This window comes from Pan troglodytes, chromosome 4 (assembly GCF_028858775.2).
Source record: "Pan troglodytes isolate AG18354 chromosome 4, NHGRI_mPanTro3-v2.0_pri, whole genome shotgun sequence".
Taxonomy (NCBI): domain Eukaryota; kingdom Metazoa; phylum Chordata; class Mammalia; order Primates; family Hominidae; genus Pan; species Pan troglodytes.
The window spans coordinates 76,072,276-76,216,454 of NC_072402.2; the positions used below are offsets into that span (position 1 = coordinate 76,072,276).

The 144,179-nt window shown below is 40.9% G+C and overlaps 1 protein-coding gene, 1 long non-coding RNA gene and 1 pseudogene across 4 annotated transcripts; all 3 read right to left on the reverse strand.

The window, feature by feature from the left end:
• Positions 1-29,768: 29,768 nt before the first annotated feature.
• On the reverse strand, positions 29,769-111,538 carry SLC1A3 (solute carrier family 1 member 3). 3 transcript variants are annotated; one of them, XM_009449274.4, is made up of 11 exons: positions 111,387-111,535; positions 110,812-110,899; positions 109,518-109,793; positions 88,479-88,616; positions 46,846-47,050; positions 43,975-44,017; positions 40,893-41,185; positions 38,243-38,476; positions 37,514-37,708; positions 34,103-34,237; positions 29,769-32,036 (listed from the first exon to the last, which is right to left on the reverse strand). In XM_009449274.4, exons 3-11 carry the CDS (start codon positions 109,696-109,698, stop codon positions 31,832-31,834), a joined length of 1,629 nt encoding a protein of 542 aa, XP_009447549.1. In that variant the 5' UTR covers positions 109,699-109,793; positions 110,812-110,899; positions 111,387-111,535; the 3' UTR covers positions 29,769-31,831. The 3 variants fall into 3 exon arrangements, with proteins under 3 accessions (XP_009447549.1, XP_001146398.1, XP_009447550.1); XM_001146398.8 differs by lacking the exon at positions 110,812-110,899 and having other exon boundaries at positions 111,387-111,536; XM_009449275.5 differs by lacking the exons at positions 34,103-34,237; positions 110,812-110,899 and having other exon boundaries at positions 111,387-111,538.
• On the reverse strand, positions 87,281-88,472 carry LOC107974770 (uncharacterized). Its single transcript, XR_001717765.2, has 2 exons — positions 88,021-88,472; positions 87,281-87,650 (listed from the first exon to the last, which is right to left on the reverse strand). It is a non-coding gene; the product is annotated as an uncharacterized LOC107974770 (long non-coding RNA).
• A 17,425-nt stretch (positions 111,539-128,963) lies between the features above and the next one.
• On the reverse strand, positions 128,964-141,025 carry LOC107974562 (large ribosomal subunit protein eL39-like; annotated as a pseudogene).
• Positions 141,026-144,179: the final 3,154 nt, after the last annotated feature.

The following is a 144,179-nucleotide window of genomic DNA, read 5'->3' on the forward strand; positions in this document are numbered from 1 at the left end:
TCCCAGGCCAGGCGTCTGAGAAGCCCCTGGCAATCATGCAGCAGAAGTGAGGTGTACTCAGGAAAACTGGAGTAAAATGTGAGGTCCAGAGAACATGAAATGGACATAAGCCACATCCAGCACAGGGCTCTGTCAGCAGAAAAGTGAGCAAGTCTGCTTCTCCTTTCAAACCTTTTACAAAAGTAGCCACTGGAATATTCTTCAATTGCTTCCATGTGGCTTTGGGAAGCCTCACTGTTCTCTTGGTTTTCTGAACTCTAATTGCATGTACAGGCTCAGTAACTTGGCACTTCGTGACATATCTCTTCCTTGTCCTTCAATGTGTTTCTATGTTTTAATTGTGTCCCGCTTCCCCATGAAAGACATCAGTTTCTTTGGGTAGCTGGGGATGGAGTCTTTAAATTCCGTTTTATCCTATCAACCCCTAACAGTGCTCTGCAAAAACCTGTTGACTTGAGCTCACTTGGTAGATGATAAATCCTTTCTCTCTATGCACAATTATCTTTTCAAAGGCCTGTGGAGTCTTCCTACTCCCTAACTATATTGAGACCCTCCCAATTAATGGGGCTTGGAAAGCAGTATTTTTAATGAGGAGCAGGGAGCAGGGAGCACAATGCCAGTGCCTCAGGGTGTTGTAAGATTTTCAGCAGCGATTCATTCTGCACTCTTTGTATTTGGTTTCATTCCGATTGCTTCACAGCCAGTAGCACTCAGAAGGGACATATATTTAGACTAAACTCTAAGCCTCTTACTGAAACTTTCTGTATATAATGAAACACAAATGTGCTGGTCCTTTTTCTGCCTAACCTTTTCCCTTTCTACTGAAGTCCTTGCCAGCTGTAAATACTGTATGGTTATGAGTGGTGACTAGGGCCTGCAATGGGTCAGCAGGGGACTAGCACCAAATTCTTTTATTATTTATTTATTTATTTATTTATTTATTTATTTTTGAGACAAGGTCTCACTCTGTCGCCCAGGCTGGAATGCAATGACATGATCTTGGCTCACTGCAACCTCCGCCTCCAGGATTCAAGCGATTCTTGTGCCTCAGCCTCCCAAGCAGCTGGGACTACAGGAGCCTGCCACCACGCCCAGCTAAATTTTTGTATTTTTAGTAGAGACGAGGTTTCACCGTGTTGGCTAGGCTGGTCTCGAATTCCTGACCTCAAATGATCTGCCTGCCTCGGCCTCTCAAAGTGCTGGGATTACAGGCATGAGCCACCATGCCCGACCCCGAATTCTTTTAGGTGACAAGGTATCCAGGTTACCTTCACTCTTTCTTACTGTGAACCTGGAGCCACTTATATGAGTTACTTCTGGCTGCCACATTCAGTGGGGCAGCTTGTGTACCGCACGACTCCCAGGAGGCATTCACATCACAGTCAGTATGAATGTGCTTCCTGGAGGAGCGCAGTGAGTAAGTTGTGTAGCCACAAATAGTGACCCTATCTGAGGCCCCATCCCAGTTCTCCTGAATCAGAATCTCTAGCGGGAGCACCCAGGAATCTACATCTTCACAAATCTCACAGGTTCCTATTAACACTAAAGTTTGAAAATCACTGCTCAGGGATAGGTTTTGAGAAAAAGATACATCAGAAGAAAAGAAATGTGGGAAATTATCTCAGCATCTATGCTGTCCCTGGATCCTTTGCTTTCCAGGCATAAATGTACACAATGGGTTTCATGGATAACTCAGTGAATCATTGCCGTTCAGAGTATGATGGCCCTGCTAGTGATCTGGTCATCTTTTCATCTCTTTCCAAGCAGGCCTCTCTTGTTTTATTTTCTGAGAGCTTTTATATTCAAAAATTTTAAGAGAGAAGTTCTATCACGGCACTCCATATTGAATGGTGGCCCCCACTGGGTAGCATCTAAAGCAGAGTTATCTCCTTGGCAACTGGCCTTACTCATTTTCTGTTTACTTGTATGTGGCTCCCTTTGGCTTGGGTCCTCACCTTTAATTCAGTGAACATTAGCTATGGCATCTTAAGAAAGGACTACCTATGATCGCTTTTCTCTGAAGGGAGCTATGGGCATGGTCAGCACACACCATCGCAGATACCATGTCCCATAATAATAAGAGCTAGTATGTGTTGCACCAGGCATTTTTTCTAAGTACCTCAAAAACAACTCTTTGTAATAGATGTTTTGTTATCCTCATTTTAGAGATTAAAAAATTGAGGCATGGCCGGGCGCGGTGGCTCATGCCTGTAATCCCAGAACTTTGCGAGGCTGAGATGGGCAGATCATGAGGTCAGGAGATCGAGACCATCCTGGCTAATATGGTGAAACCCCATCTCTACTAAAAATACAAAAAAATTAGCTGGGCGTGGTGGCGGGTGCCTGTAGTCCCAGCTACTCAGGAGGCTGAGGCAGGAGAATGGTGTGAACCTGGGAGGTGGAGGTTGCAGTGAGCTGAGATAGCGCCACTGCACTCCAGCCTGGGCGACAGAGCGAGACTCTGTCTCAAAAAAAAAAAAAAAAAAAAAATTGAGGCATAGAGCTTGACCAATAGTTCAGAAATGGTCCCACAACTGGAACCCATATAAGCTCCAAGCTGCTGTTATTTATGACCACTGGGGTCATGGCAAAAGATCAGTGTGTGGGGTGTGTGCGTGGGGGTGGGGGCAAAAGATTGTGTGCGTATGCATGCATGTGTGTGCATGTATGTATGTGTGCTGGGGTAGGACAGGGATAAGAGGGAGAGTGCAAGGCACAACTTAGGTCAGAAAGGCAAGAACATGCGGAAGCCTTCATTGGTGCATGTTGGGGGAAGGAGTTGGGAGACAATGACGGGTGCCACAAAGCCTCAAGACAGAGCTGAGGTTGCCTTGAGGGCCAGACAGGATTCTAGCAAGAGACTCTGGGGAGTTGTTCTTACTCCTTTGCTGACTTCTTATAAAGGATTAAAAATGGCATCTGACTGTCCATGGTTCCATTGAAAAATAATGCCACATTAAACACCTTCCTATGGAGCCATAACCTCTGTTCTAGCCAATACCCTCCATGGCCTGGTTCTACTTGATGGACAAGCCCTGAGAATTTAGGGTTAAACAGGAGTGGATATGAGTGTGTTTAAGGAAAGAAAATGAGGAGGGTTGTACTCACGTTGCCAAGGAGCATAAAGTTTGCAGTAGCAGTGGAAGACTGGAAGACTACCCTACCCTGAAGACCACGGTTAGGATCCAGGCCTAGAGCTGCTACTAAGCATACAATCCAATCTCCACTAAAGATGGGGCAATTATTCCAGTAATTCAGGAGGGGAGCTATTGAATTACTAAAATAATTACCTCCACTTTATTTCTTTTCTTTTTTGTATTTAGAGAGAGATTTTGTCGCTTCCTTCAATGTGTGCCACATCACTAGCCTTGTGCTGCCTCCTAAGTCCTTAGATTTTTTTGAGCAAGACACAATAGTCGGTGAAATATCCTTTACCTGGGCCTGTGTGGGCCTTGGCAAGATCTCCTTGGGGATTCTGAAACTAAACTTTTTCACCTTCCTTAGCTAGTTTTCTTCAATCAATGGTTTAGAAACTAACAAGGGGCCAGGTGTGGTGGCTCACGTATTTAATCCCAGCACTTTGGTAGGCCAAGGCAGGCAGATCACCTGAGGTCAGAAATTCAAGACCAGCCTGGGCAACATGGTGGAACCCCATCTCTACTAAAAATACAAAAATTAGCCAGGCGTGGTGGCACATACCTGTAATCCCAGCTCCTGGGGAGGCCGAGGCAGGAGAACTGCTTGAACCTCAGGGGGTGGAGGTTGCAGTGAGCCAAGATTGCACCACTGCACTCCAGCCTGGGCAACAGAGTGAGACTCTGTCTCACAAAGAAAAAAAAAAAAAAAGAAAGAAAAGAAAAAGGAAAGAGAAGAAAAGAAAAGAAAAGAAAGAAACTAACAAGGGATACTTGGTTTAAGGAGAAGAAAATGGCTATTTAGTGTCTCATGTTATTCCCAAGTCACAACTGGTTTCTTGTTGACTAGAAATGATTTGGCATAGTCCTGACTGAAGGCAGGGGGATGAACAGGATGACCTTTGATCTCCCAAATTCTGAGCAGGCAGCCGGGCTGTGCAAGGTGTAGATTCTGCCCAATACTTGGCACACTGTGTGAATTGGATACTTAAATAATCCAAATAGATTTTGGTGCTCAGAGCAGACTTTGAAGGAGGGGGCCATAGTTCTCTGGGTCAGTTGTTCCCCTGGGAAATACTCACAAAGATGTTCTCTGTCTTAGGCAGAATGATTACTCCAGAGACCTTAGGAGTTTCAAGACAGCCGAATGCAAGATAAGAAAGGGTATCTTGGAGAAGATAGACTGTTCATCCCCACTGGGACTCTTGGGTATAGCACATTATTGACTTCGAGGCAAGAGGCCATGAAAGTGCCTTTCCTTAAGACAGCAAACTCTCTGTTTTCTGAAGTGAATGGAAAAAAGGGATGTTTTTGTTCCCTATATCAGTTTCCAGAAATGAGTATAATGCACAGTGTACTTCAAACTGTGATGCTACCAAATATAATTTACTGTTACTTAGATGATTCGGAAGCCCCTCTGGGATCCTGTCAATAGTCAGAAAAAAAAGGCTTTCTTGTTATAACATATTCTAAACCAATCATGCAATCAATTGGAACTTACAATTTACATGTAACTGTCAAGGGATTATACCAGTTATGTGGGGAATATAAAGAGATAAAAGCTGTGGACACATTGATTGCAAACAGAGTTACATCTACGTGGGTTCTTTGTCGGAGCTTAAGACTAGAACTCAGTATTTGGCGCTTGTGATGGGTTTAGTAGATCTGCCCCCAGTGTCCACTTCACTTGCCTTCTAATATGCCTTCCTGCACTGCCGAGGCTGGAGAACCAAACACCACATTTCCTGCACACCCCCGCCCTCAGGATTCTGGATGTGATTTAAATCCAGCCATTATGTTGCACTGGTGCAAGGTGAGGAAGGCAAAAATGAGGCAGAGGCCATGCTTTTGCTGTGTCTGCTTTTTCTTTTGGAATTGCTTGTGGAGGCATTTGCATTTTCTATGGCAGTGTTAGCAGAAGTTTGTTCGTGTCAAGAGGTGAGTCACAGAGATCTCCTTCTGCAGGTGAGGATTAAAGCATGTCTGCTATGACGTGGAGACAGTGTCTGTCCATGAAAGCTTCCACACTATGGTGGCTTCCTGACTTTGGCAGTCTATGGTTTAGGACGTGGTGGTTTCCTAATCTTGGGTGACCCAAGAGCTTCCTTGTGACCCAATTCTACAACATGACATTGGGAGCCATTTCTGAAATCTCAAACTTAGTCTGTTTTCTTGGCTCTCCCAATAATTCAGTGAGCTTTTTAATGCTCTGTAATCCCTTCATGCTTAAACTTGCTAGAATGGCTTAAGTTCTCTGCAATAGGACCCTGACTATGACTGTTACTGGTGCCAGGAGGGTTACAGACAACATATTCTAAAGAAACTGGAAACCTGGATTTGTGTTTTCTGACCTGATTGGGTTTGAAAGGAACAATGATGAGGTTAGCATTAGAATATGGAATGCTTGCAGTGCTTGACATGCAGTGGCAAAATAGTTACTTAAAATATCACCCACTGGTCACTTGGAATGAAGTGCCCAGTGAAGACAAGGCTTTAGTGGACTGAGTGCCTGCTAATCATTATGGAGAAAATGAGGAAAACAAGGACTGTGGATTTGGATGGCTGTCTCTGCCTGCACTGGAGAGCTTTAAGAAAGAAAACTATATGCTAAGAATTTTAAAGTTTTTAGTATGAGGCATGATCTGAGGACCAAGGAGCTTCTATGACTTTCTAGAAGAATCATTTATTTCATGTAGTCACAGGGCTGATGCATTCTATCGTCACATGCAGTTTGATCCTGTGGGCTGATGATAAAAGATGGTCTGAACTCACAGCATCACTAGGTCACTTACATGAAAGTTTGGGTATTGATTGGGAAGGGGTGAGACCCTAAGAAGTGAAATGGAGCCATTTGGGCGAGTTCAACTGAACCTGAGTATACAAGTCCTCTGAATTCCATCAAACTTCCCTTGTCAGTAGACACATCTTCTCCTCCTGTGTGTGATGAGGCTGGTCTATCCTTCCTTAGAGACTCTGGAATGGTCTTGCTGAAGTGGTTTCCACGCAAGGGGCTGCAAGATTTCTTCCTGTTCTCATCTCCCACCATTCATTGCTCTAGACCTATAATTAGAGTCAAACCCCAGCACACTCCAAAAGGACAATGGCTATCTTAAGAAGCAAAAGTTTACACACTCAAAGAGCTGCAAGATTTTGCCCATTTTATATCAGCAAAAACCTGGGGAATAGGTGTGGGAGTGGATTAGAAGAATCTAGGCCACAGAGGAAGACGCAAACTTTCAAATCTGGCTTGATTTATTGGTATAAGTTCATTGTTCTCGTTGATAAAGATGGGAATGGTTGTAACTTGGTCTGTCTGATTGACTGGAAACAGGACCCCAAGGTGTCATACTTGCAAGGAAATTGAGGTGTCAGAAATTCATGATATAGCATAGGGGAAGAGATCCAAACATTTAGGAGGAAGAACTATTGGAATGGATATTTTGTGTATGACCCAGTCACTTGCCAAGGATGCTCTTTTCACCAAGGCATTGAGAACACAATTGTGAGAAACAAATTCTTGAAAAGTATTGCAGTGAAGTCATCTGTAGGCCAGGAGTGAAGGTAGAAAATGCTGCTATTGAAATGGGCATTTTGATATTAAAGGGTGTGTTGAGATGCTGGAGTGGCAGAGGCCAAGTAGAAATTCTTGAATGCCAGAAGCAGGGTGGAAACAGCTACTGGCAACAGGATGGGAGTGGCAAGCTGACCTTTGTTGTAAGTTAATTGGTCATTGAGTTTCTAGGAATGAGTAGATGGCCAGTCTATCAGGATCAATTTAATAAAAAATACTGTAGATCTGGAAAACATAGGCCCAACTTCACCCAATTTCTAGACTAAGAAGTTTATAAACCTAGGGCCATTGAATGAAGAGGAAGCCAGGATCCTGAGATCCTACTAAGAGAATGTACTGTAAATCTTCCTCCTAACCTTTCTCAAAGAAACTTGTAGCAATTTAACAACTCAACTGTGCATTGGGAAAAGGGAAAAACCGAGACTTTTGAGGGCTTATTGAATTCTAATTTTTAGTAACATTAATCCCCTGAGACCAAACATATCATTGTGGTTCTCTAGAGGTTACGAGTAGAATTCTTGTCTGATTTTATCTCTCAGTGATGTGATCCTAGAGGGTTTGTGAAGTCATCTTGTGATTATTTTCTCAACTCCTGAATGCACAGTTGGAGTACACATTTCAGCACCTGGAGAATGGTTTTGGGGAGTAAAGGTTACTAACTGTCAAGGGTCCAGTGGAAGCTGCAACTACCTCATCTATCAAAATGGTAACACCACCCCTTCCTAGAAAAAATACAACAACCTCAAGGAAATAACAGAAAGGCAGGGATGACGATTCTTCTTGTATCTGCATTAAACTCACGTATTTGGTCCTTACAGAAAAACTATGGGTCTTGGAGATTGACAGTAGATTACTGTAAACTTTCTCAGACAGTGACTCCAATTTTGCTGTTTCACATGTCAGATTAATATATAGTTTCTGGAACCTGGTATGGAGCCATAAATTTGGCAAATACTATTTTTCCTGTTCAAGTTAGTACAGATACGAGAATCAGTTGTCTTTTACTTCACAGAGATGTAGTGCATTATCCCTATCTTATCTCTGAGCTGTGTCAGCTGTCAGGTTCTCAGTCACATTTTTAGTTTGCAGGGACATTGATCATCACACCATGCTATAGAACATCATGCTGGTTCACTACATTAATGACATCATTCTATTGGGCCTGGTGAAAGAAGCAGCATGTGCTCTTGGTAAGATGCATACATGACAGAGGATATTTAAAAAATCATAGGAACATAAGGACCCATCACCTCAGTAAAGTTGATAGAGGACCAGTGGCCTGGAGCATTTTGGGATACCCCATCCAAAGTGAAAGACTAGGGTGAAACCCCGTCTCTACTAAAAATACAAAAATTAGCTGGGCATGGTGGTGCGCACGTGTAGTCCCAGCTACTTGGGAGTCTGAGGCAGAAGAATTGCAGTAAACCGAGATTGCACCACTGCACTCCAGCCTGGTGACAGAGCGAGACTCCCCCCACCCGCCAAAAAAAAAAAAACTAGTTCCTGCACCTTCCACTGTGAAAGAGGCACAAGCTTGGCAGATCTCTTTTGGCTTTTGGAGACATACCACATTTGGATGTGCTGCTTGGACCCATTTACTGAGCTACCTGTATGGCTACCAACTTGAAATAGGGCCCAGAGTATTAAAAGGCTTTTCAGATGGTCCATACTGCAGAGCAAGCAGTGCTACCACTTGGCCCTAATAACCCAGCTGATCTAATAGTGGCTGAAGTGTCTGTGTCAGATGAGGATGGTGCATGGAACCTGTAGCAAGCCCCTCTAGGAGAATTACAGTGTGGTTCCTTGGGGTTGTGGAGCAAAGCTATGCCCTATTTGTCAGTTGACTATTCTCCCTTTGAGAAACAGTCCTGGTTTCCTTTTCATGAGCTGGGTGTTAGTTGATTAACTATGCTATAAGAATAGGTCTTCTCATTCTTCATTTTTCACTGTTACATGGTCTTGAAGACACAGTGTATTGTCTGAGCCGGGAGGGGAGGCTCACGCTGTTAGGGCATCACCTGCTGCATCACCCTCTCCCTCAATCAACAACTATAGATTCCTCGGAGGGCCCAATGAATAAGTTATCTGAAAAAGAAAAAAAAATCGATCCTGGTTTGTGGATGCACCTGCGTGACATTCTTGTGTCAGTTGGAAGTCAACTGATGTAGCATTATAGCACCACTCAGTGGTGATCTTGAAGTGGGGGAAAGAAAACCTCTCAATGGGCAGAACTTGTCAATGTTGCTTGAACATAAAGATGTTCAGAGGTCCAGGTCAACACAGATTCACTGGTAATGGCTAATGGGCAGTGGATTAGCTGGTAATCAGAAATTTGGAAGGCAAAAGATTGGAATATTGGTGTCAAGAAAGAGTGCAGAAGTCGTATGTGACTAGAACTTACAGGATGGGCACAGAATATAAGGATATGCATGACCTATATGTTTGTTCACAATAACCATGTATTGATGAGAAATTGCTGAAAAGTAAATTGGACACATTGACCTGTTTTGTGAATGTCTGTAAGCCTCTTTCCCCAGTCTGATGGGTTGTTTCCTCACAATTAGATTCAGGGGATGCACTTTTGGCAGGAATACCACCCAACCAATGTTGTGTTTTTCTCAATGGAAAACATCAGGATGCACATGATGCCAGTTTGTCTCATTGGATTGGAATTTGAGATTGCCATTGAACATTTTGGAGAAATTGTGTTGATGAACCAACAGGCAAAAGAGGGGTCACTACTCTGTCAGCAGGGTGATTAATCCCAATTATCAAGGGGAAATAGGATTGCTGTTATATAACAGGACTAAGAAAGAGTATTTTTGGAACCCAAGGGATCTTGTGGGGCACCTCAAAGTAATGTCATGCCCACTGGTAAAAGTTACCTTATATTAGTATTATATATTTAATTTACATATTTAATATTAACTTTTAATGGAAGACTACTGAAATCTGGTATAATCAGGATTACCAGGGGCTCAGAGCCACTAGGAATCAAGATTTGGGTGACTCCACCAGATAAGTAGCCTGGCCCAGCTATGGGGCTGACTGAGACAAAAGTAACTTATAACGGGTTGTGGAGGAAAAAAATTATAAGTGCCGACTACAGCCTTGTGACAGTAACTAGAACTATCATAAACATCAACATTTTCTTCCTTTCTCTGTTATGTATATTTTTAATATATTGACCATTTTCCTCTTCTCCTTTCCCTCATCCTCACAATTTTGTAAATGGCCTACTGATGTTGGTTAACTTTATGAGGTAATTTATATCTTACAGAATGTCATATAAATGGGATTTATGGTGGGGTTGTGACTGAGCTAGAGAAGAAATGAGTATCATCCAAAGATAGATGCAGAGACTTAGAGGACTTTGGGTCTCTCCTTTTGAAGGGAAGTGAGTGCTTTTTTTTTTTTTTTTTGGTACAAGGGACAGTTAGGAACTTTGAATACAGGCAGAAAGTAAGCATGTATGTTGAAAAGCCAGAGGAACAGTCTATGGAATTTATTGTGGATTGGTGATCAATATCCACTCAAGCTTTCTTCTAGAGAATTTTCTTCAACTACAAAAGTTAGAGAGTAAAAAAAATTATTTTTCCCAGACTCTCTTGCAGCTAAGGTTTTGAATGCCATTTAAGTTGAGCCAGTTAAACATATTTTTACAAGATCTGGACAGCAGAAGTGAGGTGGAAGCTGTACTTTTGCTGCTCTGGCTTTTTTTTTCTGGAAAGCACAGTCATGGAGGGATTTTTTTTTTCAGCATTAACATAGATACCAGCGTCTGATAGCTGAGTTGATGAGCGCTAAGAAGCTCGCCATGGGCATTCCTTCTGCTAGTGTGTGTCACGGCAGGCAGGTGTGACTTTCTGATATGGCAGCTTTTGCATTGTTGCAGCTTCCCCATCGTAGTGGGGGTAGTATGATTCCAGAGCCAGCTGCTTCCTGATCACACCACACAAGAGGTAGAAGCTCCAAGGTAACCATTTGTACCTTGTGGCTTTTGTTCCTGAAAGCATGGCTTGGAGGCTATTTCTTTAACTCTCTCAATGATTCAGTAAGCCATTTAATATCCTATAATAAATATTTTTCCTGCTTAAACTAGCTACAGTGGATTCAGTTCTTTGCAAGTCAACTCTGATCAATGTAGAGCTTTAGGGACCCAATGTCCTGTGCCAACATTTTATATGAGAAACAAACAAGATTCAAGTACGGTTTCTCCACAGTCGATCATGGTTATGCCCTCATTGTTATGGAGAGAAATCTGTCAACAACTATATGTCAGTTTATATCTTTTACTGTTCTTTCATCAGTCTTTGATAGGAAACAGTTATGGCCTGAAGAGCATGAGACTAAAAACTGTCGAGACACTGAGGAGTTAATGACAGTGCTCAAACTCACCTGCACGTTACAATTGTCAGGGGAGCTTTTAAAATTCCTAATTTTGGGGCAGTCTCCAGAACAATTAAGCCAGACTTTCTGGATCTGGGTCCCAGGATTCAGTGTTTTGAAAGATTCCCAAGGAATTCCAATGTGCAGCCAAAGTTGGAGAACCACTGCCATCTGGGAAGAGAGAGGTGAACTCTCCGGTTATGTATGAGTTGCAGTTCGGGAGAAATAGCATACTAGTAAGGTAGTAATTTACTATTTTACAGTGAGAAATTAGAAATTGGGCTAAAATCAGCACTGTGTTGGCAGAGCTGAGTTCCTTTCTGGAGACTCTACGGGAGAATCTGTTTTCTTGCCTTTTCTGATTTCTAGAGGCTCCCTGCCATCATCAAAGCCAGCAAAGGCTAGTTGAGTCTTTCTGGCAATGCCATCTCTCTGGTTCTGACTTTCCTGCCTCCTTCTTCCACTTTTAAGGACCCTGTCATTACCTTGGGCCCACTGAGAAAACCCCAGATAATGTCCCATTTCAAAATCAGTTGATTAACAACTTAATTTCACTTGCACCTTGAATTCCCTCTGGCCATGTAACCTAACATATGCATATGTTCCAGGGGTTAGGATGTGGATATGTTTGGGGGGCCATTATTCTACTTATCCTGAGATAATGAAAGACAAGGACACTGGGGAAGAGGTACCCTAGTGGATTCCTCCCACACAGTTTTGTAATCAGAAGAGGCAATTGGAAGGTTCATTGCACTCAAAAATCATTATGCTATTAATTCAGATGTGATAGGAAGCCTGGTAAATTCATAGTTCTGTAAGAAGTAGGGTTAGCCAAGCCAGAATAGATTGCTAAGAAATTGGGTAAATTTGTGATTTGTGCCTTGCCACGGTCACCTATTTGCAAAGTCATATTTTAATGATTAGAAACTTCTTTGCAGTCACCCGGATGCCTGGTTACAGATGATGGGAGAATGCAAACATGCAAATCTTCCAGTTTGCTGATCTGTAGCCTCATGGCAGGGACCAGGAGGGGCCTACAGCACATAGGTGGTCCTGCTAGCTAATTGTTTTTCTTTTTTAAAGAGTGATTCAATATTAACCATCCTAAATTGAAAATTATTCTTTTGGCAGATGTCCTCCAAAATGGATTGCCTCATATCTAGTACCCGCCTGCTGCAGGCTTCTTCATCTAGTTCCTCTGGGGGCACATTGTGCAGCTAATTCATCCAGGCAGATTCACTGGGAAGCTGTTGCTCATGAGGGTATTTCTGAGACTTTTTTTTGTGACCTTGCTGTATGACTGGTAAGACGTGACTTAGTATTTTCCATGCCAAGAATATCAGAGCCATGACCCATGGTATAGAATGCCGCAAGCTTAGCCTTCATTTGTTGCCATGCTAGAGCAGACTCTGTTTCTCCAGGAAATTCCTGGTTTTGCTCATGGGAGACCCTGCAGATGCTCACTTTGCCACTTGCTGATCTGATCTCAAGAGCATCTGGATCTGCCTTAACCAGCATCTCAGGCTCCCTACGCACTGAGTTCTTGACTGGAAACTAGTAATCTGTATTTCCCTGGGGCCACACTAAAGGGGGATGAAGGGCGGAGTTAAGTTGCAATAACAAGACCAAAGTTGGGTATCTCTGGCTCACTGGCTGTCTCTGTCTAGACTCTCAGGCTTTTCAACCTCCCCTCTGTGTGCTCCACCCTGCAGTCCTCCTGATGATTCCAGAGGCTACTGCTGTTTCCTTCTCTCCAATCCCCAGGTTGGCCTCCTGGGCCCTGGCTCCCAGGTTGCTGCTCAGGCTGCCTGGATACTTCTCTCTCCTGCTAAATTTCAGTCACAGTGGGCTTTTCTCAGTCTCAACTTTCTATTTTTATTTATTTTGCCCCTGTTGCTGCTGATTCTTTATTCTAACTTACAATAGTATTGTATGTGTTCTTGTTGAAAAGCTCTTCAAATTCTCCGTGGACCAATACAGGACACAAATAAGCAAACAAGAATATTAATGTTGGTGTCCCTCTCTCCAGCAAAAGATTGGTGATGAGCATCATCAATTTATTTTAATACAGCACATTGAAAGGGCAGGCGTGGTGGTGCAGATTTCACTCATTTCACTATGGCAATCAAGGGAGGTCTTGGTTGCTGACCAGGAAAGGAAAGCTATACCCAATCAGGCACACTTTCCAGATATTCCAGATAGGTAAATGGTCCATGAAACCATAAAACCATAAAACCAGAAATGAATCTCAGGGATGAAGAGTGGAAAAAAATCATCACCTGGGTCTTTCATTTTTGTAAAGGAAAGAAAATAAATAGAGCTAACTGCATTTCCACAGTTGGAAAATGTTTTCTGACATAGATAAAAAGTATAACAATTTTAGGTCAATTGGAGGCATTAACAATCAGATAAAATGGTCATTTTGGATTATGCATCCAGGGTAGAAGTGATCCTGCTGGAAACTTGTGACACTTGTCTGTCTGATTGTTGGTCTCTCTTTTTCTTCTTCTCTTTCTCTCCCTCCTCACCTCTTACTGTGCATTCTTTCTCATATCTTTTCCTCCCTTTGCCTACTACTGGGTGGAGTTTCCATGTGGGCCCCACTGTTGTGCTAAGAATAGCACTAGCTGCTATTTATCAAGCCTTTACCACTTGCCAGGCACTGTGCAGAGCACCCTAGATACATTACCTCACTTATTCCGCCCAACAGCCCTCCAGGAGGATGGGCATATTTGTGTAATGAACCCGGTCTGACATGGTGTTTAATTGCTTTATTATGTTCTTTGTCAGCACTCCAAATAATAAAGTTTATTGGTATTCTCAACTTTTTCATGCTTGACTTAAAATATATTGTAAATATTATGTTGGCCACTTGAACTAGCAGGCAGATTATGGGGAATTGGAGTTATGCTTTATTATTATTATTATTATTATTATTATTTATCCTTTCCCTGAGCAGTAATTACTGGCGGTAATGAAAGTTCTGGGAGCTGTTGTTTCATATTGAAATTTAACTGCTTCCTTCCCCAAAGTAAAATAGATACTGGTGAGATGGAGCCAGGATGAGTAAGGGCATAAGATGTAGGAAGGTGTTAAGTTTTGAACTCAACTTCTCCTTATCGGCTCAATATTAAGCTTCGTTTTCAATGCATAATTACATGAGAAAACGAAAGTGCCAAATCTCTACACTGTACATTCCCCAGGCAAGAACTTCCAGGTTGTCTCTGGAAAATCCAGCCTTTTCAGTGGGAAATCAGGAGAGGAAGGTTGGTCAGTGGAGGCTGGGGTTTCTGTTTTGGTTTTTTCTTCCTCCTGGAGTGTACATTACCTCTACTTTGCTCACCGTCCTAGTGAACTCACCTGTGTACAGAGTTCTCCAGAGTTCTTCTGCTTCCCAGGTAAAGCTCTGAAGATTGCTTTCAAAGTCAAAATCTTTGGGGCTCCTGGGACTGGCACATGGTCCACCACCAGGCAGCCCAGTTTCCACATGGGGGCATGGAGCCAACTGGAGCGCACTGAGGGAGCACAGCCTTGCATCAGATGCTAATGATCTTTCATCACATGCTCTGACAATGAGGCTAGAACAACCATAGTTGAAACTGGTGCAACAGGATGGAAGAGGCTGGGAGCACTGGGAGTTAAGTTACCCTTGTGAAAGAGAAGACAGAAAGGAAGGTTAAAAACAATATCTTGAGGCACTGAATTTAAATTACCAGCTGCATATTTACCTGAGAACATCCCACTTTTTTCAGATGACCTTAAAGGGAGTATAATTAAGTAGAGGAAAGTGGTGAGGGATGTTAGAGATTCATCAGAATATTAACTTTTCCCAGTTGTAGTAACATGAACATGATCTCGACAGCAGTTTTGTTATTATTATTGTCATTAATTTTTGAAGGAAGGCTTCACTGTTTTTTCAAAAAACAAAACAAATTACTGCAGTGGGCTGAATAATAGCCCCTGAAGATACCAGATTCAAATCTCTGGAGCCTGTAAATGTTATGACATACTGAAAAAGTGTCATTGCAGGTGTAATGGAGAATCTCCAGGTGGAGAAATGATCCTGAATTATCCAGTGGGCCCTACATGTCACCACATTGCGATCCTTCTAAGTAGGAAGCAGAAGATCTGACACATGCAGGAGAGGGGAAGGCAATGTGACCATGGAGGCAGAGAGGAGAGTGATGTGGCCACAAGCCAAGGATTGTCGGCAGCTGCCAGTGGCTGAAGGGGCAATGAACGGATTCTCCTTTGGAGCCTCTGGAGGGAGAATGGCCCTGCTAACACCTGATTTTGGCCCAGTGATACTGATTTTGGACTTCTGCCCTCTAGAACTGTGAGGGAATACTTTTCTGTTGCTTTAAGCCATTTAATTTATGATGATTTGTTACAGCACCCACAGGAAACTAATGCATGGGTCTAACTTGAACCTAGTGAGTTAGATTACTTCAGGGAAACACAGTAAATTGTTAACAGGGCTTGTCAGGGGGGTGGGAGTGAGATGAAAGTGTGAAGGCAACTTCTATGGTTTACTTTTATATTTCCCTATTTTTCAAATCTTTTGCAAGAAAATGAATTCATATACTATTTTAAAAAACATATAAAATATGAGCAAAAAGATTTATTGTATCTCTTTAAAATAATTTAGAACAAGTAATGGCTGCAGAACCTTAAAGGGTTTTTCTAGCATGTTTCCAAGATACAGTCTTGATTATTTGAGATTGACATGAAGATGGCCCAGACTGTGCCACAACATAGCACTTGACACCAAATGTTAGACTCTAATGGACCGTGTGAGTCTTACCCAGTATGGCCATTTTATTATCAAATATCTATTTCAGATTTCAAACATGAATACAAGCTTCTCCTTTCTTTCCTTCCTTTCTCTTTTTCTCCTTTCTACAGCAAGTTCGGGACTGTGCTAGGTATGACCTGGGATAGAAAGAGCATATACTCAGCTTTTGCCTTCAAGAAAATTGGATATTGGCTTGGGAGATAAGATAAATGAAAAGGAAGCAGATGATCTGTTATAGAAGAGATAACACTGTAAGCCCAAATGTATGTGATTAAGTTCTAAAAGTGTAAACCAATAGGGAGTGCTGTGAGGTGTCACCACGGGCGCAGATTGCAGCAGATCTGACCATACAAGTGTAAATAAAACCCTATTGAATGCCCCCTCTCCCTCCCCAATTGTTCTGAGTGGTTGCTTCAAGATTTCTTCTCATCGTTCTCAAATTGTTACTGTGAGATTAACTGGCAAACATTTCTCCTTAACATAAGAAGTGTGAATGGAATCCTACCAAGTGATTTTGCCAATAGTTCCTATTCCTGCTGCAAACAGTGGTGTGCTCAGGCTTAAGCTGTAACATGTCCACACTCACCTGTCACTTGGGAATGCCTCTGTTGGAATGCAACATGCCCACTTATCACACAGCCGGCATGAGAGGCAGAGTGGAGTTTAACCAAGCATTCTGCCCCCAAAGTCTGCAGATGTAGCCAGTGCCTTCAGAAAAGGGAAGGGAAACTAACCCTGTTGAGTATCTACTATGTGCTAGGCATTCTGTTAAGCACTTTTACACACATCATTTAATCCTTGTGACAGTATTTAGAAATAGCTATCATTTCCCAGTTCTGTAGATGAGGAAGAAAAGGTAGGCTCAGAGAGGGTAGGTAAGTTGTCTAAGGTCACATAGCTGGTACATAGTAGTAGAGCTAGGGTGCAAACCCAACATTTTCTGAGTCCAAAGCACATGCCTATTCCATCATTTCGGTAATAAGAATAAATGTCTTTCAAATGTAGTGGTGAGAGATGAATAAAAAGCCGTCCTTGGTGATCCTGGGGAGTCTACACCCTCTGCCTGCCTGGCTCCACATCAAGCTTGTGTTTGCCAGCACTTACACCCCTGCATTTCCCTCCAATCCCTGTCATCTCCCTTGTGGAGTCCTCTCCTCCTCTCCTACCCCTTGGTCCCCTTTTTAACCCATCCTTCAGCCATTTAATGATCTCATCTTTAATTCCTGTTTATAACTCCATGAGCTCCTCGATCACTGTCTCCTGAGATGTCCTTTTTGTCACTGGAACTTGTATTAAAGTGGTTTTGTAATGGGTATTTCTGTTTCTTTTGTCCTACTCTGAATTTCCTGAGGGGAGGGACTACATCTCTTTTATTCTTCTATGTTTCCCTCAGGTTCTGTGGTTATGCATTGGCAATTAGCAATTCTTTCTTTTTTTTTTTTATATGGGATCTCGCTGTATTGCCCAGGCTGGTGTGCCTTGGCACAATCTTGGCTCACTGCAGCCTCCACCTCTTGGGCTCAAGTGATCCTCACCACTCAGTCTCTTGAGTAGCTGCTGGGACTACAGGCACGTGCTACCATGCCTGGCTAATTTTTTGTATTTTTTGGTAGAGACAGGGTTTCATCATGTTGGCCAGGCTATTCAAACTCCTGGGCTCCAGTGATCGGCCTGCCTCGGCTCCCAAAATGCTGGGATTACAGGCATGAACCACCATGCCTGGGCTAGCAATTATTTCTTGACTTGAATTGCTTTCTGGTTGCTCACAGAAGTCTGCTGCAACCTCTTCTCCCCAGCTTATTCCTTTTGTGCCACTTCACTCCCAATTCCCACCCTTCACTATCCATGACTCTGTCCTGAGCTCAGAGATAACTCAGTGAATAAAACCTTCCACCATGATGGCAATGTTCTGTATCCACGCTGTCCAACGTGGTAGCCACTAGCCACATGTGGATTTTGAGCCCTTGAAACATGGCTAGTGTGACTGAAGAACCGACTTTTTAGTTGCATGTTAAATATAATCAACCAATTAATTTAAGTAATTTATTTAAATAATATAGGTAAATTAATTTACATTTTAATAGCTCCTGCCATATTGGATCACATAGCTGTCCAAACATGGAAAAAACAAGCTCCTCCATCTGAAGCCCAAATTTGAGTACAGGCTTTTGCAAAATTCTGCAGAAGTATATTCTTAAGTTTACAGAAATGAAGTCTGATGGAAAGCTGTACAATTCATTTCCAAGCGTGTCGTGGCTCCCGTTTGTTCTCAAGTTCTCTTGAGCAAGTCATCATGCAGTCAGTCTGTGGACTCACGTGTAGATACCACCTGTTGTCTATAGGGTGGCAGCTCCATTAAAATAACATTCACATCTATAGGGGAACATGGGGGAGATGCCTAAGTGGTCTGTTATGGAATTGCCCTAAAATCCCTCCAAAGACATTGAGATGCTAACTAGAAAAAGTTCCTTCTTTTTTCCCCCTCTTCATTTCTGTCAAATTTAATTTTCTTGTTTTCTTTTCCTGAAACTCTAGTAGCTGTCAAGAATGTATTGCTGGAAGCCAAATCTGTCATTTTGTCTTCGGCAGTTGAAGAACTTTCATTTTTCTTTCTAGGAGTAATGCATTTCTACTTAGAGAACAGCTAAGTGAAAATGTACTCCTGAAACAAGATTTGTTCTGCAGGCTTCCTTGAATTTGTCAAAAAGACAAAAATCTTACCAGCTTCACTTTGTAATAATGCCCCAAAATTACTTGGAATCATCTTCCACCTACTTTTGTTGTCTCTATTATTTAATATGTGTAGTAGGGAAGAAGAAAATGAACACATTTACAATTTAAGGTTCTGCTTATACATGTGTTGTCAAAGCTAATTGTTTTAAACAAGGTGTTTATCTTTGATTAAACTGATCAATGCCTATAAGTATAAAAGAAATGATAGTAGAGTTTCATGGTCTTTTTCATAACACTGTCCCATACTTAACACTTTGATGTGCTGACACTGATAATGAAGATACAAGGCCTGACTTAAGCAATAGTTAGCCTTCAAAATAGAAAGGTGAATGGTACATTCATTTCTGAAATTCCTGAGGTTTTTCCTTGCTCTACTCAGTTAGACAGAGAAGCATTAAAAAAAAAAAAAATCCCCATTGCAGAGAAGGAAACTGAGACCACCAATCAATCAAAGGAAGGATTTTTACTTTCCCAAAACAACTGGGTATCAGCAATGTCAAATATTCAACATAACTTGTAAGCCCTCCTAGCACTACCTTCAAAGCATATAAGGCATCTCTTCAGGTCAGCCATTTGCTCCTGACACAGACCTGATGTCTACTGCTTGTGTAATTGATGTTAACAATGGATACTGAGAATTCCCCAAGAGAATTTTACTGTTTTCATTAAGTTGGTCAAGTAGAAAAGGTGACTACTATTGTCATCCCTGCCCTAACAATGTGATTAACATTTTATCTCTCTGGGTTCCTCTCCCCTCCTTACCCTTTATCCCTATCATGGGCAGACTCATATCATGATAATGTCATTGCTACACAGCTCAAGTTCACTGTCACCCAAGAGGGTCTCCTGGAGCTTACACATGACAGGCAATGGTATTAGAGGCGAAATATACAGAAGCAATGGCATTAGAAATATACAGAATGTATAAATAAATACACAGAAGCATTGGCATTAGAGATGAAATGTAAACTTTCCATAAACATTGTGAATGCCCGATTCAAGGAAAGTATGTTCTGTCCAAATCGGAAACACCTTTTAGCTACAGTGGTTCTGAGGAAGGTACCTCTGCGAGGATGTTAAAAAATATGTAAAGGTGTATTTTTCATTGTCACAGCAACAAGGATGAAAAGGTGGAAAATTGGAAAGGGTGATGGGGATGGTAGAGGGGTGGGGACCTACCAGCATCTGGTGTCCAGGACTCGGGGATGTCAAATGCCTGCAATTCTCAGGGCATTCCCACCTTATGAATTGTCTCACCAAAAATGTCAGTAACACCTGTGCTGGGAAAGAATGGAAGGGGAAGTGCGCAGCACTCAAATAGTTGCTAACAATGGTCATTTGAAATTCACCATTTTACATACATATATATACAATTTAAATTTATATATATATATACTTAAATTTATTTTTTTACTCTGTGCCAGGCACTGGGGTACAATGGTTTTTTTAAAAACCCACTTTTTGCCCTAAAGAAGCATATAGTTGGTGGGAGACAGACCACATTCTGCCATAATATCAGTAACCTGGGAGGCCAAGGGGAACAAAGAGGGGTCTGGAAAGCCTTCCTGAAACACCTGCTGCCTCCACTGAAGTAGGAGTTGGAGTCAACAAGGAGGTGGGCTGAGTGGTTTGGGGTGCGAGGGGACAGTTGGGGTAGGGAGGTGATGTTTCCAGATGAGGACCAGCATGTGTAACTAAGGCCTGGAGTTATGAGAGCACAGTGCCATGGGGGGCAAGTTTGTTCTGTGGCTATTTCCTTCCAACAGAGGCGAGGACTGCAAATCAGGATGGAGAGGGAAGCAGGGGTTCAGTAATCAGAGACCCTGACACTCCGTGCAGGAATTTATACTTTATCCTGGAGCCATGAGAAGCCACTGCAGAGTTTAAATTAAGGGAATGACAACCCATGTCAGGGATGGCACATTGAATTGATAGCTCTCTTAGTGTCAGTATTATTGTCCCTTGCCTTTAGACACTGGACAGGAAATCTGCTGAGAGTCACCTGAGAGTGATTGAGGCCTTTCTATTGACCTCTCCTTGAAGCTGCGCTACTGTGCAGCCACAAAGGCAGGACTGGCCTCACCAGCGTAGCCAGATCACTATCACTGTCATCAACCATCTGGCAAGGAAGTGCCTTCTACCAGCAGAGACTGCTCTGCCTTCGAGATCACAGGCTCATTGGGAGGCTGGAACTACATAACTCCAGCATCCCCTCCAGGAGAAGGATGGTTAAGGCCAAAGACTACAGAATCCAACTATCCAAGTTGGAATTCCAATTTCACCATTTGTTGACTTCGTGACCTCGGGCGGATCACTTAACCTCAGTTTTTTTCATCTGTAGAATGAAGATAATGATAATAATGATCTCATAGGTTTTTGTAAAGATTAGATGAGATAATATATATAAGAACCCAGCACTTAATAATCACTCAATAAGCATTAGCTATTATTACAACAGAAGGCAAAGAGTCAAATTCAGCTCAAAAGTTAAGAGTGTGCCTTCTGGAGCTACAGTGTTGGGTTTAAAAATTTAGTCCCAAGACTTGTGGCCTTGGGCAACCTGCTTAAACTCACCCCACCTCATTTTCTTCATCAGTGAAACAGAGGGAAGATGATAGTCTTGACTTCAGAGGGCTGACATAGCTCGATTTTAACAGTGTACATCTCAGAACAACACCTGGCTCATAGTAGGCACTCCATAAATATTAGCTATTATTTCAATGGAGTAAGCCAGACAAAAAATGATAGAAAGGAAGTGGGACTCAAGACTTTGAAGGAATAGAGCGTGTCTTAAATAAAATGACAGAAGGAAGAAGGGAATCAACATTTGGATGCTTAATAGGTATGCGGAACTTAACATCAAAGAAGTTGTTTTGAGAGTTAAATAAGATACCCCAATGCCCAGTGTAGATTGTTTTCTTATCCCAATTTTGCAGCTGAGTCTTACAGAGTTTAGATAGTTTACCCGGGATCACGTGTTAGGCTGTGGACCCTGGCTGCATCCGACTCTAAATCCTTGATCTTTCCCTCCAGCTTGCTGAGTCCAGCTGCATGGAGAAGGTAGGTGGTCCAGGAGAGGAGGGGGACGAGGAATCAATTCTGCTGGAGTCGTCGGGGTTGGTGCCTGGTTCCCAGGTGCATACTTTTAAGTTCAAGATGCTGGGGTGCTGGCCTCTCAGTGACCACCAGATGTCAGTGCTAACAAGAGATTCCTCTACTTGGTTGTTTCCAGAGCTAGGTGCCAGGGCACGCTTATTCATTTGGCAAGCAGCACCAGCAGGTACTGTCTAAGAGAAGCTTAACTTGGTCTTGGTGCCCATCTTCACATTCATCAGTGTGGGGTGATTTTGGAAGGCTAGGTCAGAAGAACATATATTACAGAACCCAGAACTGAATTTGGAAATGTGTGGTGGTAGAACACTTGGCTCTTTAATATGAAAGTCCACAGCATCACTTCCTAAGAAACAGTTTGTATTTGGAAGATAAAAGCTCCTTGAAGGTGATCAGTTCTGGAAACAGCAAGGCAGTCAAACTCTTGAATTCAAGGGGTGGAAAAATTATTGATTGGTGATGGATTATTGATCAGAAAAAGCTTGGAACTCTGGCTTTACACTTATTAATCATGAAATGGAAGTTACTCAAGTTACAAGCCTATACACACATGCGCACAATTATAATAAAAATTTCCTGAAACAATACTTTAATACATGTGATATTTTCTGTTCTATTCTGCTCTATTCTTTCACTAAAAAATACTAATTGGGACCCTCTAAACTGACAACCTACAGTTTGAAAAACACTGGCCTAGGCCGGGTGCAGTGGCTCACGCCTCTAATCCTAGCACTCTGGGAGGCCGAGGCGGGTGGATCACGAGGTCAGGAGATGGAGACCATCCTGGCTAACACGGTGAAACCCCGTCTCTACTAAAAATACAAAAAAATTAGCCGGGCGTGGTGGCGGGCGCCTGTAGTCCCAGCTACTCGGGAGGCTGAGGCAGGAGAATGGTGTGAACCCAGGAGGCAGAGGTTGCAGTGAGCCAAGATAGTGCCACTGCACTCCAGCCTGGGCGACAGAGCAGTACTCCGTCTCAAAGAAAAAAAAAAAAAAAAAAAAAGAGAAACACTGGCCTAGGAGATATTACCACAGTATGTTTCAGATGAAGTTCTTGGTTTGCAGTGCTTGACCAGACATAATTTCCATGGTTAAAACAGTCTGAGGGGAAAAACACCTGCTTTGGATTTGGAGAGAGACTCAAATTGCGATTTTTACCTGGAGTAAGCTACTTATTTTCTGAACCTCAACATTTTCATGTGTAAAATGAAGAGAATTATGTCTATTCACAGGATCATTGTGAGGTACCTGCTACACAACAGCCTTCCTTCCTCCCTCCTTCCCTCCCTCCCTTTTTTCATTCCTTCCTTCCTGTCTCTCACTCTCTTTTTTAGAGACAAGGTCTCGCTTTGTGGCCCAGGTTGGAGTACAATGTCACGATCATAGCTCACTGTGGCTTCAAACTCCTTGGCTCAGGCAGTCCTCCTGCCTTGGCCTCCCGAGTTGCTGGGATTATAGGTGTGAGCCACCGTGCCCAGCCCAGGCTATATATGCCTTTCCCTTCTGTACTTGAAGGTTTTTATATTATATGTGGTAAGGGAACTTTACAATTTCACTAAAGGAGGGCATTTCTAATGTGGAAGGGGGATTAAGTTCTAAAACCAGCAACTGGGAATCTTTAAGAATAGAGTAATCCTGCTTGTGTAGTTCAGCCACATCGATGCTCAAAAGCAGCGTGCTGGATGAACTGCCTCGCAGAGGTGTGGGGAGAGGAAGATACATCAGTTTACGGTGTTGCTTTCACTGGGATGCCTCTGTCTGACCCTCTGACCCTCTAAGCATGACTTATTTCTTGTAGGGCCCTCTTCTTGGCTTGCAGACAGCTGCCTTCTCACTGTGTCCTCACATGGCCTTTGCTTGGTGTGTGCTTGTGGAAAGAGATCTCTCTCTCTCTCCTTGTACTTGGAAAGCCACCAATCCTATTGGATTTGGACCCCATCTTTGTGACCTCATTTAACCCTAATTACCTCCTATAAGCCCCATCTCCAAATATAGTCACATTGGGGGTTAGGGCTTTGACATATGAATGTTGGTGAAGGGTGGGAGAACACAATTCAGTCCATAGCACCCTATATTACACAGATATTAAAATGTACCTCCCTGGAGGGAGGGGCTTTATCAACATTGCCCATTACAGTAGGCATCCCATAAATACCTGCTAAATAAATGAAAAGAGGAATTGTGTTTTCTCTGTACATTCTAGTGTTAATGCGGGCACATTTATGACCCCATTATAATAACACCCGAAGCAAGCACCTTTTATCAAGCACGAATATATGTCAGTGACTTCACCTTTCTTTCTGATCTAATCCTCAACAATCCTGGAAATTAGGAATGATTTTCATCATGATAGGAATCAGAGGAGGCAAGGAGAGGTTAAGAAACTTGCCCAAGGTCACACAGCTCATAGGCAAAGCCAGAATTAGCATCCTGCTCTGTCACCTCTGAGGTCCGTTTCTTTTTAGAGTCTAGACCAGTGGTTCTCAAACTTGGGTGTGCATCAGAATCCCCTGATCGGCTTGTTAAGACAGATGGCTGGGCAGGGCAAGGTGGCATGCACCTGTAGTCCCAGCTACTTGGGAGGCTTTAGCAGGACGATCACTTGAGCCCCAGGACTTCCAGGCTGTAGTGCGCTATGATTGTGCCGGCGAATAACTACTGCACTTCAGCCAGGGCAGCACAGCAAGATCCATCTCTAAAATCTCCCCCAAACCAAAAAACATATTGCTGGGGTCTACCCTCTGAGTTTATGATTCATTAGGTCTAGGGTGGTGTCTGAGAATTTGTATTTCTAAGTTCCCAGGGAATGCTGATACTGGTTGTGGGACCACACTTTGAGAATCAGTGCTGTGGCCACAGAGCATGAGTTCCTTTTTCCTTCAGTCATCGGAACTGTTTCCTGGCTCTCCAGCCTTCCTTGAGCCCCTCAGGGAGGAGTTTGCTGTAAGCGCTCCTGTTTGCACGTTGTCTGGTCTGGGCTGCTCTGGGCCATCGGGGCCTAGAGAAAGGTCTTGGCCGCAGGGTGGCAGCAGCGGCCCAGGCACAGAAAGTTTGTCCCCGCGCTCAGGACAGCTAATAAGCGCACTATCAACTGGGTTCCCACCGGGCCAGGGCCGGCTGGCTCTCCGTCCCCGCTTGGCAGGGCAGGGAGGAGGCCAGTGGGAGGGGGTCTGGCAGAAGGGGAGGTCGCTGGCACACGAAGGGGCGGTTTTGTTCTCTGGTAGACTCTGGGAGAGGAAGCTGGGTGGTCTCCTCAGAACATCGGATTGTGCCCTTCACAAAACGGCCACGCAGCGCGGGGCCGCTGGGAGAGCCCGCGGGACAAAAGGCCTCTGCGGAGGCGAGCAGGGGTTGCTGGGCCGCCCCGGGCGCAGAGGCCCGGGCCCCTCCGTGAAGAGGCCTGGCAGTGTCTCATGATGCCGGTTTCCAGGGGTGACGACCTCCGCAAAGCGTCCCCCCCGGGTAATGTAGGTCTGTGGCCTCCTCGGGGAGTTCCTTCCAGCTCACAGCAGGTCCAGATGGCACCGGGAGCCACTCTCCCTTCCTCCAGCGTCACCCCGTGCCTCTTCCTCCCTACTGAGCCAGTGTTGTTCTGAACATCTTAAGAATCTCCCTGAGTGCCAGGAACTGTGCTGAGAATTTTATATCTAGTTATTATCTATTTAATTCTCATTACACCACAATAAAGAAGGTATTATGATGCCCATTTACGATAGGGAAGTTGAAGTTTAACCTATCATATGCTAAGGGCAGTTGACCATTTAACTAAGCGTTTTAACTCTAGCATCCCCTCCAATACACAGACACTTGATATGAAAGTTGGTTTGGAGACGGTAGGTTTCATGCAATCCCCACATCTACAGATGAGGATGCTGAGGTGCAGGGAATGGACCAGCCAGGGTCTCTGAACTGCTTAAGAATTCAGGTGTAACAAGTGTGGATTCAACCCATCCCCGTGTAGAAGTTTGAGTTCAACCACCACTCTGAAGCGGAAGGCCTTTAAGTTTTAGGAAGCATAAAGCTATTTTTAGTCTAGCCATGTGAGTTTTCTAACATGCCTGCTGACTTTCTCATGTTTGTTTTCCACTTCTTTAGCTAACAGCTCCTCATGGGCTTAAATGAAAGAAGGCCTCACTGAGGCACTGGAGTGCCAAGGGCAGGGGAATTTGGTTATAGCATTCAGAGGTTTGTGTTGCCGACAAAAATCTTCGCGTGCTGAGTTCTCCCCAGGGCAGGCCAGTCATCAGTTCATTGTGCAGGGCTGAGCTGACTTCCAAATGGTCTTTATTTTCCCCTGTGACAGCTATGTCTGGAAGCTCCTGGCTGGCTGCTTCCAGGACTTATGATCCTCTGAAGCTAAAGAGTTGGAAAAGAAATAAAAAAGTTGTCATCTGACACCATCTTCTAGGACACTCACTACCATCTTTACATGATTTTGCATATGTCATTCTTGGAAAGAGTTTATGATTTGATTTTGTTCCCCTTGTGCGGTGTCAGTTGGGTCCTGTTTTTTCATATCCTTCAGACTTGGCTTAAAAAGGGGTTTTTTTTGGGAATGATTCCCATTCATGGAGGCTGGAGTTCCCTGAAGAGACTGAAAAATGCCTCATTCTCAACTTTACAGAGACTGGAAAATAATCAACTTTGAATAGCACAATATGAAAAAAAATGGGTGCTTTTCTAATAGGTGCCCCCCAAATGAAAAAAATGTGTCCGTCTTTGGAGAACAATATGTGAATGCCAAAATTTTCAGCCCTGTAATGGATTACAGAAAATATTTTATGTTGGGGCAGTGGGGAGGGTAGAAGTAAGGAGTGAGAGAAGGAAAGAAGAAAATAGGAGAGGGAAGAAAACAAAAGCAGATGTCAGTCTTAAATATCTCAACTATGGATAACTGAGGTATTGCTTAATTTATTCAAGACAGTTTTGTGAAATCCTAAAGGTGATTCATCAAGCTTTTTAACTATGGCCACAAGATTTACAAGCACATAATAAGTGATAATGTCACCAGAACAATTAATAGTAGGAGATGTTAGATCTAAATTGCTTTTTAAAGCATGTTTTTGCTTTCAGAGAAAAATTCAAAATGGGGGTGATTATTTTATAATGAAGATCCCCCCACTCCAAGCAATCTCTTTCACCTATAATATCAGCTTCATTGAAGCAAATACAAATTGTTCTGAGTTCCACATTTCAAGTGTCTAGAGGGTTGCCAGATTAACACATAAAATTACAGGATGCCCCATGCAGTATTTTGCATACTTATACCACCACATTATTTGTTATTTAATACTCATACTAAAACATTGTTATTTACCCGAAATTCAAATTTAACTGTGTGTCTTGTATTTTATCTGACAACCCTACTTATATGTGGAATTCAGCATGCTGTGAATGTTTCAAAATTGAAGGTTGAGACAGCAGTTTTGTGGGCACGATGAGGCATGACCTGCAGGAAAACGTTACCATGCCACCTTCTGAGTACCTGTCTGTAGCTGCAAAACATGTAAGTGACAGAAGAGGGAGATGAGAATCCGGAAGAGGAGATGGGAGAGAAGAGAGATGAGGCACAAGGGAGACAAAACAGGATACCCAGAAAGGAAGGGGGTTCTCTAGGCAGGCTATTGAAGAAGCAGGGTGAACAGAGGGAAAAGTGACATGGGGGCACTGAGGAATTTTAAACCTGACTTGATGGCTTTCACAGATTGCTCCCTCTCGGCACTGCAGACTTGGAATTCGATGTTACCCAAGTGAGATCTCTAAGAGGAAGTGCCCCAGCTCCCTTTAGAGCTCCCCGCGGAAGCGGCCCAAGGTGAGCTCCGCATTCCCCGTGGTGGCCACTACGAGGCTCGCTCCCCGGACGCCGCCTCGCGGATCTCGTAGATTTCTCATCTCCCGCTTTCCCTCTAGGACGCTGCTCATCACCTCCCTCGCTCTCCCTTCCTTCTTATTGTCAGCGTATTCATTCGGAGCCCTCCCTCGGCGTGACACGTCCCGACTGCTTTGGCCCCAGGACGCGGCCACACAGAGCCGGCCATTGTTGCTCCAGTTCTGGGACCACCCGGGTGGGAGAAGGGGAAGCGCGGCCGCTGCGGAGGCCGCTCGACTGACGGCAGCCTGGGGTCGGGGCCCGCGGCCACCCGGAAGGAGGGCGTGCGCCCGGCCCTGCCCGGCCCGCAGGCAGCCACAGCCCCGCAGCCCCTGCGGCGGGGATCCAGCCTTCCCGCCACGCTTCCTCCAGGCCCGTTCAGCTAACAGAACTCACACTTCTGTTTTCAACACTGTGTAGATGAGTCAAGGATTTTACTTTTTTTTCTATGCCTTTACTTATAGGTATAGTGAGGTAAAGTGAGATTTTTTCTCTTGAAAAGGAGAATTTTGCTTGGGTGGGACAGTGGTGGTACCAGGATGAATGTGGATACAGGAGGACATAGACCCCTAACTTCTGAGGGTAGGATTTAAATATTTTGTTAAATGTAATAACTTATAAGAAACATTTTTTAAAATGTCAGCCAGAGGCTGGGTGCAGCGGCTCACTCCTGTAATCCCAGCACTTTGGGAGGCTGAGGCAGAAGGATGGCTTGAGGCCAGGAGTTTGAGACCAGCCTGAGCAACATAGCGAGATCCTGTCTCTACAAAAAATAAAAATAAAAATTAGCCTGGGCGTGGTGGTGTGAGCCTATGGTCCTAGATACTCGGGAGGCTGAGGATCGCTTGAGCCCAGGAGTTCGAGGCTGCAGTGAGCCATAATCACAGAGTGAGACCCTGTATCTTAAAAAAAAAAAAAAAAAAAAAAAAAAAAAAGCTGTGAACCTGCATATTTTTCATAGTTCCATTTGTGAGCACATGTGTGACTACCACATGTAGGGATCTAAGGCCTGCTTCTCCACCCTCTTTGTCATACTCTGGCTGAGAGGCACTTCCCTTAACCATAAGGGCCTTTCCACAGACCTCCCACAGGCGGATGACCTGCTTCTTATGTCTGCATTGTGGAGGTGGCCAAAACCCAGCGTGGGCTGCAGAAGGGAAGAAAATGGTCCCGGCAGAAGGGAGCACTTCCTAGCAGTGGATTGATTTTATGCGGCACTTCCCAGAACGTCTCACAGGGGGCAAATATTGATCTGCTCAGGGTGGCCAGGCTTGGTTCCCTCAGTTTGTGAGCAGCCTTTCTTTTCCCAAACTGGTCATGTAAATACCATATATGCCTTCACAAAATTAGGGTGTATGGTTCAAACATAGCGATTTGTAAATTTTTTTTTTTTTAGTCGTAAGATCTGTTAGAGAAACCGATTGAAATTAAGAATTTTACTCCCAGAAAAAGGCAAATGCACAAAACTTTCCCCACAACTTCAAGGGCGATGAACCTATTGAACTCTCATGTGGATGACCTAGGGGCCATGGATCCAACTTAAGAGCCTTTCCTCTAGGTGGCTGCCACCTGCTGGTAGAGAGGGTCAGATTATAGGCTCCAGACACTACTTCAATCTGGAGATTTCATGATATTGCCTGCCAATTCTTTACTAAAAAGCATGATGAAAAGTTGTCATCCGTAAGCTGTTCTTAATGAATAGAGCACTAGCACAATGGCTGTTTCTGGAAATCCCTTGAGATCTTAGTTAGCTCTTTTCACAAATGGTGGTAATAATCACAGAGATAAATCTACCTAATTTGGAGGTCAGACAGGAAGTTACTTTTTCGGAAGGGCCCATGGTGGTATCACACTTTTCTAATCCCGACATGGAAATGATTCAATTCATCTGAGAAATTTGAATCTGACATGGACAAGGAAATATGGCCTGGTACAGCAAAGTGCTCTGCTCACCTCCTCCTGTTTCCAGCTCCAGTTCTTGGAGTTGAGCAGGAGAGCATGTCCTTACTTATTTTCTTGTGGCTGGCTCCCCCAGCTGGCTCTGCCAAGATTTTACCTTGCTGCACGGGATCCTTCCAGAGACTGCCCTGAGCTTATTGTAATATTTCCATGAATGGAAAATGTATTTTTCTTTGAGGAGAAGAATAACAACAACGTGCAAAGATGTTAATGTAAAACTAATTTTTTCTTTATTGAAAATACATCTACAAAGTAATGCTTCCCAGTCCACACTGAGTGCATGTGTATGCAGAGCCTGTGATGGCTTGGCGAGAGGATGGGCTCCCCACAGGACCTTTCCATAAGAAATGGTTAGTATATTAAAAAACACATATTGTGTAACAGAATTAAGTTGATATGATTAAGTCTTTGCTCTACTAGTGTCTTAAGAGGACAGCCACGTACTTTAACATTTGTAGTGTATTTCCAAAATAGAGCCTCGACATTAAATGGTTACTGCACCACGGCCTAATGTTAACTTTTATACACAGAATGCTTGGGGTCTATATAAAAATATCTCTAATTGTATATCAGAGGATCTATGTCTAGATTTTTCAGTTTGTTAGCATAATTAAGTCCATTCTTCACCATTTTCAGCCAGAAACTCAAACACAGCTGCTACTGCCTGACAGCTCCCACTCAGCGTCTTTGACTGGATATTCCTTAGGGGGTAAAAATTAATCTCTAAACCTGGGAGCTGCCTTGCCTGAAACTAATGCCCCTGCTGTTTTTTCTCATAACCTCATTGACAGTGTCTTCATACTGATTCATCTTCTACCATTTCTCTTATGGACACAAACAAAACAAAAGCAAACCCCACTCCAGCTGAAAGTTTTGAATGATTTGATAAGTGGGATTCCAAAACAAATAAATATTTTGTTTCCCTCATTCTAAGGACTTTTGATTAAAGAAAAACACTTTCAAATAAGAAATACCCACTCAACTCATGGACTTCTATTAGAGAGCTCATTCATTTGACTTCTTTCAAATATATAAGTCGTCTTATGTTTTGGTAAGCAGACTTCACGGGGGCATGATTTTGGACTCGAGAAAAAGTGTTTCAGGTGAAAAAAAAAAGCCAGAAAAATGAACCTCTTCTTTGTTATTCTTCCTTAAAGAAGACCTGTACTCTTGGTGTTTTCAAATCCTTTGTTTGTAATGTTGCCTGTGCTCAACTCTTTCCTAGCTCTTTAGTGTTCCACAGTGTGACCACAAGCACCCTTGCTAGCTGCTAGTCTTCTCATCTGTTTTCGAAGTCTATCATCAGTTGAGGAGTGGCAGGAGACATTCTTCCCAGAGTAGGAAAGAAGGGAATACTTCCCCCATTGGGATGAACTGGGCAAAGAGTTTGATGAATAATCCCACTCCTGGAATGGCCTCCTGCCTGGCGACTTGCATAACCTGCACTTTGCTCACAGGACCTGGTGACCACTACACACAGCCATCCTGTCCTTAGTTAGAAATGTTCACTCCCATTGAAGTGTCTTTTCTGAAGGCCTCGTGCTCCATGGATGGTACAGGGTGTTCTGAGGGGAAACAGAGGGCAGGTGCTTTCATGACATCACAGGATGTCTGGGCTGGAAGAGACCATGAAGACTTCTAGGGAAGTCCCTCATTTTATAGATGAGGACACTGAGGCCTAGAGGTGAGATGGGACTTGCTCAAGGCCACATGGAAACTTTGCCTTCTGTCTGTCCTCACAGCTGTGCTAGATGTATATGTGCACCTAGCTACTAATGAAATAGGTATACCAGTCAGAAGAGAAAGGGATAAAATCTTACTGTCCAACTGATAACTGGTTGTAATTCAAGTTGTTAACATTTTGAAACTAAAACTGAATTGTATTCTGAAAGATTTTTAAATTTCAAAAGTTGATTTTAAAATGTTTGTAGCCTACTATTTGTCTCTTTAACTTATATAAAAAATCACATTTATAGGATTGTGTGCCACATAAACTTGTAAGATCTGATCAACACTATTTGTGATCTTGGTACCTTATTAGGTAAGACTAACATGAAATGATTTAAAAATTTCAATTGTGGGATGAAAATTGTACACTTTGGCCACCCAAAATCCTCCCTTGTGTTTTGGAGGACTACTTTCCAGTCTTATCAGAAGGGAGGAAAGGGAAGATAACGGGCTTGCTGGAGCGAATGAGCTGTAATGAGATGGAAAGATTTTATAATGGTTTTTAACACCTGGTGCTCAAGAAAGTGTTTCTTCATGTTAGTCTACATCTTGGTTTCACTGTCGATGGGTTTCTCAGTTTCATTGTCCTGTGCAATCAGTTGATATGGTTTCTTCATTTCATTCTCTTCAATCACTGAGTTACCCATTTCAACATCTCTGTTCTTCAGTTCATGTCGTGACAAGTGCTCCACAATCCCAGCTCCCAGGGAGTCTCCCAGTACGTTGGTGGTGGTCCGGAGGCGATCCCTGCAGGCAGGGTGGGGAGGAGGGAAAAACGAGGCTCCCGTGAGCATCACAAGTTTTCAACTTACATTAGGAACTGGCCAGCGAAGCACCTCTTAACATTCAGTTCGCCGTATCTACCAACTGCAAGATTACGTAATAGACACATAATATTCATAATAGTGGCTATTAAAGGTTATAAGGCCATATAGATGATGAATGTTCAGTTATTAGTTTGACTGAAGTGAGAGTCCCAACAGTGGGGAATGAGCCTTCTCTTTAAGCCATTCTCATAATAATACTAAGATGTCATTTGTCCCTCTCAGTCTCATTTTCTCATGAATGTATAGTGGAGTTTTGCAAAGACTACATGATGTGTGATGTCACAACTCACTGAAGCAGTTGTGAAACTGCAGAAACAGGAAACTCCAACTGTCTTGTATTAAGCCAGACATTAAGAAAACTTGCAAAACATAAAATAGTACCATTCTTTTCACTAAATATTGGGGTCAAGGCCGGGCACCGTGGCTCACACCTGTAATCTCAGCACTTTGGGAGGCCAAGGCAGGTGGATCACCTGAGGTCAGGAGTTCGAGACCAGCCTGGCCAACATGGTGAAACCCGTCTCTACTAAAAATACAAAAATTAGCCAGGCGTGGTGGCGGGCGCCTCTAATCCCAGCTACTCAGGGGGCTGAGGCAGGAGAATCACTTGAACCCAGGAGGCGGAGGTTGCAGTGAGCCAAGACTGTGCCATTGCACTCTAGCCTGGGCAACAGGAATGGAACTCCATCTCAAAACAAGTAAATAAATAAAATAAATTTTGGGGTCGAAATGGTTATTTTTTGCAAAAAAATGCTATTTATGTTAGCATATATAACCTTTTTGTTTAAAGATGATAATAAATTCATTCCATTAATTTATTTTATGAATTATTATCACCTTTAAATAAAACATGTAATAAATTAACAAGTGGAAATTTATAAGTGTGTCTAATATGATAAATATGAATAGATACAACCCATATAGATCAAATGCTGTTTCAGTTCTCAATAATTTTGAAGTGTAAAGATCAAAGACTGTGGAGAACTGTAGCTTTATATGAGAGTGCTCATGTTAACTGATGCTGACTGTGGGCCAGACAGTAGGCTGCATGCTTTCTAGGCATCATTGCACTGAATCTTGCAGTACCCCTAGGAGGTAGAGGACACGGGCACCCTCATTTTACAGAGGTAGAAACTAGGGTGGTTGGGTAATCTGCCCGGTCTCACACAAGGTCAGGACACAAACACAGGTCCAAGTAACTGGGGAGTGAATCCTCTCGCCCAATCTGGGGTTTCACGCACACTGTCAAGCTCTTTTCATGTTGCAGTTCTAGTGAACATATGTTGTGTTGACTCCAGCACGTACTCTGTTTTAGGCTTTGCTTTGGGCATCCTGGGGAAAGATTTTCAAAAGTGGAAGGAAATTTTTAAGAGAAAAGGCACAGAGAATGCCAGCTGGAAGAGCGAGGGAAGGGGGCGAAGGGATGGGCCTGTAGAGGTTAGAGTTTGAGAATGTGGAGGGCACATTTCTTGTAACTTTCCCTAGATCCGAAACCCAATTCCACTTAATGACACTAGCTCTCTTCCCAGTGTCGGCATAGCTCAGCCTCACCCTATTGGGCTAGGATGGGAAAATCATTCCCACTGGAATGGGAAGCACACAGAGGCAGGGCCTAAGCTGGCATGTGGGGCCTGCAGCTTTGTTCCAGCTGCTGTGGTGTCATGTTGTGCAACTCAGAAACAGCCTTGCTGATTTATGTTGCCTTTGCAGACAGCGGGTTTCCCAATTCCTGAATGGCTTTATGGAGTGAGATGTGTGGCAGCCAGATGTGCCCCTTAGGCTGACAGGGGAGTGAGTGCACATGGCATCTGGGGCTCGGTCTCCAGATAAGGACCAGGGGTCAGACAATAAGGACAATTTAACTATGGGCCGAGAGGCCCCTCTCCTCAGAGTTCTTTCTGTAGATGTGCCAGGCTGCCTGGTGCCCTAGAGTGACAGAGGGGGACCCTGTGACAGTGAGCTGGAATGCAGGCCAAGCATACTCACAGGAACCAGTCCACCGCGATGATGAGCGTGATGTCGTCAGTGGGCAGGCCGACAGATGTCAGCACAATGACCATAGTGACCAGGCCCGCCTGAGGAATTCCAGCTGCCCCAATACTGGCAGCTGTGGCTGTGATGCTGTTAACAGAAGTACCAGAACAGAAAACACTTTTACAAAGCTCCCCACGTAGAGCATATACGCTGCAAAATACGCACGGTGCCAATGCCTGACTTGCCATGTAACACAAGAGGACGCGCTTCAGAAAAAACGTAAATGAGATTTTTTTTTTTTTGAAAGAGTATCTCACTCTGTTGCCCAGGCTGGAGTGCAGTGGTGCAAACTAGGCTCACTGAAACCTCTTCCTCCTGGGTTCAAGTGATTCTCGTGCCTTAGTCTCCTGAGTAGCTGGGAATACAGGTGCATGCCCCCACACTTGACTAATATTCGTGTTTTTAGTAGAGCAGGATTTCACCATGTTAGCCAGGTTAGTCTCGAACTCTTGACCTCAAGTGATCCACCCACCTTGGCCTCCCAAAGTGCTGGGATTACCGGCATGAGCCATCATGCCCGGCCCGTAAATGAGATTAAAAAAAAAAAAATTGAACTAATCATCATGCTAACTAATATTTATCATGTGCTTACTATGTGTCTTCTGATATACTAAGCATGGTTTATCTCATTTGGTCCTCGTACAGTGACCCTTGTGAAGTTGGACCTATTATTCTAGTCGTTTTTAAATAAACTGGCAGCCATACACTTTTTAACATCCCTGAAAGTATTTTGTAAGGCAAAGTCTAAAATGCTGTAGAGTTACAATAATAATTTGTTTCTAATAATTCCCCTATCCAAGTGGAGGGTTGTAAAGTTACTGAACATTCATGATTAATGTTGTTAAAAGAATCAAATTTGGTTTCTTAGTTTGGTTTGCTTAGTTAATTCAAAAGCAAAATGATTTATGAACAAAGTTTTATAGTATTAGAAATACTTTTTATGAAGGCAATGTAGACCTGGCTTGCAAAGCAAATGTTTTATAAACAGTAAAGTATTATCTGGTTATAAGTGGTATTAATAAAGTATTAAGTCTGTCACAGAAAGTATTCATGGTCCCCATACTGCTCCCCTTCTAAGATACTGGGACTTTTAGCTGGTATATGACTCCCCAGAATGAAGACTACACTTCCCAACCTCCCTTGAAGCTTAGATTAAGTTCTGGCCAGTCAGACATGCATGGAGGTGACTGAGCAACTTGCAGGGTATACCATTTCCCCACTTCCCACTGGCTAAAATCTGGGGGTGGTGAGTCATCCCGGACCACCTGGATAATGATAATACCCTAGAGACTTAGTCTCTTATACCACAGAACACCTATCAATCAGCCTTGAAGGCTTTGTGGAGCAGAGCTGTGCTGCATGAAAGAGAAATATATTTCTATCTTGCTTGTCACTGTTACTGTTATTTTTAACTCTGTCACCTTTTTTTTTAATAACCCAGAGCCTTTCAATCAATATGCCAAAGTATAGGTTACAGGTGAGCTGAGATAATGATCTCCTAAGTCCCATTGTAACTACTTTGGGCCTGAGGTTCCCAGAACCCCCAGGTCAGTCATTGACCTCTGGCCCTGATCAGCCTTTTCCTTTTTACTCCAATGCATCCTACTACAACTATTATCATTTTCTACTAACACAAAACATATACACAGAGTCTAACAACTTATTTCTAAATAAACATAACAACAAATGTGTGGTGACTGATTAGATGAAAAGAAACTAAGACACCAAATGTAGGCCATAAATGTGGATTTGAACTTGGTCTGGAAGTAAAAGCTGTAAAAGACATGTTTTGGGGAACAACTGTGGAAATTTGCATATAGATTGGATATTCTGGAAGTATGTTTAAGATTCTTACTGTTGTGGTTATGTAGAAAAATATCCTTATTCTTAGGAGATGCATGCTGAATTATGTACAGGTGAAATGTCATAATGGCAGAGAAAGACAGAGAAAGAAGAAGCAAAAATGGCAAAACGTTTGCAATTTTTCCATCTGGTAGAGGATGGTTGCTATAATATTGTTTCAACTTCCCTATATGTAGGGCATTTCACAACAAAATGTTGAGTGATAAAAATCCCCCCAAATCTGACTTATTTTGCTCTCCAAAATGTACTTTTAATAACAATTTAAAAAAAACCCCACAACAATGAAGAGCAGAGGCTGATCTGGATAGTGAGGCTTAAAGTGTCCCGTTGCCATTAGACTCATGGGTCCCTTGTGCAAAATAACTTTTAATAAGCAAAAAGGAGGGATTATATTTGCATATGCACATGTGTATGCCTGGCGTATCTCTGGAAGGATGCAGAAGAAACTTGCAGGTAACACTGGTTGCCTCTGCAGAAGGAAACTAAGAGATGGGGGGAAGGTATGGAAAGGAAAATAACTTTTCGCTGAACACCTCAAATATAATAGTTAAAAAAAATTCTCCACAAAAATCAGATTCTTGAACTACTTGTCAGTGTGGTCTGTCATCTATCTTACACTGTCTAAAAATTCACCCAAGAGAAAAAGTTCATCTAACTTTTTATTTTCTAGTAGTATCTATACAAGCTAACATATTCTAATGCTTTTAAAAATTGAAGTATAATCTAACACTTTTAAAAAGGAGAAATATCCATACTACGTATTTTACAGACATTAAAAAGAATGATGAAGTAGACATATTTATTGGTCTATTAATAAGCAAACCAATCAAAGGCAAACATGTATGTATAGTATAATTTCACTAACTACAAAAAAGAAGTGTGTGCATGTCTATGCATAGGAAAAGTCTTTCCAAACCAAACATGAACAATGGTCACTTACAGAAGGATGTGGAGCGATGTGATGGCAGGCAAGTTTCCCTTTTTACTTTATACATATTTATATTTTTTGAACCTTGTTATTAATGAGTGTATACATCTATAATCTAAAAAAACCAATTAAAATACCTAAATATAGGATGATTACCCCAAATCCCCACCTCTTGATTATGTGGGATCCCCTTCCCAACCCTGGTCATCCTCTTGTCTTTTAAAGGCATTCTTTTTTTTTTTTTTTGAGATGGAGTCTTGCTGTGTCCCCCAGGCTGGAGTGCAGTGGCATTATCTCAGCTCCCTGAAATCTCTGCCTCCGGGTTCAAGCAATTCTCCTGCTTCAGCCTCCCAAGTAGCTGGGACCACAGGCCCGTGCCACCAGGCCTGGCTAATTTTTGTATTTTTAGTGGAGACAGGGTTTCACTATGTTGCCAGGCTAGTCTTGAACTCCTGGCCTCAGGAGATCCACCCGCCTTGGCCTCCCAAAGTGTTACGATTACAGGCGTGAGCCACCACGCCCAGCCTTAAAGGCATTCTTAAGAAAGGGTGTATAGAACTCTTTCCTTGTACCTGATTGTAATAATTTGTCCGAAGTTCAGTTCAAAGTTGTTTACTTGAGCAATGAAAATGGCAGCCAAAGCCTCATAGAGGGCAGTCCCATCCATGTTAATGGTGGCTCCTACGGGGAGCACGAATCTGGTGACGCGCTTGTCCACGCCATTGTTCTCTTCCAGGCACTTGAAGGTGATGGGTAGGGTGGCAGAACTGAGAACAGTGAAATAGGGCACATCAGCTGAGTGTCCTGGTAGTTCTGACTGTCTGTGCGTTTGGTCTTTGGGACAGACAGTTCCTTCCTCTCCCATGTTCTAACTTAAAGGGAACTAAGTCAGCAATTGTATAAATAGGGGAGCGGGTTAAGAACAGTGTGGTCCCCTCACGGGGTCATTTGGCAGCTCTCCTGCTTCTGGGTTCCTCTGTGAGGCATCACTTGTGATCATGCCCTCATCACGACAGCCTGTGCCAAGTCACTCTGCCTCTTCTCCCTCAGGCGAATGTCAACTAAAGAGAGATGAAGTGGGCGGGAAAGGATAGTTGATTTCCAATTTGTCCCCACAAAAGATATGTAGCCAGGCATTCCCTGAATCCCAAACAAGTGTGATTGACATCAGAAGTGAGAAAGCTAACTCATCATTCTTGGAAGTTTAAAACTCAGAATAAAATGGCTTCTCCTACACCCTACTTGAGGGGCCCTGGTTCAAGGTAACATTTCAGACTCATTTTCCACACATACATACATACCTTGAAGAGGTCCCCAGAGCGGTGATGAGTGCTTGCAGCAACCCTCCAATAAAAACCCAAGGGTTTTTCCGTGTTACCAAGAAGTAGAGGAGTGGCAGGACGATGACTGCGTGAATGAGTAAGCCAACAATGACAGTCACGGTGTACATGGCAAGCTGCCCCCCAATCACACCCATGTCTTCCATCTCCACAATCTTCCCAGCAATCAGGAAGAGAATACCCACAGGGGCATACCTGGGGAGAAGCAACACCAGCACGGTTGGAGTCTGGTTTCCACCAAGCTAGTCCACAGAAATTTCCAAGTGATAAGAAAAAGGGAAAAGAGAGTTGACTGCCAAACTTTCCTGCCCAGGATACCATTAGGACTTACAGAAACTGTGGACTTCTTTTTTTTCTTTTGTAAATATAAATTTCCCCTGATTCTTGCAGAATCGGGCTTTCCCCTCACTGAGAATTGCTCTAGGACACAATGTTTTTCTCTTAAACCTGGGGGAAAAGGCAGATACAGAGCTTTTGATACCCACCTCTGTCTTCCTAGCCAGCCCTCCTTTCACTACACGGGGGTCACTTTTCTGGTCCTCAGATGCCACTCACTCCCTCTGCCTCCTGCTCCCTTGCTAAGTGTCCTGAACAGCCGGAATCCACTGTACCAATATCCAGACTTTTGGAAGCATTTTCCACATCAGAGCCTAATTCCCAAGTTAAAGCAAGAGGCACACGATGCTACACCAGTGTCTCAGGTTTGCAGTCAGTTCTCTTATTCAAGGGCCACTTTTATTATTGCCTTTCCATATCTTCATACCACTTACAAGATTACTTAGTATTATTCTTCAGATCACCTTTTTTACTTAAGTAAATTTACTTTAAGAGAAAATTCTATGTTATAGTACAAATGGAAATCTAGTACCACTTGCCATAAATAGAAGATGTCCATAAAATAAATTCATTATTAAACTTAATAATGTGCATGTATGTACTACTGCAATCAGGTTATAGGTGTTCTAATGAAGTCATTATTCCCCACAGGCTGCTACTGCCATTTATGAGCTTTCCTCCTGCAGACAATAAACTGAGACTCAAAATGATTTCTACATGTTGAAATAACCTAGAGTTTGCTTAAAGTCCTCACTGCCTGGATTTCCCTTCTGTTTGTTTCATATGTGCAGCCAACTACAACCAAACTCACATTCCAAACACAGAGAAGCCAATCACACTTAAGAAGAAGGGTCTCCTGGGAACTATGGAGGACTTGTTTCAAATCGAAAAATACAATGCTTCTTTCAAAAGTCCTTTAAGAACCCAGGCCAGGAAATCATAGGAATACCTGTTTTCAGAAGTATAATAACTCAGCGTTGAATGTGCAGGTGAATGTACAGCTAGACAAGCTGCATGTGAGGTTCATTCAGTGGCCTTGAATGGGCTTCTTTCATAAAAGAGGTGAAAGGTGGAGGCATTTAATAATATGAAGATAAATGTCCACTTTCATTCCTGCCAGGGTTTCAAAGGAGCCTTCCAAGTGGGGGCTCCTGTGGAGACCACATTCTGATCTGTCTTTGTGCCCAAGTTCATATCCATCTTGTACAAATTCCTGAAAAATGGATTTCTCTGGGCTTTGTTGGCATTAAAGACAAGGGCATTTTTAATCATGTTGGTGACTGAGTGCTTTTCTTAGCAATGGATGCTTTCCTGCCTCAGGTGCCACAGAGGAGACTGGATTAAAAATAAAGAATGAAAGAGAGGCAACCTCCACACAAAGCCTAAGTCAATCAAAGCGTTCTCTCCCCGTTGGGTAAAGTTTACTTTCCAAGGTCAATGTTCCTCTTGGATTTATAGTCTCTTCTTTTGTCTCCTGCTGTCAACTTTATTAAAGCAAATTTTGTTATAAATTGTGGCTTGGCGTTTTGTAATACTTCCTGTGAATCCTTTAGACATTGCAGCAGAACTGCCATTTACATTTCTTTCTTAGGGCTGAAACAGATGAGGAGCCCTCAGTTTTCCTGATGGCCTAGGGGGCCTCTCCGTTTGCTTTTCCCTTTACTGGAAACACCCTTCTTCTGGTACTTTGGTATGACTGCTTCCTCTGTTCATTCAGGTCTTAACAAAGTACGTCACCTCCTCAGAGGCCTTTCTGCACCATCCAAGGCAAACTTTGTGCCTTCTCCTAGTTACCTGCAATTTCATTTTATTTTTCCACAGCACCTGTGACTAAAGCATATGGTTGATTGATTTGTTTGTTTATTGTCTGTCTCCCTTAAAAGAATGTAAGATCTGGAATATCCTTGTATGTTTTCTTTATTGCTATATCCACAGTGCCTGGCACTATATGCTTAGCATATAGTAGACACTCAATAATTATGTCTTGAATGAAAAACTAGATAAAAAATGGAGAAATGAGGAATGAGATTCCATCAGCACTGGGGTAAAAGGAGGTGACGGCTTTTGAAAACAAGGAAGCAAACTTATTAGAAGAGGCTTGCAGATAGGTTCAAGGCCTCTAGAGGCCCAGAGATTCATTGATTTTCCTGGGCTTACCAGAGTGAGATAACTGCAATTGGCCATCCTGCCTCGTGGCACCTTCCTCAGTACAGAACACATGTTGATGGCAATAACCATCTCATATATAACATATACAGAAAATGGAAATACATACCACATTATTACTGCTACCAGTCTCATGATGGCTTCGTTAAGAGAATCAAAGAACTCTCTCAGGGCCTGCCCCTGTTCCTTCATGTTTCCAATCACAAAACCGAAGCACATAGAGAAGACAACTAGACCCAGGGCATTGACTCCATTCACAGATCCTGGAACTGGGACCAGCTCCTCTGTGATTCGGGTGAGAGTCTCCATGGCCTCAGACACATTGTTTATCACAGCACCCACAAGCGTTTCGTTGGCCTGGATGGGCACTTTAAAGCTTCTCTTCTCATAGTTGGTTTTAAACTTAAAAATAAAAAGCACAATGAGGATTAAAGGTGATTTTTATTTTTTTCTTTATATTTTCCTATTGTCAAATTTTCTAAAATGATATCTGTTACTTTGTATTCAGTGATGAGTGTTATAGAAAGTCTCTCTCTCTCTTTAATCTGTGGCAAACCCCTACTAGTTTCTCAACATAGACAGACAGAAACACATACTGAAATACATACAAATCATGACACACACACACACACATACACACACTCAAATACATAACAAATGATAACAGGAAAGAGATATCCAGCTAAAGATGCTGGACTAAACACATGCATGTGCTTTTGCTTTCTTCTGAAACCCTAATAAAATGACTATAATGGGATTTTTTAAAAACCATAAACCCAAATATTCACAATAGTCCTTTTCCTTTCTGTGGGGATCATGCTATGGTATAATAGATAAATCACCTGGTATCCTTTCTCTCATATTCTACAGCTGTGAAACAAGAACAATTGTGCTGGTTCTACCTCACAGTGTTGTGATAATCAACTTAAACAGAATATAGGAGAACATCTTGCAAATTTTAAAGTATTGTACTAATTTCTGCTAATGGTGCTCAATGACAAAGCCCTTCAGGGATTAGACCTGTTTAGAGATTTCAGTGGGTATTACAAATTAAAAATCCCTAAACAAGCTGTTTCCAAGCCATTCTTGATGTTATTAGTTCTTAAGAATAGGTGCCTGATTAATAGTTGGTGATGACAACTCATCTTCTCCAAGTCTATAGTGGGGTTTCTCTTCTAACTCAAGAGATGGTCTTTTTCCCATCATCTATTCAGTTTCTGCATAGATGCCCCAGTCAGGAGATGCTGGCCACATGAAACAAGTAAGCTCATCCCTCTGTGATTTTAATGAGAATAGAATTCCTGATCTTGATGGCGATTGTAGGGAAAGCACCAGTGAGAGTAATAATGGTGAGTGATGGTGAGTGAATCTAGAGTCTAGGGGAAGAAAGTGCTGCTGTATATGAAGTGCTTGGTCATTTCTTTACCAAGGGTTAATGGAAAACTTTCTTATCCACTGGGAAACAACTACTCCCAAACAAAGCCATGGCCAGCTGTCAATACTATGGACACATTCATGAACAGTTAGTAGCACTGGTAATTTCAAGCAACAAAAAAATTGGCCCCATTCATCTATTCCAACCAACTCTCAAATTTCTTTACTCCATTGGGTCCTTATGCGTTTTATGGATTGTCCAGGGTAGATTTTCAATCCTGATCAGGCTTTCTTATGCCTCTAACTCATTCCCCTTAGATCTGTTTGCAGCATGCACAGAAACTGCAACCTTGTTTGCATCCTGGTCTAAGCCAATTAGACCTGGGGAGAAACATTTTCTTTCCCTTCAAAATCCTGTAAATGCAAATCCAAATCAAACACAATCAATCTGTACAAGTCAGCACTTTTTCCATCTGAAGGATCTGGAAATCAGCATTTTTGATATCACACAGGGCCAGCTGACTTACTGGAATCGTCAGCCCCATGGTGCTAGAGTTGGCTGGTTGGATTGAAAGGCGCTTATTATTTATAGTTATAGTTGTTTTTGAACAAAGAAAGTTAGATTTTGGCCTCAGGCTTATTTTTTTTTAAAAGAAAGAATTTGGTTTGAATGTTTCAATGTGTGCATGCATTACATATTAAAAATAGTCTTAAAAATTATTACAAGGGGAAAAAAACAAAGGGAGACTTATATGTGTAAAATCCAGTCTTCTACTAGGTTGGGGTTTTGTTTGGTTTGTTTTACAGATCCTAAGCAGAAGCGTTAGGGAATTACAACAGGAGTGAATTGACACCATCTGGAGAAATGTTTGGGAAATATTATTTAACCCAGAGTGTCTGTTTCCCTTTTAATATTTTAGGGAACAAAGCTCTTATATTCAAGTGAGGTTAAAGTGAGCTTTATTGATTTTATCTTCTAATGGTAAAAGGTATTTGTATCTGCAACACAGAGCCAAGAGTTGCTTGTATATGAGCTAAAAGGAGCTGGACCTCAGTATAGCCTCCAGGTCGGTGTCTCATCGCCCTGAATATTCCTTTCTTGGAAGCAGAATGGAGTAGCAGAAAGCAGATAGAATTTGGAGTCAACACAATGAATTTGAATTCTGAGTCTTCCCACTTACTACTTGTGAGAATTTGTGCGTGATACATAATTGCTTTGAGTCTTATAGATGAGCTGCCCCATCAGTGAAATGAAGACAATGATATTTATAGTATTTATGTGAGGACTAAAAATAATGTTAGTGCTTGGCATATAGCGGGATTTCCATGAATGACGATGCCATTCCTTTCTGCTTTGGCTCTCCTTTAGAGTCCATTAGGTACTTGGTAGACTTGAAAAAAAAAACAGTCCATTGATATTTAAATCAAACCCAGAAATCTAAATAATCTCTCTAATCTTCTTTAAGGCAAGTTATAAATATATTTTATATTGGTGTTTGTTTGGTTGGTGGGCTTTTGCCAGTGGGGAGTTGGGTGATAGGAAGGGGGGGTCTTGTGATTAGCCTTCTTAACAATAGCAGACTCAATGAGATATTTGTATGCAAGACACACTGTGTCTGACAACTACTAAGCTTTCAATACAAGGTAAGAACCATCCTTTCCCCCCAAAATTCCTAGAAAACGCTAGTGTTTTTAATCTGGTTGACAAGAAAAGTGTTTCTTATAGCAGAGAAATGAGCAGGGAAAAGAGGGTCCCACTTGATTTGGTATAGAAAAGAGGAATTTAAAAGGCAAGTTAATGTCTGTAGAGTGTTTACCTGTTTAAAGCAGGCTTCTACCAGATTTGGAGGGAACATGTTCCTGCAAAGAAAGTAATAGTCACTTGCAAAATTTTCCAAGTAATAAGTTTGCTCCTTAAATTCTGTTTCATTGTGTGTAAGGTAAAGATTGCGTTGAACCAAGCAACAAATGGAAAAACAAAAATGTTAGTGGATTTTACAGCTTGAAAAGGAATATATGGTGCTCCCTAAGTGTGGCCCATGTAGTTCATATTTTCAGGGTAGTCCAAACTTGACTCATTTATCCTCTTGTCAGCCAATGGGGTTCTTCATTCAGCCATTATATTATTAAAAACCCTGCTACTAGGAATAATCAAAGTAAGACTGGAAATGACTTTTATCATTAGCTTTCTGGCTAACTAGGGTATTGTTTAGCAGTGGTCATTTTGGTTATTGTGCCATGTGTCTAGGAGCCAAATGTTCTGAATCAAAAGCCATGGTCAGCCCATGGAATTTTGTTCTCCAGAAAAGCCTCCCAAAGGCGTTCTGGGGAATGGGGTTTTGGCACTGAATTGCTAAAGCTTCTGCAACTCTTTGGTAGCCAATGGAGAGATGACCTGCAAAATTTGAACTTGAAGCCCATGTGGCAGGACTTGTTACTTCTTCAGAGACTTTGTCAAAGCACTGTTTGTGTTTGTAGGGGGTAGAGTGAGGGACAACACTCTGGCTGGGAAGTCTGTCATCAGCTGTGTGACACTGGCCAAGTCATGGCACCCATTTATGTCTCATTTGACTCATCTCTTAAAGAGGAGATTGGATTAAACTATCATTAGAGCTCCAAGATGAAAGACTATGGGAGAAGGAGAAATGATCCAGCAGTTATCACAGGCTCAAGAATCCAGCAGTTGCACGTTATCAAAGTTATATTTTAGTATTATAAATGCTTGTCCCTTTCTTCCTACTAGACCATCCTGTTTTCCTTCCTATGTACGCTCTATGAGGTTGTTGCTATCAACCTTGATAGAAATATGCATTCAGGAGATTCCAGGATAAATGTTCAAACCAAGTGATTGGTTGTGGGCAGGATACATTTTTCACTGGAGCAAGGCAAGGCAGAAACACAGTCTTCTGATGGATCAACCAGACTGGGGATGACAAGATTCCAATTCTTCAAACAAGGAATAAAAATTACAGGGAAAGAAAATGTAATATAATAAAATACTTCTAATCTAAACTATCTGAGGGTAAAGTTCATGCAGAAATGGTGAAAAGCCTTAATTAGTTGTATGAACTAAATAAAAACATAGCTACTGAATGTCAGCTTGGTATGAAATAATGTTATAAGGTGGCTTGATACCTGCAGATCATTGTGATTAACTCCCTGAAAAAGGACTTTCAAGAAGAGGCCCCTTGGGTAGTGTTTATATACATAGAGATGGTGCAAAGTCACCCATGGTGGGAATTGAGAGGTGCTGCTGAAGGTACCCTCTGCTCCCCAAATCTCTCTTGGCTTTACCTGCCACAGCCCCATTCCTTGAGATGGCATAGAGGACTTTCCTTCAGATGATCAATGGGGAATGGGCCCTTTAGACAGGTATCTATAATTGGCAACCCAATCACTCTGCAGGTAAGTTAGCTGAAAAGCTGGGAGGAAAGAGCTAGTCTTTGGGAAGACAGGCTGGGAGGGACTAAACAGTGGGGGAATGCTGAGCAGATGGGGCATCTAGAGCCTATGCTGAGATATCTTTCCTTTGTCTTTCTAGATTCACTCTCCATTCTGTCTATGCCCTGGGATCCTGGCCTCTATGGACCACAACACATGGGTTCTCTTGCCCTCTGGCTTCCTACTCCTATTAGGTTTGTCTAGTGACATGCACTGACAGATCACAGGGCAGCGGGAGTCTATATTCTCCCAGAGCTCTCTTTGACAGATTTTGTGGCAGCTCCCTTCCTCCATTTAGGACTCCTGAGGCCCTTCCCTCCCGAGGCTATAGCTCTTTCTGGGTTCCAGTAACACCTCCTTTCCTTTGCTCCTTCATAGCTAAGGGTGTTAACAAAATAGTTTCTTACAGTTAGGGCTTTGAGGCCTTACCATCGTTTGTAGGTTCCTTTAAGGCTGCCCGCACCTTGGCAAACCTTCTTCAAGGTTCCTTTAGAGTATGTGGTATGCTTCCTGCCAGGACCTGACTGAGCAAGGGCAGGTGTGTAGGGGAGAGGAAGCAGGAAGGTGCTGGGATTGGATTTTGGCTTACTTCACAGTTCTACATAAGGTTGACTCTATTACCAAGTCTGCTTCAAGTAGTAGATAAAACTCATTTGTAATCAATGTATGGTTTGTATGTAAAACAATGCTAAAGAAGCCATCCTTTATTCTTTTATTACAGACCTGCCAAATTCTTTCTCCATAAACATTATGAAAGGAAAACCTTGGGACAGGTTTGACAAGATGATCTCTAAAGTCCCTCTGGAACCAAACTGCGTATAATGCGTTGTGCATAGTGGGCAATGATACTGATCACAAGTTCAAAATCAGAAGGGTCCAAAGAATAGGGCATACTTGAATAAAAATTAGCCTTAAAGAACAGCACTTAAGAAAAATAGATTAAGAATTATTAAAATTCCAAGGTGAGCTGCATAGTTGAGAGAGGTCAGTGACCAGATTCTGAATCCGAAAAGCAAGGCTCTCAAAATCCATATCCTCTCCTTGCTCTTTTCGCCTCTCTCATACAAGATCAGAAAATGGATCCTTTCTTCAATTTCTATAAGAAAGAAGTAAAGATATATGACCTTCATTTCAAGCCTGGCAAGGCTGGTTCAGTCACACACCCCTTCCAGGGTTTGATTAGCTTCCCAGTAAGAGGGTCTGGATGGCGAAAATACACCCCAAAGGACAGGCTTGCAAGGACATACCTGATCAAGTCCAGGAAGGCATCTGCAGCTGTCACTTGTACAATTTTGCCTTCTCTGTGCATGTTTTCCTTTGTGCCCTTCCCAGGATGGATGATGATGACAATGATTATGCCAATCACCACAGCAATGATGGTGGTAGTCATATAATAGACTACAGCTCGCATTCCCATCTTCCCTGATGCCTTACTATCTAGCGCCGCCATTCCTGGTGGAGGCAAACAGAAGATTTTCAGGAAGTCAGTCCAGGGAATTCTCCAGTGGAAAACAATGGGAACAGCATTTCCTTTATACTCCCCTACCCTCATCCCACCCAGCCATGGGATTTCGTACATGTTGTGAGAACCTGGCCCCAAATCTCACAAGGTGAAGGGAAAAGGCCGAGGCTAGAATGGTGAGGCATCAGCAGTGTCAGTGAACATGCAGTCACTCATTTTCTGCCCCAAGAGTTGATTTCACATGGCCAAATCAATACTGTTCTCTAATGGTCCAAAAGTGCAATCAGATTGTTTCCTAGGTTACTGCTAGTTGGGGAAGCTATGAGTGTGAGTAGTGCGTGTGTGAGTGTGCCTGTGTGCATGTGTGTGTAAATAAATACTTAAAACATTTTTCTGGCAGGATAATCTAAGTTTACCTCAAGTTCAAGCACTCTGGTGATTCACACACAGATTAACTGCCATTAAATTCTTTCAAAAGAATTATTTTATATATGTATTTGGGATTCTTTTTTGATGTTTTAATGTACAATTTAAGCTATTATTCTGATCACCTGCTGATCTATCCTCAATTTGCATTTAAAGTAGACATTGGCTTATAAGGTTCTCAAATAGTTTCTCTGCTATTATTTCATCTCATCCAATCAAAGAATTTTTAAAAATGATCATGGCACAGTTCTCATTCTTGTACCCTGTCTTCCTCTACTTTGTCCCACAGGTCTGAGATGCCTCATCTCATGCTAAATATCCCTCTTTCCCTCATTTTCGGAACATCTTCAAAGTCTGCCTCAGGCAAGGTGTCATCCTAGAGAAAAAAGGAGGCATGACTTTTAAGGTTTTCCTAAAGGCTGTAGCTAATGGAACACAGTTCAATGCTTTTTGGGCTGAAAAACTATTGGAAAAGACAAAAAACTCGCAAAAGATTAAATTATCTATATTAATATGAGCTCTTCTGTTTTATTAGCTGTATCTTCACTTTTCTTCATTCTTTATCCTCCCCAATCCCACTAAAATCCAATTATAGTGTAATCCAATTATAGTTAATTGAGTTTTTTTTTTACAATTTAAAATGGTGTTTCCACAAATGTATTAAAAGGTTATACTGTATTTCAATGACAAGTATCAGATTCTAATGGTGGTTTAATATTCAGGTAGTGGCCCTGTTCACATGAACATATTTAGAGTTTATGTGAACTCTAAATATTTGCATATTTAGAAGGTAAAGTACTGATTCAAATGGTGTCTACGATTGCCAGATAACTGGTTGGGTTTGCTCAAAAATCTTAATACAAAGGTAATTAGCTTAAGTGGAAATTGAAGCCATGACCTTCAATTTATAATTTCATTTGTATTTGAATCGTATCACTTATAATTTTCATTATAAGCCCTTAGTATTTCATATGTTCTTATTTTTAACAACCTATAATGCAGATTATAAAGCAGTTAAGTAACAGTCTAAAGGATTTAACACCAAGTGGAATGGAGTGGGAACTTGAACTCGGGTCTTATGTAACTAGGTTCAGTGTACTTTCTGCCTCTGAGAAAACCAACTGCAGCTCCCACAGATAAGGAGGCCAGCTTTGGCTTTGATGCCATGCACTTAGCCTCTTTTATCCTTGGCCACTTTCTCGAAACCCGGGGCTAAGTATTCATTTGTTAGGATGGCACCACTTCAACACTTCAACTATGTTAAAAATGGGCTAATCTGTTCCCAACCGAAGTATCCCATCCCCCCGCAGTTTCATTCTCAGGTCTGAATCACATCTCAAAATATCTTGGCTTGGCTGTGCTCAAAATGATTTCTCTCAGAAGGGGCCCACTCTCTTTCCCATGAGTGCCTGAACTTGTCACCACCAAAGCCTGCAATTCTTCCGGCTCTCTCCCTGTGGAACCGGCGAGTAGTGTAAGCACAATACGCCGGATATCTCTGGGTACCAGGGAGTACCAGGCGGCAGTATTTTCTTCCTCTGAGATGCTTTTTTCCCTCTCGCCTTCTATTTTGTGGTGCTGTTCCGTTCTCACGCCAACTCTTCTCTGATGCTCCTGCCCACTATTCTCGACCTACAGCTATTCGGAGAGAGTGCTAAGTGGTCAAGGCAGAGCACTGGAAACCAAAGTGGCAAACAAAGGATGAGGTTTAATGTCCCTTCTCACACCATGGGGAGAGGGATAGGGAAAGTTATCCCAATACCCACGGCTACAGGGCTGTCGACTCTAGAAAATAAAGTTCATAGGTTTTTAAAAAATGTTTAAAGTAAAAACCAATATGAAAACATTTTCTTCATACTTTCTAATTCTAAATAGCTGAAGACAACCATCAAGGCATTTTTTCCCAAAAAGCACAGAAGGAGATTCAATCATCAAATGAGAGGCCTCACTCACCTCTGCATATTGGCCCTTATACTTTGAAAGAGAATAAAGTAACAGCTGCTATTGTTTCAGCCAAGAAAGGTAAGGGAGGTATATTCATTAATCACATCTCCATGTAGGTCCTTCCCTTAAAGGAGGATCGAAGTCCCACACAGAGTTACTTGACCACCTCTGTTCCAGGTACCCTGGCTTGTAAAACAAATGAGACCACCAGGAACAAGGCGGTACACTGTCATCAGGGCAACAGCAGGACAGTTGTGTACAATCTGTTCACACACAATGGCCTTAATACTGGTGGCATCAGGAAAATGGAGGAAGAACTCTGGAAGACAAAACCCCAAATGAGCAGGGCATCGCTTTCCCACCCTCACCTAAACTCTGTGACCATTTCCTTTCCCCAACCTCAAGAAATATGAGAGACGAACCTTTTTACACCAGAGACTAAACAGAGATGTCAGAGTGTCTGGAGCAAGGTTAAAGTACTAAATCACTTTGTAGAATGGGGCACTTTGGCAGGAACTGCCCTAAACGTTTGGGAAGGAGGAAGTTTACATTGAGCCTTATCACTTTAAAATATATGGGAGAAAAGGGCACTGGGGTGATGGGGAGACGGAAAGTTACTTTGGTATGTAGGTAATTGTGGGAGTGTGTTACGAAAGCCATGCATTCATCTAAATACATATTTGAGAAACACATTCCAGAGCAAGTGGTAAAGATAATGATCTTGACTAGTTTCTTTTTCTTCATTTGATCTGGGCTTAGCTAAACTAGCCCAATTCAAGACATCATGACATCTTTATTATGAAAACAACCTGCCTTCAGAATCAAGACCCCCCTGAAATCCAAAGAAATACTGTATTGTACTATTGTTATAAGTACCATGATGGCTCTTTCACTTACAATGACACATTTGTGTGTGTGTTTTGTACATTTTGAGTTAACTTTTATCTGGTCCAAAGACTCACTCGCTAAGTTCTATCTTTGATTGATGGTAATGGTCATTTAATTCCATGACAATTGTATAATGCAGATATTGTTGATACTATATTATAGGTGAAGAAACAAGAGACCAGAGAAGTTAAATAACTTGCCCAGCATTGCACAGCTAATAAATGGCAGTGGCAGGATTTGAACCCACATTTCCAAGAGAGTATTCTTACTGCTATACCTCTCTTTTTATGGACAAGCCAGGAGTCACCCATGTTTCATTTGCTTGTTATCCATGCTGACTTTCTCTAACTTTCTTGCATTTGAGTTAATTGCTAAGATGAGCCACTTGGCTTGAAGATAATTCTATGGAGGAATATAATTGTGAAAAATCTCTGTCCCATTACTCAGTATTCCCTAAACTTACTTTAAGATCAAGCCGATTAACACTGGTCACCAGAAGGACTAGCTAGAGAGCTGATAATATCAGTGCAAATTCTTCACCATTCCTAGAAAAACAGCCCAGAGCATGTTTAATGGAGGGTGGAGAGCCGTGGATATTTGCTGGCTGCTGTGAGCACTTGAGTCTTATTTTCTTTTCTACAAGTCTACCCATAAATAACCACTTATCAAGCAAGCAATCATTTCTCCAAACCTATTTCTGTTCAACAATGAGTTAAGCATCAGAAGGAGACTGAATAAGATGCTTTCTGGAAAGTAAAAGATTAAAACTTTGCTTCAAACACCTGAGTATTTTAGGCAGTAATCACATGGAAGAGAGAGGAAAGGAAGGGAGTTTCTTGAGCAAATAGGTAATTATAAATACAGTCTTTTGGCAATTGATTTGTCACAACAAATATGCACCAAATTCATGGGATTTTAGGGGGCAGAGAGGGAATGTTTTGGAAATGTGTATGTGGTACTCTGTAAGTCTCTATGGTAAATTAGATCTCTTATGGTATAATAATTAATATGACTTCTTGGATAAATAAAATATACATTCAGTCAAGTATTAAAGGACAACATAAAATGTGCCAAGTTCCCAAGTTTCCATCATTGGCATGGATTTTATTCTCCGGTCTGCTGAAAAATCTGTGACTTGGACATTGACATGTATCAGTGTACTTCCCTCAACAATTTCCATCTCTGGTTTTGAAACACGAAATCTAGAGAAGTAGTCTTCTGTTTTGAATTGTCTTCCCACTTATCCCCATGATGTTTCATTGTTCTTCCAGGGCCACTGGAACAGGTCCAGAAGGAAAGAAAAGAGTGATGGCAACTGCTGATTCAAGAAGATTGTTCTGTTTCAGTTTTTATTTTATTTTAGATGTACTCCTTCTCCACAATGAGTTTCTCATACACGCATCTAATGAAAGACGCCTGTTCTCAACCCTCCTAGAATTTCAAGATGGGCAAACTTACAAGGAAAGCAAGGATGAGCGCTAATATGTATCATATTCATGTGAATATAAGATTTTTTAAATAAGAAAATCAAACTCTAAAAATACAATATACTTCATAATTACAGATTGAAAAATGGGCCCGTGTGTCCTAGGCAGCTGCCCACTGCTGAGTCCAGGGTACACTGCCATCCTAGGAAGAGAGAGAGGAGGAGGGTGAAAAAACTCACCCAGGAAAGGCAGTGAGGGGTGGGGAGGGAGCACAAAGAAAGTCACTTCAAATCTCTCTCTAGAACTATATTGTTTTTCTGTGCAAAAATATTTTCTTCTGGCCCCTTTATAGACTAGCTTGTAAAAACACTGCAAAGTGCTATGATTCTAAGGGTTCTGGAACCGAAGACAAATCATTAAAAGTTGGATTCCAAATTGTTGGTAAAGAATGATTATGTCACAATTTTGCATCACAGTTAGTAAGCCAGTGATAGCCTCGGGATGTAATCTAAGAGACAGTGGCACAGTGGTTAAGAGTTCAGACTCTGACGTTAGAATACCTGGATTCTACTTTTGGCTCTGGTACCATGTGGCTTCTCCAAGCCTCAGTTTCCTCCTCTGTGGAATGTGAAAAATAGAAGCTCCCTCATAGGGTTTTCACTGGCATTAAAGGGGCTTCCATATAGAAAGCACTTAAAGTAGTGTTCAGCACATGGTAAGCATTCAACAAATGTTAGGTGTTATTATTACTTATTAAACAGGTACATAATAAACAAGCTGTTCACAAAGCATTATTTCACCTCTAAGCCTTACTTCTGATGTAGAAAATACACTAACAATACCTACATTGCAAGATTAGAGAAAACATATTTACAGGGTACAAAGTAGGTCCTTGATAAAGGACAGTTTTGTTCATTCTGTGTCTCCTGCTACCAGAATTTTAGTGCCAAGAGAGCGGGACCATCTGTTTTATTCATCGCAGTGGCCTGAGTGCCTAGCATAGTGTCTGCACATAGAGGGGCTCAATAATCATTTTTTTGAATAACCAGCCATTCTTATTAGTGTTTTTGTTGCTATGCTGGATAGAAGCCACAGGCTTTTTTTTTTTCTAACACTTAGATTGGGTTACTATATGAATTACAAATTCTAAAGTTGCTTTTGTTTAAAACACTCTTTAATTCTGACTCACTAATTTTGGTTGATCTTCCCCCAATTAATCCAAAATAATGAGGTTCATTCTGTCTGGAACAACAAGAGACAAACCTTGTGGGGAAAGAGTGTCAATGCAAACCCAGCGGCACCCGGAGTTTCATTTCCAGAGCTGGGAATGAGTTCCCGGCAAGGTGGCCCTAAGCTGCTCAGGAAGGCCAGGAGGCTGGAAAACTTCCACTTATTACTCACCACCATGGAATGGGCACCCTATTGCTTTCCCTTCCTTTGCCTTCTCTCTGGCACTCCTGTATTATTTTCCCTGTTTTGCTAACATATTTCCCTCTTGCAGATGAGCCTATAGAAGTAACTGCTATAGCTCTATCTGTCCATATGTTAACAGGTGAATGAATGAGTAAATGAAAATAGAAATGCAGAGAAGGGAATGAAAGAGAGGCCTGTGGTCTAAATGTGTGCCTTCATGAAGTCAATTTAGTAGGTCATAACTAGTATTTTCATCAATTAATCAAAGTGAATAGAAAATATCACAGTGTGTCACATGTGGTAAAGGTAAGTATTGTTTTGTGAGAATTTTTTTTCAGCTCTCTGTGTGTATGTGTGTGAATGCCAGGTTGCAATACAAAATATATTTATTATTGTAGTTTCTGGTAAAAAAAAAAAGTTTGTAAACACTGGCATAAACCCCCATTTGGTTAATAGTAGAGGCTTTAAAAAGGAGCCATGGGCCGGGCATGGTGGCTCAAACCTGTAATTCCAGCACTTTGGGAGGCCGAGGAGGGTGGATCACTGGAGGTCAGGAGTTCGAGACCAGCCTGGCCAACATAGTGAAACCCTGTCTCTACTAAAAATACAAAATTAGCTAGATGTGGTGGTGCACGCCTGTAATCCCAGCTAGTTGGGAGGCTGAGGCAGGAGAATCCCTCGAACCTGGGAGGCAGAGGTTGCAGTGAGCTGAGATCATGCCATTGCACTCCAGCCTGGGCAAAAAAGAGCGAAACTGTCTAAAAACAACAACAACAACAACAACAGCAGCAACAAAAAGGAACCATGAACTATGTATTGTCTTCCCTTCCTACCATGTTTGTTTCCTATGATCTTGGGCTGTCCACCATACCCAAGAACTTGCTTCATCTCACTAGCGGAGACCACAGAATGAGGATAGTGACCTTTGGTATTGGGTCATTTCACTTGAACAGAAATTTTATGGACATCGTAACAAGGGAATACATTTTAGAAAGGTTCACTTCATGGAATTTTGAGCAAAGAAGGCAATTTACTTTTATCAGTGATTCTTGGTGAAGAGAATGAAACCATCTCCATGAAGAGCGGAGAACGATTTTGCAGAATTCACAGTCACAAGCATTTTCACACGGGTTCTCACCCTGGTCAAAGGTTCCTTCTCATTATGGCTGTTTATAATATCACAAATGACATTTTATTAGCCTATAACACGGCTTAGCCTTATACGATTACATTACATGAAAACACCAAGTGTTCCTTACAGATTTGCCACGTGTGATGGCACATACTTTATCAGGGAAACTGATTTTTAAATTTGACCCTTAAAACTTGTCAACAGGTCTTTTTCGTCAAGCTCTAGTGTTCCTTAAGAAAATGAAGTGCAGGGCCGGGCGCGGTGGCTCACGCCTATAATCCCAGTACTTTGGGAGGCTGAGGCAGGTGGATCACCTGAGGTCAGGAGTTCGGGACCAGCCTGGCCAACATGGGGAACCCGTCTCTACTAAAAATACAAAAAATACAAAAAAAAAAAAAAAAAATTGCCGGGCGTGGTGGAGCATGCCTGTAATCCCAGCTACCCGAGAGGCTGAGGCAGGAGAATTGCTCGAACCTGGGAAGCGGAGGTTGCAGGGAGCAGAGATCACGCTACTGCACTCCAGCCTGGGGGACAGAGCGAGACTCCGTCTCAAAAAACAAAAACAAACAAACAAGAAAAGAAAATGAAGTGTAGAAAAGCAAAAGAGAAACATTCTCTTTTGAAAGATTGTTAAGTAGAAAAAAATCAGTGGCGAAGACAGTATTATTAGTGGCAGAAAAAGTCAAGTAAATCACTGTATCCTCGGTCTGATAGGACTAAGCAGACAATCCCTTTTCTCTGGCTACAGTCGTCCTTTGAGGATGAACTTTAATTCGGAAGCAATGAGAGGAAACTGAGGCACAACTTCCACCACTGCTACTTCTAACATCAAAGAACTTCTAGCGCCCTTTGGCTTAACCTTTGGGGTGGAGACTGCCTCTCCCGGGTAAGCAGCCCATGGCGGCCTCTGAGTGGTCAAGCTTTATTTCTGTCTACGCTGGTCTTGACCATTCAATTGACTCTCATGACAGCTTAACACAGTCCCGCGATCTTTCCAGTATGTGGTTTGCCAGAGGGCCCACCGCAGGGACTTCCTCTCACTCTCAGCGAGGTCGCCGGAAACTCTCAGAAGGGGCAGCTCCGAAATTCACTTCTCAGAGGCCCACAGCTGCCGGCGCGAGCCCCGCTGCGAGGTGATTTGGATACCCGTTTACCCTTCACATGAGCCCATCCTTCGCTCACTGTATTGGAATGTGCCGCACAATATGCTTTTTTGAAGAGGAACCAGAGAGTAATTCATCTTCTTTATGTGTGCTAAGCAGAGCAAGAGGGAGAGGCGAGCGGGACCCACCATGGGCCGGGGAGTCGTGATTAGTAACAGCTGACAGCCTCAGACCAAGACCCTTTCTCTGGCTACCTCATTGTAACAGCCGAGCACAAAGGAATGACTGTCCTCTTGCCAAGATTTAGAAACCCAGGACCGCAGAAAATAGCAGCAAAAAGCAAAGTGTGTGTTGGGCAGTGGGGGCAACAGGCTGACGAAAGCCACCCTTGGATCTACCTGTAAAGCCTAGGTTTGGAAAGAAACCTCTATCACGTGGAAAGCCCTGTCTCCCCATGATGCCCATTCACCAGCAGCACCAGGAGCACTGATGGTGGCGGGAAAAGTAGGTGAAATTACGCACAGAAAGAGCCTGGGGAGAGCAGCAAATTGCTTTGGTTTAATGAGAGGAAGTTCTTTGAGGGCCAGAGCCCCAGCCTGTCTCCCTTTCTTTCCAAAAGAATCATGATTTACAACTGACCACTGGATGAGTAGTTTGCAATTTCCACAAAAGCTGTCTTTACTTTGGATTGTGTTTCTTGTTACCGAAAAGACCTTCCCGCATGACTGTCTTGGGAAGATGATCGAGATAGCACGTTTCCTAGCTGGCAGAATGCTAAATGGGACCGAATTCCACAACCAGGCTTGACTTGTCCAAAATTAACCAAAAGGCTTCTCAAATTGACTGCAGAGCATGTCAGACTCAAGGGGTGACCTTTCTTCCCAAGGAAGGCCTGTCCCTCACAGAAGAAAAGGAATTGAAATGAAAGCCTCATAGAAGTTGAAAGCAATATATGAATGTTAAAGACCAGTTCATTCTGGCCCTGCTTTGCCAAAGAACAGCCGAAGCAGGAGTGTGACTCCAGGCCCAGTCATGAGGCTGGGAAGCAGCAGATTCTTATGGCCAAAGGAGCCACATGCACCTGTGCCCACCCACACTCTGCAAAGATTCTGGAACCAGATTCCAACGTTAGCACTCTGAAATGGACTGAAGTTAAGTTTGTTGCTTGAAACTGAAATTAAGATTTTTCAAACAGATGTATTTCTTTAAAGAAAAAAAAGCAACTAGTGAATAAAACATGTTCACCTTGTTTATTTTCTTTTTCTTTGAGATGGAGTCTCGCTCTGTTGCCCAGGCTGGAGTGCAGTGGCATGATCTCAGCTTACTGCAACCTCTGCCTCCCAGGTTCAAGTGATTCTCCTGCCTCAGCCTCCCAAGTAGCTGGGATTACAGGTGCCCACCACCACGCTTGGCTAATTTTTGTATTTTTAGTAGAGACGGAGTTTCGCCCCGTTGGCCTGTCTGGTCTTGCACTCCTGACCTCAGGTGATCCGCCCTCCTGGACCTCCCAAAGTGCTGAGATTACAGGCATGAGCCACCACTTTGTCTATTTTTTAAATTAAATCCAGAGATGTGAATCTTATTTACTATATAAGAAAATACATTTAAAAAATTCAGGTCCACACTTTGGCCAGTAAAAAGAGTGTGCAAAATGAAATCTTTGGTGGTAGAGCTGGGGCTGAGGAGAGGAGAAAGGGAAGATTGTGGAGATAGAGCTGAGAGAATGACAAGAGGAGAAAGAGAAAAGAGAAAACGTAGAGAAAAGGAAGGGAGATGAGAAATCAAAGGAAGATAGGATGGAGAAAAATTCAGAAGGGGCTTTTATCTTAGTCCGCATATTTCTTGGGCTGTGGCCAACGGCACCCCCTTTCAGTTCTGATTAGTTTTCTCAGCATTTGAAAGCTCATTGGTTGTTTTATCTAAAAGAATAGTTCCTATAAAAGAATAGTCTCACCTAGGGAGTGGGAGATTGTTCTCTCAGCTACCAGAGCCAAACAATAAAGCAGTGTTACTGCATAGAGTGAAAACACTGTCGGAGTAAACTCTAGAATTGGTCGGCTTCCCTGTTTCTGGTTACCATTGTAACAGAACATTCTTCCCTTGGAACAGGAAAAGCTACGTTTTTGCCCCCAGGTCCAAGGGCATCAATGGAATTGAATAATTGCTGATATATTCCACAAGTAGTGGCATAACACTTTTGTAGCTTTCTTCCTTCTCTAGGAGGGAGTTGTTTCTGCACATTCTACTTTAGTTTTGTAATACTTATGTGCATAGTTTCTTCTCAGCTTCATATTCCAATGTTTTTTTTCAAGGGGTATTTAGGAATCCCAAAAATTATACAAGAAAATTGTGGACAGTCCCTTATAGCAAACTTCACTTATCCTGAATAGATTTCTGGGGTCTAGGAAGGCGTATAGAGAAAGGATGTGGAAGTAACATTTGGTTGACTTGAGTTGCATGAGATGGGTTGGTAAAATAATTCTTTAATCTGGAATTTAGGAATAGAGTGAGTGATGAAGATACAGTCACCAGGGTTTGGAACAAACACAATTGGTAGATAGATATATTTGAGTAAAATATAGTCACACTAAATGATTTAAAAAGACAGCGAGTGATAGAACTGGGGACATTGTTGTTAAAGAGAAGTATGGAATAGAAGAACTATACATAAGGTAAAGAGAAGCCAGGTACAAAACAATGATTTTTAAATGAAGGATTCAAAGGACTATGGCTCATCACAAATAATGGAATGAATTGGTAAGGTAGTGAAGTTACGTTCAGGATAACATGCTTCTTCTAAAAGTGACTATAAATTACTCCTACAATTAAAACTTTTTCACTTATTCGTGCACTCTTTCAACATTTATTAAGGACCTTCTTGATACTCTGGCAAAGGACATAAACATTAAGCCTTTGATGTATTTATTACAGTCAACAGGACTTAAAAAAATATTGTGAAACTGGCCTAAACAAATAAAACACATCAAATTATCTAGCGGAGTGATTTGGAATGGAATTGGAGGAAAACAGAAACGTGTTGGTACGAACTGGAAGGAAATGGTTGTCATCAACATGAACTCCAGGGCTGCTTGGCTTGAATCCTGGCTCTCCCCACTTATCAGCTTGTGACTGGTCAAGGTATGTAATCCCTCACTCTCTTGGCAAATGGATGTTTTTGAGAATACAATAAATTAACATACGTGATGCCTTAATAATATGTGGCATATGGTGACAGTGATGTTTTTATTTTTGCTTTTAAAAAAGGATTTTTAGCTCTGAAGGGCTCCTTGGAACACCACTGTAAACCATAAGAACTCAGTCAAATTAGAGCCTACTGCAAGGCACTGTGCTGAGTTCTTCACCTCCTTTATCCTCCTAACAACCCTACAAGGTGGAGGCTAACAATGGTCACTCTGCATTTATGGATTAGGAAACAGGGAGGTTAAGTCCCTCACTCAGGATCACACAGCTAATAAGTGGCATTGCTGGCATCTGAAGTCTCTCCAACTCCAGAGCCCACTGTTTGATCACTATGCCTACTGTCTTGGAGATTTTCTGTAAAATAAATTCTTCTTCACACTAGACTGGTATCAATCATTGATGTGCATTTGATCTATCCAATGTGGAATCGTGACAGTAATCTGCTTAAAGTCATGTTTGAAAGGAAGCCATATATCACAGTAAAAAAAAAAAAAAAAGGGTAAGTTGTAAAGTGCCACAGTCATGGTGAGTGGCTACTGTCACAGCCCTGGGACCTGCACTGGAGTTAGTTTGACATCTCTCATTGAACTGGAGAGTCATAACATAGTGGCTTTATTCAGAAAATGACATACTAATGGATGTCTTAAGTCAAAGAAGAAAAAAAAACCTCAAGCATGGATAATTACACATTGCAAAGGCCATGGGTAATCCCTAGAATGCCCAGGCCACTTGGTGAAGCTGCAGCATTTCTCCCCCAACTCTGTTTAGAGTGTCAGTTACCAAACTTTCTCTGAGTCCCACCACAATGGTGCTCACAATCTTCTAGGGTAAGTCTTCACCATGGGCAGCTTTGATTAAACAAACAAACAAAAAAAACACTGCTTAGAAATCTAAAATCTCATTCCTTTTAACCCTTTCCCTTTGAGATAAATTTTTGCTTCTGGAGGAACCCAAAGCAAGTCTGATATATGTTTACCAGGGGACTTTGGTCTTCTTTTCTATAGACTCAATATGCATCATTTCTCCAACAGATCCTCATATATCATTATTTCCAGATGCTCACCAACCTGTAATGCCTCCCACTGCCTACCAGTCAATGTCCTCACGCTCTGGCCCAAACCTTTTTTCAGCTTCATTTCCTACGCAGGCCTACCCTATTCTGCCAGGCAACCCAGACTTCTCAGCATTCCCTAGACATGCCTTGGGTTTTCCTGTCTCTGTCTCTTTGCTCTTAAGGTTTCCTCTGCTCTCGTCCTCATTTCCTGTGGAAATCTGACCACTAGCCCAGCCCCTGAATTCCCGCAACCCTTTCTTTGTGCTTCTTGGTTTCATGGGGGGCTTTGTTTTATAGTCATGTGTGTACCTGTCTGACTCTCTATTTAAATTTTCAACTCCTTGAGCCTAGAGACTGGCAAAGTCTCTTTGTATCTTTATTGCCTGCCCTGGTTAGCACATTGCCTGCCCAAAACAGGAGTCTAATAAATGTGTCTTGGATTGGATTCAACACCCTCTTAGTAGCTACTCTGCTTTGTCAAAGCCTCTCCTGAATGTGCTCAGAACCAAACAAATTATTCCCAATGCAGTGCGGTCAGTGCAGAGTACAGTGACTATTAATATTTCTACTGAGGAAGCACACGGCTATATTCATTCTTTTTTAGCCACCACTTCCTACTGTTGGTTCACATTAAGCCTTTAGTCACATGAACTGCTGCCAAGCTCAGTTGTTCCCCATCCTGTAATTGCGCAATTGCCTTTTGAATCTAAAAGCAGAAATGTACACTTATTCCTTGCTCAACTTCATCATGTTGGTTTCCATCCAGCATTGCAGCCTATTGAAATCATTATGAATCATGATCACAGGCATATGTAGTGGAAGCCATCCTTTTTGGGCTTATGTCATATGAAAACACTATGTAGATGACTTCTATGTTGTTGAGTCGTTGATTAAAGTATGGAACAGGGCAGGGTTTTTTTAGAAAAGTACACAAGGGTGCTTCACCAGGTGTCTTTGCAGGTTGACATGGAGCCTTAAACACTCATTAAGTCTAGATATTCAGCCAGATTCAAAGACACTTCGTGATTTTTATCAGGTCCTATTTTATTACTAAAGGTATTAGGGAAGATTCAGAATTTTTCAGAATGACCAAAACAAATTGTTTCAGGAATTCCACAACCAAAAAGTGATTATAGAAAGGGAGCACTTTTTAAACAAAAAAATGCACATGAAGCTATTACAAGATGTTTTGTGGGAATACTGTTAGCCTGACTTTGTAACTTCAGGAATTACTGTTTTCCTAAAAGAATCAGTAGTATCAATCTAGAGAAGAATAAGCTAATAAATATCCTTCCCCACTAGATAGGAATGTCATATCATTTGGGCAGAGATGTAAATGCATCAAGGATCAATACAAACAGAAGTTATTCATATGCAAAAGAAATAACGGCATAATTATTTTAGGCTTCAGAAAAGTTAATTGGATAATTCATTAGCAAAAATTTCTGGTTGTGCTACAATGATTATTAAAAAGTCCATTCTTTTAAAGTATATGCCTTAAGTTCAACTTCACTTTTATTCGTTCTGGAATAACATATCAGTGATTTTCCAGGTCACAGCCCTTCAAGTATAGTAATACACGATGGTTTACATTGATTACTATATGCCCAGTGACTAACACTGCAGGAACTCAGTATAGCTTTGTTGAATGAATGATGAATGACAAATTCTGCAAATTCAGCAGGTGAGAATAATTAAGCAACTATACTCAATCTACAAATCAATGACATATTTTTGTAACATACTATAGCAAGAGTTCATCACTGCAACCAGGGCTGCAATGCAAATGTACAAATAGTAGCTCCTCTTCTCAAGGAGTTCTTTTGTTGCGTAGACAAGTCAGATTCTCACTGAACAATTAGACAGTCATAGTCTCACCAAATAATAGAATGTTCAACCACACATGATGTAAAGGGCTAAGTACACGAGTACAGAAAAATTATGAAAAATATTTAGCTCATGTGGAGAAAAGACTTAAGGGAACAAATGCACTTTAAAATTATAAACTGATCCAGTACTAATCTAGAGGCCACATACCACATCAGGGGTTACATGGCTCTAGAGAGAGGGGGCTTTAGTGACACGTAGATTTGAGTTTGAATTCAAGCTCAGCCCCTTGCTAGCAGGGAGACCCTGAGACGTTATGCAACCTCTCTGAGACCTAGTTTCTTCATCTATAAAATGGGAATAATAACAATGACCTTTCAGAAGGAATAACAAGTACATATGTTTAATAACCAGCATATTTTTTATACCCAGTAGTTGCTAGCAATTATTATGGCAGGTAAAATTAAAAAGTCACTGACCAATTATAGAATTAACCTGTAATCAAGATTAGGATTTTAGTACTTTAAGGTAGAATAAGTATAATCTTTACTGCAACACCAATGTTCTCAGTCATTTACAGCTTTTGATGTAAATCACATCTTATTTATCTAATTACTGAGGAGCAACCATGCGTCCAGCTCTGTTCCAGGCTAAGTAAACCCTGTGATGTGTTTCCTCTAACTTGCACTCATCTTAATGCAACGGAAACTTGATTGTAGTGAACATAATCCCACAGGGAATCTCAAACACCCTTGGAAACCATTCTGTCATCAAAAAGTCAAAATTAAATGCCTAAAACTGGCCGGGGCCCTCCAGGTCTGGTGAGTGAGGTCAAGGAACCCAAAAGGCTTGATGATGTACAAAATGACACCACTAGTTAGTGGTGAGGCTAGGACAGAATGAAAGTTTCATGGCCTTTTGATAAGGCAAAGTGGCTTCAAGCTTTGCTTTAGTGCATGAGTTGGAAACTGGTTAAGTTTATGACAAGTGGAGTTTTCCCAATCTTTACAAGGTCACAAGCTTTCTTGGCAAGGTAGATTTTTTAATTCTAACATAGAAAATACAGTGACTTTTAATTGTTTACTCAGGGTCACCCATAAGCAGTTTTCAGAAACATCTATGCACTGCAGTAAGCAGCACTCAGGAGGCAGCCAGTCAGCAGAAAGGGGGTGAAGTAACATGCAACACGATCTCTGAAACTGCCTAACAATTAGTGACAAAGCCAGGGCACAGCCAGTGAGCATGCCATCATTTGACCAAGCCGAGGCTGAGGAAATGATCCTCTCTAGGCAGACATTTGATGCAAGTGCAAAGAGAGACCTTACACCTGATACTCTCCGGCAAAGAAGCCAAAAGGGCTTTTGAAGTTGGTGTTTATAATATTAAAGCAGAATCTCAGAGTGTAGTAGTCACTGACATTAGCCAATGCCTATAGATTCACATAGACCATGCTCACAGCCATGATTCCCCGTGAGCTCACCTCCAGGTCCCCCAGGAGGCACATACAACAAACATTTTTATTACTGTCACTACTATTATTTCCACTCCATAAACAAGCCCTGAATGCCAAAGTGACTTCTCCCACAGCTAGTCAATGCTGCAACTGGTAGCTCCAGAAGTTTGTGTTCTTAAGAACCAAACAGGAATTACTACAAATAAATGCAGCCAGAGCGAATGTCCCCTGCACCACTCAGCTGGCCCCTGTTCACCTTTTCAGATGAAAACATCTCCTCACTCTGCAGAGGAAGGAGATGTAGGACCTGGAGTCTATGGTTAACAGTGCTGTGACTTCCTTCTTAGGCACCTAGCACAGCTAACTGGAGGGCCTCAATACTGAATGAATTAACAGCCTCAGCTAGACAATAGCAGCCCTGCATGATGCAGAGCACACATGCAATGGGGACAAGGAAGGGAACGTAGCATGAAGACATATGGCAGATGCTCGGTCAAGACTGTTTTCTGTGTATCCAGTGAGGGGACAGAGCTATACAAGGCTTGCTAGGGGAAAGGAAATGGTGCCTCTTGAGAAGTGTATCGGCATCCACAGTCTTATGGAGTCTGTGCCCCTTTAGAAGTGTTATCAGCATCCAGTCTTAGGGAGGCTGCAGCATTTGTGAAATGCTTCATGAATGTGTGTCGAATAACTTTCAAATGGGGGGAAAGGTAAAACGTTTCAAGTAGGGAGATAAACTGTGTTAAGAAGTCAAGTGATTGGGATATTGATGAGCAGAGACTCAGTCATTAAGATACACAAACCACCCTTCATCTACTACTGAGTGTTCTGCAGCACGAGAACATTTCCATTGGCTCATCCCACTCACAGAGTGTTTTCTGTACGCCCAAACCATTTTCACTGTGTTTCCTAACAGCCCCTGGAGGGGTGTAAGAACCTCTCAGATGTGGATTTTGAGTCTTCTGACATTAAAGCTGATTAAGAAGAAAACATTAGGCTGGGCGCGGTGGCTCACACCTGTAATCTCAGCACTTTTGGAGGCTGAGGAGGGTGGATCACGAGGTCAGGAGTTTGAGACCAGCCTGACCAACATGGCAAAACCCTGTCTCTACTAAAAATACAAAAATTAGCTGGATATGGTGGCACATGCCTGTAATCCCAACTACTCAGGAGGCTGAGGCAGGAGAATCACTTGAACTCGGGAGGCGAAGGTTGCAGTGAGCCAAGATCGCACCACAGCACTCCAGTCTGGGCGACAGAGCGAGGCTCTCTCAAAAACAAAACAAACAAACAAAAGCATCAATATTTTCCTTATTTTTAGCTAATTATCCTCAGCTCATGTGGGATGCATTTATTGAGCACTTATTGTATGCCACTCGCAGGAGCTCTAGAAAGACCTAGTGTTTGCTCTCAAAGCTCACAAGTCCAGGGCATCACAGCATTCCATGAGACAGAACAGTGCATCAGGTTGAGAAAGAAGAGATCTGTGTGTGTCAGAAGCGAGGGGCCCAGGAGAGAGGCACTTGGGAAACTCTACTAAACTATACATTGGAGTTCTGGCAACACTTGACTACTGTCAGGAACAACTGTAAAAGCTCATCTAGAAAGAAGGAGCAATTTTAGTGCCAAGTCAGATCTGCCCATGCGTGTTTACCAGATTCGACTTTGAGAGCCAAGAATTTAGTAGTGGTGTTGTCAGAACCAATAAATAGGTTAGGGGAACTTGGGAGGGGTAAATGTGGAGTCAGAGGTTAAGTATTTATGTGAACACCGCCACACATTAAAGGCCTAAAAGCTGTTGAAATTGTAATTATCTGACATGAAATAACCTAAATTTTGAAAACCAGTGTTGCTCACAATGCTGCCAAACACCTAGCATCTGTTCAATTCTGTTATGAACCATTTCCTTGGGGAGGGAATGTGAAAGAATTGTAAGCAGCTGCTGAGAAGTGTGATGGCAGGGGATGCAGTTTCCACATTGCAAATTTACATGCTAACTTATTCATTAAGTAATACCATTAATGATCACAGATGTGCAGCAAGATGGGCAAAGCATTCAATCACAAGGCAAATATGAGGTCAGTGCTTCTAAGAGGTCATAAAACAAGAAGAAACATCTTAGAAAATGCATAAAAAGCAAACTAGCAAATCAATCTGACTTCTCACACTGGGTTTATGAAGCTAGACCTGCATTATCCAGTGGAAGCATTTGAATGGTCAGTATTGTACCCTCACCCAAAGCATTTCCAAGTTTGCTATTTACAGCAGTCACGCCAATTTCTGTAGTTCAATTTTTAGAGGTATTAACTTTATTTTGTTTTGGGGAAAGTGTGGGTATGTAATGTCGCTAAGAATTGTTCTTGGTAAAATTTTCTTCCGCTGTGCATTTACATCTGGGGATCACTATGGGAGGAGAAGAATAAAGCCATGTGAGACAGCAGTGTTAGTAATACATAGATATATTGGGTTACTTTCTTTTTACTAAATATTTTAGGCCCAGTTCTTGCTCCATGGGTAACTCTGGGAATTCTCTGGAGGCTTCAGAAGACGTGAATCTAGCTCTTTGTGTCTGTAACTGTACACCTGTTATTGATGCAGAGGATGAAAAGAACACACCAAACACACATTGTTCTATTTTTAAGCTGTTGTACTCAGCTGCAGGGGAGGGAGAGATGCCCTTTCTCCCCTTGAAAGTTACCAACAGCCAGCTATTCTGCTGTAGCGCAAACTCAATTTACCAACTTTGAAGGCAGAGGATGATAATCCTAAGCACTGAAGGAGAGTGAATGTTGTGTGTGTGTGTGTGTATGTGTGTGTGCGCTCACGCCACTTGGAGCTGGGAGTGCCAAAATAAATCTTTCCTCACATCTGGAAATGCCTGTCAGGGAAGCAAACTAGCTGGCAATCAGAAAACTCTCATGTAACACTCACTGCTTTCAACAGCAGGCACACACGACTTCATGTCCTACGGCAGAATTGCATGCCATGGCTTTAGTAGGCATTCCACCAAATATTAGCTGAAGGATTGAATCAGTGAATCTTTCCAGGAAAAGCATGGCAAAGCTCTCTTTGCCTGTTTAAAAAGATAAAAAAGCCAACCACATAAATTAGCAGTAGGGTGCAATATTTCCCTGAGTCAAGAGTCCGGTGTTGGTTTTTCTGGTCTGACACTGCTCAGGGAAGCAGTGTAATACTTTCAGGACCTTGGAACTTTGGCCCTCGGCCCTTCCATAATAACCCTTTCTGAAAAATGTTATGCAGCATATAGTACTTTTTAACATGAAAGTGGAGACTTTCACAACACTTTAGAAAATAACTTAAGACTCTCTGGAATCTCGAAAGATGATTTCTGTCTGTCCCCAGGGATGGAGAGCTGAACAAAATGGTCCCTGTTTTCATGACACAGTTGGCTGGAGGAGGTGGAGACTGGCGATGGGGCTGCCTAACTGTACTGTGTGTGTAGGAGATGTTTCCTGGAGAAAGTGACATGCAAGGTAAGACCTGAGGGTAAGGAGGGGTTTCAGGTGAAGAAGCTGGGGAAAAGAGTCCAGGCAGACACTAGGGTGGGAGTGGGGTTGGGCTGGGGGTGGGAGGGTGGGGAGGAGGAGTGAGAAATAAGACAGAAAGGCACAAGCTGGAGCCATGTGAGAAGTTTGATCTTTATTCCAAAAGCAATGTGGGGAATGAGCCCAGAGTTGAGTTTTAGGAAGAACATGCTACCTTTGTGCAAAAAAAGTAGGTAAGAAAAGAGCAAGACCCTGGATCGTGGGGTAGGGGGATGGCAGGGAGACTAGAAAGGAAGTTAGTGTAGATTAGGATCAATATGGTGTTGCCCAGACTAGGGTGCAGATGGTGGCCATAGTAGAGGTCAGTGGAGTTAGGGAGGAAGAATCAGCAAGCCTGGTGTGGGGAAGGAACCCAAGGAGGGGCCAAGTTACTAGTTTAGCCCCTAGTTTCTATATTTCCTTTTTTTTTTTTTTTATAAACTTAGTTTCCCTACTCTTATATGTCACATCTAGAATAGCTGCATTCCCCATCATGTTAATGTTCTTTTACCAGGAATACATTTGTTCTGCATGCACTCACCATCTTCATAATAATGAAGTAACTCTGCAAATCTTGGTAACTTGAAAGGGAACCTGGGACACAGGCTTAGAATCATGAGGCCTTTACCATGTGTATAAGCTTATTTTGCAGACAATTCTAGTTATGCTTATGCCTTATGACTTATCCTGTAGCTTTTTCCCATTTTCAAAGAAAACAAATAATTTTTGTTGAGTCTGAGGAAGCAGCAATTGCATTGCCAAAGGCTGGTCCTGCCTAACTCAATATCCTTTGGCCAATTGACTTGTACCAGCTTTTAAAAGCTATGGGTTACAAAGGATCTTCAAGGCCATTTCAGCTATAGGGTTTTAATGCTTATATCTATCTCTCATGACTGAAAACCAATGGTTTGGGGGAAAGAGAAAGATGTTAAACAATACCATGGTGACATAATCATCAAAATCCAGATTGTGGAAGACTAATTTTACCTGACAACCTGATCTCTTTAACAAACAAATTACAAATAAGAAGGGTGGGAAAGGAAGACAGAGATAAAGCTGGTGATAGAGAATGTGAGAGCTAGCCTTCAAACTTAACAGATTCAGAGACTCTGTCAAACAAATTCAATGTATGAATATGGCTTGATTCAAACAAACTGTGAAAAGAGAAAGAAAAGAAATGGGGATTTTTGAAAACTGACTAATGGCATTATTAAAGGATTATTATTTATGTTTTAACAAGTGATAATGGGTATTATGATTATATTTAAGGGGAGAAAAATCCTCTTTTACAGATGGATAAATGACCCCGGTGGAAAGCAGCCTTTCCCTCAGACTATAGACAATTCCTATCCTGTATTCAGGAGAGAGGACTTCCACCCTCACCTGAGAGTTAGAGGTCAAGGTAGAAACAGTAGACAAGTTCACCCAACATTTAATCTAGTTTCCCCACCCGCCTCTACACTAAGACTTGGATGTCCCCAAAACAGTAAGGTAGACTGATATTCCCATGGGAAAATTTCACATCTGCCCACAAACGTATTTCTGAAAGTAAAATCAATGCTTGTAAAATTTTGAGTCAAATTTTAAGTGCACTAAAGTAATCCATGATGGAACGTATTATAATTAATTGTTTTTGGAAAACTCACACAGTGATTCTCAATGGGGAAGGCCCATCTCACTCAAGGGTTGAGGACTGGGGGAAATGAATATTGGGATATCAGAATAATCTTTAGTTTTTAAAAGCCATACAAATTAACATAGCTCCTTCTGCTCTCTCTACACCAACAATAAACACAAAAGCAAAGGGTTATATTAGCTACTATTAATTACTGAGAAGAATGACTTTTTATCCCATAAGTATATTGAGACTGGAAAAATTTTGAGAATCATTGATCAGGACTTTTCTTTAGGGTATTTTCTCAAAGTGAACTGTACCTCATTATTTCAACACAGTCAGGAATTGTTTTAGAATAAATCTGTTGGAGTGAAGTTCCTAAAAGAAATACAAATATCTTCCTTTTTAGGAGACAAATAATAAACTATAGAAAGGCTGCAGCCCTACGCTTTATGTCACTTTTTAATCTTAGTCTTGTCAGCCAACAGAACATAGGATTGTGTTTTTCTTTGGGAAGCCTAAAAATAGGAATTTATGCCAATTGTCCCTTTTTGTGTGTGTGGATAGAGATACGGAATAGAGATAGAGAATCTTTTTTTTTTTTTTTTTTTTTTTTTGAGATGGAGTTTTGCTTTTGTTGCCCAGGCTGGAGTGCAATGGCACAATCTCAGTTCACTGCAACCTCCACCTCCCAGGTTCAAGTGATTCTCCTGCCTCAGCCTCTGGAGTAGCTGGGATTACAAGCATGGGCCACCAAACCTGGCTAATTTTGTATTTTTTTTTTGGTAGAGATGGGGTTTCTCCATGTTGGTCCAGCTGGTCTCGAACTCCCAATCTCAGGTGATCCACCCACCTTGGCCTCCCAAAGTACTGGGATTACAGGCATGAGCCACCAGGCCTTGTCAAGACAAATAATCTTTTACCAATGAGTCAATCAGATACATTCATTCAAGTAGGGTAGATGTGTGACTTTTACAATTAAACATACATAAGGACTATAATTACAGCACTGTACAGTCGGGAATGTTCATTATGTGCAGTATAAAAGTATGTATTTGTGGTAGTTTCTTGGGAAATTTTTTTGCTCTTATATTTTTTTTCTTCTATTGCAATCTTAGTAACCCTTGAACCACAGGCCATTAACGCAGTTAGGATCATGAGAGATCAAAATCTTACAACTTCCCCCATTAAGTCTTCACAATGTATGTAGTTGAAGGGAAAAATGGTGAGATATGCTATCTTTAATGACCTGTTGATGCCTAAAAAAGCCTTTTCAAGTCTGTCTTGATGACGCTGCACTTTTTGAATGTGGATTTGGATTATCTGTACACGTGAGAAGTTGTTATCAGTAGCTCAGTGTCACAAGAAGGCCAGGGGGGTTATCCTACAAGAACACAGTGATTATGAACAAAGCCCATCCAAGCCATAAATACCTTCCAAGGGCAACCAAAGGTTATAAAAGCTGAACTCCCAGACTATTCTGAGGAAGGGACAGCATGAGACGTGGGACAGAATGCATTTCTAAGTTGTACAAGGTCTGACTTATTATGGAGGCAAAAATGGTAGATTTTGCAGGTTCGCATTAACTTAAGAACCGTATTCCAAATTTTACATTAATCGTTAATAAAAAGGTTTCTTGACACAAATCTCAAATTTCCTTGAAAAGTTCCTAAGTTAAATTTCTGAAACTTAAGTTTGTTGCCCAGAGTGGTACAGTCTTGCCTATAGGTAAAAAAATTGAAATGCAAATCTTTAAAAATTTTTCTTTCAACATTGAGACAGTATAATCATAAAAAAACTCTTAATAATGGCAAGATATTTAGAATAATAAAACACTATTCCTTGCATATTTATATGCTTGGTCCTCAAAAAAAGAGATAAGCAGACACCAAATAGTAAGCTTCGTGATAATTAATGCATTAATTAAATAAAAATCTCAGTAATGAAAGAAATGCAGAATGGCTTACACATTAACCCTAACTCCAAAATGTTCACCATACACTTATAGCTGATTTTAGTCTCCTCCCAATAAATATTGTAGTAAATTAAAAACAATAAACAAACAAACAAAAAGCCACGAAGTTATTGCGGCAAATTGTGATAAAAGAAACTGCTGTCTTTTAAAGCCTAATAATTTTGACTTTTGCCTTTTCTCAAAAACAGTTTTCAGTGGCAAAAATAAAACAAAATGGATCCCTGGAGTCTGGATGTTTGCTAAGGAAATGGCCCTTCAGTCAAAATTTGACCCAAATCTCCCTTTTTCCAATGCTGACAAAAAGCTCCTTCCATGAAAGATTAAAATTCTATCTTAATGTTTATAAGTGCTCTTCGGTGTGAGAAGACTGATAGGTAGAATGGCAAAACAAAATGTGCCAAAGTAAAATTGGTTAAATGTGCTTTAATACATGTGGTCTCTCTCCCCACTTCTCTCTTCCAAGCAATGTTTGGGATCGTTTTGAATGCCAAAGGAAATATTCTTCTCAACAAAAAATACAGTTGAATTTGAGTGTTTCTTGATTGAACATCAAAAATGAAAACATTTACTTGGATGGACTGAGGATGCTTTACTCCAGAGAAATTCATGGCAGATAATTTTGCCTCTTGTACATTGAAAATAATTAAATTATTTCATTCAAATCCTCTAAGTAGGTTTCATTATGAACAGTATGTGGCTGAAAATAGAAATTGGTCAACAGTGAGTGTTTGTTGAGTACTCACAGGACTTGAAGAGTATTTTAAGAGGAAAATGACCAAATTAGACTCTTAACTGAAACTACAAAAGAACCACACATTTCCAATAGACTAGATAAACAAAAACAAATGAAAATTTGTATTTTGTAATGTGGTGTCATATGAGACCTATATTTTATTAGAATAGATACATCTTGGCTAGTGACACCAAGGCATTGGAATAGAGGTGGTTTCAATGGGAAACATCCCACAGGACCAGTTCTATCCCTGACCTTTATACCCCAGAAGCACAGTTAACGTGGGACAAATATAGTATACTTTTAAAATTCCTGCCAGCAGCTCTACTTCCCTCACATCACTCTTTGTACTCCACTGAGGCAGGAATGACTTACACCTGCAAAAATGTGAGGAATCCTTGCCTCAAAAATAGCTCTTTGAACATTATTTGTGGGTACTATTGCAAAAGAGAATTTTCCAAGGCTTAGGAACCACTTATGGAATTGTCTCTCTAGAGAGACCACAAATATGACACCGCAAACTATTTTCCTTGGGAAAATCCTGTCTTTCCACTAGGGAGGTCAATTATTGTTATAGACATGAACTTACCCTTGCAGAGCTCTATGCCTCTCTAACACACACTGAGGAGCTTGACTGCAAGCCTTCATCAAAATGGAGATGCACTGTCTGCCTTCATGGAGCTTGCCCTTGGAGAGGTGGACCTGAGCCACCAAAAGCAAATCACAGGGCTGAGGGACAAAGCTGACACATAGACCTGAATGTGGTTTTGTCCAACTATGGTGGGCAGACATTACTGAATAATACTTAACATTTAAATTTCCCAAAGGTTTGGATATTGTGTTTATATTTTTTGAGGGTTATTTTATGTCCCTTGTGTGGATTTCAACACAGAAATGATAAATCTGAAAAAGCAAAACACACAGAGGAAACCAAGTGTTAGTGAAAAATACCAGCCCTTGTTATCTAAACTTGTCCATGCAATATTCTATCAGCGTTCTTTACAATTCCAGATTGTCCTTGGTCAGACCAATAATCTGTCCTGTCTTTGGCAGTTGCACCAGCCAAGCAATGCTGCCCTCCTTGATGTCAACTTCAAAAAACTTACGTATCTTTAGCTTTCCCTTAATGACATAGGTTTGCTTCTTTAAAGAGTATTCAGTGGCTTACACATAGCTTACTCCAAAGAGTCTCCTGGGGGTTTTCTTTAATGAACAAAAGGAATGTCTTGTAATCACTACATACATTACTTACATATGTGAAAGAAGACATCAATATCAATGAAAGAAGTTGCTTGGCCTGTAGCTCTATTCAAGAATAAAAATGAGCAATAATCTGCACCATGATAAACTGGTATATGAAGTAGAAGTAAATTTTGTGTAGCCTCTGCTGGGAATTCAAGACATGAGATAGAAGAAAACATTAACCCTAACTCTCCAATTATATAGGAAATAATGGATAATTCAAAGAACAGGACTCCAAAATGCTCACTACAAATGTGCAACTGATTTTAGCCTCGTCCAAATAAAGACGAATGAAACAACCCCAAAATTACTGAGAATGGTTGGCTTAGAAAGCCTTTCCAGCAAGCTTCACTTTGGCCTTTTTTGTTGATGGTCAAAAGGCAATGGAGGGCTGGGCGCGGTGGCTCACGTCTGTAATCCCAGCACTTTGGGAGGCCGGGGGGAGGTGGGGGAGGCTAGATCACAAGGTCAGGAGTTCAAGACCAGCCTGGCCAAGATGGTGAAACCTGTCTATACTAAAAATGTAAAAATTAACTGGGCGTGGTGGTAGGCACCTGTAATTCCAGCTACTTGGGCAGCTGGGGAAGAGAGTTGCTTGAACCTGGGAGGTGGAGGTTACAGTGAGCCGAGAACAGGCCACTGCACTCTGGCCTGGGTGAGAGTGAGACTCTATCAAAAAAAAAAAAAAAAAAAAAAAGGCAGTGGAAGTCAGTCCTCAAAGATAAAAGCTGGTTTTGAGGTCCGATTAGTGCTTTCAAAAGGAGAGGATCCCCAAAAACAGAACTTGAGGGGCTCTCCTTGCAGATACTCAAGTGCAGTTACCTCCAGAAAGCAAATATTTGCTTTCTTTCTGAATTAAAAATAACTAACTTGGAATTAGAGCTCATAATAAAAAGCATTATAATGAATGTAAAATTCAATACTATTGTAAAAGACCTACACAGAACTTTCAGCAATGATGCCGCCCCATAAATTGAGATATAGCCTGAGACTGAAGCAGCTTGTAAAATCTACTTCATACCAGTGAGATTTGTTATCAGCACTTCACTTTTAGCATCCACATTCCTGAGAGGGAACTTGGGTATGTAATCCAGAGGTCCTCCTGTTGCAGTCGTCTCGCCTCAGGCCCACCCTCACCACCAACCACCTCACAGGACAACCACAGGGGCGGCTGAGGAATGTCTTGACTTCGAGATACCTGATCACTGACCCACGGACTAACACCCTGGTTAACTTGAGTATCTGTATTACTCATCTTAGAAAGTAAAATTTAGGATAGGGAGCAGCTATCTAACTCAAAGCAGTGTAAAAGTGATTAACTGTGCTTAAGTTAGACTGATAAGCAAATAATCATTTAGAATAGTCCACTCAAAAGAATTGACATTAAAATATTTATATCTGCCTTATTTTTGAAAATTTTAATTATGGCATAAAACACATAATAAAATGTGCCATCTTAACTATTTTTAGAGGTACAGTTCAATAGCGTTAAGCATATTCAAATAGTTGTGTTACCTGCTTTACTTTTGTAATTAACTTTATTTTTATTCACTACAACTAAAGAAATAAACTCATATTTTAATGCAACAAAAAGTTATAACTGATGAGTTTACCATCTACATTTTAAGGGATTTCAACAATTATTTTAGTGTAGCCAAAGACTTAACATTTGAATTTTACAACTTTTGAAATATGAAATGCACAATTACAATACCTAGACTACATATCTTATGACTTCAAAGCTTTAGCCAAAACATGTATCACACAGATAAGAGCAAGAATCCTCTCACACCTAAGACAAACAAAAGGTATTACTAATGACATCCCACTGTATTTCCTTTTTGGTTTTGGCTATTATATCTCTTTGCTATGGGGGGTTGGGGGGAGACGTTTTACTTCAAAAGTACATAATAATATAAAACTACTTATTTTCACTGATGTTTCATAATTCACATTGCAATTTATTTATTTATTTATTTATTTATTTATTTATTTATTTATTTTGAGACGGAGTCTTGCCCTGTTGCCCAGGCTGGAGTGCAATGGCTTAACGGAATGCAATGGCCCAATCTTGGCTCACTGCAACCTCCACCTCCCAGGTTCAAGCAATTCTCCTGCTTCAGCCTCTCGAGTAGCTGGGATTACAGGCACATGCCACCACGCCTGGCTATTTTTTGGTATCTTTAGTAGAGACTCGGTTTTACCATGTTGGCCAGGCTGGTCTCGAACTCTTGACCTCATGATCCACCCGCCTCGGCCACCCAAAGTGGTGGGATTACAGGTGTGAGCCACCGTGCCTGGCCCACATTACACTTTGTAACAAGCACTTCAGAGTGCTTATTTAGAGCAGGTGTTAACTACAGTAAGGAATTCTTCTCAAGAAGAACCATAGCTATGATTTATGACAAGTGGTACAGTAATCCCTGTATAGTCTAGTGCCCAGCGTTTTTACAAGGTGTAAGTTTAATATATAAAGAACGATTACAATTCAATAACAAAAAGCCACCCCCATTAAAAAATGGGCAAAGGATCTGAATAGACATTTCTCTAAAGAAGATGTATGAATGACTAATAGGCACATAAAAATATACTTGACATTATTAGCCTTCAGAGAAGTGCAAATCAAACCACAGTGAGACAGCATTTAATACCCACCCTGATAAAAAGATGAATAATAACTAAAAGACAGATAATAAGAAGTGTTGGTAAGAAAGTGGAGAAATTAGAAACCTCATACACTGCTGCTGGGGATGTAAAATAGTGCAGCCACTTTGGAAAATGGCATGGTAATTCTTCAAAAGGCTAAGAAGAGTTATCATATGACCCAGCAATTCTATTCCTAAGTAAATACACAAGAGAAATGAAAATGTATGTCCATGAATGTTCAAAGCAGCCTTATTTATAATAGCAAAAACCAAACCAAACCAAAAAATAGGAAAAACCCAAATATCTAACTAATGAATGGATAATATTCCATTATATGGACATGTCATATATGGAATATGGACATGTGATATGTTCATTATATGAATGGGTAATATTCCATTATATGGACATATCACATGTCCATGTATATGCAATATGTATGTATCATATTATTATTCAGCTATAAAAAGGAACGAAGTACTGATATATACAACACCATGGATGAATCTTGAAAACATTGTGCTGAGTGAAAAAAGCCAGTCACAAAGGACCATATATTGAATGATATCACTTACATGACATGTTCATAATAGGTAGATCTATAGAGAAAGAAAGTAGACTAGAGTTTGCCTGGGGCTGAGGGCTTGGGGGAATTGGGGGATGATGGCCAACGAATGCAGGCTTTATTTCTGGGGTGATAAAAATGTCCTAAAATTGATTGTGATGATGGATGCACAACTCTGTAAATATACTAGAAGCCATTAAATTGTACACTTTAAATGGGTAAATTGCATGTATGTGAGTTATATCTCAATAAACCTCTTAAAAAATAAGGCAAACTTGAAATAAGATAAACCTAGGTCTATCAATACCAAGAAATAATTTTAGGGACATCATACAAATAAAATAATCTCTTTTTCTATTGTAAAATAAGTTTCTACCTTCTAAGGATCAGATGGAGGTTAGTGGTGGGTGGCAAAGTTTGGCAGCAAGTATGTTTTGAGTACTTGAAAGTCTGATCCACATTGCTAGAAATGCATCCTTCACATAAGGAAAACGTGCTTATGTGGTGTACACAGCACTTTCAGACACTTGACCTCACTTGGTAGCTGTCAAGTTATAGTTCAGATGTTTATTTAGCGGGAAGTTATATGGTGACTTCAAGTCACGTTCCCACAGGACATCTGCCTTCCATAAGCTAAACCCAAATGTTTGCTGCTAAAATCAAATAATGATGCCAATGTAACCAATTTGGAGAAAAAAGGTTTATAGATTAAAGTTAATAGATTGAATTCTCTCAATTTTAAGATTTTTTCACTATAAGCTTTTCTTCATCCTTTCTTGTCCTCTACTTTTCTGAATGCTAGCAGAAAAAGGGCTTGAAAGCTTTCAAGTATTATGCCTAAATGATATTGGAACATTTGAAATTATCAATCATGCTTAGATTCAATAGCTTTTACTGTTTATGGAAATATGCTTATAATTTTACTTTTATATTGCATAGGAGTTATATTTCACATAGTAAGTGTGCTCCTACTTTATATTATAGAATTCATAGAATTCAATATGTAAACATTTTTTATTATACCCATAAGAATGTTATGAATTTTCAGTATCTTGAGAACTACTACACTGATGTCTGGCTCTAAAACTATCTTCCAGATCCATGCCAAAAGAATGCTTTCAGATATGTCATGAAGCATAGAGTCCCAAGATAAGACAACCAAATTCTATTCTAAATTGAAAAAGAAATGGCAAGATTCCAGTATAAAAGCTAATGTTTCCACTTTTTTTTTTCTTAAATATTTAGTGTGTAGTTTAGGTATGCTGATAATAGGGATTTTTTTTTGTGTGTGAATCACTATATTACAATTGTAGAACATTTGTAATATACTTTCAGGGAGGTAGCTTTAAAATAATGAAACTTCAGCACTTAGCACAAACACTCTGGAGAACTATACGCTGAAATTACAGCTCAACTAGAAATAATCTAGTTAAGAAACCTTAAAGGGCAGAAACAAACTCGGGAAAAGTTATAAACTTAAAAAGAATTACCAATATTAGAGGCACTGTCAGACTACCATACATTTTAGAATTGGAAGGACTTCTGAAAAAAGAATAAACATACAAAGCTATGTGTGCCCATACATGCACATTATGCCATGATGAAAAATTTTGTCCCCAAATTTCACAGCATAAACATTTTATTGCATCATCCTATACTAAAGATGTATCATGCTCTGTCTGCAAGAGGGTTTTGGTAATTAATATAAAGCACTGGTACAGAAGCTTATACCAGAAATGGGAAGCAAGTCAATTGGTTAATAATTTGTTCAAGTGATCAGCTCTTGGTGTGTGTGTATGTGTGTGTGTGTGTGTGTGTATGTGTGTGTGTGTTGGGGCATTAAAGAAACATGAAATATGTTAATATAATCTTAAAATAGTACACCTGTCTTATGTTTCCTTTGCTTTCAAAAATGTAATAAAATATCTGCTATAAAATGATCAAGTGGTGGGTGTAGGTGGGGGTGGCAGTGTAGATGAAGGAGGGGGACCAGGGGTATTATAGATGAAACAAGATTGTGTTTTTATATATAGGGGTTCCCCTCTTTTTTCTCTTAACAGTACTGACAAGTCTTGGTAATATGGAAGTCATTTTAACAGCCTGGATCTAGGAAGCTTACAATCATCTTACTCTTCTTTTAGAATCCTTCTAAAGGATTAGCCAACAGCTCTTTTTGACTTATTACTTATCCTCAGAATCACAAAGCTCAGCTACTGGCCACTCTTAATCCAATGCCTTGTGAGAGGAAACTAGCTTGGTAATTTAGGGGAAATTTCTTCCCTTTGAAGAAAACCTGGATGGAAACTCAAACAATTGTTTAAAAAAATAGACACAAAGATGGCAAGCCTGTATCCCCATATGAGGCAGTCTGGTTGAGAAGAGTGTTACACTGGTGGTATAGAAGTTGATGGGTTAGTGAAAGAAGTACATCATGGGGTAATGCACCGGCTTCCAGCCTGAGGATCTGAGATTATTGCAAGGATCTTCACCATGAAGAAGCAAAAAGAAGTCTATCTTGCCGGTAAAATGAATTTGCAGACACTTAAGACTTAGGACCCTAGATTCTGCCCAGACTCAAAATTGGAAGATCATTCAGGTAAATCAGTCCTTCAGCAGAGAATAGCACTATCCCAAAGTTTTCTTTCTGCTTATCATGAAATGACCACCAAATACCAAACAGAGGGAAAAAACAGAACTGTCCTCTGGAGGCATACAATTCATGACATGGCCACAGAAATCCTTGTCTGGATATAGACCCTTCCCTCAGCCGCCCCCACCTCTTCCTCTCTCTCTCTGTCTATTTCTGCTAGCAGAAACTCTAGCATCTTTTTACTTGGCTTTATGGTGCACAGAGTCTTTTTATAACGGAATGCGGGTTCCCAGTCATTTCCAGGGTAATCAGTTTAGAAGTCTATTCAAATTAGAGTCAATATAGTGGGGGTCTTCGTGTTTGTGAGGTGCGTGCGTGCGTGCATGTGCAGTGTACTTTCATGTTTTCCCTTATATATAGCATTTTCTATTTTACTTACACAAATAGTAAGCATTCATGCACCACCCGAGTAATAAAAATGACTTTAAATAAAACTGTATGGAATTTACAGTGGAGAATATCTTCTGAAGGAGTAGGAGAAAACAGCATCCTTTTGGGAGAATAATTTTGGGAGGTAATTTAGCAACATCTCTCTGGATTTTACAGGCACATGCTTGGTGCTCTAACAGCTCTGCTTTTAGTCATCAATCATTCAGAAATAGACTACAGAGATACATACATGCTGAAGTTTACTGCAGAATTATTTGAAAGAGCAGAATATTAGAGATACCCTAATCATTCAGTGATAAGACATATCTGCATAGGAGAATACTATCCAAATAAAGCATATTATAGAACAATACATATGATTCCGTTTTCATAAAAACAATGGTATATTTGTGTGTAAGCTTTTAACAAAGCGTGTGAAAGATTAATAGTGCCGATGTTTTAGCAGCGATTGTGTGTCAGGCAGTATGTTTAATGTGTATTAACTTGCATATTCACAACAATCCAATGAGGTAGATACTACTATTATCCCCATTGTGTAGATAAAGAAACTGAGGCAGAGAGAGATAAAGTAGCCCATCAAAGGTCACTGAGCTGGGAAGTGGCCACGCTGGGCTTCCAACTCAGTCCTTCTAGCCTGAACACGTATTCCCTACCACACACTGCTTCTCCAGCAACAGGTCTAGCACTGTTAACGGTTGTTACCTTTGCAGAGTAGCATTTCACTTTTTACTTAATGCTCATCAATATTTGTATGTGTCATTTCTAATAGAGAATGCATTGCTTTTGTGATTAAAAATAACTAGCCAGGCACGGTGACTCATGCCTATGATCCCAGCACTTTGGGAGGCCGAGGCGGGTGGATCACAAGGTCAGGAGTTCGAGACCAGCCTGGCCAATATGGTGAAACCCCGTCTCTACTAAAAATACAAAAATTAGCTGGGTGTGGTGGCGGGCCCCTGTAATCCCAGCTACTCAGGAGGTTGAGGCAGGAGAATCCCTTGAACACGGGATGCAGAGGTTGCAGTGAGCTGAGGTCGCGTCACTGCACTCCAGCCTGGGCGACAGAGCGAGACTCCATCTCAAAAACAAACAAACAAACAAAAAACCATTAAAAATGGTACACTTCTCAGGCAGGATGAACTTTGCTCCAGATGCCACAAAAATACATCAAACATGGTCCTAGTGGAACCCTCCAGTTTAGTTTGGAGCATGACAGCATGTGCTGGTAATGTATGAGTGACAGTGACAGGTACTCCAGGGAGGGATCAACAGGGCTAACTTTACGGAAAGATTGAAAGCTAAGCTTCCAATTTACTTTGAAGTAGGTAAAGAATTCTGATGGAGCTAGGGAAGAGGGAAGCATACTAAGGATGAAGTGCTGAGGGCATTAGGACGTTGAGAGACGGACAGGGTTTCTGCCAGGAGAGCAGCAGGCAATAAAGCTGGTAGAGGGGCTTGCGAAGGCTGCTAAGGCTCTTATTTGTCCTGCCAAGAATGCAGACTCTGTCCTCTAGGCAATGCAAAGAACGTGCCAGATAAAGACACAGTACCTTCAAGAAGCCTCTATGAGGAAGATAGACATGTTAACAGTGCATTCCATTGTGATGCAGTAACTGTGATAAGGTGGAAACGTATCTACACCTCTGCGACCCTGTATTAGCAGGGGAAAGCCAGGGAAGGCTTCCTAGAAGAGGGGGTATCTGAACTAATAAACGTATCAACTAAAGTAGTAACAGTGGGGGACTGTGGCACCAGAAAACAACAATTCTAGAAAAACTGTAAAGTGGTAGTTTTCAACCATGGGTGCACGATAGAATCATCTAGAGAACTACAAATAAATGTCAACTCCCAAGCTCCATTTCAGATCAATTAATTAAAGAACTCTGGGGTGGGGGGCAGGGATTGGAAGCTGGGCACTACCTCTACGTAGTGCAATTAATCTGATGGGACAGTGCATCCTCTCAGAATGTGAGCTCTAGAAATTAGAAGAGCCTAAGACAGTGTCTCACTTCGGAAGTATTCCCCACCTCCAACCCCAACCTGCCACCTCCAATCCTTAGGCACAAACCTCCAAGTCAGAATTAACCAGGTAACTCACTCTCTTGGAAACCATGATATCAGCAGAAGAAACCTGCAGTTCCACAGCATTCTGAAGGAGATTTATTAAGTTGATAATTTAAGGGTGGAAAATCTTATTTTTCCTAGAGATAAAGGAAGCTTTAAATTTTCCTTTCTTATTTACATTTTCTTTAAATTTTTCAAAAATTTCTTCCAAACAAGAACTGATCAAAATCTCTGGCTCACTTGAAGCTGCTGAAATTAGCGAATAAGAATTTCTAACTCACACAGGCTCAAGCCTTCTGGAAAGCAGCATCTCACAACAAAGCCGTATGCCTTTTATTACTGATCTTTTAATTGAAGAACAATTCCATTTTTGCCACAAAAATCTTTCCACACTCAGTTCTGCAGGATTTAGTTGACCACAAGCTTAACTCCTCTAAGCCAATGGTTTGTCGTGGCTGGTAAAGCAGTGGACCCAACCTTGGCCTGCATTAATAGAGGATTGGATCTAGACCACCATCCCTACCCAGTCACATGACATCTGGAGCACCAGGATCAGCTCTGGGAGCACAGTGGATGGTGGAGAGGCAATCAGGATGGTGGAAGTCCTGGAGAACAGGCACAGAAGAAGCACTGGGACACTTTGCTTATGCTTAGGTGCCCAAGAGAATGCTAGGTGCTCCCCTGAGACCATCTGAAAGACTGCCATCCTAATTGTGCCAAATAACACAATTAGGACCAATAGGTGGACCTCACAGAAGACAGACTTCGTAGTTGAGACCACCTAAGAATGGACCATTTAGGGGAGCTCCATGGCCACTTTCCAGGGGCTGGAGAGGGGATTCCTGCTCTGGTAGCAAGGTTGCATGAGCCCAGAGATCCTCAGGTCTCCTGGCTCCCTTCCTGCAAGCTCCCTTCGAAAGGGAAGGTTTCTGTCGTTGAAAGCCTGTCAAGCACCTTTTCTCCTTTACTTCCCATTTGTGAGGCCATGTTCCTCAGGTTGACTTTTCTTGGGAATTTCACAGGGCCCCACCTCTGGTTCTTTCTGCATTTAATGGTGAAAGACTCAGGTGAGAGGAAAACAATTCAGGGCAAAAAAAAAAAAAAAAGAAAGAAGAAAGGAAGAAAAAGAAAGGAAGGAAGGAAGGGGAGAAAGAAAGGAAAGAGAGAGAGAAAAGGAAAGAGAAAGAAAGAAAGAAAAAGAAAGAAAGAAAAGAAAAGAAAGAAAGAAAGAAAGAAAGAAAGAAAGAAAGAAAGAGAAAGAAAAGAGCCCCTTCTTCTCTGCTAATAGAGTTATTTCCCAGCAAGGAAGCCCGAACACTGGAGAGGCAGGGCAAGAGACGGGTGCATCTTTCCTTCCCTAAGTTGTTCCTTCATTGAGATGATACTACCCATGTCATTGATACCATGAATACTGCAATCATGAGTCCATCTCCCAACCAGATGTTGAACGCCTTGAGGGCAGAAATCTTGTCTTCTCCATTTTGGTATCCTCAGCTCCTAGAGAAGCACCTGGCACATAAAGATCCTCAACAAATGCTTACTGAATGAATCATCTGTAATGGAAAGGTAAATTCTTTTTGGTATAGCTAGACTTAAATGGCTTTATACCTCACCAAAACCTAAATACACACACACACACACACACACACACACACACACACACATTTAATTACCCAGATTTGCTTTCTACATGATGCAAAAAAAGTTTACCCCACAGATAGGTTCTTCCCACTACATTATACAACCTCCCTTTCTAGACAGGCATTCCTTAGCTTCCCTTCCCACATGTTTGTGATTAGCCCCTAGAGAGACAATGAAGCAGGCCCAATACGTTGGTTTCAGAAGAACTGGGCTGAAGCTTCATAATGATTGCCTTGTTTCCAGGCCGCCATGAAGTGTGTTTGAGTGTTAAGATGGAGTCTCAGTTCGCCTCAAGTTTTGGTCAGCCCGAAAATCTCCGCTCACAACATGGGTGCAGTGTGTGGAATTTGCTGCCCCGTGGAATCCAGGGTGTTACACATTGGGGCTGAGTTTCTCAGAAAAGACAGAGCAGTTGTATAACCAATGAAAATATTTACAGTTATGCAGCTGTGATAAGGTAATCGAATTCCATGCCGCAGGGCAGAAACCTATCCCTTCCAGTAATGAGGTAGGAATTCTCGCTGGCTCCCATGTTGTTACCGGATTAATTTTATGGTTTCTTCAATTTACCTTAATAGGAAAGTAGTTGCTTCAGGGGTCACAGACAAATGAGACTTGTGAAATCTGGAGCCTTAGTTCCGTGTCCCTGACTTGAAGCTCTGTCTTCTTGCTCTAGAATTTTCATTTATACAATGGGAACCGCCAGAAGACAGCTCTTGCTGCTACTCTTACCGCCAACAGCTACCATTAATTGAGCACACACTATGTGCCAGGCATAAATCCTCACAACAACCTTGTGACACAGGTATCTTATCACTTACATTTTATAGAGAATGAAAGGGAAGCCTAAATAAACTCCTCCCTGCGTTAGATACTGTTTTTTTTTTTTTTCAATACAACGTACGGGTAGGTGTTGAGGGGGGCAGGTGGTGAAATCTACAGCTCCTTTTCTTGTCCATAAATGCTCAGAGTATTCAAACAGGCCTCAGACATACACCAGAGCCATGGCAATGCATAGTTTAAGATATTAAATTTCTCTTAAGTGATTTCGACTCATTTTGCAAGCCCTTGACAAACCCTTCAGATGCTGAAGATTTAAGAATTGTCTAGCCCTTTTGTGTTACATGAAATGACAAAGCTTTAGTTCACTCTTACTGTAACTGTCATTTCTCTGAAGCCAAAGGACCATACTTTGAGGTACAACATTTATTATTTTTAATTAAGAAAGCCCTTTGCTGGTGATTCTAGCTCATTGCCTTCAACAGTCATTGAGTCCCACATTTGACTGAAGTTGTTGGTCTATAGATTTGAAAAGAAGCTGCCCAAATAATATGTGACACATCATAGAGCTTGTCACATGGAGAGGAGAGGACCAGAGAGGCAGGTGTTGTGTTTTGTTTTTCTGGTTTTTAAATTTATTTGTTTTATTTTGGATTTAAAAAAAAAAGTATTGTTAGAGTCTTCTAAGGACAAATGGGTTCCAAAGAGCTCTTGTCTTTAGAAATGTTCAGGAAGAAGCTGGACAGTCATTTGGAAGGGACACTGCAGGAATGTCTGGACCACCAGATCAGTGCTTTCCAAAGTGGGATAGGTGTTCTGGTGGCGTGGAAACCCTACCTTAATTAATATTAAATCACAGTGAGAAAGTCATTCTTTTCAATTCTCTTTTGATTCTTTGGATTACAGGAAAGGCAAAGTCTTATTTTGGTACTAATGTGTGTTTAACACCTTGTTAACATTTGCTAATCCCCTCTATTTATTTATTTGTTTATTTATTTATTTATTTATTTATTTATTTATATTTCTTTTTTTGAGACAGAGCCTCACTCCATTACCCAGGCTGGACTACAGTGGCGCGATCTTGGCTCACTGCAGCCTCAGCCTCCTGGGTTCAAGTGATTCTCCTGCCTCAGACTCCCGAGTAGCTGGGATTACAGGCACACGCCACCACTCCTGGCTAATTTTTGTATTTTTAGTAGAGATGGGGTTTCACCATGTTGGCCAGGCTGGTCTCGAACATGTGACCTCAAGTGATCTGCCAGCTTTAGTCTCCCAAAGTGCTGGGATTACAGGCATGAGCCACGACGCCCAGCCATTTAAAAATACTACAAGAGCGGGGGAGTCGGGTCTCAGGCTCCCAGAGCCTTTGTTAGGCAATTGTATCAATTTACAATTTCATAACATTGTTACTTATCTCCTTCACATGACAAGTAATAGGAGGTTTCCATTTTGGGTAATGATTGTAGGCTGTGGAAGAAGAGTATGTTGGTTTAAAGAAAATATTAAGTAAATGAGACTGAGATGGTACCTATGATGGAAAATTCTGGGCTAGTTGACTTTAGGATGGAGATGCTGTGTCATGAAAATCAGATTTGAAATCATGTTCTTAAAAATCAACTTGTCACTTTCTTGTTGGGAGTACAGAGAACGAGTCTTATCTGCTTTTAGTTGGAACTGGAATATTATGTGAATTAAGGGATGCAGGGAAGCTCTCTCCTCAGCACCCAACATACATCTTCTTGGGGACTGTATCTTTGTGTTCATGTATCCCCAGTGTCTGACATAGTAGGAGCGCAATAAACAGCTGTTAAAGAATGAATGAATGTTAAATGAGAAATTTCATCTACTTGATAATGCTGCCCCCAGGGTGCCCTACCATACGTCCCAGACACTGTTGCTTTTACTCTTGTGTTGACACTCCTCTCTCACCTCTTTTACTTACATCATGCCCAACTCCACGGAGATTGCATGTCAAAAGTTGTGCTCCCCACTTCCAGAAAACTGGGGTGACACCAAAGATTTCTTCTGAGGTAAGTGATTGAGGGGGAATGCACACTTAGAATGAGAAAAGAAGAAAGCACTAGTTTCTGAAAAGATTCAGAAGTGAGGAGGTAGTAGTTATGTCTACCCTGCACAACCAGATGTGACATTTAATTATTATCCAGTGAATTTAATCAGGCTAAGTCAGCCAAACCAACTCATATTTCTGGCATGAAATTTCTAGTTTGGCTGCCCATCCTGACCAAATCAATAGAAACTGGCACCAAACCCCTGTTTTATTGTGTGGTGTGTTGGCACAGACATAGTCTTCTTGTCCAAAAAATAGGTACTTGAGTACAAATCTAGCCATTAGGCTTCCTCCCAGCTTCTTTCTGGCAGCCTCTGGAATGCTAATACACACCAGGGATGTTTGGAAAGATTGGAGTTTCAAATTCAGGGAAAAGGGAACATGGCTTACAAGGGCCATAGAGCCACAACTCATAAACACGGATGTTTCAAGTAAAAAATATAACTTAGATGTCTCAGAATTTAAATGTGGCTTTAGTACAATTAAACTTATAGCATGTTTTCTAGAATCTTCCACAATAAAAAGCTTAGTCCAAGAAACACAATAATAGTTTTATGCATTTCAGTTTCTGTCTACAGACCCTGGGACAACTGAACTTAGGAGAAACAAGTCTATAAAGTATTTCCCCACTGGGAAATATTTCCTATGGGAGCATGACCTCTGAGTTCTTACTCCAGTGTTCCTTCTGGTGCAGAAAAGACCAGAATGGCTACTACACAATGCAGTTATACCCAGAAGATGGAGAGAAGAGGCTTTCCAATAGCAATTTGTTTAGTCAGCAGTAAACATGATGTTCAGTAGTGAATTCCACATTATCAGTTAAGCTTTGGCACAGGACTGCCAATGATTGGATTCTGACATTCAAACCTGAGTTCAAATATGGGTAGTCTGAGGGTTGGAATGGGCCTGCAGGTGTACTGTGTTTGCTTTGCACTGGTTTGTTTCGTGAATTGTATCAAAGAATCTGCAGGTTCTTAAAAAATTTGAGATTTCTGGATACTCTTGAAAAACAGGAAGATCTGGCCCTTGTCTCAATAGTCTCTTTGCCTGCCTTTTGCCATATTATTCTGTAGTTGGGTCCCTCTCCGTTTATCATCATACTTGTCCCTCTTAGTTCTCTTGTTGAAGAGAAATATTTCTCTGTATCCATGACTCTATCAAAATAGGAAAACAAAAAATAGCCTGAAAGGGCAGCTTCATGTACATGCATCACCCACGTGGCCACTGGAGGCATTTGAGGTTGCCTTTCCACTCTAAAGCAATGGAGCCTGCCTTTGTTTCTTCCCTAGGCAACACATTCTCCAGTAACATTTCCCAATATACACAGGGATCCTCCAGGGGTCTGTGTAATTTGTAGAAGTTCCTCCCTTCCCATTATAGCTGGGTCATACCCTCATTTGGGTTAGAATTATTGTATTCAAAAACCATAAAGGACATTCTTACTGAATCCATCATTCATTCCATTTGATCATAAATATCTAAATTACTGTGTAGTTTGGAAATTACTCACTTCAGACTAACACCTTAAAAAGATCTTTGGCGAACTAAATTCTGCCCCTCAGACTCCTTGCCTTAGCACAGTCCTGGACAAGAGCTAAAACTCTCTTAATGGTCCAATTTGGCAACACTCCCAACTTGCAATTAGGTTACAGTTTTAAAAGTTCATTTTATATTAGTTGTTTGCAGCTTATAATTCTTTTCTCTTTAACAATATTATAAATGTTAACAATTTTTCCAGGTTTTGACCAAAAATTTCTCTTTAGCCATGCAAAGGGATTGCATCATAGTATTTTTTTTTCTGAAAAATTACACAACCAAAGTTCTTATTTCTTCAATAAAATTGTTTGTTATTAGGTATTAAGAAAAATCAGGAAATTCCACTTCAAGGTGGTGATCAACTGGGACTGCTACTAAGGGGAAGTAACACTTCTCTAATTGTATCATATAAGGGCTTTTCTCTTTTAAAGAGTAACACATTGGATTTTCAGCACAGTTAAGAGAAAGCAGAGACCTCTAAACATTGGTTCCACCCTTGAAGAGAAAGTATAAAAGATCCAGAACCCCTCGGTTTGTGTACAGGAAAACTGCAGGCACTCAATCCAGATGCCCTGCCAGCAGGGATGGTGAGGAGAGACTCTGCTCTACCACAGAAAATGTCAGATGTGGGTTCTGTCTTACAAGTGCTTTCTGTGAATAATTTGTTTCCCAGAAAAATATCAGCATATGGATAATAAAATAAGCATGTGCCCTCATGTCAGCATGAATATAGCTTTTGTGGTAAGAACTGTAGCTGCTGTGATTACCCCTGGTCAGCAATGGACCATCCCAGCTTCACAAACAAGTACATCAAATCAACTCCAGGACTGTTTCATGGGCAATTCATTCTCCAGTGAAAGCATATGTACATGCAATCACTTGTTTAAGGCTCTGGACAAGTGGAAACCAGCAGAGATCTGCAAGGCATTGAGGGAAAATCTGACATAGTTCCTGTCTAAGTAATAGCCAGCCCTCCAAGGCATGTAATAGAATGTTCCTCCATGACTTTTGAGTTGTACTATGAAGTTCTCATTACACAGAGATCTTGAAGGATAGTATAAATATCCTTGAGAACTCCCTGGGATGGGAAGGATTCTCAGTGCCAGCTCACATAGAGGTAGAGTGGTATATGCCCAACAGGGGAACAGTGAGCCAAGGGTGGAAAAGAGAATAGGGTCAGTAATACCTGAGTTCTGAGCTTTACCTACAAACCCAGAAATCATCCTGCTCGGGCAGTGTCTATGGAAATTCCTTCTCCAAGTCAGAGATGTGCTGTGGGGAAAGAGAAGAGTGGGCAGGAAGGAATGTACAGTAACATTTTTCTCCAACTTCTTGGCTCCATCTGATTCACCAATCACATAGACAAATGACTCTTTCACCTTTTCCCATGCAGGAATAAATGGTTATCTCATTGTCATAGAACATAGAATCCTATCCTGCAAAGCTTCCACTTGTTAAAAATCCAAGTGTCCACTGATAAAATATTCAGATGGGAAAATCTCCCGCCCCCTCCCCCTTCTCCCACCAGCATAAAAGGTAACGGGGGTGGGAGGCAACTGGAGAAGGAAATGAAATCATGCGGGTACACCAGGAAAAGATAAGTGTTGGTGGCAGCAGAGTTGGTGAGTGTTGTGGGCATTACCTCTTGATGAGGCTTCCAAGAAGGCTCCCGCTCAAGTCCTGGTGGTTCTGAGAACAAGCATTCTTGCATCAATAGCTAATAGGCTGTCCAACCAGATGTTATCTGGGTGGGATAAGAGGGTGAGAAAACAGACCTGTTGTACGCTGTTGTCAACTACATCACTGTGGTCAGAGAAGGCTGATGGTGTGGTGTTTAGCAGGGCACCTCGTTCACTGTGAGGCGAACCAGATTACGTGGCTGTTTAAATTCGTTTCCTCTTGTGATTGGTAAAATACGAGAGTTATAATCATTCATGCATTACTAAAGCCTCCTTTCCATCATTTTGAAGGGACTTTCTTTTTTTTTCTAGAACAGAGCATGCATCCAGCAGAAACCTAAAGCACTGGCTTTTCTAAGCAATCTTTTGTAATAAACACACTTAAAAAAAAACCAAACAAACCAACAACTGCTTATGGTACCTGTGACAAGACTGGAGATGATAAGTGGTAAGACCAGCATCTGTAACATCCTCATCAGAAGTTCCCCAGGAAAGGAGAAGTACTTGACTTCCCGGTAGCTCATTCTGTATGGTCGGAGGGTAAATCCAAGGATTGTACCTGAAGGAAAAAAAAAAAAAAAGAAAAGGAAAAATTGAGTCTTTTTTGAAACAGAAGGAACAGCCCTAGCAAAATGAGTAAGTATTTGGCTGGTGGTTGTATTTATTTAAGCAGCAAATATCTGTGCTGCTTTGGGAGCAAGAGATGTATCCATCTTTGCAGTCATTATCTGTGAGGGTCTGGCTGAATCCGTGGTTCAATAGAACTTATAGAAAAAAACTCTTTCTAGTTTCAACAAGTAAAAAAATCCCTTTGTCTAACTTGAATGCAGTGGAACTCATTCTGACCTGGCTCAATACAGAGTTACAAAGATTGGGACATAATTAGGAAACAAATAAGCATTCATGAACAGGTGATATAGAAAAAAAGGCTTTATTTTAATTAAGTTCCTTTATAACAACAGATGTTAGAATTGCTAACATAACCACTTTTAAAGGATAGTGTGATTTTATTTTTTTTTCCAGTTAGAAAAACCCCTCATGTTCACATTGTTAATCCATTTTCATCATCTCCCTGTCTTCACACCACATTTTCTCCCTCTGTCTACATGGTCTTGACATTGCCTTGGTAACTGTATTGTACAGACTTGTTAGTTGCTGGCAAGAGAAGACTCCAAAATGAGCAGAGATTTTCTCCCCAAAATTTTCCCTGAAAACGTGGGAGAATATAGGAGAAAGAGAATGCAATTTTCCCCTTAATTTTCCCTCTACAACTGAAACTTTAAAATCTTTTTAGAATGAGAAATTTGCATTTAAATCAAATTATGCATGATAACTACTGAAATGTTCAGAAATTAATAAAGGTATTGGTGTCAATAAAAGTGTAAATTTACTCCCTCTCCCCTTTACCTAATTTACTTTCCTTGCCAAAGAAAATTTACTTATGCCAGTGTTGTAAATGTTTTTAAAGTTTTTGCCTTGCTATTACTACTGAAACATGTGATTCCATTTTTTAAAAAAGTCCATGTAAGTTATAGAGAAAGCAGCATGCCCAGCACTGAGTTAACTAGGAGCTAAAGGCTGGGGGTGGTGGGGTGGTGGGGAGAAGCGGGAATGATACTGGGTTGGCACAAGCTTTTCTAGAGGAGGCAAGCAGTCTTTTACGGAAACTGAACTGTCTTAACTTCTTGTGAAATGGGACACAAAGTTCATTTGAATTGTCACTGCAACTCCAATTTCAATTCTTGGGTCTTAGCAACCATAAAGTATCCATTCTTTGTCTCTAAACTGTGATATTCTAATAAGAATCTTAATCTACGTGGCTAAAAAAATCCAGCTGACCCAGCTCTCAGGGCCTTCAGGTAAATATTTATTGCTTTTTTCCAATGTAACAGTAATATGGTCAAGGAGAAAAGTTGAATTGGAAAACGCAGAAAGGGGGGCAAAATCCTGCCCATATTGGTTGTATCACTGAAATAAATAGTAAATAACTAATGCTTACTGAGCTCTTGCTATATGCTGGGTGTTACCTAGGTTAGCAGCAAATTTAATCCTTGCAACAACCCCAGGAGGAGGGTACTATTTTACCACTAACTTACTGAGGGAGAAACCTAATCACGATGAACTTAAAACTTGCTTAAAGTCAAATATACTCAAGTGGCAGAGCTAGGATTTAAAAACAGACAATTTGGACTCAGATCCCAGGTTCTTAACCCCTTTATGTGTTTCCTCTTCTCCTGTAGAGCAAAGGCAACCACTTTGTGTGTCTCTTTGCAGAATGTTCCAATACATAGTTAAACACATGGAAATCATACAGAATATACTTTTCCATATACGGTCACCATAAACATCACTTTTAGGTCTCCTGATATCAGATTCGTTCACTGTATCAGGCTTTATTTTGTCCTCACTCTATTGTTGAACATTTAGGTTGTTTGGCATTTTTCACTTTTATGAAGAATATCATGATGAATATATGAAGGCTATTTTACATCTGGGATTTTTTTTTTTTAGTGTAGTTTTAGAGAAAGGGAACTGCTACCTCAGAGGATACGACTACCTGAATCCATGTTACGAATTTGCTTTCTGCGTGGGTTGGCCGGGTAGCTTAATGCTCTATTAGTGAATGAGGCTTTATTTCCTCTACCCCCAGGAGCAGAGTATTATCATAAAAAGATTGTTAAAACAAGCAAAATTTGATAATGTGATGAGTAAATAGTATATACTTTGTTTTATTTTGTATTTACTTAACATCTAATGATGTTGACTAATTTTCCTAATTGTATTTTCTCCAAGCATCTATTCAATCCTAATCGTTTAAGAGTCTAGGTACATACGTGTGTGTGTGTGTATATGTTGGGTAGATCATTTTTATATAATAAAGATAATTACCCTTTGCCTATGTATAAAATACTTGCTATAACTGTTTTTCTGGTTTGTTTGCCTTACATTATATTAAACATGTACAGGTGTTTTGCATTTTTATAACAATGTCTGCACACCTTTTTTATTAGGTGATTTCTTCTTGAGTTTATACATTTTAATTTCCCTCCCCCCTCACAAGTTTGATAGATCTTAAATTCATGTTTCTTTCTTTGTTTACTTGTTTTGTTTTAAAATATTTAACTTTCAATCTTCCTGGAACTCAATCTGGTGTAAGGCATTTAATTGTGATTTACAGTGTGCATTATTTAACACAGCAGCCTCCATAACTTATAGGAATTAATAAAAGACTTTGGTTATATCTGTCTTTTTCCTGCTTGCTCACATAAAAGCCAAGTCACACAAAGATAAGTGCTTTATCACATATAAATAAACAAACAAACATTTTGCTTTACTTCCAATCAAATTAATTTTACTGGAATTGATGATGTGTTTTTCTGATCTTCATTTAAATGGATTTAAACACTTGACATTCAATTATAACAAAACATGTGCATGGTAAACACAAGCGGCTCATTTTGGTCATCTGGAATTTGAACGTCAAGCTGTCAGGAGTTTTAGATATTCTGCAAACAACAGTTGAAGACCAGACTTGGTTTTACAAATTCATATCCAAGTTGGCTGTTTGTTATTAGAAATACACTTACTTACATACAGTAATATTTCCAAGGGTAGGCAGGATCCTATCTAGTCCATAAAATTTATCTTATTTATAAGTAATTGATAGAATAGCTGTTCTGCTAATGATATAGGTTCTAGAAGCAAAAGTCAAACAAGGGCTGATGAAGGAAGCGATTATTCTAAATACTAGGTGCACTTGATCTCATCTTCCAGAGTCTTATCTGAGCCTACACTAACTCTACTCCCATTGATACAACAACACTGGTTGTGTATACAGCCTCTTCCTCTCCTTGGGTGTTCTACTACCTTCTCTCCTCTTCCCCACTCAAGCCCTGCACTTACTCAGTGCAACCAATTTTTATTTAGGTGTTAGGAGGGAAAGTAAGCCAGCTCCATGAATGAATTCTGGGTAATGTGTGAATGACACAGTCTCTTACCTGCCAAACAGATATCTAACAGAACAATGCAAGACAGTAAGGGAAGCAAAGTCTCAAGAGGTGGTGATATTTTGTGTGTGTCTCTCCTTATAGTCAACAAGCTGGTCTTGCTGGGAAGTGCAGTCCTACTCTAGGATGTGTCTCTATTTCTTTACATTCCTTAAGACAACACCTACATTGTCTAAAAGTTCTTCTCTATAGTAGGAGGACATCATTTCTCTAAAGTAGGACATCTCTTCTCTATAGAGAGGAGACATCATTTATTTATAAGGGATAGTTTTAGGTCAAAAGTTTTGAAGAGAGGTGTTGTTTAGAGTGATAGTAGATTCAGACACATTTTGAATCATTTTTATCCCTGACTATGCTTTGGTTGGTTTACTATTTCTGGGTTTACCAGGTGAGCTATTTCTAGTCTTGAAAAAGATGAGATTACACTGGGAAAGGGGAAAATTTATTGAGCCCTTACTATGTGTTAATGGTGGTGTTTAACACTCATCACAACTTTATGAGGTAGATATTATTGTATCTATTTTATTTTCTTTTTATTTTTTTGAGACAGAGTCTTACTCCGTCACCCAAGCTGGAGTGCAGTGGCACAATCTCGGCTCACTGCAACCTCCGCCTCCTGGTTCAAGCAATTCTCATGCCTCAGCCTCCTGAGTAGCTGTGATTACAGGCATGAACCAACAGGCCCAGCTAATTTTTGTATTTTTAGTAGAGATGGGGTTCTGCCATGTTGGCCAGGCTGGTCTCAAACTCCTGATGTCACGTGATCCGCCTGCCTCGGCTTCCCGAAGTGCTAGGATTACAGGCGTGAGCCACTGTACCAGGCCTTGTGTCTATTTTAAAGATTAATAAACTGATGCTCAGAAGTCAGTTAACTTGCTCAGGCTTATAGATCTCATAAGTGGTTGAGTGGAGGGATTCTACACAAAGCCCAGTGTTCTTTCCGTTACTCTTTTAATGCCTCTCAAACACAAACATGCTCTTCTAGCCTAGGCCTGAGTATAGGTCTCAAAAGAGCCTGGTTCCTGGGTCTTTAGCATCTTGAACTCCTACATGGTGAACGCCCTGGAGGAATAACCTTGGATCTCCTACACATGTCCTGTAAGCACCAGCACATCTTGGAACCCTTTACAGGTCTTCTTACTTGCTGAAGATCTCAAAGGTGGTATAGCCACTTTCAAAAATGGCTATACCAAATCCTTTTTCATGATTTAATAAAACTTATATAAAGCTTATTAATTAAAATAGTCTGCCTTTCCCTCCACTGCACACATTTTCAGTCACTAGAAACCATCGGTAGTAACGTGAAAAGGACATTTAATTAAGAATTTAATGAAGACGTGTGTCAACGTTTGCGTCCTTAACAGCAACAGCTCCTAGTCATTGACCACGTGGCAGATACCAAGTCCTCACAAGCACATTGCCTCACACATTGTATCGAGGCCAGGACTATTATTGTTATCCACATCTCACAGATGAGGAATCAGAGTCATTGAGAGGGCAGGTAAATTGCCAAAACCACACAGCTGGCAGGCTGGCGCCACAGTAGGCTTAAAGAGGGGTTACGTGCTCACCTAAGTCCATGGAGTGGCTGAGGTGGACCTGATACCCACACTGTCCAGCTCCAGGGTCCAGACTCACCCACTCTACTGTCCTCGCAGCCTCTCAACAACCATGGTACTGACTGAAGGAGTCTAAATGGGTACACAATATTTTGCCTACTTTTTCATCTATTTTGAATGACATTAACTAAATCTAGAGCTTAAGCGGAGGAAAAGTTTTGTTGATTTTACTTAATGAAGTCAACAGCTAGCTTTTCTCAACTCACTGCTGAATGAATCAACAAAAGTCATTTTTCATCAGCTTTCTGCTCCTACAAGCCACGTTAGAGCTGAAGCCAGAGGTAGGGTCGGCCAGCTATCAGCATCAAATCAAGAGGAAATGCGGTGAATACGAAGGCTGCTTATCTTGGTAGGCAGTTCTGGTTTCCTATTACATTCTAGCCCAGCAATGAAAAAAGCCTTCATGGAAACACAGCCTGATACACAGACTTCTCAGAGCCCTCTTTCCTCTGTCTTTCCGACCAAGGAGACGTAGCATGACCAGTCTTTCTTTTTCTTTTTCTTTTTTTTTTTTTTGAGACGGTGTCTTGCTCTGTCGCCCAGGCTGGAGTGCAGTGGCGCAATCTCGGCTCACTGCAACCTCTGCCTCTGGGTTCAAGCGATTCTCCTGCCTCAGCCTCACAAGTAGCTGGGATTACAGGCATGCGCCACCATGCATGGCTTTTTTTTTTTTTTTTTTTTGTATTTTTAGTAGAGACGGTATTTCACAGTGTTGGTCACGGTAGTCTCAATCTTCTGACCTCGTGATCCACCCACCTCAGCCTCCCAAAGTTTTGGGATTACAGGCGTGAACCACCTCACCCGGCCACAACCAGTCTTTCTCTGTGGTAAAGCAGCTCACCCTTTGCAAAACTGAGCTTCATTAGTGGTCACTTATTTGAAACACATTGATTGATAGTCCCAAAGCTGACAAAAAGCTTTATGGCCACCAGATCCTCAGTGCAAAAGAACGAATCCTTTATTATAGATTACTCTGCAAAAATAGCAATGAAAATCAAAATAACTTCCTAGCAGAATTTGTTAGAGCTGAAACAAATTTTGCAAAGTTTGCATCTAGGTGATGTTATACAGTATATGGATGTCATGAGCAATATTCAGATCATGCACCCTTGGTTATCAATATTAGTTAAGATTTCTGTTTTACTCCAGTGTTAGTATTTTAACAAGATTTCTAGAATCTAGAAAATATATTGACTAGAATGTTTAAAGTGATCAAAATAACTGTGCTGGATGAATGCTATAAACAAAGTTGCATTTTTGCTTAAATAGTTTCTCTTTGCTAATGTAGAAAGTTCAAGAAAGGAGTCCTTCAGGGGTTCCTTGTTTTCCTAACAACAAACACTTCTTTTTTTTTTTTTTTTTTTTTTTTTTTGAGATGGAGTCTCCCTCTGTAGCCCAGGCTGCAGTGCAGTGGCGCGATCTCGGCTCACTGCAAGCTCCGCCTCCCAGGTTCACACCATTCTCCTGCCTCAGCCTCCCGAGTAGCTGGGACTACATGCGCCTGCCACCACACCCGGCTAATTTTTTGTATTTTTTTTTAGTGATGGGGTTTCACAGTGTTAGACAAGATGGTCTCGATCTCCTGACCTCGTGATCTGCCCACCTCGGCCTCCCAAAGTGTTGGGATTACAGGCGTGAGCCAATGCGCCCGGCCAACAACAAATACTTCTTTGGAAAATTAAATATCGTCTCATTTTCTAAACTAAGACACAACGTGCACACTGGAGCCTCAGAAAGAAGATATCATAGGTTTACTCTTTAAGGCCAAACACACACAATAAGTTAAAAGCTAAAGACCAACTTTAAGAATTTGGTCCACATTTAATATGATAAAACTATTGAAAATATTAAGATGCCAGAAAATATTTAAGAGTAAAAGAATGAGGCATGATTTGAAGTAAACTTCAGACCAAATCATACTACTTAACTTTTGGTAAATGTTGGAGTTTGAAATAGTAAAATTTTACTAAAGTACCTCCTCTATCTGTGAACTTTGTCATGAACAATTTGGCAGACCAAAGTCTTCTAAGAGTTATTACTACGCCAAATCTTCCAGAAAACGAGGTAGTGCCCCAAAGGAGCTCAGATGTCAGAAGGAAATCTCAAAGCAATAGAGACAATGATCTTGACAGAAAGACCTCGCATTCTGAGGCCAACCACGAGAAAACTAAGTGCCTGACCAAGATGAGCCAGCCAGCTGTTTGAGCATTAGTGCTACAGGAATGCCAGGAGGCATTCATACCCATTGCCCAGAAAAACCTCAGCCTGCATATCTAGCCAGAAAGGGGACCAGGATGTCCATTTTCGTGGCTCAAGGAAAATCACAGTGTTGATAGCACACCACTCACTGGTTTTACGTGACACAAATGCTGCCATTTCACAGTTAGGATATTTCCATTTAGGTAGCAAAACCAAAACCAAACTAGCACTAATTTGTCTCAAGGTTACAAGAATTTGCCGTATAATTGTAATATAATCACAGGAGTGTCATCCCATCACCTCTGCCATATTCTGTTGGTTAGAAGTCACAAGTCCCACCCACACTTGACAATTGAGCTATACATGGCAGTTAGAGGTCAATCTAACATGCAGAGGTCTCTGGGCCTCCTTACCAGGCTGCTTCTATCTTCATAGAGAAGATGCTCTACAAATGTTTAAGGAATTAATGATGTCGAGATTCTAGTCCTAGCCCTTAACTCCCCGTGTGATCCTGGATAACTCTATTGCCTTCTGTGCTTCAAATTTTTTTTCTAATTTGTAAATGAAGAAGGCTCCAAGATTAAAAAGTCACCCTCCTTATTGGCTGGACTATTGCAGTAGTCTTCTAACTGGTTTCTCTGCCTCTACTTCACCTCTCTCCAGCCTATTCCCAAAAGAACACTGAGACCTAGGTCAGGATCTCTCTCCCCTACTCCCTCCACTGACTCCTCCTCTCATGTAGTCAAAGCCCAAGACCATGCAATCAATGGGTGCTCCTGGCAAGCCCCCCTAGATCCACCTTGCCTCAGAACCCATCTCCTACTCTGCTCCCTCTCACCTGTTTCCACACTTGCCTCCTTGTCATTTCTCCATCATCTTAGACAAGATCCCCCTTTATGGTCCTTGCACTGGCTCTTCCTTCTGCCTAAAACATCATTCCCACATATCCACAACACTTACCTCCTTTAAGATTTAGTTCGGCCAGGCGTGGTGGCTCATGCCTGTAACTCCAGCACTTTGGGAGGCCGAGGCGGGTGGATCACCTGAGGTCAGGAGTTGGAGACCTGCCAGGCCAAGATGGTGAAACCCCCTCTCTACTAAAAATACAAAAATTAGCCAGGTGTGGTGGTGCACGCCTGTTGTCCCAGCTACTCAGGAGGCTGAGGCAGGAGAATCGCTTGAACCTGGGAGGTGGAGGTTGTAGTGAGCCGAGATTGCACCACTGCACTCCAGCCTAGGTGACAGAGAGAGACCCTGCCTAAAAAAAAAAAAAGACCTAGCTCAAATGTCACTTTCTGAATGAGGTCTACCTTGAACTTTCTTATCCCTTAGCTGGTTTTATTTAATAGTTCCTGTCACCTTCCAAAATACAATGTAATTTTCTATTTATTATGCTTGTTGTTTATTATTTTCTCTGACTGCTAAATGTAAGCTCCACAAGGTTAGAACTTTTTTTGTTTTTTTTGGACAGTTTTGTTCGCTGACCTATATCAAGCCCCTCAAACAGTTCCTGGCACACAGTAGGTGCTTAATATATTGTTGAACGAATGAACAAACATGTCTTATTTTCTTTCAGATGAGCAGGATCCAACAGTGCCTGGGCCCCAGCTGGTGCTGAGCACATTTTCTGAATGCAGGAATCTCTCTGTTCTGTGCTCCCCAGTAAATCTGATTCCCTACTGCAATCCCTGAACATAGTAGCCTACCCTAAGGAATGTCCCCTCTGTACAAAACTGTGTGATTTTGCTCTCATGGTCTGTGGGACTGGATCTTGACTGAATTATGATTTCTCATAGGCTAGCTTTCTAAATTCACAAATGAGGAATGATAGCTATGGATCCCGAATTTGCTCCTAAGGTAGGTTTTTTTGAGTAGAAGGGAGAGCAAGTGTGATGCTGTAGAAAGACAGTTCTGGGCCTGATCCTGTCAGTAACTTAGGGTAGGCGATGCTTTATCTAAATGATTTAATCTTCACATCAAACCTGTAGCATTTAATATCAGTATCTCATTAATGAAAAGATTGAGGCCTAGAAAGAATAAGCCACTTGCCCAAGGCACATTGCAGTAAGTGATATGAGAGGATGGGATGGCAAACTTAGGTCTGCCTGTTTCCGTATCTTCAAATCACACCATCTCTTCAGGCCTCTTTTTTCTTTTTTTAAAAAATCTGCAAAATGAGAGAGATCAGTTGGAATGGGTGGTGTCTAAGATCCTCCTGAACTTTAAGTTCTGAGTTTAAAAGAACCATGTTCATCAAAAGCATTATAAATCTTAGCTGCTTTATACTAATTCATCTTGTTTCTGTTAATGAATTCTAAACTCCTTGATAATGCATATGAGAGCATTTAATGAGTCAAAAAATGTTTTAGCAATTTAGCCATTACAATTATTATGGCAGGCATGCAATAATTATATGAGAAATCAAATAAAAATTTCTATTTCAGGAATTGGCCCAATTTGGAGAAATCATAAGCCTGTCTCACACTTATGATTTTTATGTTTGCTTACAAACTATAGTTTGATGAAGCTGTTGGACATAAATTTCCACTCGCTTATTTTCATTATTTTTAGAGCTAGGGTCTTACTCTGTTGCCCAGGCTGGTCTCGAACTCCTGGCCTCAAGTGATCCTCCCGCCTCAGCCTTCTGAGTAGCAAGGACTACAGGTGCGCACCACAATGCCTGGCTAATTTTAGAAATTTTTTTAGAGACAGGGTCTCACTATGTTGCCCAGGCTGGTCTCAAACTCCTGGTCTCAAGGGATCCTCCTGCCTTAACCCCCTGAGTTGCTGGTATTACAGCAGTGAGTCACTGTGCCAGGCTGTATTAGCTTATTTTTACTAAGAAAGCAAAGCCATAATGGTGAATCTACCTGGGTAAGAGTTCTGCTGGTCCCTGGTCTTTTGTTTCTGTCAAACTTTCAGGCGTTTCCTGGTGAGAAGCTACTCAGTGTTGGAGGCAACCTCTTAACCCTCCCCCACTCCTCTGTTTCCACATCCTTGGGAGATTTGGGCCTTGGCCTGGCTCATTCTTTTGTCCTTTGGTATTTCCTGTTGAAGGTGGGAAATACCTGCCCCAGCCTTGTTCCACCAGGGGTGCCCAGATGAGCGAGCCCTGGGTGACTGATGACCAAGTAGAGTGGAGACACGGACTTATGTGCACACGGTGTGTGACTCTTAGAGACAACTGCATCAGAAGAACCTTGGAGTTTTAAGAAAGGCCTGGTGCTTTCTTCCAAAAACTGCACCAAAAAAGGCTATGTGAAGTGGTAATTTAATTTACAAATAATCCTACAGGTATTCTAAATGTCCAATCCATTGTTATTTTTAAAAATCTTCTATTCCAGAAATAGCAATTAAAAGCAGGACTTGTTGCCTTCCTTTCTGGAAAAAGGAAATTATTATGAGCAAGTAGAAACTGGGAATGAAATATGTTTAAAATTTCCCAAGTTCCCCTGGTGCCTTTTGTGTGTTATATGCTGGTGCACAGCAAGGGTGTTCCCATTTCCATCTATTCCCTTTTCTGTTCTTTCAGAGCCTCTGTTCTACTAACTGATATGTCTCTGTGCAGTATGAAGAGTAAAGTTTGCTCTAGTTTCCTGATTTTATGTTCTGCTCTAGAGCCCAGCCGAGACCCATCTGTGCTCAGACTGTTAGCACCAGTATTCTGGGGAATTATTTGTGGACAGGTTGCATCCCCTAAGACTGTAACTAAAGCAGCCAGGGCTGGCCTGGGAGCGGGGTGATCCTAGCTTCTATAGACTTATTTCTGGCGGTCTCTTATTTCTAAGTGCCCTTGACACATCGCTCAATGTTTCACTTTCTAAACTTCTGTTAAATTGGTGGTAGGGGGTGAAGGCTTAGAGGGAGGGATAAAAACTGAAACCCTGGTTCATCTCTTTTACAGTTTATTGTGAAGATGATAGATGGTAAGAGATGTGAAAGGGCTTCAAAAGTTGAATGTAACATACAAATTAAAGCTTTGGGTGTTGTATATGGATTAAATTTGGGCTTTAGAAGCAGGGAGATACCTGCATCTACCTGATTCTATCCTGAAATTGCAGTTTTCCAATGCACTGATTTCCTTAGTTTCCTCAGTCTGTCTGCGCAACCCGCACAAACTGCAAAGTCCACTCATGCTTTCCTTTGGCAGAGGCAGTACAGTACCGAGGCTAACTCTTTTTTAAATCTCACAATTTGGGAGAGCAAATGACTACAAATTCTATGGGGTACAAATTAGCAATACTTATCAACATTATGAATGAGTATACCTTTAGACCCAGCAATTTCACTTCTAGGTATATCCAGATACATGGGTGAAAGATCATTCATTACAACGTTTTTAAATAAAAATGTCTAAAGACTGGAAACAACCGAAGTGTCCATCAATTGGTAATTGCTTAAATAAGTTATAGTATGCCCATACAATGTAGCCCTAAGAATGAGGGGCCTTTCTACGTGCTAAGGAATAATATCCCAGGTATATTGTAAAGTGAAAAAAGCAAGGTGAAAAGTGGGCTATGTATACTATGCTATTATTTGTATACAAAGAGTCAAAAAAGGAATAAATACATATTTATTTTTATAGTCATAACATTTCCCCAAAGGCATACGAGAAATGAATAACAAGATAAATGGGAACCCTGGGGGACAGGGGTCAATGAGATACTTTCTTTTTATAAGCTTTTCTATTTTTCTATTTTGGACTATGTAAATTTATTTACTACATAAGTAAAATAAAATAGGCCAAAAAAAAAAAAAAAAAAAAGCCCACAACCTTTTCTCCCTCTTTCTTTTTTAATCTTATTGGATTCTTTTCTGCAATATTTTTGCTGGATGCCTGCATCTTTCTAAAATGTCGCTTTGAGTCTGGGTTGATTTCTCCTCAATCCTGCTTTAATTTGCTTTAACGAGGAGTTTACTTAGTTTAGGCCGTAGAGAGGAAAGTCACTAATTGTGTTCAGATTTATAGTGAGTAGATCACTTTCTGACCAAACCGCTTTCTTTTTTTTTGGAGACAAGGAAGCGAATCTGAAAAAACTTTGAACTCAATCATTATAGGCTCATGTGCTACTTCAACCAATTAGCCCTTGGAGTTACAAGTATGAGAAAACTGAAACCGCTCTGCAAAGATGACAAGCTCCTCGTCACCCATCGTCTCGTGGAAAGCATTGCAAAGTCAGAACTTACAAGGCCCTGAAAAGTTTGTTGAATCTCAGGTTTGCTTACAAACTACTTCATTTGCCCTAAAAGAGCAAATCTAAGAAAACAAAAATAAATAAATAACTAAATAAAAGCATGACTACTTTTTTCACAGGGAGTTTCTCCATAGACTCATAATTTCCTTCTTGATGTTTCTCTTCACATTCATCAAGTAGCTGAAGATACCAGCAAGCTTCTAGACAAGCACAAGAAACCCGGGCTTTTGTTTTATTTGCTTGAAAGATGATATTTCAAGTAATGCGATGTGTATAAAAGAAGGGACCATCTTTGCAGGGTATATTTTTCTCCCTACTCTCATTAGGGATAAACGAGCCTCATCATACAAGGTTCTGAATAAGAAGTCTCTCACTAACAGCCGGCTGTCTTCTCTGTGTGAAGCAGCAGCAGTTTGTAGCCTGGAAACATTGTTGGAGAACTGGAGAAGTCTGAGGACAAGAAGAATGGAGTTGCCCTCTCTGGAGACAGAAACCCCGTCTTGAAATTCAAACCTTGGTTGTGCCTTTCAATTTGCTGCGCCTAAATTTACCCGCCAATCTTTGATAAGTTATACAAAGGGAAAAAGGGAGCGCCCTCCCTTAACTTATCCAGGGTATATCTTCCTTTATCTAAACCTTTTTGGGCCTTTTATCTTTCTCTTTTTGGTTTCAAACTCTCTTGAGCACATCTCTTGATAGGGCATAGTGATGTGAATATTCTTGGCCTAGGGAATAAGCTCTAGGCAAACTTGATAGCACTGAAGCTTGACATAAAACTCATCTTTTTTTTTTAGACGGAGTCTCGATCTGTCACCTAGGCTGGAGTGCAGTAGCACGATCTCAGTTCACTGCAACCTCCTCCTTCCGGATTCAAGCAATTCTCTGCCTCAGCCTCCCGAGTAGCTGGGATTAGAGGCAGCCGCCACCGCGCCTGGCTAATTTTTGTATTTTTAGTAGAGACCGGGTTTCACCATCTTGGCCAGGCTGGTCTTGAACTCCTGACGTAGTAATCCACCCGCCTCGGCCTCCCAAAGTGCTGGGATTACAGGCGTGAGCCACTGCACGCAGACAAAATTCATCATTTTTATACTCAGTGAGTATAGTCGCTAAACTCTGTGCACTGAAGTGCTCTGTGTGTTTTCTCAGCTCCCAGCAATGATGCAGCTCACCTAGCTGCCAGCAAATACTTGATGAATGATAGTATCCTAGTGTTCCATAAATATCAAGTACCTGGAATGTACAGCTTGGAAAAGACAGTGCTCAGACTCTGGTTGCCTCCTCTAAACAGGTTAGGCTCTTCACAATCTTATTTATTCCACAGCAAAAACAAAAGCCCGTGGTTTTCTTCCCCTAATTTATGAGAGACAGGCAGAGACTGAAGGGCAGAAGGGGCTTCTGCAAAGTGTGCCCTCACTGTGTTCTCAAACACTGGCTAGGAAACACTGATTATCAGACCCAGAGCCAGGGGCCCTCAAGAGGTCAAAGGGAGAGAAGGGGGCTATTTGTTAGACTGGAGAGACCAGCCAGAATGGGTTATCTAGGAAAAAGATTCTAGCAATGGTACAGTGTCATGCCCTGGAAACAAAACAAAGCAAAACAAAATAAAACAAAGCAAAACACCTCTGTTTATTATTCTATATATTCAGATATTTTAGAGGAAGATAAACTAGACTTAAAATGATAGAATTTTGGAGTTGGAAGCAGACATTAGTCCAAACTTACTTTGCTGATGAGAAAATGAGACCCAGAGATTTGTCTTACATCATAAAAATCGAGTTAGTTGATGGAGCCGGGCCTGTACCCAGGATCTTTAGACTCTCAATGCTTTCTTAGCTGCGTCCCAGACATTTGCAGATACAAATCAGAAGGAGGGTGGCCTGGTCATAGCTTACGTGCTACAGAGAGTGCAACAGAAAGTGCTTTGTAAACTGTACCACCACAAAAATGAAAGGTATTATTACTGAAGGTTAATTGTTCTGAACACACTTGCTTATTTGATTACCTACTTGAAAGAGAAATTTGAAATTGCCTGCTCTGTTTCCTCAATATCTGAATTGACAAGAAGAAAAAGAGCAAAATAGAATCCAGAGATACACTTAGAACAACATTAAGACTTCTACCCACTGCTTCAAAACAACCTTTCCCAACTCTCTTGGAAACCAGCCACATTTCTCTCAGGGTTCCAGCCAGCCCCTACTCTGACCAGAGTGGCAGTTAATGGGCAGTAGGCACCAAAGGGCTGGAGGAAAGAAGAAACCAGGGAGGTGGTGAACACTCAGATTGGCCCTGAGAGGTATGAACAAAAAATTCACTATTGAGTGTATTACAACACTTATTAAAACATTTCTTAGCACCTCCCTGTTTTCCTGAGAGAGCCGTCTACTGTCAGGCGCCCCCTCCACTAAGTAGTCTACTGTGATAATGGCTGCCTGGGGATTACTTTCTGGTTCTGCTCAGGAGGCCAGATCGGTAAGGGACAGATAATGATGGTATCACTTACTCTGAGGCTTTCATTTCTGCATCTAAAAGCCCGTTACAACTATTAAGGCTCTTCCTACAACTCTCTTGGCTCTCTTCTCTAGCTAAGGAAATAGAAGCCACTTCTAAACCAAAACCAGGTGAGTATCTTCTGCCCCCCAGCCTCCCCAAATGCCAGGGTCTTATAGCTCTCTGGAAGATCAGCATCATCAAATCAGTGCATATGACAGCTTGAAGCCATATCAGAGATGTAAATAAAAGATGTGGGGTTTACAATGTCTATGGACACTTTACCTGGCAAGCACTTAGGGAAATCATTTAAGGTGATATGGCTTGTGCATAGCAGAACTGGGATATAAATCTTGGCAGACAGTTTTTATAATTATTCTGTTTTATACATGAAGAAACAGAGGCTCGGTTCCAGAACTGGACATCAACCTAGGCTGTCTGACTCCAGAGCACATAGCTCTGATCTCCACTATACCTTACTGGGCTACACCGTCACAGTAGGAGGCAGCTCCTGGAGTGCTTTTGGAGAAGGTGGGAGAGGGCTGGGAGGCATGTGTGCTGTGGCTACATGTGTTATCACTAGCCCTGACAATTTTTCTGTATTTTTTTTTCCCAGGGGAGAAGATAAAGCACAGAGAAATCAGACCCTAGTTCTTATAACCTAACCCAGTGTGGCTTCTCCAGAGAAAAACTGCAAATCCATAGCTTCCTCCTCCTCCTCTCCCAGCCTCTGCTGAGTGAAAGCACAGCTGAGCTCTGGTAACACCAGGGGACTCAGGATCCCCCTACCCCCAGCTTCTTGAAGCTCCTCTCTCCCTGCTCATTTCCAAGAAGTGTTGAAGAAACCGTAAGGCTGAACCCAGTTATCTGTCCATCATTGTTTGGATTGCTGTTGTTCAATCAGTGTGAAAATGCCCCGCTATCAGGGGTTCAGGAAGTTGAGAGGTGTGGGCGCCCGACTGTGCCTGCTCCACGAACTCAAGCAGTTGGCTATTGTGGTCCCACTACCAGGTCAGTTCAGTCCAGCAGCTGATAGCAAACCACATTGATTAACCTGCTTGGCTGACCTAACTGGCTTGGTCAGTTACGTCCAGGCACAGAACACCACTACAGCATTTCTGAAAGATTAGTGCTTTTAAGTATGAAGGAGAGGGCCCTAGAGTTATGGAAACTGTTCTGAGAATAGACTCACTTACAGAGTAGACTCATTTATGCAGTAGGATAGCCCGATTCACTGATCCTTATTCACTTGAAATCCAAAGACAGAACTGTCTTCGTTCAGTTTGGAGGTTGTAGGAATACCTTCTAAATCTTGATTTGCAGCAAGCTTCTTCCATTGTATATCCACCTCGGTGGCATCCCGCCCCACAAACTCAACAGGTCCAAACTGAACTTATCCTCGTGCACCCCCAAGGCCCCAGTCTTTCTCCTGTATCCTACCTTCAAATGTGGCATCATCAGCCACTCTGCCACCTAAGCCAGAAAGCGGGCCATTGGTCTGCAGTCCACCTTCTCTCATTGAATCAATTGCCAAGTCTCACCAGTGGGCTTTCAGTTCGACCTCTCTTTTCCATCTCTTCCGTTGCTACCTCAGGCAGACCCTCAGCAAATTGCTGGAGTAAAGCCAGAATGGGTGTTATAGCACCCAGAACAGTGTGGTGAATGAGCACCTAGAGCCGGAATGGTGGATTTGAATCCCACTCAGTATTCATCAGCTGTGTGATAAGGATTTGGGTTTCAGTTTTTTCATCTGTACAATGAGAGTAATAAAATTACCTCCCTCTCTGGGTTGTTGTGAGAATTAAATAAAGTTAATATACTTAAACACAATAGTGCTTTCCATACATTGTGAGTGTTAGCTATTACTATTATTATTATTATTATTATTATTATTTTCTTATTTGGAGACAGGGTCTCGCTCTGTCATCCAGGCTGGAGTGCAATGGCATGAACATGGCTCACTGCAGCCTCAACCTCCTGGGCTTAAGTGATCCTCCTCCCACTTCAGCCCCCCAAGTAGCTGGGACTACAGACATGTACCACTACACTCGGATACTTTTTAAAAAAATGTTTTTGGAGAGATGAGAACTTACTATGTTACCCAGATTGATCTTGAACTCCTGGCTCAAGTGATCCTCCCTCCACTGAATTTTAGTGCAATTTAAATTCATTGCCAGAGTATTAGAGAACAGAGGGAAATGCTTTATAAAAATTTAGCCAGGATGATTTCTTTCCGAGAAGTCACCGATTTCTTTCAAATCCATATAAAGGACAACTCAAATGTAAACTCTGTGAGTGTGTGTGTGTGTGTGTGTGTGTGAGATCAATATCAGAGAAAGGAGAACTCAAATGTAAACTGTGCAAGAAGAACTGTGCAAGGAGACCATCAAAAAAGGAGAACTCAAATGTAAACTCTGTGTGTGTGCGTGCGTCTGTGTGTGCGCGCGCGCCAAGACCAACATCAGAGAAAGCTGCTAGTTTACTGTGTTTGTGAATGCCTTCAGGTAAAACTACCACTCAATTCTATGCATTCCTATTTATAAATATCCCCCAACCTTGCAGCTGATCTTATGACCCATTTCTTTATATTGTTTGGCCTGAGATTTCATTCTTATTGTGCAATTCATTCCCTAGCCATGGAAAGAGTCAGTGTTCTGTGACTTGAACATGACAAAGGACTTTTCCTTTCTTTCAGCTAGATGTCTGAGGTCACTCTAACACAACTTACCACAGTCTGAAGGGAGAAATTTCTTTCTGGAGGAAGAAAGACAATAACCACTCTTCCCAGTGTGGTTTTTGTCAGACGGATGTCCACGACAGCCCTGGCAGACCATTATCTAATGCTTTCATGATGGGCCCTCTAAGGGATGTGGAGCTTGGCACTGTGTTCTCTCGGATTGCTAACCGCTCTTGTTACATGAGCTTTTGTCATGGCATGGCACATTCAGACTTTGACATTGCTTAGAAATGACAGTAGAAATGACATAAAATTGTACAAATGGTTCTATGCTTATGCTTGTAGATGAATTGATATCAAAATATTTATAATTTTCTGCTTTATTTTGAATATATGGATTCACATGTCTTTATCATAATATTTTTCTAGTTTCCACTTCTACACATTAAATCATATACATTTTATTTCAAAAAGGCAAAACAAAACAGTCTAAACAAAAGATTCAACCCAGTACATAGGTTTTCCCAGTGATTTTTTTTTTTTTTTTTTTTTTTTTTTACTAAAAGCAATAAAAACCTAGGAATTTGAAAACTAGGTAATAACTATAGCTCTTCTCATCTCTCATCTTGGGGGAAAATAATTATCTCCTTCTTCCTTGCTAGCATCTTTCTTGTTTTTTCTTATGCTACAGCAAATAAATTAAGAGTTGGTGTACAGACACATTCTTTTCCTATCTCTTAGGACTGGTAGACATGGAACCCAGTGACAAGCTAAATAGAGCCTTTATATCCACTGGGTTCTTGATGGAAGACACACTAACAGATAACTGAAGGGTTCTTCCTTCTCTCCTAAATCTGTTTGCTCCTAAGTTGTCTATTTGCTATTCCAAGTCTTTGATGTAGACTCAGTGGTCTCTTTGACTGTCAATGAGCTCTTTTTATGTGTTTCTTTGTTAGTGCCTTCTTCTTGCTGCTTCTGCCTCCTCAGTTTCCATTAGTAAAGCCAACCATGAGGGCACCCGGCCAACTTATCTACCCTAGCTCAGCCAACTCTTATTGCAATTCTCACAAATCTTAGGAAAGCCCTCACTGGGTGAGGAATGATCCCAGAACTCCTAGAGAAAAACAGACTAGGGATGATCCCAGAACTCCTAGAGAAAAACACTACGGATGATCCCAGAACTCCTAGAGAAAAACGGACTTTTAAATCCTGGCATTATCTTCTTTTTATTAGAGATGTTATTGCTTTGTACTAATGACTTAGGAACTTCCTTCTCCATCAATCTGTCTTCCATGTTCAAGTTTTATGAATTTCCATTCCACTATTCTTGAATGGAAACATTTCTGTCTTAGAAATTCAACTCTTCTGGTGTTTACAACACCATTTTGAATGGTGTTTCTCCATCTTTTTCAAATATACTCCAGTATTACTGAGCTCTATTTATTATACGTATAGGATCATGAATTATAAATGAGTATTTGTTAAATGAATGAGAAAGAAGTGGCTTAATGGTCTATAGGAGAACTGTAAGTTTTCTTTTGAGGTAACTGGGTAAATCATGCAGTTAAATGACAATGCTGTGTGAATGCATCTAGCACTGCCAGCTACCTGGCCTTCATCAACTCATGAGGGTATTTCTCTTCCTGGCATCTCTTAAAAGATGTCAACTAGCAGCAGAGCAGAGGAAGAATAGAGTGGTTAAGAGAATGGCCTCCGGTGCTAGACTGAATTTGACTTCCAGCTCTAGAGTTCACTAGTGTTGTCACTTTGGGCAAATTGCTTGATCTCTCCACAGTCAGTTTCATCTACAAAATGAGGAAGATCATAGTAATCATACCTTCTCACTCGCTTCATAGGCTTGTTTGAGGATTAAGTGAGCTAATATAAACAAAACTCCTACAGAGTAGCTGGAATAGTACTATATAAATGTTTGCAATTATTATTATGCAGCTATTGCTTGGCTTGGCAATGACTTTGATTCAGAGTGAAAAATGAGGCAAGCAGACTGTATTTTGCATTGACTTCCAGGACAATGATGTGGGACTGAAATATTTCACCCAGGAATATATTCAAGCCTGGAAACCTACTGTGGAAAGCCATTACTTCTCTGGGTCAGTTAGGACATGTTCTCTTTGAATATCTCTAAATTAATTGAACCATCATTAATCACCAGTGATTACTAATGGAAGACAATGATGTTAAAATGGGATGTATCTAAAATCTTGTGACAAACTCTCCTGCTATACTTCATTTGTCTACAATTTAAAAATTCAATTTTCTTGAAAAAAGTTATATTTACACACTACAGAATTTTCTTAATCTTTATTAAATCATTACCTCTTTAAAGTTGATGGAAATCTTGGCAAACTCCAAAGTAGAGATTAAAATGGTACTGAATGCCTGTTTTTTGGTGGCAAATTGGTAGGTTAAGTTAGAATATTTTTACAACCTGGCATTGGCGTATATGTTTGTCAATCTAAGGATTTCTGTATTGGTTTGGTCAAAAATTCCAAATAAGTAGGTTTTTTCAGCTATATTTTAAAGTAGGATCAATGTCACCCATAAGTAATAAACTATAACTTTTAAGATCAATAAACAAAACAAAACAATAATATTTTATTAGTACAGATTGCTGTCAACCCTGCTAAATTAGTAAGAGATGGAAATGATTCAAAAAAAGGTATAGCTGGTTATGGCAGGCTCTGCAAAGCAATGAATGAAAGAGATCTGTGTTAACACTTTCCCCAATCTACCTTTCCCAGTTGCTGGGTGAGAGAGTGCAAACACATAAAAGATTCGGTCTCTGTGTCTAAGCGTTGATACTCAGCTTCAAGTCAGCACCAGTTAGAATATAATTACTATTTGGAACCAACATGTCATTTTAGGTGTACTAATTGTATAAATTAGTTTTAAGTGCAACTGACATTGTATATAATTACATTTTGGCCAAATCTAGCATGCTTGCTTTGTCATGCCTCATGATTAAATGATCACTTCCTTATCCTTACATGAAATGGGAAAATATTTTATTTATTTTTCTTCCTCACACAATTGATTTGCATAATGCCTAATGATGCCTAATGATGTGTTTACTATATATTGCTCCAAACATGCCAAAACAGTCATTTTTATGGAGAAAAATCATCAAGTTCAGAGGAAAGCCTAGGCTATCATTTTGATACCTACAACTAGTTCATCTGATAATATTCCCCGGGCAGCCAGATGCCCCAGAGAAACAAGATACAGGTTTTTTTTGTTTTTAATCAAATGACTCACCCACAATGACAGCGGTGACTGTGAGCAGCACAAAAGCATTCCGAAACAGGTAACTTTTAACATCCTCCTTTGTAATGTTCTGCACTTTCTTCTTGGCCAAAAGTGTGCGTTTACGGACTCCCTGCTGGAATCTCTCCATCCTGCCCCCCATCTTGGGCTCTTCTCCATTGCTTTTAGTCATATTTTACTTTTCTAGGAGGGCCTCTTCTTTGCACTTCAGTGTCTGGGAATCACCCACAGAAAGCCAAACCTCCTCTTTGGTATTAGAAAACAGAACTAGAATGGGAGAAAAAGAGACATGAGTTATAGCCTCCAAGGGTGAGAAATCAGTGCTGCTCCACACCAGGCAAGCTCTTGGCAAATTGCATAATCTCAGCAGGAATCAAGGACTGGAGAGCCACAATACCAGACTTCAAGGTTGCAGTGTGCATATTTTAGTGGACCATGTGTGAGAAATGTGCATCAATTCGGAATATATTCTATTTTCTTTTTAAAAATCCATCCTTCCCCTTCCAATGAGGCTATAAAAGGGTTCTTCAGAGCTAGATCTGACTGAGAACCCCTATTCCCACCCTCCCCCGCAGAACCCAGCTGATGCCTTGCACAACGTACACACTCAGTAAATGTCCAATTGAACTCAATGCACAGAAAGTACTCAATCATTACTTGACAAATTATGCTGTATACATGGTTGAAAGCATAACCAGGTCAATAAAAATAATTAAGATATTGATAGGTGGGAGTTGTCTCTGTTACATGCAGTAAAGTAACCAACTATTTTCTTCATTAAGAAAAAAATATAATAATATCTACTAGTAAATATGGTCATAAAAAGAACACAAGTGCCCACAGTACATGGGAAATACATGTGACTATTTTACAGGGTAATTTTTCATTTTTTTTCCATGAAATAAGCAAAGTGCTCTGGGCACATCTATAAATCATCTGAAATCACAATTCAGCTTCGTTTTTATCACAAGTAGAAGTATGAAGTAGTGTTTTTCTTTGTGACACACATGCTGGAGTCTTCCGAGGAAACTATCGCTGACTTTTTAGCATTTTAAAATTTAGGATTTCTAGAACAGATGAGATGAAACCAATTTTCATTCCAAACATTACAGCTTGTGGTTTCTGGTTTCTTTAAAGCACTCACGCTATTTAACTACATTTCAGTAAATCTCTTTCCTGGTGGAAATCAGCTGTTCTGAAAAATCAAGGGATTCCTCCTGGTGCTTTACAGGAGCTCTAATCCATAGCCCTTCCCATAATCAATCCGAGTGAAAACCAGCCGTACCATGGATGTGTATCGCTGCCAACGCAAGCAGCCAGCGTGTGCGCCTGTGGGGGAGGTAACTGGAAACCAAAGGACTCCTCGCAAATGACTTCTCGCAATCCCAGTGCAGGAAAAAAAAAGACTTGTCTTAACAGTTTGCCTTTTAAATAAAATTGCAAGTTGGGGTCAGTGATACTAAGACTTCTAATTTGTTTAAGACTTCACACTGGATTAAATGCTTAGGGAGAAGTGAAGACCGGGAAATAGGAGAGACCAGATTTTTTTTTTTTTATACTAATAGCTCTGATTCCTCTTACCAGTCACTTTTAAGCAGATCCGCTCAACCTTGATCCTTTTCTAGATCTCGCGCCACAATCTGCCCCCAATCCACCCCGAATGACTCAACTCCGAATTAACAGCGGACCCGGCATAAACAGACACCACACTCTCACGACGTGAGATGACTAACATGGACTTTATCTACCAAAATGGCTAGCCTTGATTCAGGCTACTCCTCTGCTTGGAAGGCAAAATACATCGGCAGAGAAGTGAAAGGAGAAATTAAACCCAGCAGGAACACAGAATGTGACACTTACCTTTTCTGATTTTGTAAGGGGTGGAAGATATCAAGCAGTAACGAGGTGAATTCCCCAGCAGGTACAACGGAGCAACAATCCGCAGCGCGCGTAAGCAGGCAGGCTAGCCCTGACAGTGTGCATGTGCCCTGAAACTGCAAGTTACTATCAGGGCAACTTAAGAAAAGGGGAGGAGTCTGTGCCCGGGAAAGGAGGAGTGGGGAATGGAAACCGCACAGGGAGGAGGGGAAACCCCGAGGTTTCTGGAATATTGATTAATCTTGGCACACCAGAAGCAGGCTTGCTGGCTTTGTTTTGCTCCTTAGACCACTTTCACGCTTTGTCAGTTCACTGTCATTAGAAATGCAAAACCGGGACTAGGAAGAATTGAAAAATAAAGCGCACACAATCGGAAAGCTGAAAGTCTTGATTAGAACGTTTCAAAGACTTTTCTAAGGCTAAATTTAATTACCTCACATTATTGCATGTTTCCTCCCCTTCAGGGAAGACGAGGGTGTGCTCTTTAGCCTGGTTGTACAACTGTTACGAGAAAGTTCCTTTTTCGAATCGGGGAATTAACTGACGTTTCTTGGGAAGACCCTGAATGCAGACAAGTATGTAGAAAAAAAAAATAATGCTTACTACGATTCTCTAAATTTGTCTAAAGTTAGGGACATGCCTCTATTTCAGCAGTTTAAACTTCAAAACTTCATTATAACAAACCTAATTTAGCTCACACTGCCTGTGTTGCAAAGACGGAAAAGGTAGCAAATGTAAAGAGACTGGAATTTTTGCCAAACTAGAAAATGAAAAGCATTTTAAGACCAACAGTGCAAAGCACACTTGAGATTTGGTGATTCAAAAGATAGGTTGCTGTTCAGATGTCTCCATTTTAAAGGATGCTAAATGTTCTCCCTACCACACACAACATTTTTAGAGCTAAAAAATTCTCATTGCCTTGAGAAGGTAACTTGCGCTTCTAGTCCACTTTTCTTAAAAGAAAAATAAATTGTGAAAATAGATATTAGAAAATTAAAAAAAATTTTTTTTGAGGTGACTTATTCCCAAAACTTAAATCTTCTTTAGCAGGAAGAAAATGGCTCATTAGAAACAAAAATTTATACCAGAATCACAGCCTGAGGTTTGAATTCTTGTTCACTGAATTTAATATTCCCCATGCAAAATATGCTCAATTCTTGGTCTATTATTCAACAAGAAAGTATGTCTTTTTTCCCCTCAATACAAATCTCTGGAGATCATAAAGAAATATCTCCTTTCACCCTCAACTGTATGTCTTTTTAAACAGCTACTGGTTGGAAAGCAATGGTGAATCATGTCAATGCTTTAAAATTACAAATCAGCAGCAATTGTAACAGCTTTCTAACATGCTATCATTTTGAGAACTTACTGAAAGTACATGCTTTTGACATTCCCAGCCCTCAGTGACCCTTCCCTTCCTCTGATCTCCTAGGTCACTGAGCATCTATACTACATTGTTTAACACTTAATTATACCATGTTTTGTACTGCATCCTTCTTTTTAAGCTCATGTTAAGTTTTGGTTTCTCAACTAAATTATAAGTTCTTTGAGGGCAAGAACTTGTCTTATACCTAATACAGAGTCAATATTAAGTAACTCTTTTTAAGTGGGTGGAATAATATTAGGATGTGAAACAAAACGCTTTTCAATCTTTTGTGTTAAAACACAATTACTAGTTTTTACATTGGTGCCTCTGGCTTAGGTGCATGGAGCCATTTCTCAATGCCATGACTACTTTTAAAAGCATTTATTTACTATACCAGGTCCTATCTGAGCCATGAGTTTAGGATTAATTTGCACACCCCCCCCCCCGCTTTTTTTTTTTTTGGTGGAAATGACTTTGACTTGTATTGCAAGGGAACTTGAAAGAGAAATCTGATTTTAAATGGGGTTTCAAGCCCAGTGGCATTTCCATTTTTTGTTTTTATTTTTGTTAATAGGCAAGAAAAAGGGCTGGAAAACCACACTTTGGTTAGCATAGAGATGGGAAGACCCTGGTGCCCTTTCTTTTTTACTTTTTTTTTCCTCTCTAATCCCTAAAGCTTGGTTAAAAACCATTTCATTATTTCAGTTTGTGTAGACATTATGGGAGTCTGGTATTCTGTTGAGAAGGGAAGTAATTCACCACTGAAAGTTTTGTTGGCTGTAATAAAACCTAATGAGAAAATGAGATGCAAAGAGTCTCAGTTCAGAGTTCATCCAATTTTAGTCTGGAGGGAAACATTGGGAATTACTTCTTTAAGCACCACTTTCTCTTTCTGGAAAGCTATAGCAAAAGTCATGCCTGGGGGCCTCCTGGGTTTCCTCAACGCGTATTTCTACCTTTTCCCCTCTACTTTATAGTTAAGTCCCTTGAGCTTTAAAACATCTTTTTTTTTTTCCTTCTAGAAACACTAAATAAATGAAAGATCAAGAAATTATGAACAAGTCTCTGTATGCTGTATTTCATTTAAAGCTACTCAGGGTGGGAGACACAGAAGCTGGGGGATCATATTAATGTTAGTATTATCAAATGAAAAAAACACAAACACCAGCAGCAAATGCTGTTCCTGCTGAAAAAATCTGTCAAGGTCTTTCTGTGAACATTGTGTGATTAAGTATGTTATCGGTAAATTCTTTCTTTGGGAAAAAAATGTCAGTATAACAAGAAATAACCAAATCCAACCTGTCCCGAAAGGGAGCATTTATTGGTTTGAAGAACAAGAGATTATGGTAATAAGCACGTGCTGATCTTAGCATGGTACAGGCCAGTCAAACTTCACCATTCAAAATTAGGAAATTTTGGTTAATTGGATTTTTTTTTGAGCAACAAAATGGATTAGAAAACCTTTTAATCTTTTTTCAATATTTTCCAAGTTGATTTTTAATTTAATGATGGTTTTAAAATCATTCCTTGTTTAAATAGCTTGCATTTTAGGATCATCATGAATGTCAATTCTCCTCCTAGAATTTGGAAATTGTAGAATGCTAAGACAATGAACAGGACCTGACTTAACCCCAGAGTGTAACAGTGGATGTGTTAGAAGCAGTAGGTGTAGAAGAACTTGTGGTAGTTGTCTTCCATTTTGTCTTGATCTTTTTTTCTTCTTAAATATGAATGTAAAAAGCAGAACAACAAAAAAACCTGTGGTGAAGTCTGGTTAGTTGAATTTTTAAATAACTAGGTTTTATTTTAAAGTTATAGTCATATGAAGCCTAAAAACATCCAACTACAGAGAGGTGAACTAAAATTAACTTTATCACATTCATTTATTCTTTCAACAAATATTGAGAAACCACTGTGTTCCAAATACCAGTTTCTTTCCTCAAGGAGTCCATAAACGCATCGTAATTATTAAGCAGTGGGCCAGGACAGGGCCCAACAGAAGGTTGTGAGATCGCTGTGTGCTGAGGCCTATTTACCAGTTAGTATGTCAAAAAGACTGGTAGCAACTTAAGGGAAGGGGCCGTGCCTGGATCCACATTGTGTACACTGTTTCTAGCAGGTGCCTGCCCATAGCAGCCATCGTGTGGCATGGCAGGGAGCCAGTAGTGGTTCCTGCTGGAGAACAGGCCAGTAGGGGCCGAATTTACAACTTGAACTCCACTCCTAGTCAATGGGGAGCCAGCCACAGGATTTAAGCAGGGAAGTAATTTTCGTTTTAGGTAAAATGCAAAGCCTTGAAGTGACTAAGACTTGGGTTAGGAAGTCAAGGGGCAGGAGGAGCATTTACAAACTAGGTGAGTTCACATTCACACTGAAAAATACTGACCATTTGAGAATATCAAGGCCCTTGAAGGGGTCGGCTGACACTGAGCCAAGGCTGCCTCCTGTAGGTGGAGTGTGCACTCTCCAGCCCACTTGTCCTGCTCACTTCACTCAAGTTAGTTATCAGCATGTGGCTCTAGCAAGTTCTTCTGTTTTGACCTCTGATGGGGTTTCAGAAGAGGACTGAGCAAGGGCAGAAGCCTAGGGAACACCAACACAAAGGTGAAGACCAGCAAGAGGAACCCCCCCACATAGATTCCCACGTGGCAAGAAATTACACCAACTGTTATTTTTCTCACAAGTGAGCCAACAGGTGGACATAATGATGCCTTAAAAAACAACATGTTTTCTCCATTCTAAAGCTAAAGAGGGTCTGCTTTTTAATGAAGGCTTCACACGTTATTGTTATCAATTATTATTTATATTGAAAAGTGACATTTTCCCCAGTTGCTCAACATGAGTCAAGACTTTGTAGAACCAAGAATATCAGTTTAGCTGGAAAAGATTTTGTAGGTTGATTGGAATTGAAGCCTTCAGCAGACATGTTTACAGGGCTTTATAGTTTTTTAAGTACTTCTACACACATTATCTAATTTAATCTTCGTGATAATACTTTGAGGTCTATTCTACTCTATTATTACTGGTCCTGTAGACCCAGATGTTGGAGATCAGTAGGGATTGAGTAATATGCTGGGGATTATAGTCAGCGCTAAGACAAGAGTTCTTCATGTTGATTTCTCATCTTTTCCCAAAAGAAGCCCCCAGGAGTTTTTTTAAAGACAGATAGAAAAGAAAGGAAAGAACATTAAAAGGAAGGCCTACAATCTGTTATTTCTTCTGGGGAGTCAACTCTAATCTCCTCCCACTCCCCAAATCCAACGGGCTTGGTTGCCTTTCCTATGTGCTCCCAAGGCCCCCTGGGTTTAAATCTCCAGAGTCATTACCACTTTGTGCTGCAATTCTCCCTGTCTAGACTGCAGGGTCTTTGAGGGCAGGGCCTGTATGGTTAACTACTGCATACTTAGGAACCAGAACGGAAGGTGCTCAGAAAAGAGTTGCTGCACCAATAAACAGATGCAACACAGTCACAAACACAAGAGGGTTCATCAGTCCATTTCCAATTCTAAGACTTGGAGAAAGGAAGTCAGTAAACATCAAACTTAAAAGGAAAAAAAAAAAGCCAATGAGTTCCTTCTTCAATCATTACAATGTAAAATAGATCCAAGTGTGGCTGCTCTAATTGAATGGGGGGTGGGTGGGATTCAGAGCCTACCTCAGTGTCCCCCTTTTCTTGCCCCCAGGTAGCTCCCTGGGTGAGGCACCTCCTTAATGTGTGGATTCTACACATCACAGTTGGGAAGCGAGGATGAATGAGGAAGTCAAGTCAGTTTGTGCCATAATTCCTTAGTGCCAAGTTCAGGTTTCAAACCTGGATCTCTGGGCTCCTGGTCCCATTATGTGTGCAGTCACTAAGCCACATGCTCTCCTTTCCCAGTTCTGAATGTCATCCGTAAAAGTAGGTTAGACTAGATTGTTTTTCTCAAATCGCTTTCCTGATTCTAAATCATGTCATGCCAATAACGGGCTTGCCATATCCACTTTGGTCTGTTTAGTTAAGGACACAAATTTTTATATACACTCAGTGATTAATGGCTTCTCATTAGGATTTCCCTGCCACAAATTAAACACAAACATAATACAGTCACCAAAGGAAGCTTATTGAGGGGCATGGGTTTTATGAAGCACAGTGATGACATGAATCTTTTATAACTGTTTGCTGGTATAGAATCATAATTACAGCAATCAAGACAGATACACATCTTTTGTAAGGAAAAAAGTAATTATAATTTAAAAGCACACAGCTCAAAGTTGCCATCACAGAAACGACTATTATAGCAACTATTTCGCATTTGGACATTTTTTTGGCAGGAGGTCTGGGTATTGTTTATTGTAAGTCAGAAACAGGCACTGAGAAAATATGCAAATTTTTAAAGCAACAGAAAATGCAGTTTTGGGTTGAGAAAACAGGGTGAACGGTGGAAACTGGGCCTTGAGCACAAATCAACCTTAGTGGCTGAAATAACTTTTGGACATTGGATGCAATCATAGTAATCTGGGGGTAAGGTTAGAATAAAGTTAGTTTAAGCGTTAAAACATACATTCAAGATTTGGGCTGTGCTCCTGAGTCAAATTCTATCTTCTGTGAATGTCGTGCCTATGGATTGATTCTAAGCTGAAAGACCAGGGAAGAAAGCCTTCAGAATGCTTAACAATCCCCTTTTCCTTGGCCAGGCAGGGAATTCCCATTGCCTTATGAGGCAGTTCATTTTTGAGTCATAGAAGAAGCAAATGCAAGCCTCCTTCCTCATCCCACTGCCTCCCCAGGAAGGATGGATCACACTTGCTTGAAATAGAATTAACACAGGATGACTAGTTGACTCCTACCCCAGGCCTCAGTTGTGTGCTGACATGCAGTAGATTTTTCAAAATCGCTTAATAATCACCAGGTGAAATCAGGATAGGTCATGTGACATTAGAGAAAAATGCATGGAGACTGGGGGTCAGGAGACCTGACTGGTGCAAGGTTGGGCAAATACAGTATTGTAGGAGGTCCTCTCCTCCAAACTGAAGAGTGAGGTGAGGTCTGGGTTTCAATTTTTTTTTAACCCTTTGTTCCAATCAAATCTCATGATGAAACAAGAAACATGACACATCAGCTATAAACCTGAAGAGTTGGGAGGCAGAGCCACTGATTCACCCTTCCTCTAGCTTCCCCTCCTCCTCTCTCTTCCCTAACCCCAACCACCAGCATCTGGACCCTGAGCGTATTCCAAGTTATTGGGGCAAGATTTGGAAATGACTGGATTGGGTAACTCAAAGTACTCAAATTCTAAGAATGAAATTCCCATAAACTGGAATAACCTCTGGGGGAAAAACGAAAAGCATGAGTTAAACTCTAAGAACTCCACAGTATTCATGATACCTCAATTAATAAATAGTGGTGCATGCCTGTAATCCTAGCTACTCGGGAGGCTGAAGCAGGAGAATTGCTTCAACCCAGGAGTCGGAGGTTGCAGTGAGCCTAGATAGCGCCACTGCACTCCATCCAGCCTGGGTGACAAGAGCGAAACTCTGTCTCAAATAAATAAATAAATAAATCTTCTTCAAAACATGGCTTGTTTTAAAAGTTCAACCACAGCAGCACTTTGAGAGGCCTAAGCGGGTGGATCACAAGGTCAGGAGTACGAGACCAGCCTGACCAACATGGCGAAACTCCGTCTCTACTAAAAATACAAAAATTGGAAGGCGTGGTGGCGCACACCTGTAGTCCCAGCTACTCAGGAGGCTGAGGCAGGAGAATCGCTTGAACCCTGGAGGCGGAGCTTGCAGTGAGCCAAAATAGCACCATTGCACTCCAGCCTGGGTGACAGAGTGAGACTCCGTCTCAAAAAAAAAAAAAAAATGTTCAACCGTAGCTACGATGTGTAGGGGTTTCTGTCTCAGGTCTTAGGCCTATTCCTAGGGACGTAGGTGGCAATGAGACAGACTGAGTTGAAGAGAGCAGTCCTATTTTTTGTGCCTTGTGACCTAGCTAAGCCCCAGGACAAATGCGGGAAATAAAACTGCCAAATTTAATGGTTTACCCAAAGTTATCCAAGTAAATGGCAGAGTCCAGACCAGAGTCTAGAGTTGGCACTCCCAGTCCTAACCATTTTCAGAGAAACACATTGTCTTGTAGTACCAACTACATTCTGTGAAAGCCTGGAATGATAGTATTCATTTATGAGGGAGAGGTTTTCAAATTCTGTGTTATAGATCTGTGCTGCCCAATATGGTAATCACTAGCCACATGTAACCATTGAGCACTTGAATAGAGTTAGTAGGATTTGAGATGCGCTGTTTTATGTGTTATGTATACATTAGATTTTGAAAACTTAGTACCCCCAAAATGTAAAATATCTCATTAATACTTATATTAACTTCATGTTGTAATGGTAATATTTTGGATATATTGAGTTAAATAATATATATTGAAATTAATTTTGGTTGGGCACCATGGCTCACCCTTGTAATCCCAGCACTTTGGAAGGCCAAGGTTGGCGGATTGCTTGAGTGCAGGAGTTTGAGATCAGCCAGGGCAACAAGGCAAAACCCAGTCCCAGTCTCTATAAAAAATACAAAAATTAGCTGGGCATGATGGCGGACACCTATAGTCCCAACTACTTGGAAGCCTGAGATGGGAAGATCACTTGGGCCCGGGAGGTCAAGGCTGCAGAGAGCTGTGTTCGTGCCACTACACTCCAGCCAGGGCGACAAAGAAAAAAATTAATTTCACTTGCTTATTTTTGCTTATTTTAATGTAACTAGTAGAAAATTCTAAATATGTATATAACACATTATATTTCTATTGGTCAGCACTGTTAGAAAGTGATTGCTCTTTATAGAAGAGTCTTTGGAAAAAGATAGAATTGGTAGGGCTCATGAATTCCTCTCTCCAGAGCAATCACTCTTAATTTATTTAAATAGATTAACATGTGGTAAGAATATTTTGGTTTCTGCACAGAAGTTTATGGCTAATGGTAATAGTAATAATAATAAAAGATCCACCACTTATTAAGTCTTTTTGAAAAGACTTATGTGTCAGGCACCATGCCAAGTGTTTTATATTTGCCTCATTTACTTGTCACAACAATCCCATTGTTACTAAGTTTTATTATTCCCACTTTCCCAATGAAGGAATTGAGATTCTCAGAGAATTAGCAACTGCCAAGGTCAGGAGCTGGTTAAGTGGTTGGACCAAGATTCTACCCTAGTCCGCTTGCACTTAAAGCCTGGGAACTTAAGCGCTACACAATTCTGCTTTGCTGGGACTAACAGTCCGCATGAAAATACTACTCTCAGAATTCTACAGATTCCCACTATGTTTGAAGGCACTGGAGGGAAGGTGGGATACAGAAAGTGGGGCAAAATCGTGGCAGTCCTCAAGGATCTTACATTATGGTAGGGAAAACATGTGCAATGAAATACGTGTCAGAGGAAGACCTCATGAGAGAGATGAAAACATAAAATCCCTCAGCGGACAGGACAGACATGAATTCATTCCAGTTGTGGGGGAAAAGGGAGGGTTTCATGGAAGAGGCAGCATTTCAGAAAGAACTCTAAAGATGAGGAAGGTTTTTCTGCAGTTAGGAGTAGCTAGGGAGAGGCGTGCCAGGCGGAAGAAATGGCGGGAACAAGACAAGTCCTGTGAGGGGACCAGCAAGGGGGCCCAGACTGCTGTTTACCCACGGCAAGAGGTCAGAAAAAAGACTGAGGAGAGAGTTCCAAGTCAGGACAAGTTGAGGAGTGGGAACAAAGCTGAAACAAGATGTATCCCTTGCTTTCTTGACAAGGCATTGACAGCATTTCTTGGGTTGAAGAGAAGTTTTTGGGCCGGGCGCGGTGGCTCACGCCTGTAATCCCAGCACTTTGGGAGGCCGAGGCGGGCAGATCACGAGGTCAGGAGATCGAGACCGTCCTGGCTAACATGGTGAAACCCCGTCTCTACTAAAAATACAAAAACTAACATGGTGAAACCCTGTCTCTACTAAAAATACAAAAAGTAGCCGGGCGTGGCGGCGTGCGCCTGTCCCAGCTGCTGGGGAGGCTGAGGCAGGAGAATGGCGTGAACCCGGGAGGCGGAGCTTGCAGTGAGCCGAGATCGCACCACTGCACTCTAGCCTGGGCGACAGAGCAAGACTCCGTCTCAAAAAAAAAAAAAAAAAAAAAAAAAAAAGAAAGGAAGAAGAAGTTTTCGGTGTGACTTTCAAAATCAAAAATAGGTTTATATTAATGCACTTTGGAGAATGCTAGTCTTTTTTCTAGTACCTGGCAGAACAAGCAGTAACACCAACCACAACAAAATCAGCCTGAAGACCTTCCAAGAATTACCCAATCTCCATGAGCCAAAAACAAAGCAAAACAAAACAAAACAACCAACCAAACAAACCAAAAAACCCAAACATCCAAATGTGACACAGATACCACGGGAGCAACCCCCAGGCGGCCAACATTCTTCCGTATTCCAAGATATCTATCAGCAGAAACAGGCCCCCATCCGTGCTCTGGTTAAAACCCTGGTTTTTCTTCTCTTCCATTAGAGGAAGACCTGTCTTAAAGGGCAATAGATTCACCAAATCGTCACAATTGCTAACATTCACAAGGCAGAGAGACAAGACTAGAAGAAGCACCTGTCACCAGATGTAGAAGAGAGTGAATAATTTTATTAGGGAAACTCTTTTTAGATGTTTGCTGTTTTTCAAATGTAATATTTAAGATGGAACTCACCCCTCAAGCCCTGCACAGGGTAGCTGGAGTCTCCCCTTTCTAGAGAGCTACTTGGACTTGCACCTTTACTCCATTAAATCCCAAAGGATTCAGAGATTTTTTCCCCCCTAGTTCTGCTTTCAAAATCTTCCAGGGAGTTAGGACCATTACGTGAGGTCTATTGTTATGAAGAAGTTTAGTGATTAAAATGTAGTCCCTGTCTAATCCCAGCCTGGGGGTTTGCCTCTTGATTAAAATATGTGGGGGCGGAGTTAAGGAAAGGAGGCCTGCTGAGGGGTAAATTTACTTCAGGTTAACCCTGCTTTGCATCAGTCATTTCCTGCAAACTCATTACCATAGCCAGGCACTAGCAAATCCTACCTTTCCAAAACTGGCCCTTTTCAAGAGGCACTTACTGGTAATCCTGGAGCTTCCTCTCTGGCATTTCCTTTACCCACCATGAATGTCTGGTCTTCCCAATTCCTCATCACAGACAGAAAAAAATCATCACAAATCCACGAGTCCTCAAAGTCTGGAGCTTCTAGCTAGGCAGAATTCATTGGTTGCTTGTTGTCCATTTTGAAGTATTCTCTTGGGTCTTTTTGATGAGATTGCAATCTTTATTTGGAGATGTTGGGGCTTTATGGAAGAAAACCCTTCCTTCAGGTGTATCTTAACTCAAAAGGAGCTGCCTGGACATTTTAAAATGCCCATTGGCTGTATGAGTTGAAATCGATGTTGTGAGGATGAGAAAATGGAAAAGAACAAATAGGAGTGGGCAAGGGCACAGATGTTCTTCAGGGATACAGTGTCCGGCCAGAACTGGGATTTGAACCTCATTACAAAGTCAGTACAGACTAGAGCATGGCTTCTATCTGTTCTTCCTCTTATTTTTTAATTTTTTATTTGTTTATTTTTGTAGAGATGGGGGTCTTGCTTGTTGCCCAGGCTGGTCTCGAACTCCTGGACTCAAGTGATTCTCCCACCTTGGCCTCCCAAAGTGCTGAGCTTACAGGCAAGAGCCACCACACGGAGCCCTGGTTTTCCTCTTTTTTTTGAGACCAAGTTTCGCTCTTGTTGCCCAGGCTGGAGTGCAATGGCATGATCTCGGCTCACTGCAACCTCTGTCTCCTGGGTTCAAGAGATTCTCCTGCCTCAGTCTCCCAAGTAGCTGGGATTACAGGCGCACACCACCACACCCGGCTAATTTTATATTTTTAGTAGGGAAGGGTTTCACCATGTTGGTCAGGCTGGTCTTCAAACACCCAACATCCGGTGATCTGCCCGCCTCGGCCTCCGAAAGTGCTGGGATTACAGGTGTGAGCCACCGCGCCTGGCCTCTTCCTCTTAAAGTTGATTTAACATTTCCAGATTCCTCAGCTCTACCCACATTGGACCCACAGATTTTGCTATCTTATTCTATTGCCCTTTCAGTCATTATATAGAGCTTGGACTTGTTAACAAGTTTAAATTAATTTTCTTTTCCTTTTAGATTTTTGAAGACTGAAGTCTTCAAAACATCTCTTTGCAAAAGTGTACAAAATATAGACTAAAATGTTAGTGTTGCCCTCCTTCCTCCACTGCTTTATACTCCCAGCCTTCACTCCACATTCAGCAGGCTAAAATGAGGTGGAGGACTGAAGGTTCAAGTTAGGTGCAGGGGAATGAAGAGCTCTGAATGCTCGTAGATCTCCAATGGAAATCTCTAGGTGGCAACAGCATTCTTGAGAGAGGTGAAGCTGGAGCTCTATATTTGGGACCTGTGGCACATACGGAATTTAAAACTCTGTGTAATCATGCCAAGGGAGCGTGACAATGAATGAAGATGGAGGAGAAGATTCAAAACCAAAATGGGGTGGAATAACTAAAAATTAAATGGCCGAAGTTGTTTTATTTAACATTATACATGCTAGTAAAACAAACACGATTACAAAAGCTGGTATTATACCTAATCCAATTTCTATTCTATTATTCTGCCTCATTTTGTTAGCCAAATTTTTATATAAGATTTAATGACTCTAAAACCAAGGTTTTTGGCCTGAGTAGCTGTAGGAATGTAGTTGTAATTTACTGATTTGGGGAAGTCTGAGAACAGACTTGTGGGGTGTGGTCAGGGCAGGAAGTCAAAATTTGAGACAATCGAGGGGAGATGTTGAATAGACTGTTAGATATGAGAGAATGAATTCATGGGAGAGGTCTGGTTTGAGACTAGATTTGGTTTTATCCGCTATAGATAGTGTTCCTACGGGGTGTGAGTGTAGCTAGAGAACAGATAAAGGCCCTGGGCTCTCCAATGTCTAGAGGTGGAGAAGATATCGAGGAATTGGAAGGAAGATAATGAGATAAGGGAGGAAAAAGCAGAAGTCCTATCTAACATGCCAAATTATCTTAAAATTACAAGAACTGAAAACATCAAATAGTCTCAGAGTCTCCCCTAATTTGGCATAAGCAAAGAATACTATGTCTTTTATTTATTTTACCTCTGCATTTAATTCTAAATCTCCCTAGGATTATAGATACATACCTGCTAAGAAAATAATTATGTCATCCAAACAATTTTCAGATGCTTTCCTAGAGGAATTTTTTGGAATTCTGTTTTCAGCTAGTCATGTTGCCCATTGCCTAGAGATTTTGGCTGGGTGTGACATATGAAGCTGGGCACACACGGCACTGCTTCTCACCTCCACGCTGCCATATGAAGAAAGGTGTTCTTTTCTTTCTCTCTGTTATGAATTTGAAGGCTTGAGGGCACGTAATTTAAGCAACCCCAGGGAGGCTATACCGCTTGATTGGACTTTTACATTTTACCCTTTGCATTTCTTTGTCTTTTGAGGTTATGCCAAGATCTTTCCCTGGAACACTGCCCATGGGGTTGGAGACACCCTACAAAGGTTCTGTGGATAGGCTCCAGGGGTCTGTGAACTTGAATGGGAAAAATATTTAGGTTATTTTCATTAACCTTTAGTTGAAATTCAGCAATTCCTTCAACTAATGGATGTAGGCAGAAAATTACATGAGTTTTAGCAGTACTCGGACTTTGTCACCCATAGAAATCACAGATATTTTCATATCACCTTACAATTCTTTCAGTTATCTCCAGATGTCATCTGAGAAGCTGCTTCAGTAGACTGTGATAGGGGCCTGTGGTGCAGAATAGTGGAGGACCCTGCTATCTCTAAAGATATATTCCACTGGATATATATTCTACTGGATATATATTCTACTGGATTTTTAATATATATATATATATATATTTTTTTTTTTTTAAACAGGGTTTCACCACGTTGCCCAGGCTGGTCTTGAACTCCTGGTCTCAAGCAATCCACCCACCTCATCCTCCCGAAGTGCTGGGATTACAGGCATGAGCCACCGTGCCCAGCCTCTACTGGATATCTTGATGCCTTGTTCAATGACATTAACTTCATTCATGGTGTCTTTCTTGTCAGAGGCTTTACATTTTGGGTGGTGAAGTCTGCTATTATTACTTTTTCTCCATGGCTTCTAGGCTTTGTGTATTTCTTGGAAAGGCCTTCCCCACTCAAAAGTAATAAACGTACATTGTAACTCTCCAATATTTTCTTTCAAAATTTTTATAGGGCTTTTGCTTTGTTTTGTTTTCCTTTTTATTTTATTTGTTTATTTGTTTAGAAATGGGGTCTTGCTCTTTTGCTCAGGCTGGCCTGGAACGCCTGGGCTCAAATGATTCTCCCATCTCAGCCTCCTGAATAACTGAGACTACAGGTGCCTGCCACTGTGCCCAGCTTGTTTTGTTTTTCATGTAGCACTTTAATCCAATTGGAATATGTTTTTGTGTCTGCTGTAATGTAAGCATCTAACTTTTCTATTTCACTTTCTAAAATGGCAGCCAAATATCCTAATAGTATTTATTGGATAGTGAATAAATTTGTCATTTATCATATTTTTAGTAGCTTTACTGTGATATAATATTATACATATTTAAAGTGTACAATTTGATAAGTTTTGACATAGCTATATACCTGTGAAACCATTACTACCATCAGGAGAGTGAATAATTCGTATTTTTAAATAATTTCCATTTTATTTATCTTTTGAATAGTTAACATATTCACATGGTTCAAAATTCAAAAATTTTGCAGACTCTGCACTTGATGGATCAGCTGGCACCACCCAGATCGATAAACTAGCTCATCTCATCTAGTGGCCCCCACCCAGGAAATGACCAGCTTCGACTCCCTATGATTTCATCCCTGACCAATCAGCACTCCTGGCTAACTGGCTTTCCCCGACCCACCAAATTATCCTTAAAAACTCTGATCCTCGAATGCTCAGGGAGACTGATTTGAGTAATAATACAACTCCAGTCTCCTGTACAGCCGGCTCTGCGTGAATTACTCTTTCTCTTGCAATTCCCCTGTCTGGATGAATCGGCTCTGTCTAGGCAGCGGGCAAGGTGAAACCGTTGGGCGGTTACACTCGATGGCATCCATGGGATTGCTGCCGCGAACCGTGATTCTAATTTGCTGAATTGAAACTAGAATTAGCCAGGGCTGATGACCCACTCTCCGCCCATTCTGCCCCTGTTCCATGAGATTTGGCCTCATTAAAACCGAACAGCAGTGGGTCAAGCAAGTCTCTTCAATGTTTGTCTAGCTCCTCCTAATCTAAATGTCCTCTAGGTGGTAGGACCATCTTAGCCCTCCTACCCATGTAACTTCTTCCTGGGACACATGACTTCATGAAATTCTAGGGCATGGGCATTCTTACCAAACATATGTTCTAACATGAAATAATGCTTAGTTTTAAACTGATATGTTAATATCAGTATGGTAGGTACACATAGGAGGAAGAATCATCTTAAATGTATATCTGTATTGGAAGTGAAAGAGAAGAATGAATTTATTTTGAATGTACTGATGAAAAAGAATTGAGCTTTACTGCATAACCTCCCATAGAGTTAGTGCAAGCCATGATTATAATAAGCTTTTATGGTCTCTCTCTCTCTCTGTGGGTTTTGTTTTTGTTTTAAATTTTTAGTTTCAAAAATCATTCTCTAAGTGTCACTGAGTTCAAGCGCACTTCATTGAAGAGTGTGTTAGTGTTCGTCACAGCATCTGTGTTTTATTTTGGGAGGTCCATGAGACTTAATTGGAAAGAGAATTGGCTGTGATTTCTTCTTTTTGTCCCCTTAATTGAAAAAAACAAAGCCTGGCTGTTACTGTTTGAAGACCCCTTTTAAAAATCATTCTTTAGCTTCCCCTTGATTTGTGTTTCTTGCTAAAAGTTTTCCCAGAGGAGGGCTGAAGACAACCCTAGAACAGTTCAGACGTTCTGTTCTATTCCCTTTCTGTCGAAGCGCTCCAGATAAGAGCCCTGAAGGAGGGAACACATTCAGCCCTCACAGTAGGATGCCGGTACTTTATAATAACCTCTCCCACAGCCCCAAGCTCTCAGCACTATTCACTTTCTACCAGGACCCTTAACATAGCACAAAGAAAGACTTTGAAAGTCCCTGGACCCCACATCCCTGCTGAGAGCCCAGGATGCAGGATACCACACAGCAGTCTTCAAAAAGCCCCTAATTTTATTTCCGTCTCTGATTTCTGAACCACAGTCTTCTGCTTGAACAAGGGGAAGAACAGCTGTGTAAATAAATATAGATGACTGAAACAGGCTAAACGCTTTTTCCCAATAATTCACATAGACTCCCTGTTGATTGTAAGATGAATAATGATATTGACAAAAAGTGCTCCAATACATGGTATTCTCTGGGAAGAGATTTGTTGGTATTAAGCACCCAGAATAGTGGTCTCTATAAAATAGCGATGCGGCCTACTGGTCACCAGAAACAGTTAACTGTATCACATTATTATTATTATTATTATTATTATTATTTTGAGACGGAGTTTCACTCTTGTTGCCCAGGTTGGAGTGCAATGGCATGATCTTGGCTCACTGCAACCTCTGCCTCCAGGGTTCAAGTGATTCTCCTGCCTCAGCCTCCTGAGTAGCTGGGATTACAGGCATGTGGCACCACGCCTGGCTAATGTTTTGTATTTTTAGTAGAGATGGTGTTTCTCCATGTTGGTCAGGCTGGTCTCGAACTCCCGACCTCAGGTGATCTACCCACCTTGGCCTCCCAAAGTGCTGGGATTATAAGCGTGAGCCACCATGCCCAGCTGTGTATCACATTATTTTAGTTAGAAACTTTCACAAAGTTTTCCTAAGATCAATCATTCATTCAACAAACATTTATTGAGCATCTACTATATACAAGAATTTTTTCCTAGGTGCTTTTGGGGACACTTGGCAAGCCTGAATGAGATCTACCTATGCCTTTAAGGCTGTGGAACAGAGCAAAGGGATAAATAGTGATTAAGAGTATAGTTTCTGAAATCATCTGGCCTAGGTTTGAGTTCTAACTTGATTACCTGCTAGCTGTGTGGCCTTGGGCAAGTTGCAAAGCTTTTCTGAGCTTCAATTTCTTCATCTTCAATATTATCTTCTTCACAATGACATTTATGAAAATTAAATAACATGATGAAGAGTATCTGCCACATAATAAAAATGTCAATATAACGATTAACTGTTATATTAGTTGGGGTATAGACTAAGCTACTATAGCAAAAAGACTCCAAATTCCAGTAGCAGAGCATAATAGAGGTTTATTCTTCTCTCTGTCCAGAGGTAGGAATTCTGTGGCTGTAAGGGGGCCTCCACATTTTAACATGGCTTCCAGCTCTAAGACCAAGATGGTTGCTCTGGCTCTTACCACATCCCAGCAAGCAAGAAAGGTAAAAGGCCAGGTGAAGACATGCTTCATCTTTTTAAGGACATCACCCAGAAGTGGCTCCTTTCACTTCTGATTACATTCCATGTTCCAGAACTTAGTCACCTGATTGTGCCAAGTTGCATTAGAAGGGCGGGAACTGTAGTCTCTAGCTGACCGCACGCTCAGTTAAAACTCCTAACTTCCATTGTGCAAGATGTTCGGTCATAAGCCATCTCAGTCACAGCTATCATTATTAGCTGGCCTTAGGACTGATGACAATCGCTGCTATAAGAGCCTTGAAAGTCATACGAGGTAGACTCCTGGACACATGGGGAAGGAAGAAAACATCCAGATGGGGGGATAGAGAGCTCAGAGGCATCAAAGAGAAGAGGCATTCAGAGTGTGTGGAGAAGTCCAGATTATCGGAGTGTAGCAGGCAGTAGCAGAACTGTGTGGAAAATAAAGCCAGATCAGAGGTGAACAGCAGACCAGGAAAGGTCTAAGGCATTTGGCCTGCATTTGTTAGGCCATGAAGAGATAGTAAAGTTTTGGTTTTTTTTTTAAACAGAAGGTCTTACATATTTATTACTCAACTCAATCAACCAGTGGGTTTGTAACAGGTACAGAGAGGAAAAATATCTTCCCAATAAAACATGTCCAGCTCTCCAGATAGTGGTGACATTTTCAGTTTGATATGGTAACATGATTGTGACCTTCAGACAGCATAAATATGTGTGCCATCTCATGTGGCACACTATAGACCCAACTTGGTTCTTCTCCAATGTCTCCTTTTGGAGTTGTGCCTGATTTTATTACCAATTTTCATCCGAATCCACTGGGGAATAGGACGATTTTGCTTTTGTTTCTTGGCCGGGAATCACTTAATCCCAAAAGTCTTGTGAGAAGCTAAGTCAAGCACACAACATTATGGCGGAGAAAGGAAGAGGGCGGGAAGTGAGAAGAGATAGTAAAGTTTTGTGAGCAGGGGAGGGAAAAATTGGGGATGACCTGGTATAGGAACATATGTCTGAAAGCAGAGAATAGAATGGATTGACAAGGAAGAGAATGGAGGCTGTGAGACTGACTGGAGAGGGCATTCCAATAAGCCAGGGATGAGATTCTCAGGGTCCAGTGTGGTCCCAGGTGGTGGTAGGATTGGAAAGAAAGAGCCAGATGGGAGGTACCTCTGGAAGTAGAATCAGCAGGATATGATTACCAATTAGGTATGAGTCTGAAAAAAATAGTGCAGAATGACACAAATTCTGCAGTTTTAGTTTTTGTCAGGACAGAGATGCCATTAACAAGGAGAGAGAAGCTGGGAGGGCATAGAGACAAACTGGGATGCAGTTCTGGTTTGTGAGCCAGGAAAGTGAAGAATCTCACGGTACTCTTATAATGTAATTTCTTTTTTTGGATAATTATTTAATGTCTGCTTTCCCCTGCTACACCGTAAACTCATCTATTGATGCCTAAAAAAAAATCTCAAACTTTATGGTGTAAAACAAACAAAACATTATTTATTATTATTACCTCTCACAGTTTGAAAGATTGCCTTTGCTCAGGTTGGCAGGTTTCACTCAGGGTCTCTCATTTACTTGCCAGATGAGGGCTGGAGTTGGAATCATCTCAAAAACTTCTTCATTCATGTATCTGGTAGTTGATAGTGGCCATCAACTGAGCCCTCAGTCGAGACCCTCAGCCAGAACTCTTATATGAGGCTTCTCCCTGTGGCCTGGGTTTCTTTGCAGCATAGTGGCTGGGTTCCAAGAGCACTCCAGAGAAAGCTAAGGAGAAGTTTCATTGCTGTTTACTAACAAGTGACATGGTGTCACTTCTGCTGCATTTTATTAATGAGTAACAAGTCACCAAGGCCAGGCCATATTCCAGGGCTTGAGGGGAGGAATGCTAAGAGTTTATAGACACATTCTGTGAGGACAGGGGGCTGGTCTGTATTTTTTTAACCTCTGTATTGTCAATGCTTGGGAAAAAGTCATATACTGTGTGATCAATGAAAGTTTGTTGAACGAATGAACGTAGACAAACATAAGCAGGTTCCAGTGCCACAGAGAGATTGTTCAGTGTGAAGATTGGGGAATGTTGGCTCTCACTAACTGTTCATTACTAGTATGGCCATCATTTCTATGTGGGGGACCCAATTTTCAGCAACTTTCACTAATTTGAAATTTGGGAAATGTTCAAGTGGGAGAAAAAAGACATTGCGATTCCTTTATATTGGGTCATTGGCTCTTGAGTTTGACACAAGTGGATCTGAGAGGCAAAATCTGAACCATATATCTATATCTCACCGATGGTTGGTACTGCAAGACAAGCAGCTCCTGTCTTGCTACTCTGGGTCCTAAGTTGGGAATGTTCTTACTGGTGAAGGGGAAGAGGCTTGGAGGAGGTAGGAATAGGGTGCCAGCAGCCAGATGGCTCAACTTCTCTCATTTTCCTATGGACTTTTTCTAAGGTATCCCCTCTTTTCCTCTTTTTCAAATTCTGATGATGTAGCTGCCATTTCCCGAGGAGACAATACTTTTTAAAAAAGCTTTCACTGTGAATTAAATAAACAAAACAAATAAATAAAGAGAAATATTTATTCATTATAGAACATTTGAAAAATATTGCACATTATAGAAAACAAAAGCTGTACGTATTTCTACTAGCCAGGAACAACTACATTGGTGATATTTTCTTTGAATAAAATAACTAGATAGTTGGAATAATATAATACAGAAAGTTGTACATCAGATTTTTAAAACATAACTTTATAATAAAGACATTTTTCTGAAGTTTCTAACTCTGTCCTTACTTGTTGTTTTAGCTTGGGCAAATTACTTAACCTCTCTAAACCTCAGTATCCTCTTCTGTAAAATGGAGGTAATAATAGTACCTTCTTCACAAGTTTGCTGTCAGGACTAAATAAGATGACATGTAAAATTCTTAGCTTGCACCTGGCATATGGTAAACATTAATTGTTAGCTAATATTAATATTTTTATGTCATGCATGAATTCATTGTATTAACAAAATGCGATTTTTCAGTTAGTGCATAATAGTCATTGTATAGCTGTACCATGATTTATTTAATATTTTCCTGGTTTTGTACACTTACATTGTGCAAAATGCTTACTATTGTAAATAATTTTGTGATAAAAGTCCTTCAATATAAAACTTTGTCCACCTTACAGATGAAGGTAAATTCTTAGAAGTGAAAGCAATTTTTGAGGGAAGGGGAGAGAACATCAGGGGAGTTGTGTCTTTCCTTATCCACCCCAGCTCAAATTCTTCATGATCTCCCACAGCTGCCTTGGATATAAGGCCCCTAAAAAGGGATAACAGTTTTGGGCTGGCTTCTAAAGGAACTTGGGTTGAAGGAGAAACGGGGACACTTTGGGAGATTTCTAAGTCTTCCCTCCTCTTTGTTACAAATTCTCAAAATGACAGGAGTCGCTAAACTGGGAACCAGAAGACCTGAGGTCTAGTTCCAGCTCAGTGGCTAATTGTGCAACTTTGGGCAAGTTGCTAAACTTCTTTGGGCTTCCCCCTTGGTAAGATGAAGGAATTTGGCTTCACTTCTAAAGTGCCTTTGAACGCTAGCATTCAATAGATCAAAGAGTCTGATAACTTCATAGACAATGTCAACCTTCCCCACCTCCTATTTCAAGCAGAGAATCTGGTTCATTTAATCTTCATTCATTCATTCAAAAAGCATTTACCTACCACCTACTATTCATCTATCACAGAAATGAATTACAGGGTGTCTTATCCTTGATAAACTCCCAGCCTGGTGGAGAGATAGAATGAGAAAGAAGTTATATTGACATACCGTAATAAGTGCTATAAAGGTTATTACTAACTCCCATGGATAGACAGAAGAAGGAAATGTATGTTGTGTTTTTAATGGCGCTGGGTGGGAGGGTCAGATTAGGAGCAGATTCACCTAGGAAAAAATGTCAGTGTCTCCAATCGCCTTTGTGTATGAGGTTGATCCTAAGTATTAATAAAAGCTTTCCATCTATGAGACCTTTGTCTGTCTTAAAGTATCTCCATAAAGCATATATTGTTGAGCATCTCCAGTGTGGGAGACAGAGAGTTGATGTCAAGGTGAACAAAATGGCAGCCTTACCCTCCAGGATGGTAAAGGTAGCTATGAAGGTAATGAGGCTGTGGGAGGAGGTGGGAGCCTTCGGGAGGGAGCCATTTTATTCCTGAGATATCTGGGGAAAAGTGTTCTTTCTCAAATTCTAGAAAGAATGCTGGGTTTGGAGTTGGAGGAGTTAGGTTCAGCTCCAGTGTTGGGTGAGTTGCCTAATGACTGTGAGCATCAGTAACCAGCCCCAGGAACATTTACCTGGAGGTGGTGTATGTAAAGCTGGAGTCTGTTACACACTGAAGAAATAGTCTTGTCTCCTTCCTTCCAGTTACTAATCTTTCAGAGTCTCGGTTTACACACCCTGAAAGTGTGAATAGCGTCTCTCCCTGTGTGTAGAAGTAACATGTAATGGAGGCATCTGGCGAGGCCAGAGCATTATTGTGGTTCTGGAGGAGGGAGATTAAGAGCTGAGATCTTAAAGAACTAGCTTCTCCATTAGACTTTTTAAGGATGATTCTGGCATTCACCAGGGAGTTGTCGCTCTTTAGCAGAAGGGCACTGGCCAGCAGCAGTGGCTGAACCAGGGCCTGATGGTGGCGAAAGCACTCAGAGGAAAGGGAAATGGAGCAAAGTGGAAGGTGGACAGGGCCAGCGGACCGCACTACAGTCAGACCTAGCCCCAATGCCAGCAGGAAAGGGGCACTTCAGCAGGGTGGAGTCTGGGGATGGGGTGGCTGCCCAGGCAGTGCAGGCCACCTAGTAATGTGGAGAATGTGACAAGGAGCGGCCATCACTCCTTCACCTCTGTCCCTTCTTGTTATGTTCCAAAGGGAAAAGCTGTGATGAAAGGGCTTTTAAAAAAGTAGGACAAGGGAAAGATCAACCACGCCGGGTTGCCAGGACAATAGTGAATGGAACAGCTGGGTTGGGTGCCTTGGCTGTGCAATGGGGAGAAATGCCCTGAGAAGCTCTGTGCTTTGCTAAACATTCAAAGATTATGTACAAGATCCAGTGTGACCCTCCCCACCACCCCTCTTTCTTGACACTCCCAAAGTCCAAGAGAGAAAAGGAGGGAGAGAGAGAGAGAGAAAATTCGTTTTTGTGTAGGAGGGGAGATAAGTGGACTGAGAGAGAGAGAGAATGTAGGATATCCTAGGGGAAGTTCACATGGGCACCAGGAGAGAAGAGGGAATCCATAGAGCAGTGCTGGGAATGCTATCTCCATGTGTACAGAGTGCTTGCTCTGTGTGTGGCTCTGAAATAGGTGACTTTTTTCTTCAGATGGAATAGGATTTGTGCAGCCCTTGGGATGAGCTGCCTTGCAATGTGTTTTGTATGCGTGCTCTCCCAGGCAGCAGACTTCTGTCCCAGTGTGTGCTCCCTCTGGGTAGTGTAGGTGTCTGGTTAAGTCTGTTCAGGAACTTACTTTCTGAGGTGGATACACTGACATGGATATATTCAAAGAGCTGAAGAATAAAATATGAATAAGGCACAAAACATTTGCGAAAAAAGAAAGATCTGAGTGTAAGAAGTCAATCAAAATTTATGTTGACTATCTTAGTACAGTAATATCATTCTTGCTGCTAAAGTTTTAAAATTGACAGATGGATTTGTAGCTATTAAAATTGTCATATGCCTACTAGAAGGAAGTCTCTATTAGAATATCGTTTTTTAAAATTATTTTTATTATTATTATCCTGGTGATTATTTTTATCCTGGCAAATAATTTTTCATAACAATATTTTATTAATATTATATAAATAGTAATATTTGACATGTTGCATTTAAAATCTAATATTATGTTATATGTAATAAATATCATTTATAAAATATTTTATTCATATACTATATTGACAGGTATCAACTATTATACCATTTAATCACCCCAAGAATCCTGTGATGTGAAATATTTGTTAGTATTGTCATTTGACAGATGAGAAAATGGATTGAAATTGCCCAATTCTATAGAATTAATGAAGAGTGGAGCTGGTATTGAGGCCTAGAATTATTTGAATACAACCCAACCCTATGTTCTTTTTTTTTTTTTTGAGACGAAGTCTTGCTCTATCACCCAGGCTGGAGTGCAGTGGCGTGATCTGGACTCACTGCAAGCTCCGCCTCCCGAGTTCACGCCATTCTGCTGCCTCAGCCTCCCGAGTAGCTGGGACCACAGGCGCCCGCCACCACGCCTGGCTAATTTTTTGCATTTTTAGTAGAGACGGGGTTTCACCGTTTTAGCCAGCCTCAGCCTCCCAAAGTGCTGGGATTACAGGCATGAGCCACCGCGCCCGGCCTGTTTGTTTGTTTTTTGAGATGGAGTTTCGATCTTGTTGCCCAGGCTGGAGTGCAATGGCACAATTTCTGCTCACTGCAACCTCCGCCTCCTGAGTTCAAGCGATTCTCCTGGGTCAGCCTCCTGAGGAGCTGGAATTACAGGCGCCCGCCATAACGCCCAGCTTACTTTATTTATTTATGTATTTTTTTTTGCATTTTTGGTAGAGATGGGGTCTCAAACTCCTGACCTCAGGTGATCCACCCACCTCAGCCTCCCAGAGTGTTGGGATTACAGGCGTGAGCCACCTTATCCGGCCCAAACCTATGCTCTTAATGACAAATAATCCAAAGCTAATAACTTGGATGATCAAAAAGATCTCATAAGAAATAGAGCTATGAATGGAAACTAACAAGATTACATAAAAAGGGGTGGATGGGAAATTCTAAGTGTACTTTCATAAAATCAGCTATTTGAGTTTGAAGTGGGAAACTATGGCTTAGTAATGGTTTAGATGAAATATACTTGGGTGTACATTTTTTAAAAAAAATCTTAAGTTTAATATAAGCCAACAAATATGTAACATGACCGCCCATAAAAGCTAATTGCTGAGGTTGTAGCAGTAGAATTATTATTTACAGAAATACAACTATAAAGTGGCAGGAATTGGCAAATGGAACACGAAGAAAGCATTCATGACAGTGAAGAGTCTGAAAAACAACTTGGTTTCTAACAATTTCAACAATGAGGAATTGTTGAAAGTATTATAGTACTTGTTTTTTTCTAGAAAGCAGTAATAATTATTATAATAATACCTAATTCTTATATATTTCCTTAACCCAATCATATTTGTATTGTTAACTCTTTTATTTGTTACAAAAACCCCACGAGTAGACCCATTGCTATGCCCATTTTATAGATGAGGGAAATTTGTTATGTAGCACAGAAAATGGATACGGTAGCCCTCTATCTTGTACTTTTGGTTCTGCCACGGTCACCTGTAAGATGCATGTGCAGTAAACAGAGTTTTTACTCTAACATGTGGTTAAATTGGAAAGAGGACCAATGATAACTCATATTCTTTTCTCCACCTCTTTTCAGATGCAATGAAATTAACTTCTCCTTCCAAGAACAGCATGCAGGCAGCTAGCTGGAAAGACTCACACTTGAGTGAATAGTGACAGCTCGCCCCTTCTGCTCTTTGATGCTGCTGTCTCTACTGGCCACTTGGTCTACCAGTCAGTTGTGCCCTGTAGGTACCCAGCCATGGCTGGGAAGATTCACAACCACAAGATTGTCTATCAGTAGGAAATACAGGAAATTACAGGATGGGTATATGAGACATATGTGGTGGATATAAAGCTCAATAGTAGTGACACAAGTGTCATATTCAGAAAATAATATAAACTTTCTCGCTATAATGGTTTGGTCATTGCTATTTTGTAACTCTATTTAAAAATTTTATAAAAAGTACTTTCAGCAGCAATGAGCTAAAAAACAAAAGGAAAATCAACAACAATGATGATAACAAACACAAAACAAAACCAACAACCTGAAAGAGCATATTTAATGAAAAATTAGGTCTTAAATGTTCATTTTTCAAGATAGCTGATGATGAATATAGAATTTGCACAAAAATGTTGACATTTACTACCCATCAAAGGGTTTTAGTGATATCACTAAACCTATAAAAAGCAGATGACACGCATCTGCCGAAAAAGCAACAGCACCTACTTCAAAGTTGGAAGTTATCTTAAGAGGATTGTGGTCAGAGAAAACAATTTAATATGTGCAGCTGTGGAAAGGTTTATTTATACATCATTCTTTGAAGTGACTTTTCATTTAGATTAAATGTCTGTTCTTCTAAATTAATTTCAACCATTTTCAGTACCAACATTTCTTGTGCATGTGCAAAGCCATGCTGAACTGTTGGCTCCATTAACAGTAGAAGAACTTTGCAAACAGTTAAATAATTCCAGTTGTATATCAAAGTCATCAGTTGTGTCAAATAGAAAATTGATCAAGCTTATTCCAGTTAATGACTTAACTTTCTTTTCACCTGACAATTCATGAAATCAAGTTATGCTTTTGGAAGTTTATTTGTTGAAAGCGAAACATCTGACACCATTATGCATACTGAGATGAATTCAAGGAAAAGTTCAACATTGAAAATGAAATTATTTGTGTCTGTGGTGACATGAATATAAATTTTGGCAGAGCATAGCACCACTGTAAAAACTATGTTCTTATCATGATATCTATAAAACAGAAGTGTACTTGGATTGACTGTGGTGCACACACAATTCCTAATTGCCTCCAAACAGATTTCGGTGTTTTTCCAATTTAAATAGGAATTGCTAGTGGTTAAATTTTACACATATTTTTATGTGTATATAGAGTAACTGATTTTTTTATGATAAAGCTGATGTTAAAAAACAAACAAAAAACTTCCGATGGCAGTATATACTTTCTCTTTGCCATGCATCATCAATCAGACCTTAAAAATGTTTGGGCTTTTTTCAACATCACTGATCACTACAGAAATGCAAATCAAAACCACAATGAGATACCACCTCACATCACTCAGAATGGCGATTATTAAAAAGTCAAGAAACAACAGATGCTGGCAAGGGTGTGGAGAAATAGGAATGCTTTTACATTGTTGGTGAGAATGTAAATTAGTTCAACCATTGTGGAAGACGGTGTGGTGATTCCTCAAAGATCTAGAACTAGAATATCATTTGACCCAGCAATCCCATTACTGGGTATATACCTAAAGGAATATAAATTATTCTATTATAAAGATACATGCACACATATGTTTACTGCAGCACTATTCACAATAGCAAAGATTTGGAACCAACACAAATGCCCATCAATTATAGACTGGACAAAGAAAATGTGGTACATATACACCGTGGAATACTATGCAGCCATAAAAAGGAATGAGAGATCATGTCCTTTGCAGGGACATGGATGAAGCTGGAAGCCATCATCCTCAGCAAACTAACACAGGAACAGAAAACCAAACACCACATCTTCTCATTCATAAGTGGGAGTTGAGCAATGAGAACACATGGACACAGGAAGGGGAACAACACACACTGAGGTCTGTGGGGTGGGGGTGGGGCGAAGGGAGAGAGAACATCAGGACAAATAGCCAATGCCTGTGGGGCTTAAAACCAGGGTGACGGGTTGGTAGGTGCAGCAAACTACCATGGCACATGTATATCTGTGTAACAAACCAGCACGTTCTGCACAAGTATCCCGGAACTTAAAAAAAAAAAGAAAAAAAAGGTTTGAGCTTTTTGAAGAATTACTTGGGAAATCAACCTAAACATCAACCATAATGATGAAGAAAGTTCTCTTCATTTTGGTTGCATCTTGTTCAAAATCAGTTGAAAATATTTAGTGAAATTATTCAGTGACAGAAACAACTAAAAACTTATTTTTAAGTGCATAGCAAATTGTAGTTATTAAAAACAAAGCTTTCAAATACACAGAAGCAAGAGAAGAAGCAAAAAAAATAATCGATGAGAGCTCAAGTGGTGAAATAGGTTAACATGTGGGAAAAATCTTTTGATGAAGATTTTCATTTTAATTTTATAAGTTTATGTTACAGTCTAGAATGGATGGAAATTGAGAAGACCTATTATTTTGCAGAATCTAAATTTGATTACATATTTAGAAGAATCATAAAAAGGGACACTTTAAAATAAATTTCATCTTGTAAAAATATTTGTTGCAAAAAGTAGTCTAAAGGAAAAAAACAGTACCTGTAAAAATATTTGGGCTAAAATATTTAAGATCTCAATTTAAAAAGTCAAGATTTGGCTGGGTGCGGTGGCTCATGCCTGTAATCCCAGCACTTTGGGAAGCTGAGGCGGGTGGATCACCTGAGGTCAGGAGTTTGAGACCAGCCTGACCAACATGGAGAAACCTCACCTCTACTAAAAATACAAAATTAGCTGGTCGTGGTGGCACATGCCTGTAATCCCAGCTACTCGGGAGACTGAGGCAGGAGAATCGCTTGAACCTGGGAGGTGGAGGTTGCGATGAGCCGAGATGGTGCCATTGCATTCCAGCCTGGGCAACAAGAGCGAAACTCCGTCTCAAAAAAAAAAAAAAAAAAAAAGTCAAAATTTGAGAATAGCCTCTATTTAGTAGACTTTGACCAGAGCTGCCTGTGCAGTGGCCAGCATCTGTGAAGACAAGCAGTTTTTCACATAAAAATATTATGGCCAAAAGAGAAGAGTCAATTGAAGCTGTCATGGATTTCAAATTTATTAATAAAATATTCACCTATAAAGAATGTTGCAGGCTATTTTATGAGAAAATTAAAAATAATAATTTCATATTAAAAATTATGTTGAAAATATTTAATGAAATTATTCAGTGACAGAAACAACTAAAAACTTTTATTTTGAAGTGTATAGCAAATTGTAATTATTAAAAACAAAGCTTTCAAATACATAGAAGCAAGGGAAGAACACAAGTGACATAGTATTATAGACAGAATTACAAAACTGATTAAGTATATGAATATATACCAAGAATAATTATTTTACTTTTATTCTTTTTAATGTTCAGCTATTAAGATAATTTTTAAAAAAAATATGCTAACGAACTCAGATGCATTATTTTAACTTCTAAAGAAAATTTCAGTTTAAAAAATTATTTTTAATAAGAATAATTCACAAATTCTCCAAGAAAATAACACCAATTTGTTGATCACTGAATATTTTTATAAATACTATATAATTTTAATTATATGTTTTAAGTTTTTATTTTGATGCAATTTCAAATTCATAGAAAATTTGCAAGAAACCGAGTGCGGTGGCTCATGCCTGTAATCCCAGCACTTTGGGAGGCCGAGGCAGGTGGATCATGAGGTCAGGAGTTCGAGACCAGCCTGACCAACACAGTGAAACCTCGTCTCTACTAGAAATACAAAAATTAGCCGGGCGTGGTGGCGGGCACCTGTAATCCCAGCTACTCAGGAGGCTGAGGCAAGAGAATCACTTGAACCCAGGAGGCGGAGGTTGCAGTGAGCTGGGATCATGCCACTGCACTCCAGCCTGGGCGACAGAGTGAGACTCTGTCTCAAAAGAAAAAAAAAAAAGAAGAAGAAGAAAAGTTGCAAGAGTTTTACAAGGAGCTCCAGTATGCCCTTACCAGCTCCCATTTTGCTTCCATGTGCTTTAGTATTCTCCTCTCTGTCTCTGTCTCCACTCATCCCCCCTTCCCTGTCTGTCTGCCTCTGTCTCTTTCTGTCTCATATCCATGTGTGTATTTATTTAAAATATTATTTTTCTGAACCATCTGAATGTAGGTTCAAGACATCATTCCCCCTTTCTGCTAAATCATTTGGTGTGGATTTTCTGAAAATAAGGATATTAAATTCAGGAAACTTAACATTGTTAAGTTCCTATAACACTGTTTTCTAATCCATAGTCCCTATGTAAATTTCATTTCTTGTCCTAATAATGTCCCTTATAGCTATTTTTTTTTTCTGGTTCATGATCCAATCCAGTATCACATGTAGCAATAGTTGTCAGGTCTCTTGGGCTTCCTTTAATCTGAAACAGTTCCTTAACTTTTCCTTGTCTTATTTAACCTTGACATTTTTTTTTAAGAGAACAAGACTGTTTGTTTTGTAGAATGTCTCTCAATTTGGGTATGATTAGTTTCGGGCTACGTATTTTTGGCAGGAATAAAGCGATATATCCTTCTCAGTATATCATATCTGGAGGCATACCATGTTGATTTGTCTCAATATTAGTGATATTGACTTAGATCATATGGATAAGATGGTGTCCACCAGAACTCTCCCTTATAAGGTGGAGACAGTTTAGTGAAAATTACTCAAAGATCATGTGAATCAAATTTTTACCCACTATAGTTAACATTAGTTGATTTTATCAGTTGTCCTAGATTTGGCCAGAGGGAGCTCCTTCAAGTTGCCTTTTTGTCCTTTTGATATGCTTTCTTATTCTTTAAGCACTTTCTTGCTTTTCAGCATGAGATACCACAGGATCATCTTGTATTCCTTCTCTCCATGGAGACCTGGCTTTTGGCTAACAATGGTGTTTATAAACCACAAACGGATACTAGATATGCTTATTGTTACATGCGTGTCATTGCTTAAGGCTTTCTCAGTGCTATGTGTGTTTGGACATGTGTGGATGTCTCTACAAAAAATTAAAAAAAAATCAGCTGGGCATGGTGGTGTGTGCCTGTAGCCCCAGCTGCTCAAGAGGTTGAGGCAGAAGGATCGCCTGACCCCAGGAGTTCAAGGCTGCAGTGAGCTATGCATTCACTCCTTGACATTGTCTTACAGGTTCCTAAAGTTTTGTACATCTTATTTCAATGTTTTCCTCTTTCTTTTTATATTGGATAATTTCAATGGGTCCATTATTAAATTTATTGACATTTTCTTCAAATTCCATATCTGATTCCTCAAACTGGCACTTTCTGCTTGAGTTTTAGTTATCTTAGACTTGTGTCAACTGGGGCAAACTCTCAGACAAAAAGCTATATAAACATGATTTTTTTTTTGAGACAGAATCTTGCTATGTTGCCCAGGCTGGAGTGCAATGGTATGATCTCAGCTTGCTGCAACCTCTGCCTCCCAGCTTCAAGCAATTCTCCTGCCTCAGCCTCCTGAGTAGCTGAGATTACAGACATGCACCACCACATATGGCTGATTTTTGTATTTTTTGTAGAGACGGGGTTTTGCCACGTTGGCCAGGCTGGTCTTGAACTCCTGACCTCATGATCCATCCGCCTCAGCCTCCCAAAGTTCTGGGATTACAGGCGTAAGCCATCGTGCCCGACCTACAAATTTTATCCAGTGCAGTTCCCTGATTTGAAACACTGACTCTCCTCCAGTTTCTGCTTCTTTTATTGCTCTCCAGAACCTTCAGATGATGATTAAAAAAAAAAAATTTTTCAGCACGATCTACAGAAAAGTTAGTCAATACAAGCTACTTTGCCAATACCAGACATGGAAATGTCAATACAAATATTAGTCCTTAATTTTTCTAATAAGAAAAAATGTGTAATTCATATCTAAATAAAAATAGGCTTGGTTAATAACTGAAGTGATAGAATAGTAAGTTGTAAAAATAAATAAATTCTCACAATTTAAAATATTTTTATAAATATTTGAGTTTTAGTTGACAAACTTGCCTTAAAATATCTCATGTGTTATCATGAGCCTGTTTATACACCACTAGAATATAGCTCATGCCATGAACAATATTCCTCAAGGAAACAATAGCTACTGAACTGTTCTACTTCCTGTTTAATGAAACAATCACATACTTGAATGCTGACTGTGCTAAGTTGCTATTAAGATTTCTAAATGTACATTCTGTATTTCTGTATTTAGCTCATGGCAATTCAGCCGCAAATACCTCACAGACTGGCACCAGTTTGTGAAACGCACTGTGAATAGTGTTAATATATGGGGCATTTCCCCTCTGGCTTTCTATGCTAAGTCTCACCCTTCCCCATCCAGTTGTGTTCTTCATTTTTTTCTACCCTGCTCTGTACTCAAGACGCTGACATGCACTGACCGTGATCCCCTGCCTTCTGGCATTCTGTTGCATTTGGCCAACAGAAATAATCAGCAGGAGATAGAAAGGCAGAAGAGTGAGGTTGGAGTGTTTATTCCTACAGCTTTTCTTAACAGGTCATGGAGGGTGAGTTGTGTCCCTGCTCCTCCACTATAAGTCACAGCTCCTGTCAGGTAGCCCTCTCCTTATGCCTACCCTCTTTAGGTACTGATCTACTTTGTCCCCTTGCCCTTCAGTCCCATAGAGGGTGATGGCCCTCCTTTGTTACTAGTATGGTATTGCATTTCCCTCCCCACCCCCTGCCACATCTTTAAATTGTGCTTTTATTAACTATCTTCAGTATATACATGTGCCATCTCTTTACTGTCAGGACTCTGACTGAGACATTCTCCTTGGCTAGGATTTGGGTCTGGGTTGTAAGAGTGAACAATTTGCACAAAACCAAAGAGCTTTCTAGAAGAAATAGAATGGAGACACCAATACCCTCTGTTTTGCAGATTAACATGAAGAGATTATCTCTGATGAATTGAGGTGGCTCAGATTGAGGGTCAACTGGTAGATGTGTACATTCACTATGAGAGAAAGGAACCAAGGCCAGATCATCAAGGAAAGAGCTGGCTGGGAGCTCAGGATGTGGCCGAGGCTGTAAGGTTCCTCCTGATGGACCCTTCCTGGCACTGTGGACATACATCTGGAAAACATCTGTGTGTGATTGTTCAGAATGAGCCAGGTAACTAGAAAATGTGCCTTTGTTGTGTAGTGACTGTTGTTGACTTTTACGTGTCTTTTTTTTTTTTTAATTCACCTTAAGAAACTCCTGCCAGACCAGTAGCATTGATGTGAATTGGTGCCCAGGTCCCTTTCTTTAGTGACGGGTGGCCAGCACAAGTATGATAAATCACCACTGTTCTTGCAGCAGTGACCAAAGATTGAATCTCAGTATCAAACTACCTGCTTTCCACAAGCACTTTACCAGCAGCAACTGCACTAGAGCCTGGCATTCTTCAGTGAATGAACTCCTCATATTTTCCAGTTTTCTTCCATCATGGGGTAATAACCAGGACTGCTGCCTTCAGCAAAGCAAGCCTCTTTGCATTCTTTCTTTTAGTATGGGAGGTGAGATACCCCAAAGAGGGAGGCAATACATTTTCACAATAGAAGAGTAGAGCTCAGAGTTATTTAATGTAAATATTTTAAAAAGACTCAGCATTATTTTATACCCCATGTTGGCAAATCAAAAAAACAGCTATAAGGTATATCTAAAGTGGTAGGTAACTGAGTCAATGATAACACTAGAATTATAGTCTGTAGTATGTTCTTTATAGATATTGGTGCTTTTAGGGCAGAAAGTTTGGTTGAGAAAAGTACATTTACTAAGTAGATAAAATTCCTACCTCATGTGTATAAGACTGATTCCTAAGAAGATGGCATTTTAGAATATCCTATTTCTTACTATATAAACTTGGGCTTGGTTAGATGTTAAGACCAATAGTAGCATGTTTGTGTGGAGAGAGGTCAACAAAGAACTAATCTAACTGGTTAAATTTACCAAGAGTTATTGTTTTTGTGATCTCTTTTTACTATGTTTGGGCCAGTGTGTGTGTGTGTGAGCGTGTGTGTTTTCTTCAGCATGTTGTTTTTGAAATGTATATCTGCCCTTAGAGAGTTCTGTGATGAGAATATTTGAAAACCTCTTTAAAAACCTCTGAAGTCCTTTAAGTGCAGTCACCTGTTGATATGTGGTCAAAACATAATTCACAATGAAACATTCATTCTTTGGGATTAGTCCACATCCATCAGGCAAAAGCTTGTCTAGTCAGATGCCTTTTTCAGAGGCCATGGTGGGTAGTCTTGCTGTCTGTATTGTTTTAAGATGACTCATATCAAGGGTTAAATTCCTTGATTTTTGCTGGTGTCATGTGGCCAAACATTTGCTGGGTATGGAGTTTTTCTCTCTTCATCCACCAACAAAAGCCTCAAGGTCTATTCTTTTCTTCCTCCCACGTTGGGACTCACCTCTTCT

Bases quoted from the DNA above. Each gene is read 5' to 3' on its own strand.
- SLC1A3 (XM_001146398.8), bottom strand. From the start codon at position 109,698: ATGACTAAAAGCAATGGAGAAGAGCCCAAGATGGGGGGCAGGATGGAG. The intron at 44,018-46,845 runs GTATGTCCTTGC...CTTTCTTTGCAG, and splicing joins GCCTTCCTGGACTTGATCAG to GAACATGTTCCCTCCAAATC. The intron at 34,238-37,513 runs GTACAAGGAAAG...TTCTGTTAACAG, and splicing joins GGACAAATTATTACAATCAG to CATCACAGCCACAGCTGCCA.